A 144179-nucleotide genomic window follows, 5' to 3' on the forward strand; every position below is an offset into this window, starting at 1 on the left:
CACTTTTACGTTCTGTGGAACACTCAACAATTTAAATGAGGAAAATGTGAATAGTCGACAGAACCATTTTGTTATGACGTCGTATTTCGAAAATCCATCAACTAAGTTTATTATTGATAACGTTACAATCTTCATAGAATGGTAGAATTACTGAAAAGCTTTGGTTTGTTTTACTACGACACCTTTTCGTGTATTTTTCAATGCAGTTACATAGTTCGCTGTGTGTGTTGTTCCCCGGAGGCTGTTAGTAGAGTATTCATAGAAATTTAGACAATAGCATGTCTCGCAGGCAAAGTGGTAATTCATAATCTGTTCTCCGACCTATAATTACGTTCTCCATTTTCGCTATTGTTTTATGTCCGCTGTTGAGTTCAGACTGTTCCTTTGCCTGATTTAAACACATAGTAAATTCTATGCGTTGGCGACAATTTAGTGAATCTTATACATTGCGAAAAGTAGGCCTGCATCTCCACGGTATTTAGCGTCATGTCTGTCGTTTTCCATCTGGAGTAGGGTAAATGTGGCATTGTAATCAACATGCCGCGATAGCTGTGAATGTATGCCAGGCCACAACTTGTACCCGGGTTCCTGCCTTTCGCAAGTAAAGTCTGTGCTATATTCCACAGGTGTGTCAGTGACTGTTAAAAACAAAACGTTATGTGAAGACTCCTTTGTCTACCTGAACACGATGTGTCGCTGATGTTGTAGGACTGACCCAAAACGTGTTTGGTGAGATAATATTCAGGTGTGCATTGTAAATTAAACAGAAGACGTTATTATGCGTTATCGTTCTTACTGCGTGGCACCCAGATGTGGTCCTGCGTATAACAGGGAGGTTTCTGAGGAACACACGTGAGGACTGTAAAGACTAACTCTGTGAGTAGTGATGGGCACACTGTACAGCCGGTAAATCACTTCTCTTTTATGTCGTGGGAATTGCTCTGTACTTACATCGCACTATTCAGTGTTCATTCTACAGACGCGACAGGTTGTTCAAGATTTCTCTTCCCTACAGCATGTGGTCACGTATTTGATTATTCAGGTTTGTCAGGGTTTGTGAGACGATTCGAGGCAAGGGTACTTCTTCACGGGACGAGTCAGCATAAAGTTTACAGAACGCTGATAAGAAAATTTAGAATCAAGAAATCAAATAAATAATACCACGTGTAGAAGTATGGAACCGGAATTTGGTTGGGATATTCAAAGTAATCTCCATTGCTATTTATACATTTCCCACACCTCTCTGCCAGGCTATGAACGCCACGCCAAAAGGAAACAGTTCTTCTTTTGAGGCGAGCCAGTCAGCAAGTCATTTTCGTACATTTTCATACGAACTGAAGGATCGCTCAGCGAGAGCGTGTCCCTGTGATGCAAACAGATTATAACTGCACGGAGCGAAATCTGAAGAATAAGACGCATGGCCTAGTATTTTCCAACTGAACGCCTCGCTTCTTTCCCTGACCCGTTTTGCTGTGTCTGATGGGGCGTTATAATGGAGCAATACCACTTTTTCTAGCCTTTTTCATACACCGATCGTTTTTCACGTAATGTTCCATTCAAATCGATCATTTGCTGTTCGTAGCGATCAGTGTTAACGGTTTCACCAGGTTTTAGCAGCTCATAATAGACGAGACCTTTCTGATCCCACCAAACACAGAGCAATGTCTTCTTTCCAAAGCGATTTGGTCCTGCAGTGGATATCGATGGTTTGCCTGGAAACAACCATGATTTACGACGCTTAGGATCCATCTTTCATCACCTGTAACTATTCGATGCAGAAACGACCTTCTTTTGTGTGTGGCGAGCAGCATTTCGCAGGTGGTTTTTCGAGCTGCTTGCTGTCTTTCATTCAGTTCATGCGGAACCGATTTTCCCCGCTTTCTGCAGCTTTCCCATAACTTTCTGATACGCCCGTTAAACCCGCTGGGCAGAACAAGTGATTAGGATTGTGGAAAGGGGCAAATAAGGTGTTGGTCAGGTTCACTCAAAATTGTAATTTATTGTAATTTAATAACACCTTTACACAAAACCGCACATAGCCGAAGCTATAGACGTACAAGTTTCAAAAAGGCCTCAAAACAAGAAATCTTAAAGCAACAAAATAGATCTCAAGTGGTAAAAACATGCAGTTCAAATGGCAAATAAAATAATTAACATATATACACACAGCGAGGCTGAGAGCCTCAAGGCAAGAGTGAATAGACAAACATAAACAAGATGCTATACTAACGGCTGTGGGCGTACAATTGATTTTCCAAAATTCAAGAATACATAAAATCTAGTAAAACCAAGAATTTTTTAAATCATTGGCTATGATATATTATAAACAGACAATTGAATGAGAAGGACAATAAAGACAACGGCACTCAGAAGCCTCCAGGGCGGTCGGTCTGCCCTCGTTCACTTAGGCGAGACAGGTGGTGAGCCCAGCTACACTTGATCTGTCGGAACCCAACCAGGGGACAGCCACGGACTGACCGACACAACGACTTGCTTGCCACCAATCAGTACGTGAGAACTCAAACACAAAATGTTACAAACGTGATTATACACAATGAAATATGTGTCAAGCTGTCAAAATTACATACCATGTTGGAGAGCGACGACAGGTGAGGAAAGGACGCTGCCTGAAATTGCGTTAGTGGCCACGGCAGGTAACCAAAACAATAACGGCCAGAAGGCACTAAATTCCGCTGGTGCACTTTAATTGTAGTCAACCAATATAGTTAATTGCACAGCACGGCAGCTATATTTCAGGAATAGAAACACTTGGTGTTGCTCACGGGAAAATCTCCCCAACATCGAAACGAACGACACAACAAGAAAGGACATGGTTTGGGTAGTTGAAACCACTACTCAGCTTTGACGTCCTGGGACGGTGAAGCACGAAGCTCGTAGCGATCAGACACCTCCACACACGCTCCGACACTGAGGAAGGACTGCCAGCAGACCCAGCCGACTGCACCTCGCCGAGATACCTTCCCTGGTCCACAGCAGCCGACCGACTGACTGCCAGTACGCCGTCAACATTTAAAACAAGTTGTCAGTGTAAATGACACCAACTACAGACACAGTTTGACAAACACTTGGACAAAGACCTGAACGCTACCCAACAGGTACTAAGCACGCACGAAGTTAAATCGGGAGTCAACACTACACACACACACACACACACACACACACACACACACACACGCACACAGCTGACTCATGAACTATCGGCGAGCCAAAACGCGTCACCCGGTAAGACGACCGACCGACGATCCACCAAGACCGCGGCCCGGCTCAAGTGATGCGAGGCGGCAATGGTCGGGAGCGCCATGTCGACGCAGACCTCACTGCTGCTCCAACCCGACTGCACTACTGCCGCTTTGCAACTCCCCGACTGGCAGGTCCGGACTGCGCTCCAGACGCATTCCAACTGACTGGCAGCCCGAACTGGCGACCCGAACTGGTATACGACAGACAATCGGGAAGTAACAGCAGTCGAGCAAATACACTACGAGACGGGATATATCGATACGCGCCGGATACGGTCAGGCAAAGCGGAAACTCAGTGACAGTAGTAATTTAAATTAACGTAGTCAGGTGGAAGTACGTTTAAAACGCGGTGTAAAGTACATGATGGCGGGAACACGGGTCATGCACAGCTCACTTTCGACCAAAGACACACGGGTTTCTGCGTCACCTCCAATTGTTCCGCGAGTTCCTGTTGCGTTTGAGTATCGTCTTCACCCAATAAGGCCTGCAATCCGTTGTCTTCGAACTTTCTCGGTGGTTTCCCGCGCTCATCGTTTCTCACTTCAAAATCACAACTTTTGAACTTTTTGAACCACCTGAAACACTGTGCTTTTCCCGAGAGCACGTTCGCCGAAAGCTTCGACAGGCATTCGACGCGATTCTCCAGCAATTTTCTTCAAATAGTACTGAAAAACCAATTCTGTCAGCAAATCGTAGTTAGTAGGCACAAATCGCCACTTGTTTACGTGTTTGAAACAGATACCGATGTATGTAACTTGGGTTATTGTGTGTTGACATTCGTCGCAGCCTTCACAGGAAGCAGATGGCGCTGCACACGCGCTCTCACGGACCTCACACTGACGGCTAGCACCATCTGTAGGTGCCCACCTCTAGACCTGGTAAAGCACTAAAAACAGACGATATAGGAATACGTAACACGTTACAGGGTAAGTTCTGAACTTATGCGAGAAACTAATCTGCATAACGTAAGAACTGGGCCACACAGAGACAGTTCCACTTGGACGTGAATACTGGGGGGTCTGCCGCTCAACACAGCCTGCAGCTGCGCCGCCCCCGTAGCGCCGCCGTCAGTTTGTGTGAGCAGATCTCGACGTAAATAGTACACATGTTGCCGGGGTGTGCTAGCTCTTACTGAGTTTTATTTGAATAAGACGGCAGTGCAGCTTCAATTCAGTTATTGTACTCTGGTCACTTACGAGGCACAGGCTAAGAACCGACACCTCGCTCCAAAATGACACAGCCTTTTTAAAGTTAATTTAAATAGTTTATAGTCACTGCGTGCCATACTGTTTATTACACACGCTACAGAACGGGCTGCGACAACGTAATTATCTGGTCCCCTGATTTTTAATTAAAGCTTTGTGAAGTTTATTGTCTTTCCTATTTTTTTGTTCTTTAGGTAGGTCAACAAACATTCATTGACAATTTATCAAAACGTTGCAGCTAGCTCAAAGTGATAAGTCCGGCCAGAGATTCTAAGAGTCTGCAGTGTTGAAACTTTATGCTAACACCTCAATGTCCTTATCGATACTGTTAACTTTTGCAAATATTCCCACCAAAATGAAGTTAATTTCAGCTTTTATGTTTCACTTGATACTTCCATATAACGACAATTATCACAAACCTTCAGTTATCATTACGGAAGTTACGTCAACTTGGCACAGGTAATACTCTTGTAAAATTATCGTTACACTTTTTAAAACAACTTGGTACATCTTGAGTACTTCACTCTACACTATAAGCATTATTAGCTATCGCAACAATAACAATAACAGCAATCACAGGACAGGAATCGGAACAGGAATAGGGATAGTAACAAGAATAGTAACGAGCTAACAATGATAGTTACATACATATATAGGCAAAAAGAAACTACGGTATAAGAATTTTCTTCTCCTACAACTTCATGATAATTGTCATTATACTTCCTTTTAATTAAATATTCTGGTCATCATAAACTACTCCAATTTTACTGGTACGTGTTATTGGAAACTGTGTCTTCATAGTCATTTTACTTCCTTTTAATTAAAACTTTCACTCAAATACTTCTCGAGATCACAAAGTACCAGAAGCTTGGCAGTACGTGTTATTGAAAACTTTTAATTAAATATTTCAAATAATGTTAATTAAAAATTATTGTGAAAGAAAGAATTATTGAAAAATTTCCTTAGTACTGATGGAAATGCCAGCCAGTGAAACATTTTTTAACGGACTGTAAACGGTTCCTTCTTCCACTAACACCAAAACCCTAGCCTCTCTCTCGTCTAAAGAAATCGGTTAACTGGTACGGGGCCATATCTTCCACCAGAATTTTTCTGTAAGCTTCGTGCCACTGCACTGAACCTTGTCCAGAACTGAAAACAAAAGTTACAGTTCGTTATTAAGCGAGAGTCAACGGCGGTTACACACTGGATAGTTAGAGAACCAACTCGTGAACGTAACGTGTTAAACCTCGTAGCAACAAAGAGACCCGGACTTGTCGAATCAGTTAAGGCAGAGGAAGGTGCCAGTGATCATAAGGCTGTGGCAGCAACTATGACTATAGGACTCACGCCCGGTCTCACAGCTTTACTTCTGCCAGTATCTCGTCTCCTACCTTCTCGCAGGAGAGCTTCTGTAAAGTTTGGAAGGTGGGAGACGAGGTACTGGCAGATGTAAAGCTGTGCTTCGGTAGCTCAGATGGTAGAGCACTTGGTAAGGTCCCGAGTTCGAGTCTTGGTCGGGCACACAGTTTTAATCTGCCGGGAAGTTTCATATCAGCGCACACTCCGCTGCAGAGTGAAAATCTCATTCTGGAGACCTATATTCATGCTGAATATAATCAAGTAAACGCTGAATGTCTTGAATTTCGTTGCTGCTAATAGCTACATGTCCACAGTAAGTATTTTTAAAATTAAAAACAACGGACACTTCCGGAAATAAAACATCGAATGTATGCTTGTGTAATCATTCTACGTGCTTACACGTGACTGTAAGTTACCATGTTCTAAATGTATGAAGAAAAATGATTCAAATGGTTAGTACACCCATGACACTTCACTGTTGCTGTATTTATAGCATTCTCTTCATAATTTCCAACTTACCTCTTTCTTTATCTCTTTGTTTTCTTGCTACTTTCACTACTTTCGAAACCAGTAATATTAGTTATTTTACATTTCACAACGCAGATTCAGAAATAACAGCAATTGAACTACGAAAACTGAAACGAAAGATAAGTGCACTAAGTGTTCGGTAGGTGGCATGCGAATGTGATCACCACTGAAAGGGCGCTACTCCAGGAGCAGAGCTCTTTCACAAATGACGTCACTGTAACTCAATCGCATAAACACATTTACAGTATCTGGAATAAAGCATATCTATGTGTATAGGATCTGTTACCTTTTGTAACACATTTTGTCAAAATTTGGAGTAAGGCTCTTTCGAAACTGACTATATCAGTCAACTGTACCCTCTTACAGTAAACAAGACAAATCGTCACGTGACACAGTTGTCAAGAATACATGGCTCTCCTCAACGACCAACGCCGTTGCCTAGCAACGGTTTGAGACGAGTCGAAACGCGAGCAAGACGACTGTTCCTGTCCCCATTCCAAGCAAAGCCTTAAAAAACGGCACGGAGCAGCGACAGCAGTAAGGCATCTGGTAAGAGATCAACCAGCGTCTGATTTCTGCCAAAGCACGGGCATGGAATCGACTGCATCTCTCTGCTGATGCATAACATTAATTGTCGATTCTTGTATGTTTAATAAATATGGAGGTCTTCGACACAGCACTTATATTGAGACTAATTTAATTTTGCAAACCAGTCGAGCGTATTGTTGATACGAAACTGTCTAAGGCAGTTTGTGTAGGAGAAACAATAATTTTATCCATCTTTTAATTCCAGGATGATGGGGTGTCTGTAAATTACATGTATAAACGCTCCTACGAAGCTGCCACGGCAAGCTCGTTTAGATAATGCTCGACAAGGTAAGTACATCGTCATGGTTTCTTCAAACACACGTCCTCCGTGTTCCTATCGTAAGAATATTTATTTTTACAATCATTTCTACAGTATTGTAGATCAGTTTCAGGCATTAATTGTTATTTTGGTTCAATTCTAGTGTCTTGTTCCATCTTTCAGCTTAAACCAGTGACGTCGTGTTTGACATAATGAGTTTACGTTGCGAAAGATAGAAAGTCCTGTTATTAAATGTTATTTGTGGTTGTCTTAGTAACCGATGTAAACCATGCTGTTTATTGTAAATATGTCACGATTTCCGAGAGTGTTGTTAGGCGGCAACCTAAGGGCAAAGCCTAAACTGCTGGTAGTGAATCAAGCAGCAATCGTATTTGTAATCTCGGATCTCGTAAAATAATTTGGCTACAGTTTTCTGAATAATACATGATATCCGAAGGTGAGGTTCTGCAGGAATCTAAGAGGACAACTTAAACTCCTGCGAATGGAACGATTAGCAGTCACATTTATAAGCTTGCTTCTTACAAATATTTGGTTGTATTTTTTCAAAAATATCACGATTTCTGAAAAGGAGGTTAAGGAGGAACTTAAAGGGACAGTTATATAGGTCAATTATAGTCCTCCAATCCACGGTACGTAACTTTTGTTGAAATTTTGTTAAGTGTCTTGTTACTACTTTTACGTTGTTTTTTTATCTCTGTACTTGAGCTATCTAGATCAAGTTTAGTTTGCGACTAGTAAATTGCTTATTTATCGCAATAGTACAGAAGGTAACACCAAGAACAGAAATCCTGTAACAAAGAACTGCACTCACCTGTAGCAAAAACGCAGAATATAATGAATTTTTACTGATATCTAGATTTGAAATATGTAGCTGAATTCTAGTTACAGATTCCAACATATGTCACTTTTCCTTGAATTTACATTAGTTTTGTAGTGCTTTTTCTTTTAGGAATGATGTGTCGATTTCTCTTTATTTCCTGCTTCTCTCCTCCTTAAATTTCCTATTTTTTTTATTACTGGATTTGCCAACTTATAGATAGCTTACTTAGTACCTAAGAGAATGGGACAGTATTTTTCTTCTTCCCAGAACCTTTTTATGCATTGTCTGACGGCCTGCCTCTGTCCATTTGCCATCAATCCTGTAGGTTGTGAGTTTTGTAGTCAGATGAGAAATTTTGTAGTATTGATCAGTAGCCTGATATTTTCCCTGTCCTGTCTGGTGTCTTCTGTGACGTCTAGTTTTCTCAAATCATTTCTTGTCTCTTCCAGCCATCTCATGGTGTTTTTTGATGTGGAAATAAAATTAAAAACTTTCTTCTTTAGTCTGTTATCACTCATTCTGTAAATGTGAGCGTAAAACTTTAATCTCCTCTCCCTTATTGTGTATGTGATTGTTTCTATTTTTCTGCAGAGCTCTTCACTTCTCCTCTCCGTCAGGTTGTTGGTTTTGTTCTTTTGTGGCCCAGAAGCTTTTCTGCTTTTCCACTTCTTGTTCACCTCTTGCACTCAGTGTTAGGCATTCAGATCCGCACACCGCATCTCGTTTAAGCACGAATGTGTAAATTTTTGCCTGGAACATTACTGATCTTTTGTTATCTGTATTTGGGTGAGTTTGTTTGATAGTTCCATTTTCCTCAATCTTTCCTTATTTGTCGTGTTATCTAACCGATTTGATTGTATCCACTTGTAACGCCAGAAATGCATATCCTCCTATTTCCATCTATTTTACTACACATTTTTTCCTTATTTTGTTACCTGAAGATATGACACTTCTGTGGCTTCATATATATATATATATATATATATATATATATATATATATATATATGTGTGTGTGTGTGTGTGTCGATGTATAATTCATTTGTTTTGTAAATATAATTTGTATTTTTTGAGCTGGGTCTTGCTTACAGAAAACTTTGCTATCGAACGGTTACATCGATAGGTCATGTGGAGAATCAAAGTGTTTAGGATCTTTGGTAGTGTTAACTCTGCCGCATGGAGCACGGGCAGTGCAGAGTCTGGCTGGAGTAGGGCGGTGGAGCAGGTGTGTTGAGTGAGGCTCCCACGAGTTGCCGCGCTTTCGGGGTTTGGCAGCATGTAATTGCACGTGACTTGCTATGACAGTTTGTGGCACGGCGTCGCGGACGGGAAGCATTAGCTAGCGCACATCAAGAGCCCGTTTCGCCTGGTGACAGCGTCGAGAAGAAGGCGTGCCAACATCCAGCTCCTGCAACAGTGACAGCCGACAATGAGTGACTCTCGCCACCTCCTCGATCGACGACTTCAAACCTTCAATCAACCAACAAGGAAGACTGGAAGCATGTAAAGTTATAGAACTGTATGGCAGACCTCAGCTTAAAAAAATTGTTCCATTTGCCTCACATAACTACAGCAACTTAGCATGAACATTTGTTGCTCATTGTCACAATTGCATTACCGAGCAGGGTCCCTTCCTTTTCTGGAATGAACCCGAGTGTAGTTGAAATTCAAATGCCAGCATTAAAGTAATATCATTCCATTCCCCCCCCCCCCCCCCCCCCATGAACCATAGACCTTGCCGTTGGTGTGGAGGCTTGCGTACCACAGTGATACAGATAGCCGTACCGTAGATGCAACCACAATGGAGGGGTATCTCTTAAGATGCCAGTCAAACGTGTGGTTCCTGAAGGGGGGCAGCAGCATTTTCAATAGTTGCAGGGGCAACAGTCTGGATGATTGGCTGATCTGGCCTTGTAACACTAACCAAAACGGCCTTGCTGTGCTGGTACTGTGAACGGCTGAAAGCAAGGGGAAACTAAGGCCGTAATTTTTCCCGAGGGCATGCAACTTTACTGTATGGATAAATGATGATGGCGTCCTCTTGGGTAAAACATTCCGGAGCTAATATAGTCCCCCATTCGCATATCCGGGTGGGGACTACCCAGGAGGACGTCACTATCAGGAGAAAGAAAACTGGCGTTCTACGGACCGGAGCGTGGAATGTCAGACCCCTTAATCGGGCAGGTAGGTTAGAAAATTTAAAAAGGGAAATGGATAAGTTAAAGTTGGGTATAGTGGGAATTAGTGAACTTCGGTGGCAGGAGGAACAAGACTTTTGGTCAGGTGAATACAGGGTTATAAATACAAAATCAAATAGGGGTAATGCAGGAGTAGGTTTAATAATGAATAAAACAGTAGGAATGCGGGTAAGCTACTACAAACAGCACAGCAAATGCATTGTTCTGGCCAAGATATACACGAAGCCCACACCTACGACAGTAGTACAAGTCTATAAGCCAACTAGCCCTGCAGATGACGAAGAAATTGATGAAATGTATGATGAAATATAAGGAATTATTCAGGTAGTGAAGGGAGACGAAAATTTAATAGTCATGGGTGACTGGAATTCGGTAGTAGGAAAAGGGAGAGATGGAAACGTAGTAGGTGAATATGGATTGGGGGTAAGAAATGAAAGCGGAAGCCGCCTGGTACAATTTGATGCAGAGCATAACTTAACCATAGCTAACACTTGGTTCAAGAATCATCAAAGAAAGTTGTATACATGGAAGAACCCTGGAGATACCAAAAGGTATCAGGTAGATTATATAATGGTAAGACAGAGATTTAGGAACCAGGTTTTAAATTGTAAGACATTTCCAGGGGCAGATGTGGACTCTGACCACAATCTATTGGTTATGAACTGTAGATTAAAACTGAAGAAACTGCAAAAAGGTGGGAATTTAAGGAGATGGGACCTGGATAAACTGACTAAACCAGAGGATGCACAGAGTTTCAGGGAGAGCATAAGGGAACAACTGACAAGACTGGGAGAAACAAAAACAGTAGAAGAAGAATGGGTAGCTTTGAGGGATGAAGTAGTGTAGGCAGCAGAGGATCTAGTAGGTAAAAAGACGAGGCCTAATAGAAATCCTTGGGCGACAGAAGAAATATTGAATTTAATTGACGAAAAGAGAAAATATAAAAATGCAGTAAATGAAGCAGGCAAAAAGGAATACAAAAGTCTCAAAAATGAGATCGACAGGAAGTGCATAATGGCTAAGCAGGCATTGCTAGAGGATAAATGTAAGGAAATAGAGGCTTCTCTCACTAGAGATGATAGATACTGACTACAGGAAAATTAAAGAGAGCTTTGGAGAAAAGAGAATGACTTGTATGAATATCAAGAGATTTGATGGAAACCCAGTTCTAAGCAAAGAAGGGAAAGCAGAAATATGGAAGGAGTATATAGAGGGTCTATACAAGGGCGATGTACTTCAGGACAATATTATGGAAATGTAAGAGGATGTGGATGAAGATGAAATGGGAGATATGATACTGCGTGAAGAGTTTGACAGAGCACTGAAAGACCTGAGTCAAAACAAGGCCCTGGGAGTAGACAACATTCCATTAGAACTACTGACAGCCTTGGGGAGGGGGGGGGGCAGCCCTGACAAAACTCTACCATCTGGGGAGCAAAATGAATGAGACAGGCGAAATACCCTCAGACTGCAAGAAGAATATCATAATTTCGATCCCAAAGAAAGCACGCGTTGACCGACGTGAAAATTACCGAACTATCAGTTTAATAAGTCACGGCTGCAAAATCCTAACGCGAATTCTTTACAGACGAATGGAAAAACTGGCAAAAGCCGACCTTGGGGATGATCAGATTGGATTCCATAGAAATATGGGGACATGTGAGGCAATACTGACCCTACGACTTATTTTAGAAGCTAGATTAAGAAAAGGCAAAACTACGTTTCTAGCATTTGTAGAGTTAGAGAAAGCTTTTGACAATGTTGACTGGAATACTTTCTTTGAAATTCTGAAGGTGGCAGGAGTAAAATACAGGGAGCGAAAGGCTATTACAATTTGTACTTAAAGCAGATGGCAGTTATAAGAGTCGAGGGACATGAAAGGGAAGCAGTGGTTGGGAAGGGAGTGAGACAGGGTTGTAACCTCTCCCCAATGTTATTCAATCTGTGTATTGAGCAAGCAGCAAAGGAAACAAAATAAATATTCGGAGTAGGTATTAAAATCCATGGAGAAGATATAAAAACTTTGAGGTTCGCCGATGACATTGTAATCCTGTCAGAGACAGCAAAGGACTTGGAAGAGCAGTTGAACGGAATGGACAGTGTTTTAAAAGGAGGATATAAGATTAACATAAACAAAAGCAAAACGAAGATAATGGAATGTAGTTGAATTTAGTCGGGTGATGCTGAGGGAGTTAGATTAGGAAATGAGTCACTTAAAACAGTAAAGGAGTTTTGCTATTTGGGGAGAAAAATAACTGATGATGGTCGAAGTAGAGAGGATATGAAATGTAGACTGGCAATGGCAAGGAAAGCGTTTCTGAAGAAGAGAAATTTGTTAACATTGGGTATAGATTTAAGTGTCAGGAAGTCGTTTCTGAAAGTATATGTATGGAGTGTAGCCATGTATAGAAGTGAAACATGGACGATAACTAGTTTGGACAAGAAGAGATTAGAAGCTTTCGAAATGTGGTGCTACAGAAGAATGCTGAAGATTAGATGGGTAGATCACATAACTAATGAGGAGGTACTGAATAGGATTGGGGAGAAGAGGAGTTTGTGGCACAACTTGACTAGAAGAAGGGATGGGTTGGTAGGACATGTTCTGAGGCATCAAGGGATCACAAATTTAGTATTGGAGGGCAGCGTGGAGGGTAAAAATCGTAGAGGGAGACCAAGAGATGGATACACTAAGCAGGTTCAGAAGGATGTAGGCTGCAATAGGTACTGGGAGATGAAGAAGCTTGCACAGGATAGAGTAGCGTGGAGAGCTGCATCAAACCAGTCTCAGAACTGAAGACCATAACAACAACATTCCATTTCACTGCTTTAATTTCAAAATTGAGTTAAAATACTCATAGCTGCTTATAACAACAAAACAGAACTATATTTTAATTACATAAGCACAAATTAAGAGTGTGAGTTTTATTACCATATTTTAGCTTACCTGTGACTGCAGCTCAACTTGGTATGTACTAAATTTTACTATTGTTATTTGTTCAAAATCATTTCAATTTCAAAGTTAAATCTCTTATTTCTAAATTGCGTAGACTCAAGTTGATTTTGAGATGATTGTTGAGGCAGCCCAAGACTAACCTTATTTTATTTTATCTCGTAGTGCTTCAGAACCAAAGTTTACTATTAATATCAGTCACTAAATTAAGTTTCAATTTTCCGGCTTTATTAATTCTTTTGCTAAATTAAGTCAGAGCGTAGCGAAATTTATTATTTGTGACAAACATTCAGTTTTCACACAACACGTGTCAAACTTCAGTTGCCACGCTTTCAGTGCCAATTATAATTTTTTAGTTATTATAGTAGTGGTCTATAGAACTGGCGACCGTAATTTTCCCCAAACCTCAAATATCTAATTAACTCCAGTTAATTGTTAACGTAACGACCGCACATTTACTTTCCTTATTAACTTTACCCTTTTTCAAAATTAATTTTCGCCAATTTCATTTGCATTTTTCCTTTCATTTAGATGTAACCCTTCCTTCCTCTTTACCGACAGATTAACTTCGGTGACGATTGCTTTTCCCAAATTTCCATTAGGTACACGTGGTTTAATTTTTCACTGTCATTAAGGTCGATAAGTGAGGGGGAGGTTACACGTGGCGACCTGGTGAAACGACAATCTTCGGATTTTAGGTTGTTCTGGACACGAATTTTGCATTGTGCAAATCTCGTAACTAAGTATTGGTTACGAACAGGTCGTTACCTCAGCGAGAATAAGTAGTGGGAGGTTACACACTCTCCCACATACTTAAACGTATCAACTGTTTTGATGCGTCCATGTTGAGTTTGCATAGATTTTTCACAGTCATGTATATGTTCAATGTATTCCGTTTTCGCTTTCCGGTTTTAGATGCAAAGATAATGATACAAACACTGCAAGAAGTTGCAGCTATTTTCTCCTTAGAAACCGTAACAAATGTCGGCAGCTAAGAAACGAGGTATTCCACGTCAGATCTTGCTCTACCTTGTTCAACATGTGTATGTGGGAGAGTGGATACAATCAAATCGGTTAGATAACACCACCAATAAGGAAAGATCGAGGAAGATGGGATTATAGAACCTCTCATGACCTTTCCTGAGATCACACAGAAGAGAATCGGTGAGAGCTCATCGCCCTGCCGAACCCCTGTTTCAATTACGAAAGCTTCAGAAACTTCTCCTACGAATTTAACTTTTGAAGTTGTGTCTGTACGTGTGTGTTTGACGGTCTGCTGGTTCTGTCAACACCTGCTTCTCCCAGTGTTAAGGAGTATGTCTGTTGGTCTACAGAGTCGTAGGCTCTTTTGAAATCAGTGAATGTAACGACTGTGTTGTTTTGCAGTGTTCCGATCCTGAGGACTGTTTTCTTGTTAAGAATTTTCTCTGGGCAGAAACTGTCTCTCGTCAACCCCGCTTGGTACTCGCCAGTTGTGTGTTTTGCTTGGTCTTCTGTCTCAGTCAGCAGAGGTCCCAGTAGAGAGCTCGGTAAGTGTGGGTGTGTGTCTTGTCCCCCTTCTTATCTGGCGGATGGATTACGGTTTGCTTCCAGTCGTCCGATGCTCCTCCTTTCTCCCAGCAATATCTCGTAACCTCGTAAACGGCCTCAGCTGCCCGCCCCCTACTAGTTATCATATCTCAGTGCACACGAGTTACCAGCCCACTGTCTGCTCTTCTGTCAGGCAATCCGTCCTTGCAATATGAGCATGCTGCATATTCGTCGTCTTCGGATGTTACATTTTCTGTAGAGTAAATCTGCTTTCTTTGGTATGCCTCTTCTGTAACGGAAGAGATGTTCCTTTTCCTTTCTCTTTCTTCTTCCCTTTCCCAGCGAGCAGCTTGATCTTTCCTCTATTCTCTGTAGCTTCTTTAACTTGCATCGAGTTTTTGGCCACTTCATGTACCTCATTCATGTAGTTAGATGATGTGGGAATAGCGGTTGACCTCTTTTTCTCTTCACTCTTTGCTGCTCCAATGTAGCTCTGAGTACTGGTGTAACATTCTCTGGGCTAAACGTAGACAAAGTTGGCCCAGTGGAGTTACTTATGAATGAATTTGGAGTATCAGGCATCAAAGAGTAGTGACGTGTTTGTTGCAGCTGAGTAGTTTGTAATCTGGCACTGCAGTTACTTTGCCCGAGTCTGCGAGGTGCGTCTGGGGAGTCAGCGGGAGCGTCAGTGTCTGGGTTTGGCTGAACGGTGGGCTGAAGTGTTCCCAGTGGCGGTGGCTGTCGCCTCAATCGGAATATCAGTCGTCGCACCTGTCACTGTCTGGACGGACGCTGAGATTCGTTGGCCAAACACCAGACTTCTCGAGTCCTTTCATTGCAGTTCTCATGTTGGCAGCAAACACGCAGGACGAGATTTGCCACAGTGTGACAACTATCCACAGGCTCGACCTTGCCAGTTTCTCAGTTCGTCATCGTAATACGAGTTTAAGGGTTTCGTAAACCTGTGTACCTGCGTTCAAGTAAAGTGAATTGTGTTTGAATGTTCTGAAACACAGGCGAAAGATTCGATTAATAATGTAGAATGAAAGGTGTAAGGATTTTAGAAAAGAGTGTGAAGAGGAATGAAGGTAACCTTTTTTATTTGGTGGCACAGTAACTGAGCATAGTTAGATTAATTGTTGGGCTGCAGAGTCAAATCAGAGAAACTGAGAGTTATCATTTGAAGATCCTTTAATTTTCACTGTAAGGGTTGGTACCTGTGTATCAATTATGTGTCCGGCATTTGTGAGAGTATGCGTTTGATAGCAATGTTCCATTTTGACAATGTTAATGCGTGTTGTAACGTGAATTTCATACGATTAATAGTATATCAGATAATGTAAAAACCGATTGTTAAAGGAATATATCACCTAAGAGCATTGTCCACATCCTCGATCCAACTAATTTTTATTTAAAGGAGTGTCTCACTCAGTGATGTGTATAAAATAGTCTACTTTCTGTCTGGAGCATTGCACTGGGCTCTCAGCAACTGTAGCCCGAAATTTGCAACTGGCACGCAGAGTGCGGCAAGCACCACGTTTTCAAACAATTAGGTACTGAAATGAAACTATCTCACCTCGTAGTGTGTTTGCTACGAAATTTGTCAATGCAGAGAGATCATTTCATGAATATCGTTCTTTTCAGGCCATTAACGCATGCGGACCACTTTGTTTTTATCAAAAAAATTAATAGTAAAGTTCATGATTTAATCACTTTGCACATTTTCGCAATATGAACACAGTAACACGTGTTCATAGAGACGTAGAGACACATTACTGCAGGAAAAAGAACGTGTACCATCCTTTTATCAAAATACAAATTGACTCACATGATTTCACAGCAGTAACTGACTATGGCCCTCCAGTTACACGGATCTGTGATGCAGCATGTAATAAATGCAATGTGAATAATTCTTGCCCTATAATCCCATTACAAAAGACTAGCAGTCTTTCAGGAAAAGGAGTAGATGTAAATCTACAGACATGCTTAAAATTTACTGATCGCGGCGACACATTTTATGCAAATTTTTGGATCGTCCCACTTTTAACAACTGAAGTTATGCTAGGTTTGGATTTCTTGACAGAATATGAAACGATTTTGGACTTTAAATTCTATTCTACTACGTGACTATATCGAGCAAGTTGCGCTGCAGATTCTGCAGAGCATTTCAATGGACGAACAGGATATTAACGGATCATAACTTTGTTCATACACAAAGAATACACAATGGTATACGCCACTTTTCACTGACACGTCTTTTGCTACCGACAGTGGAGATGAAGAATTTAACTTTGATGTTTCGCAGACAATCAAAGCAAAGGTAGACAGCAACAGACGAACCAAATAACCCACTAAATGGGACAGATATTTCAGAATACCATTAATTCAATTCCTAATGAGTCAACTTTGCTCTCGAAACGTTTAGCTTCGAATGATAAAAATCCACCAGACAAATGAAATAACTTGTTTCTTTCTCCAAGTGATACTGTTTATGTCATTGATTGACACTGAAATTACTAATATAAAAAAGGCAGCTGAAAAGAGGAAAATGCTACAAAAGAAGATATCTCACACTACAAAATTGAAAGTTGGACAAAAAGTTTTAGTTCGAGCACACCCACTATTTTGTAAAGCAAAGAACAATGTCAGAAATTTGTATTACTTTATAACGGACTATTTCGGGTTCGAAGAGTTCCACTTCCAAACGTAGTACATCTTGAAACACCCAGAACGAAAGCTTCGAGAGGTCCTCATCACATCACCAATACGAAACCTTTCATTGCGTAATTATTTGACTTTCTACACCACTGATAGATAACAGTTACGTTCTGACAAGACGTATTTTATCTTCATACGATATCAGCCATTTGTATGTAATAGCTTCTTCCACAGGTATTCTTTTATTGATGTGTGTACCCATATGACAATAACAATTATTCTCATGCAGTACTATAAGTACAAGCCATTTCGTATGTTTATTTTCACAGTGTCATCACTTTTATGTAACAGATTCAATGATTTTTACGGAGCATATACCACGTCATTTTCTAACATAACGGACCCAGCTCTTTACAACACATCATTTTACAAGTAGATATTACGTAAAAGAAGACAGCTATGATGTCAAATGCAGAGGCGTCACAGAAGAAAAATGCAACATGAGAAACAATAACATAGAATTTAGCACGTCATAATGCATCTTCTCTTACAGGCTTACGTACAGAAGTAGTCCATAACGGATTCCAGATAGTGCTGATAAAACTAGTACAGTATATATATTTTCACAGGTATGACATGTACTGTCAATAATCGGAGGAGATATTTAATTTCAGTGTCTTGCACTGAGATACGCTAACCCTGAGATATAAGCAAGGTTTCTTCATTGACTGTATGAAACTTACTAAAGGTGTCGTATGTGAAGGCCAGCCTCAGTGGCCGAGCGCTTCTAGGCGCTTTAGTCTGGAACCGCACGACCGCTACAGTCGCAGGTTCGAATCCGGCTTCGGGCATGCATGTGTGTGATATCGTTAGGTTAGTTAGGTTTAAGTAGTTCTATGTTCTAAGGGACTGATGACCTCAATGTTAAGTCCCATAGTGCTCAGAGCCAATTGAACCATTCGTATGTGAAGACTTAAGGATTAATTATAGACGAAGTTTGTGTAGCAATAATTAATGGATTTTTATAAGAAGGATATGATGAGATAATAAGAAGTGAGGATGGCAAACCTTTTATGATTATTATGTAGACGTTAATGATTTGTGATATGAGGTGTGGCATATTGGTCTTAGGGATTGTTAAGGATTGCGTGAGGATTTTACCCTTGGTGCATGCTTCTCTGATTGTTTTTAGTGTTTCTCGGACGACGAGTATTTCTAGTGGTTTGCGATACAGTGTTGCAAAACGATAATACAAGGCTATGAAGTTACGGGAAGGTAAACACTTTCTTTCAAAAATATGCATTTTTTTGTTTGTGAACAGCAACGTGAAGGACTGAAGACGCTTATTGCCATGTACTTGCTTTGATGGATTTGTGACTTTGCTTGCATTAATGGATCTTTTCTCATCCACAGAATAATATCGTTTCTAATTCTTTTTCGACTATAGGTAACCGACTCTATCGGAAATAGATAACTTATTAATTACACTACAGGCCATTAAAATTACTACACCAAGAAGAAATGCAGATGATAAACGGGTATCCATTGGACAAATATATTATACTAGAACTGACATGCGATTACACTTTCGCCCGATTTGGCTGCATAGATCCTGAGAAATCAGTACCCAGAACAACCATCTGTGGTCGTAATAACAGCCTTGATACGCCTGGGCATTGAGTCAATCAGAGCTTGGATGGCGTGTACAGGTACAGCTGCCCATGCGGCTTCAACACGATACCACAGTTCATCAAGGGTAGTGACTGGCATATTGTGGCGAGACAGTTCCTCGTTTTCCATGGGTGAGAGATGTGATGAATGTGCTGGCCAGGGCAGCAGTCGAACGTTTTCTGTACCCAGAAAGGCCCGTACAGGACCTGCAACATGCAGTCGTGCATTATCCTGCTGAAATGTAGGGTGTCGCAGGGATCGAATGAAGGGTAGAGCCACGGGGCATAACACATCTGAAATGTGTTCGAAGTGCCATCAATGCGAACACGAGGTGACCGAGACGTGTAACCAGTGGCAACCCTTACCATCATGCCAGGTGATACGCCACTATGGCGATGACGAATACACGCTTCCAATGTGTGTTCACCGCGATGTCGCCAAACACGGATGCAACCACCATGATGCTGTAAAGAGAACCTGGATTCATCCGAGATAATTACGTTTTGCCTTTCGTGCACCCAGGTTCGTTGTTGAATACACCATGGCAGGCGCTCCTGTCTGTCAAGAGTAACCGGAGCCATGGTCTCCGAGCTGATAGTCCATTCTGCTGCAAACGTCGTCGAACTGTTCGTGCAGATGGTTGTTGTCTTGCAGACGTCCTCATCTGTTGACTCAGGGATCGAGACGTGGTTGAACGATCCGTTACAGCCATGCGGATAAGATGCCTGTCATCTCGACTGCTAGTGATACGAGGCCGTTGGCCGGTCGTGGTGGCCAAGCGGTTAAAGGCGCTACAGTCTGGAATCGCGAGACCGCTACGGTCGCAGGTTCGAATCCTGCCTCGGGCATGGATGTGTGTGATGTCCTTAGGTTAGTTAGGTTTAAGTAGTTCTAAGTTCTAGGGGACTGATGACCTTAGAAGTTAAGTCCCATACTGCTCAGAGCCATTTTAACCACTTTTGAGGCTGTTGGGATCCATCACGGCGTTCCGTATTACCCTCCTGAACCCACCGATTCCATATTCTGCTAACACTTAATGGGTCTCGACCAAGGCGAGCATCAATGTCGCGATAGGATAAACCGCAATCGCGATAGGCTGCAAGATAGGGTGCAATCCGAGTCGCGATAGGATAAACCGCAATCGCGATAGGCTGCAATCCGACCTTTATCAAAGTCGGAAACGTGATGGTACGCATTTCTAATCCTTACACGAGGCATCACAACAACGTTTCACCAGGCAACGCCGGTGAACTGCTGTTTGTGTATGAAAAATCGGTCGGAAACTTTCGTCATGTCAACACGTTGTAGGTGTCGCCACCGGTGCCAACCTTGTGTGAATGCTCTGAAAAGATAATCATTTGCATATCACAGCATCTTCTTCCTGTCGGTTAAATTTCGCGTCTGTAGCACGTCATCTTCATGGTGTAGCAATTTTAATGGCCAGTAGTGTATTTTCATTCTGTACATTGACTTTACTTGCACATAGATATTAATTAATCTTTGTGATAACACTCAATTTTGCATTTTCGGTAATTATAAGTAATTGACACGTGCATAGGTCATGGGTTTGTGAACACACTTTCGTGTGCTTTATGTTTTGTGACTCAAAATGGTTCAAATGGCTCTGAGCACTATGGGACTTAACTGCTGAGGTCATCAGTCCCCTAGAACCTAGAACTACTTAAACCTAACAAACCTAAGGACATCACACACATCCATGGCCGAGGCAGGATTCAAACCTGCGACCGTAGCGGTCTCGCGATTCCAGACTGTAGCGCCTAGAACCGCTCGGCCACTGTGGCCGGCTTTGTGACTCACAGACAACAGACAAATGTAATAATTTCTTATTTACGCGGAAGCGGTAAAATATTGTTCACATTCCCTTCCTTTCCTTCCCTTTAGCCTCTATCCTTATGTGCATTTACTCGAAGATATGAAAACATACACTCTGCAGAAATCACTCTTGTACCCTTGCATAACAACATGTATGGTCGACTCATGGTCATGTATGAGGTAAGAAGACTGATGACAATGTTTGCCCACTGATATTTTTACAATCCACTGTAGATGTAATGATTACTATATTTTGATGTTTCTTTCCTCTCACAGTAAAAATCAGATTTCGGTTCCGATTATTCTGTTTAAGACACATCTGTATAAATTGTAATTTCGATATTTGTAGAAATGTTTATCATTCTTTGTCATGTGATCTTAGAATTAACGATATGTAGTTTCAGACAAATGACTTAGCTTTGTTTTGTTATGTTTCACTGTATTGAAGAGAACATGCGTACTTTGTGAAAGCATACGTAGGCTTCGGCAGAGTTATTCTCTGCACAGTGAGAAAGTCTGTACCACGACATGCCCCATCGATTATCGCCGTTTTTGTGAGCGGTCCGGCTCTGAGATGTCACTGGATTTATTATGGACACGTATTGCATCCACTAAATCTGCTCTTAGCCGCCTCCCTAACAATCATGATACGACGCTTTCACTTGATGAGACATTACAACGGTATAAGTGCTAGGACGCACTTCAACACGTGCTACATAGTTTACTGCGTACACTCATGCAAACAGCTCCGTGTATAAAAACCACGAAAATACATTGCTTTGATACATATTTGCTACGACTGAAAGACAACTCAATCACAGTCAGTCTCACGAGATTTTGTGCAGAATAACTGCAAAGAAAAATGCCGTGAATGTCATTTTTTCCCACACTTGATGATTGTATAACTAGTGCACAATTTTCCTTAACTTCTGGACACTGCTTTCAAACGAAATGTTGCGTATTCTAAATACACCTGAGCACCAATGTAATCAACATTTTTAACTTTATTTGGAGTGCACCTGAGAGCTAAATGTACCAACATTTTTTCAAATTAATTTATGAGCGACGTAACACCGCTGCGTACAAAACAAGAAAGTTTTTCATGACTTCTTTACAGTGCATATATGCACTTTTCATGTATAAATTGCATATTCCGTTATCTATTCATATTTCTTCATAATATACTACACTATACTATACTACTTCCTAGCCTACTACTATTTTTGTGTAATATTACATAAATTTTTCAGTACATTCTTTCGGATGTGTAAAAATCCTCCTGCAAAATTCTGCCGAACAGGCTGTGGGACAATGAAATAAACCTAGTGGAAGTTTGTCGTCTGTATTTAAGGAATTTATACTTACTATGTATACCTCTGACGCTAAACGACAATTTTTAATCTCTTACTATTCGCAAGCAGTCTCTGGTCAGAGTAGCCATGTCGCTGTAAGATGTGCTTGTTTTTGTCATGGCTGCCTGGCAGTGAGGAGCGCGGGAGTTGTGTCGTCAGAGGAGTAGCGAGGCGGGCGCCGAGCAGGGGGCTCGCGGCAGTGTAGGCGTGAAGAAAAGTACGGCTGTGTTCAAGTAGAATGAGTAGTGTCTGAATATTGTGAAACACAGGAGAACGATTTGCCTATAGTGGCCGGCACGAAAATAGAGCTGAAAGGTCACCTCGCCGTCTTAGAGCATTTCCAGTTTTTTTATAGCGATAATTTCAAATGTTCGTAAAAATTCAAAAAACTATTGGGCAATTCTATTTTTAGTCTTTAGTATGATGGAGTAGTTTCCGAACGAAAATTCTCACTAGCTGCTAGGAAAACAATCAAAACTAACGTTACGGTACAAGAAATTTTGGAGGAAAATAATTGAACCGTAAAATTACTACTGGTTCACGAAAGACTGTTAATCACAATTAATACACAAAATGTAAAATGGAAGTAGGTGCCAAGGAATAACTGGTGAAATTACACACAGTTTTCAGTAACACTCTTTATTCAAATTTGGTGCCAGACTTTACGATATTTTTTACAAAAACTGTTGTGACTTGGTAAGACAGCCAAGCCACTAGGAGGAGGAAGCCGAAAGGCACGCGTTTAAGCTCACGCAGGCTGGCGTGAGGTCTGGAACCGGTAAAGTAATTATACTAGCAAAAAAGGTAAGTAGCTTCTGGAATACTTAACTTTAATCCATAATTGGTGAACATCGGTCTGACGGTACTTGCATCACAAGATAAATAGTAAATGATAATGGCGCCTTGCTAGGTCGTAGCAAATGACATAGCTGAAAGCTATGCTAACTATCGTCTCGGCAAATGAGAGCGTAATTTGTCAGTGAACCATCGCTAGCAAAGTCGGCTGTACAACTGGGGCGAGCGCTAGGAAGTGTCTCTAGACCCGCCGTGTGGCGGCGCTCGGTCTGCAATCACTGACAGTGGCGACACGCGGGTCCGACGTATACTAACGGACCGCGGCCGATTTAAAGGCTACCACCTAGCAAGTGTGGTGTCTGGCGGTGACACCACAAAAACTCCAACAATCATTTAACGAATAAGTCACAATTTACGATGGGACTTTTAAATTATTAAATTATTATAAAAAATGTCACGCCAGTAAAAGCAAAGTACAGGCAAGCAATTTAACGTATACAACGAGACGTTGTATGATATTTCAAGCTCAGCTAAATTACAGGTCATTTTCCCTCCATTAATAAATGAATACAATTTGAATATATGACTTCATTTGGGCAGACAAATTTCCCATTTGCTTCCAACAGCTGTAGCTACGGACGCCCACAACAGCTTCACTCACGCTCATTAAATGGCGCAGAATCTAACTTGTCTACAAAATGTAAAGACAATCCTGTTTACAAAAGTTCTCAAAATAGAAAAACCAAAACGCATGATTCATGCACACCGGGGAGGTGGGGGGGGGGGGGGGGGGGCACTCGCAGTTAACAACATTAACATTTCCGAAACACATAAAGAAACAAATATTACAAATTTCTGCCAGTTAATTTACGGCAAAGACACAAGCTCTCAAGGTAGGACTTGCGAAATCTTACAGCGTTCTGCTTTCAAGACAACAATTTGTACCCGTGATGAAGTGGCAAACTTTTGCATAGCAAGAAAACACAGTAATAACCAACTACCTGTATAAAACACATAAGCACGTTGAGTAAAAGCCTAAAAGATATTGAACTGGAGAAAACACACAACAGTATTTGTTGACTAGAAACAACATAAAAAATCCACTACGGCGTACATTAACAACCTTGCTTGATAGTGGCCAAATGTACATAAACACAAATTTACGTAAGTTACAGCTTCCAGATGAGCAGGAATTCGTTATACAATCGACTAATTCTTACCATAAGGCAAAAAGGAATTTATCTTCTTTCTTAGAGTACCTTTTACACGTAGTCTAGTAATACTAGTTATGGCAGGCGAGAGAATAGATCAGGTCTTAGCGCCTTGCATTTTAAACAGTACAGCCATTGGTGCCTTAGACTTTCATAGACATGGCCGAGGCTAACAGTCGAATAACCGGTAGGTAAGCTGGGAGGGGAAAGAAGCAATCCGAACCACAGATTTACTCTGACTCCCCTCCCCCCCCCCCACCGTCCGGCCGGTGTGGCCGTGCGGTTCTAGGCGCTTCAGTCTGGAACTGCGTGACCGCTACAGTCGCCGGTTCGAATCCTGCCTCGGGCACGGATGTGTGTGATGTCCTTAGTTAGGTTGAAGTAGTTCTACGTTATAGGGGACTGATGACTACAGAAGTTAAGTCCCATAGTGCTCAGAGCCTTTTGAACTTCCCCCCCCCCCCCTTCCGTCCTCAAAAGGAGACAAACGGAACACCCTCTCTAATATTACCACCTTCCCGCGGATGGTCAGACGAGAATGAATGGCGGGAAACCTCCAAAATATACGGCTGGTATGATTAACAAGAATAAGTAAATTGAATTCAATTAAACTTCATAAAATCCGTCAACAGTCATTACTCAACTTGAGGTGCCTTACGACTCCCAGGAAGATTCCTTCTGCGACGAGCAGTTTAACGCCCCATACCACGGAGCCGCTGCTTGCGTCGCTTACGCTGATGCCGCGGTCTGCGCGCTGTCCCTCTAGCACCGGCAGAGAAGTCGCTTCTCGATGCCCTGACTGCCACCTCTCCACCAGAACCCACACAGCCACTCCTTAAGCCCACGCGAACAGCCCACTTTTCCCCTTTCCCGCTAGAGGGAGACGCCGCAGCCTTCAATTGCGACAGCGGCGCCACCGCCAGAAAACGGAGGGCGACTGCTTCACGCTACGCGCTGCGACGCGCGTTTCAAAACTAACTTTACTAATGCTCATGTACGATAGAATCCGCAAAAGATTTTTCTGGCCAGATTTATTTACGAGTGTCCGTCACTATGAGTCCCACTGTCGAGAGTGCCATAGGAGAAAGGCAGTTCCTCCGAAAGCACCTGGCCGACTCATACCAATTCCACCAGCCGGAACACCTTTTCAGCGTGCTGGGACTTACCTCCTCGGACGGTTTCCAACGTCTGCTAGTGGCAATAGATGGATTATTGTTTGCATTGATTTTCTGACACGCTGCGCCATTACAAAAGCCGAAGCACCCGTGGTAGCCACATTCATCGTGGAAGACATTGTATTAAAAGACAGTGCCCCAAGGTCGTTAATTACTGATCGATGGAAAGTTTTCCAACCGCATCTGGTGACACAGATAAACCTTCGGTACAACATTACTCATCACATGACGAATGCCTTCCATCCGAAAACTAACGGGCTTACTTACCGCCTTAATAAGGCCTTGGCCGACATGTTATCAATGTTCGTCAATGTTGAGCAGACCAACTGGGATGAGGTGCTACCTTTCGTGGCGTTTGCCTTCAACACCGTCAAACAAGAGACCACAGGATTTACGTCATTCTTCCTGGTGTATGGGCGTGAGGTGACTACGACGATGGACGATACCGTCTTTCCGTTACATCCTGATGACGTGGACGACGACTACATCAGCCAGGTGTTAAGCAGAGCCCAGGAAGCTCGGCAGTTAGCTTGACTCAGCACGCTGCAGGCTCAAGAAAACGATCACTGAGGGTACGACGCGAGCCAGCACCTTGTTGTCTACCAGCCTGGTGACCTCGTCTGGATCTTCACTCCTGTTCGGAAGGTTGGTCTCTTTGAGAAGCTACTCAGGCCCTACTTAGGAACCTTATAAAGTTGTAAGACAGATGTCTGATGTTACTTATGAAGTTGAAGATTTCAACCCCGACACAAGACGATGAGAGATCGTAGATACGCTGCACGTCCTTCGAATGAAGCCCTATAAGGATCCTGCAACCCAGGGTAAATTCGAAGCTCCAGCAAAAAGCAGAAAGGTGACGAAGAGCGTAGCGGCAAACGAAGTTCTAAGAAGATCACCGCAAGGGCGAGAATCGGTCATCGGGATGATTCGTTCTCGGACTAGGACGATGTAACATCGAGACGATGTTCTCTCAAGGACGGAGAAATGTCGCGGAAGAAGCTGAGTAGCAGCGTGGTGTGTTTGTTATGATACTAAACTGTTGCAGGAAGGGTCATGAGTTCAAAACTCACGTGCGCCGTACAATTTTAAATTCTACATTCGGTTCGAGTACATTCTAGAAGTATCCACAAATGTGAAGAATCGTTGTACTGGAATGTTCTGTAGCATTATGTATACTGTATGTGTTCTGGCCAGAGGCAGTTTGCTCCATGCTGTTCTAAGTGCAAGTGCTGAATATACCTTCGTTAAGTGAAGACAGTGTTCGTTATTCATCTACTTACACCTTCTTCTACGTGACTCTATGCTAGGTTTTCAATTATTCGTAGGATCCTCTTGTTGTTAGACATGATCTTCTTAGATTGATTGCTTGTCATTATCCATCCCTGCACTGCATGTTCAAGTTCTGGGTGAACGAGTATTTGATGTGTAAACAATGACACTGGTTGATGATTGTGTGTGTTTCTGTAGTAGTGTAAGATGTCGTGGTCTCCTGAACTTCATTACTTACATATTCTTCCCCCACAATCATATTCCACACATCAAGATGCTTCATTCGAACCCAAACTCGATAAAATAAATTCAATGTTGTATGTCTTCATGTTAATGATATGCAATATGCAATGGTTGAAATACTTGAGGCTGGCGTACACACACACATTCCAGACAAGACGGTCACAGGAGCTTTAAGTTGAAGAGAGGCAGACCACACGCTGGGAGGCCGGTCCATTCAGAGAATGAGTCAACCTCAACCGGCCATGGAGCGGACAGCATTTCCCCGAGTGAAAGGAAGAACAACCCCATGTTCGGCTTAAAAGAAAATTCCGCTACATTGCGTGGGCGCGCCCAGCCTACGCATTCTGTATAAATATAGCATGCAGTTTCAGAGGTTTTCACAGGGAGACAACAAACGCCAAACGCCAATGCTACAGATTTCCTGATTGGTCGCCTTAAACGAAACGTCATTCTCCCGTTTTAGAAGAGCAGTGCTGATTGGCAGACGATAATCCTGATGCCTTGAGCTGAAGAAGTAATGGAAGAGACTGAAAGATATACCCCTTCACGTCTGGCGTGGAGAGGCGCCGTTCCGTTATCTCTCTTGGAGCGAGAACACGTAACGAGAGAGTGCGCGCTCGTACATGTACTCAAGGAGTGAGGAACAAGTCTCTCCTCAGTACTTCACTGGGAGAGCACCTCTGTCGAGAGCGAGTCGAAGTGCAACTGTATATTGAGTCCTTGCAATTAAGTGTTGTTCACTGTGTTGGCCGCCACACTTACTGTGATGTGTGAACGGACAGTTACACTCCTGCGAGCGAATTTTTGCATGGCATTGTGGTGGACTGGTTATCTGACCGATGTACCACGCCAATAGTTAAACTAGGGGCGAATAGGAGTCCTTGACTTCATCATGGCGTAGGGAGAGTTTGATTGACGAAGGTCAATCCAGATAGAACGAGAGTTATCTTATTTGTCAGCAGGGAGCAGTGCAGACAGCAGTCATCGCAGCTTACGGTATTGTGCGCTACAGCTCTTGCGAGCCCAATATTTCCTCCACAACAGCACACTTCACTGCATTTCACACGCGACAGCCTCAACCGTACCTAGCAATTCAAGTTGAGTAGGCACGGCTCTGAGCCATTCTGCCAAGTCAATAATAATCTTAAACTTTGTATATAAATTTCATTAGCGAATCCTATGCTTGAGAGGTAACTTCACATTCTGAAAAGAACCTGGAAATAACTTGTTCAGTTCATAACTAAGATTGCCAATGTGATTTTTTCAGAATTTTTGCAAACATATAATAATTTTCGTTAGTTTCATGTTTTTCTTACACTAACTAGCACTACTCCAGTACCCAAGTATCCCATTAGTTACGTAAGAAATCTTGTGAATTTTTGTGTCATTTCCTTAGAGTGGACGACTCCAGAAGATATTTATTGCTGAAAGTTTTTGAGGCATTTCTCTTTAGAACGTTAGGAGCGTCTTTCTGACTTCTGTAGTAGTGTGAGGGTGGAAATTGCATCTTGCAGGAGCCACAGGGTAAAGGGTACATCTCAGATTAATTCGTTGTGCAGAATAACAGAGTAGCAGATCAACCCCCTTTCGCTCACAGTGTTTGTTCCACTATCATATAAGCATACACTAAAGGATCATTCTTTCTATGTATTCGCAATACATTACATTTGTCTACGTTACGGGTCAGTTGCCATTCCCTGCACCAAGTGCCAATCTGCTGCAGATCTTCCTGCATTTCGCTGCAATTTTCTAATACTGCAACTTCTCTGTATACTACAGCATCATCCGCGAAAAGCTGCTTGGAACTTCCGACACAATCTACTAGGTCGTTTATATATATTGTGAAAAGCAATGGTCCTACAACACTCCCCTGAGGCACGCCAGAGGTTACTTTAACTCTGTAGACGTCATTGAGAGCAACAGACTGTGTTCTGTTTGCTAAAAACTCTTCAACACAGCCACACAGCTGGTCTGATATTCCGTAGGCTCTTACTTTGTTTATCAGGTGACAGTGCGGAACTGTATCGAACGCGTTCCGGAAGTCAAGGAAAATGGCATCTACCTGGGAGCCTGTATCTAATATTTTCTGCGTCTCATGAACAAATAAAGTGAGTTGCGTCTCACACGATCGCTGTTTCCGGAATCCATGTTGATTTCTACAGAGTAGATTCTGGGTTTCCAGAAATGACATGATACGCGAGCAAGAAACATGTTCTAGAATTCTACAACAGATCGATGTCAGAGATATAGGCCTATAGTTTTGTGCAACTGCTCGACGACCCTTCTTGAAGACTGGGAGTACCTGTGTCTTTTCCAATCGTTTGCAACCTTCCGTTCCTCTAGAGACTTGCAGTACACGGCTTTTAAAAAGGGGCAAGTTGTTTAGCGTACTGTGTGTAGAATCGAATTGGTATCCCGTCAGGTCCAGTGGACTTTCCTCTGTTGAGTGATTTATGTTGCTTTTCTATTCCTTGGACACTTATTTCGATGTCAGCCATTTTTTTCGTTCGTGCGAGGACTTAGAGAAGGACCTGCAGTGCGGTCTCCCTCTGTGAAACAGCTTTGGAAAAAGGTGTTTAGTATTTCAGCCTTACGCGTGTCATTCTCTGTTTCAATGTTCAATGCCGTTATCATCCCAGAGTGTCTGGATATGCTGTTTCGATCCACTTACTGATTTAACGTAAGACCAGAACTTCCTAGGATTTTCTGTCAAGTCGGTACATAGGATTTTGCTTTCGAATTCACTGAACGCTTCACACATAGCCCTTCTTACGCTAACTTTGACATCGTTTAGCTTCTGTTTGTCTGAGACGTTAAGTCTGCAGCGAAGCTCTCTTTGCTTTCGAAGTAGTTTCGTAACTTTGTTGTTGAACCATGGTGGGTTTTTTCCCGTCCCTCACAGTTTTACTCGGCACGTACCTGTCTAAAACGCATTTTACGATCGCCTTGCACTTTTTCCATAAACACTCAACATTGTCATTCTCGGAACAGAAATTTTCGTTTTGATCTGTTAGGTAGTTTGAAATCTACTTCTATTACTCTTGCTAACCTGATAAACCTTCATCCCTGTTTTTACATTCCTATGTTTGTCTGAGAGGTTTTGGCTGCGTTTACGTTTGCAGTGAAGCTCTCTTTGCTTTCGCAGTAGTTTTCTAAGTTTGTTGTTGAACCACGGTGGGTTTTACCCGTCCCTCATAGTTGTACTCGGCACGTACCTGTCTAGACCGCATTTTATGATTGCCTTGGACTTTTTCCATAAACACTCAACAATGTCAGTGTCGGAACAGATATTTTCGCTTTGATCTGTTAGGTAGTCTGAAATCTGCCTCCTATTACTCTTGCTAAACAGATACACCTTCGCCGGCTGGTGTGGCCGAGCGGTTCTAGGCGCGTCAGTCTGGAACCGCGCGACCGCTACGGTCGCAGGTTCGAATCCTGCCTCGGGCTTGGGTGTGTGTGATGTCCTTAGGTTAGTTAGGTTTAAGTAGTTCTAAGTTCTAGGGGACTGATGACCTCAGATGTTAAGTCCCATAGTGCTGAGAGCCATTTGAAACATTTTTTTAGATAAACCTTCCTCCCTTTTTCTTATATTCCTATTAGTTCCATATTCAGGGTGCTTACAAGGGAACATCCCCATCAGACCCCCCTCAGTTTTATTTATAAGTTGGCATAGTGGATAGGCCTTGAAAAACTGAACACAGATCAATCGAGAAAAGAGGAAGAAGTTGTGTGGAACTATGAAAAAATAAGCAAATATACAAACTGAGTAGTCCATCTGTATGATAGGCAACATTAAGGAGAATGTGAGCTCAGGAGCGCCGTCGTCGCGTGGTTAGCGTGAGGAGCTGCGGAATGAGAGGTCTTTGGTTCAAGTCTTCCCTCGAGTGAAAAGTTTACATTCTTTATTTTCGCAAAGTTATGATCTGTCCGTTCGTTCATTGGCGTCTCTGTTCACTGTAATAAGTTTAGTGTCTGTGTTTGGCGACCGCACCGGAAAACCGTGCGATTAGTAGACGAAAGGGCGTGCCTCCCCAATGGGAACCGAAAACATTTGATCGAAACGTCACAGGTCAACCGATTCCTCCACAGGAAATATTCATTGACCTTGTTATTGAAGTCGCGAGCTATATTTGCTGGATTCATATTGCCCTCGGAATACATCTCACGTATTTAATGCACTGTCGTCCAAAGTAGCGAACAGTCAACTGGCAGCCAGGGAGCCTCGTTAGCAGGAACACTCACTTTTCCTTGCGCTGTAGTCGACTGACGTCGTATGTTTCGATGTTTGTTTAGGTGTAGCGTCCCCATACTACGGCGCAGTTACCTCGCATCGGACGGGCCCACGGGTAGATAATAATTGTCTGAAAATAAAAAATTAAACTTTTCACTCGTGGCTCTGAGCACTAAAGGGACTTAACATCTATGGTCATCAGTCCCCTAGAACTTAGAACTACTTAAATCTAACTAACCTAAGGACATCACACAACACCCAGTCATCACGAGGCAGAGAAAATTTCACTCGTGGGAAAGACTTGAAGCAAGGACCTCTCATTTCGCGGCTGCTCACGCAAACCACTGGACCACGGCGCTCCTAAGTTCACGCTGTCCTTGATGTTGCCTATCTTGGGTATGGACTACTCAGTTTGTATATTTTGCTTTTTTTTCATAGTTCCACACAACTTCTTCCTGTTTTCTCGACTGATCTGTGTTCAGTGTTTCAAGGCCTGTGCACTGTGCCAACTTGTAACTAAATCTGAGGGGGGTGCGATGGGGAGGTTCCCTTGTTAGAGCCATTTGAACCATTTTGCTACATATGAAGTTACGTATAATCTCCCTCAGGTCGCACTTCGACGCTAAAGAAGGCCACGCCTGCAGATTTCTTATGCGTAAACAACCGTTTTTTGAGATCCTTCGTCACGTGTGAGAGTGGAACTAGTTGTCACCCTAAAAGCGTGCGGCAGACGCTCGGATGAATGGACAAGCGCGCCAGCCGCCAGTCAGTGTCACTGCGTCGGTGATCCGGGCGGGTGACGCCACACCCGCTGTGGTTGACTCAGCCTGCGGAAAGGCTTCCGCCGCCCCCCCCCCCCTTCACCAGGCCTCACGCACTCGGCGCGTTCGTGGCTCAACCTCCACAGCCGGCGATGCATCCAGGGAGCGCGGCCGCTTTCCTGCTGGTCCTGCTGGCGGCCAACCACTCCTCGCTGCTCCGCTGCGCCTGCGACCACTTCGCCAACGTCACCGACGTCGACGGCCGAGGCGGACTCAGTCACAGTCAGGCGGAGATATGGACAAACTACTGTCTCCACCAGAGTGAGTACTCTGACCTACAGTAGGCGTTCACGCCACGTTACGGACCGTGCAGTTTTGCAACTACTAACAGGCGGCTTGGCTTGCGCACACTTTTATGAAGGACGATGAAACATTCTCTGCCCGGCAGTGCAGGACTTTGTTTGGAACGGGCTAAAATGCTCTTTGGTTTCACCCTTTTAGGTCTATGGAATTTGTCGAAGCCTCTTCCAGAGAGAATGTTTCATGAGCTATCAGAGACGAGATACTGGCAGAAGTAAAGCTGTGAGGACCGGCCGTGAGTCGTGCTTCGGTAGCTCAGATGGTAGAGCACTTGCCCGCGAAAGGCAAAGGTCCCGAGTTCGAGTCTCGGTCGGGCACACAGTTTTAATCTGTCGGAAGTTTCATGTCAGCGCACACTCCGCTGCACAGTGAAAATCTCATTCTTGAAACATCCCCTAGGCTGTGTCTAAGCCATGTCTCTGTAGTATCCTTTCTTTCAGGAGTGCTAGCTCTGCGAGGTTCGCAGGAGAGCTTCTGCAAAGTTTGGAAGATACGAGACGAGATACTGTCAGAAGTAAATCTGTGAGGACCGGGCGTGAGTCGTGCTTCGGTAGCTCAGATGGTAGAGCACTTGCCTGTGAAAGGCAAAGTTCCCGAGTTCGAGTCTCGGTCGGGCACACAGTTTTAATCTGCCAGGAAGTTTCATATCATGAGCTGCGATTTGCAACGTCTGAAAATTATCGATCTAGAGCTCTCATACCCTTTTCATGAGCAGAGAAGGTATCGCACGTCCGGCTCCGGATCTAACCCCGAGGGCCGATGTGCTGGTCAGCCTGGACATGGTTTTCCACATCCCGCTAGGTGAATACCGGGCTGGTCACCATGTTCAGCCTCAGTTACACGGCTCGCTGACATCTCAACACATTCTCACTCTTCCATGGATTACACTCGATGCAGACATTTCGGCTGCACTAATTCTGTCCCAGGGGGTACGGGGTGGCGGCAGGAAGGGCATCTGGCCACCCCTTAAAGATTAACATATTAAATCGAATTCACGATGGCTGACCCTACGCAACAGCGGGACATAGTTCAAGTGATAGATATATAGATAGGTAGACAGATAGACAGATAGATAGAAGGTTTCGCAAGCGAGTGAGAATATGTGGAGGGTGGAGGGTGGCAAACACGATGGATAGCTTCTACATTAACAAAAGAAGATCGTGTCAGGTTGTGACACACCTTATGTTTTACTCACCTACTGAGATTCAGACATCACAATACAGGCCAATTCAAAATAAATACAGCGATGGAAAGTGGATGAGAAAATTTAATGTATAGCGGTACATCTCCAAGTATTACACAGAATGTAGAAAGAACATCCCATTTCCGCAAGCGCAGTTAACCGGAAGCTGACGCATGCGCGGTGATACACAATGGATCTCGGTGCGGAACAGGAGACAGAATACTCGGAAATGTTTATAAAATAAAGGGATACGAGAAAACATTTCTCAAGTGTATAAAAATCACCTTGTAGTACAGCCCTAAGGACCTTAATTTAATATCGCTTAACACTCTGTGATACGTATTTTTAAAATTTTTTGTTTCAAAGTAATGCTTACTTCGCGCCCCACCCACAGACCAGAATGGGATAAGGCAAATTTGTTGAAAACTTATTGCGTGAAATTGTACGGAATATCATGTTAAAACTATGACAAAGTTCTTTAATGAACTGCTTAGAGTAAGTAAAATAGAATCTTCAAAAAAATAATTTACAATAATAAAACACTGTAATGGCTCTGAGCACTATGGGACTCAACATCTTAGGTCATAAGTCCCCTAGAACTTAGAACTACTTAAACCTAACTAACCTAAGGACATCACACACACCCATGCCCGAGGCAGAATTCGAACCTGCGACCGTAGCAGTCCCGCGGTTCCGGACTGCAGCGCCAGAACCGCACGGCCACCGCGGCCGGCAAAACACTGTAATGTCATTTTGAAAAATGTACAATTATTTTTAACGCCTAGTACCAAGTTAATGTTACTTTACGTTACTAAATTCCATCGATCGTGCAGCAGCTGTATTTTCTGACTTGCGAATAAAGAACACAGATGCCCAGTAATAACTCCAACAACCTATTAATGACCAGCTAGACAAGTTTCTCTCTCAAATCTGTGTGGTAAGCCGGTTCTTTCTGCCAGTCGATAGGCTAATGACCTGGCAAAGAGATGTATGACTGTTGGAGTAAAGAGTCTGCTCTCTCCATTGACTACAGCTTCATTGCCACCTCGTATTCTTGTTCTGCACTGAACAAATTTTGAAATTTTCCATTTGTTCTGTCAACTCTGTACTCGGTATTATTCTTAGCTTTACGAATGTTCCTATTCAGCGTTGATTTGGGAACTTTAAACTCCTTAGATACTTTTAAACCCCAATTCAGAAGGTAAAGGGGCTGAAACTATCATTTCCATTGATTTAATATCCCATTTCTTTATATCAGTCATTTAATGTACTTCACACTATCTAGTAAAGCAAGGGGGGGGGGGGGGAATAAGTAATTACTTTGACATCTACTTGCGTCCAGTAATGACTGATGAGGTAGTGACGCTGCAGCACTCTTTCCGCCCCAAGAGCAGATTTCAGGTTAGAAACTTTTATGGACTGACGGATTTAGACCTGTTATGTAGCTGACGTACGGGGAATTGCAAGTACTTTAAGATTACGTGTCATTCTGTGGCGTAAAGCTAACAGTTAACGGTTCATCGTGCTTCGAAATTCACCGAAAGTTGTAAGAACGCAACTGAAAACGTAAAGAAGACCCGTTCACTTAAAACTCGCCCACCACACAAACTCGAAGTGGCTGCCGCAGCTTGTCTTCCGTTCAGAGACACAGCCTCACGTCACTACAGCAGCAAGCAGCGCTCTCCATCTTAGAAAACCGCACACATCCGCCGTGTCCCGCTATCGCGTTCTGCTCCGATTTCCCGTAACTGGAAGGCCCAGTGTCACAAGAGGAAATGAGGGAGTTCTCCGTGCGAGAAATTAAGAATAGTTGTTTCGTCATCCCATGGCAGAGAAGCTCCCGGCAGCGATACAATTAAGCGGCTTATCCAAATACCGACAATGACGGATTGTGTCGGCAGTTTGGCGCAGCACATGTTTGGGCAATGGAAGAAATACCGGCCGGTGTGAAACGGACTACCGCTGCCATCTTGTCAGTTTGAGCTAAGGATATCACGTTGAACACCTGTTGGTTACGTACGGCTTTTTTTAAACTTTCTTTTATATTTTCTGCAGTTCTCACCAAAATATCGCTAGTCGTTTGCAATACTATATGCAGTTTCAAGCCTGCAGTCAGAAAACTTCTTGCCTCCTTTCAGTCGTATTTGCCCGGGATCACTCTGAGAACGAGACACCACACAGTGGATACTATAATTATTAATATTAATAACAATAATTCATTTTTGTTATGGGCAACGTCAGGCAAAGCCACCAGTCAAGTGAGCTTCAATATTGCTGAATAACTAGCTCCGCAGATAACGAAGAGATTGATGAAATGTGTGATGAGATAAATGAAATTATTCAGACAGTGAAGGGAGACGAAAATTTAATAGTCATGGGTGACTGGAATTCAAAAGTATGAAAAGGAAGAGAAGGAAACGCAGTAGTTGAATATGTAATTGGGATAAGGGATGAAAGAGGAAGCCGCCTCGTAGAATTCTGCACAGAGCATAATTTCATCATAGCTAATACTTCGTTCAAGAATCATGAAAGGAGGTTTTATACATGGAAGAGGCCTGGAAATACTGGAAGGTTTCAGATAGATTATACAATGGTAAGATGGAGATTTAGGATCCAGGTTTTAAGCTGAAAGACATTTATAGGGGCAGATGTGGACTCTGTTCACAATCTATTGGCTATAAACTGTAGATAAAAACTGAAGAAACTGCAAAAATTTGAGAATTTAAGGAGATGGGACCTGGATAAACTGATAGAACCAGAGGTTGTAGAGAGTTTCGGGGAGAGCATTACGAAACGATTGACAAGAATGAGGTAAAGAAATACAGTAGAAGAAGAATGGGTGGCTTTGAGGGATGGAACAGTGAAGCCAGCAGAGGATCAAGTAGGTAAAAAGACGGGGGCTAGTAGAAATCCTTGGGTAGCAGAAGAAATACTGAATTTAACTGATGAAAGGAGAAAATATAAAAATGCAGGCAAAAAGGAATACAAACGTCTCAAAAATAAGATCTATAGGAAGTGCAAAATGGCTAAGCAGTGATGGCTAGAGGACAAATGTAAAGATGTAGAGGCACATATCGCTAGAGGTAAGGTAGATACTGCCTACAGGATAATTGAAGAGACCTTTGGAGAAAAGAGAAGCACTTGTATGAGTATCAAGAGCTCAGATGGAAACCCAGTTCTAACCAAAGAAGGGAAAGCAGAAAGGTGAAAGGAGTATATAGAGGGTCTATACAAGGGCGATGTACTTGAGGACAATATTATGGAAATGGAACAGCATGTAGATGAAGATGATGTGGGAGATATGATACTGTGTGAAGAGTTTGACAGAGGACTGAAAGACCTAAGACGAAACAAGGTCCCAGAAGTAGATAACTTTTCATTAGAGTTACTGATAGCCTTGGTTGAGTTATCCCTGAGAAAACTATATTATCTAGCGAGCAAACAGAAATAAAATAATTCTAATTCCAATGAAAGTAGGTGTTGACAGATGTGAAAATGTTTGTTGGAACACGTGAGGCAATAGTGACCCTACGATTCATCTTACAAGGGGAGGCCGCCAATTGTGAAATTCAGATTCGACTCATACTGCGCATAATAAAAGCTCATGGCCAGAGGTGTAATGTGGCAAAGCACCAAGATGCACTTCTCAACCGTTGTCGAGAAAATCGACAGTTAAAAGAAACCGTTGCCGTGAAATACTCTCTACGATTTATAATTTTATACAGCGTTGTGGCGCAGTGGTAAGCGCTCGGGGTCGTAATCCGAAGGTGGCCGGATCGAATCTCGCTTCATGCCACTTTTTTTTAGTATTTGTTTTTTGTAATTCAAGTATATATTATATACATATATATATATATATATATATTGCCTGGAATTTTATATACACACACACACACACACACACACACACACACACACATATATATATATATATATATATATATATATATATATATATATATGTATACAGTTCAGAAGCGCATCACAGTAATCAAAGCACGAAAACAACGATGTTCCCTTTACACTGAGGGGGGGGTCGTCCGTTGCACGGTCTATACTGTGTTCATCATAAGAACAAACGTGATGTAAACATTACGCCATGTATCCTTCCGCCTTTGCTTGAATCTCATTGGACTTCGTTTCTCGTGAAGCGGAAGGCAAGCTGTGTCCACTACGATCACAACGATACGTTTTATGATACAGGGTGAAAAGTATTTAAACGACAAAATTCTTGGAGGTTGTAGGGGACATCGAAACAAATATTTTTCCCTAACATCATTTTTTTCCTATGAGGATTATTTAAACCAGTGGAGGTCGTATTACGCTCTCAGCTGTTAGAGGTCGTATTTCGTTCAACAGTTGTTAGAGGTCGTATTACGCTCTTCAGTTGTAGGCAACTGCTGTCCACCAGTGTATTAGTGCATTGTCTCTGTTTACTAATGTAGCGATACACCTGGACTGAGTACACTGACATGATTGGTGCGTACTACGTAGCGCACCACAACGGACGAGCTGCACAGCGGGTTTATCAACAACAATATCGTAATCGCCGTATCCTGCATCATACGACCTTTGCTGCTGTGTACCAACGTCTGCGTGAGACCGGGTCATTTAGCAGATTACCTAGACAGGGACGCCGTCGCACGGTAAGAACGCTGCAATTTGAGGAAGCTGTCTTGCAGCATGTGGAGCGGAATCCTTCAATCAGCACTCGTGCAATTGCACGTAACATGGGGGCGAATCAGACGAATGTATGAACAGTGCTTCGAGACCGATTGTTACGTCCATTTCACATACAGCGTGTCCACAACCTGGAACCAGTTGGTTATCCACCCAGAGCACAGTTTTCACAGAGGCAACTGGAACAGTGTGAAATGCATCCTGCTTCATCAGTTTGTCTACCGATGAAGCAACGTTCGGGCTTCATAGAGTCTTCAACATGCTCAATTCGCATGTTTGGAGTGAAGATAACCCAAATGCCACAGTTACTAGCGTTCATCAAGTGCGGTTCTTCGTTAATGCGTGGGTCGGTGTTGTTGGGGGCTGTTTAATTGCGCCGTATCTGCCACCTAAGCAATAGATAGTTAGATAGATAGTTAGAAAGATAGAGAGAGAGATAGAAGGTTTCAGATGTGAGTGAGAATATGTGGAAGGTGGAGGGTGGCAAATACGATGGATAGCTTCTACATTAACAAAAGAAGATCGTGTGCGGTTGTGACGTACCTTATGTTTTACTCAGCTACTGAGATTCAGACATCACAATACAGGCCAATTCAAAACAAATACAGCGATGACAAGTGGCTGAGAAAATTTAATGTATAGCGGTACATCCCCAAGTATTACACAGAATGTAGAAAGAACTTCCCATTTCCGCAAGCGCAGTTAACCGGAAGCTGACGCATGCGCGGTGATACATAACGGAACTCCGTGCGGAACAGGCGACAGAATATTCGGCAATGTTTATAAAATAAAGTGATACGGGAAAACATTTCTCAAGCGTATAAAAAAGCACCTTGAAGTATAGCCTAAAGGACCTAACCTGAAAATCGGTTAAAACTGTATGATACGTATTTTCACATTTTTTGTTTCAAAGTAATGCTTACATATTCCCACAGACCAGAATGGGATAAGGCAAATTTGTTGCGAACTGGCTGCGTGAAATTGTACGGAATATCATGTTAAAACTATGACAAAGTTCTATAGTGAACTGCTTAGAGTAAGTGACATATAATGTTTAAAATAAGTCATTTACAATAATAAAAGATTTTAATGTCATTTTGCAAAACTGTAATTATTTTTAATGCCTTGTACCATCCTACTGTTACCGTCACGTTACTAAAGCCCATCGATCGTGCACCAGCTGTATTTTCTGACTTTCGAATAAAGAACACAGGATGCCTAGTAATAACTCCTACAACATATTCCTGACCAGGCAAACAAGTCTCTCTGTCGAATTTGTGTGGTGAGCCAGTTCTTACTGGCAGTGCTTAGGCTAATGACCTTGGAATGAGATGAATGACTGTTGGACTAAATAGCCTGCTCTCCATTGACTACAGGTCTGTTGCCACTTCGTATTATTGTTCGGCAATGAACAAATCTTTAAATTTTCCGTTTCATTTGCCATCTCTGTACTTGTTATTATTCTTAGCTTTATGAATTATTCTTTTCGGAGTTGATTCGGCAAATTTAAACTCCTCAGATACTTTTAAACCCGAATTCAGAAGGTAAAGGGGCTGAAACTGTCAGTTCCATTGATTTACTGTCCCATTGCTTTATATCAGTCTTTGTGATATAGTTCACACTATCTAGTAAAGCAAGGGGAAAAAAATTAGTAATTACTTTGACATCTACTTGTATCAAAGAATGACTGTGGAGGAGGTGACGCTGTAGCATTATTTCCGCTCCAAGAGCAGATTTCAGGTTAGAAACTTTTATGGACTGACGGATTTAGACGTATTATGTGGCTGACGTACAGGGAATTGCATGTACTTTAAGATTACGTGTTATTCAGTGGCATAAAGCTAACAGTTAACGGTTCATCGTGCTTCCAAATTCACCGAAAGTTCTAAGAACGCAACTGGAAACGTAAAGAATACCCGTTCACTTACAAATCGCGCTCCTGGAAAAGTCGAAATGGCTGTCGCAGCTTCTCTTCCGTTGAAAGACACAGCTCCACGTCAATACAGCAGCTAGCACCGGTCTCCAGCTTAGAAAACCGCGAATTCCCGTCGTGTCCCGCTACTCCGTTGGGCTCCGATTTCCTCTAACTCGAAGGTGCAGAGTCACAAGGCGAAATGAGGACATTCTCTGTGTTATAATTTAAGAACAGTCGTTTCGTCATCCCATGGCAGAGAAGCTCCTGGCAGCGATGCAGTTAAGCGGCCTCTCCAAATGTCGACAATGGCGGTTGGTGTCGGCAGTTTGGGGCAACACATGTTTCGGCAATGGAAGAAATACTGCCCGGTGTGAAACTGACCATCGCTGATATCTTGTCCGTTTGAGCTAGGGAGGTCATATAGAACACCTGTTTGAAACGTGCTTTTTTTTTAAACTTTCATTTATACGAGAGTCGTCCACAAAGTAAGTTCCGTTTCTATTTCTATCCGCGGCAGCGCTACGATCGCAGTTCCGAGCACGCGCGGCAGTTACTCTGACTCAAGGAGGAGACATGTACGCCGTTTTCAGATCGCTGCTGCCGGCGTGTGCTTTGTAGTGCATCTTTGTAATGTCGCCGTAGTTGAAAATGCCACCGCGTGTGCGAGGTTTACGGACGAAATGCAACGAGTGGTTCAATGGTTAGAAGGTGAGTCAGACTGTTCAATGAAGGACCTGATCAAGTGCAAGATGAAGAACGAAGTGAAAGCCCGTCTGTGGTTACTGATGAACTGGTTCACACAATGGAAGCAGCACCGTAAGTTCACACTTAGTGCCCTAGCTATGGATGTTCCGCAAACCTCACAATCACTAATTTATGAAATTGTTACTGAGAAACTGAAATTTTGAAAACGTTGCTCACGTTGAGAACCCAAAATTCTTGATGGACAACACAAAAAACAACGGGTGGGCAGTGCACTTCAGTTTTTGACACGCTATAATGAATAAGGCGATCGTTTTCTTTCTCGGATAGTCACAGGGGGATGACATCCCTGAAACAAAACGGCAATCAATGGAATGGAGGCCCACTTCATCGCCAACGAAACTTAAGCCAAAGCAAATCCTCACACCTCAAAAAGTCATGTGTACCGTTTTCTTTGGACAGAAAAGGCATTTTGCTGACTGATTTCTTACCATGAGGCCAAACAATCAATGCAAAAGGTTATTGCGAGACCACTAAGATATTGCCCCGCGCGATACAGAACAAACGCCGAGGATTACTGTCTGTTCTTTTTTCCCATGATAATGCCCGACCCCACACGGCGAATGTGACCAAACAACTCTGACGGGAATTTCACCTGGACACGTTTGACCAATCTCCGTACAGTCCAGACCAGGCTCCTAGCGACTTTCATCTCTTCTTTCACCTAAAACCTGTCCTTGGTGGTAAAAACTTCAATGATGATGACGAGCTGAAGGAACGTATTACCACATGGTTGAATACACAGGCGGCAACCTTCTTTAAAGAAGGCATAGAAAAACTTTTGCCCCGCTATGACAAGTGCCTAAGAAATTTCGGAAGCTACGTAGGAAAGTAGTTTAACAGTTCTAGATTTTTCTGCAATTAATATTTTTCTGTATCTGTACAAGTTTCTTTTATATAACCAAAGGGAACTTACTTTGTGGACGACCGTCGTATTTCCTGCAGTTCTTACCAAAATATCGCCAGTTGTTTGTAATACGACGAGGGTGAGTCAAATGAAAACCTTAAATATTTCTAAAAATATTATTTATTATGTAGAAGTGATACAAAGCTGTATCACTTTCAACATAATCTCCCCCACGCTCAATGCAAGTCCTCCAGCGCTTACAAATTGCATAAATTCCTTTAGAAAAAAAATTCCTTTGGTAGTTCGTGCAACCATTCATACGCCACGTAGCGTACCTCTCCATCAGAACGGAACTTCTTTCCTCCCATTGCGTCTTTGAGTGATCCAGACATATGGACATCACTTGGGGCAAGGTCTGGCGATTGCAGGCTGCAGATGATTTTTTAGGAGATCTGTGTATGATACACTGGTGACAGTGGTCCCTGTAGGCATGTAATGCTCCAAAACGACTCCTTTTTCGTCCCAAAAGAGAGTCAGCATAACCTTTCCTGCTGATGGTTCTGTTCGGAACTTTTTGGTTTTGGTGATGATCAATGGCGCCATTCCTTGCTCGCTCTCTTCGTTTCCGGTTGGTGGAAGTGAACCCAAGTTTCGTCCCCAGTAACTATTCTTGCAAGGAAGCCATCACCTTCTCGTTCAAAGCGCCGAAGAAGTTCTTCACAAACATCCGCACGTCGTTCTCTCATTTCAGGAGTCAGCTGCCGTGGCACCCATCTTGCAGACACTTTGTGAAACTGGAGCACATCATGCACAGTGTGGTGTGCTGACCCATGACGAATCTGTAAACACGCTGCAATGTCATTCATTGTCACTCGGCGGTTTTCCTTCACTATGGCTTCAACTGCTGCAATGTTCTGTGGAGTCACAACTCGTTGTGCCTGACCCGGACGAAGAGCATCTTCCACTGAAGTCACACCATTCGCGAACTTCCTACTTCATTCGTAGACTTTCTGCTGCTACAAACATGCAACACCGTACTGAACCTTCATTCGTCGATGAATTTTAGTAGGTTTCACACCTTCACTACGCAAAAACCGAACAACAGAACGCTGTTCTTCCCTGGTGCAAGTCGGAAGTGGGGCGGCCATCTTTATACTGATACTGCGACGGTATGTGTGCATCTGCACTATGCTGCCACCTACAGGCCATTCTGCACGCTGTTTGTAGCACGCTTACCAACTTACAGGAGGCCGGTCGGAGTGGACGAGCGGTTCTAGGCTCTACAGTCTGGAACCGAACGACCGCTACGGTCGCAGGTTCGAATCCTGACGCGGGCATGGATGTGTGTGATGTCCTTAGGTTAGTTAGGTTTAATTAGTTCTAAGTTCAAGGCGACTGATGACCTCAGAAGTTAAGTCGCATAGTGCTCAGAGCCATTTGAACCAGCCAACTTACAGGATAGCGGCGCGAAATTTCGATTTGTTATTACAACTTTAAGGCTTTCATTTGACTCACCGTCGTATATGCTGTTTCAAGCACCCAGGCAGAAGACTTCTTGCCTCCTTTCAGCCGTATTTGTCGGGGATCACTCGGAGAACAGGGCGCCACGCAGCGAAAACTATAATTATTAATATTAATAACAATAATTCATATTTGTTATGGGCAACATGAGGTAAAGTCCCTCAGTCGCTGACCATGTACCAGTGCAGTGAACTTCAAATGTTTCTGAATAAATGACGAAACAGACTCTGCCGAGAACATACGAGAAGTTACGACAGATTATGTTTGCCGATATCAGATGTGTATTACAGTATAAAGTTCAGAATGCTTAATTACAACAAACACACGGTGCTGCATCCTGATTTTTCTGCTCCTAATGGTAGCTGTCAACGATCCTATAAGCAGCCAATTTTCATCAGTTTACAGCACAAAAATATGGCTCTGAGCACTATGGGACTTAACTGCTGAGGTCATCAGTCCTCTAGAACTTAGAACTAGTTAAACCTAACCTACTACTTAAACCTAAGGACATCACATACATCCATGCCAGTGGCAGGATTCGAACCTGTGACCGTAGCGGTCGCGCGGTTCCCGGCTGTAGCGCCTAGAACCGCTCGGCCACTCCGGCCGTTTACAGCATAATAGTGCCACAGACTGCGAGGGAGATCATTGGAAATGTCACTAACAGGGAGCAGTGAGGAAGCTGCTTAAATGTCCGGTGGTGAGGTTAGCTGAGGGCCGAGGTAACGTAACCTCGGATCCCCTTAGTGAAGCTGACTGGCCCCAGTATCTGTACGGCTTCAGTGTCACTGTTCATACGCTGCCCGTTCGTTTTTGTAAACAGCCGATGAGTTGTCTTCCGTTTTCCTTTATGTTGTAGCCTAGGTCTCTCATTGCATATTTCTCGTGCCTTTGATCGAAAAGACTCCAGTCGCATTCGGCAGTAATTGTTTTATCAGCGGAGAGAACACCTTCTGTAGGCCAGAAAACTCCAGCTGTAAACATTGTGCCGTGCGGGATTAGCCGTGCGGTCTTAGGCGCTGCAGTTATGGACTGAGCGGCTGGTTCCGGAGGAGGTTCGAGTCCTCCGTCGGGCGTGGATGGGTGTGGTGGTCCTTAGGAAAATTTAGGTCAAGTAGTGTTTAAGCTTAGGGACTGATGACGTTAGCAGTTGAGTCCGACAAGATTTCACACACCTTTTTGTTTTGTTTTTGTAAACATTGCGGCTGATGAAAACAGACCTGCTGCCTATAGTGCTGCTGCAGGGCCGGCTCTGTCTCTTGTGTCAGCAACATCGCTCTAGCGGTGCACAAATTCAGTTGGACTATTTTTAAAATCATCCCAACACTGTTGAGTAACTAGATGTCACATTTGATTTGTTCCTTCTCTGTAACTGTTCCATCTCCTACCGCACACACAAAACGACAAACAGTATTACGACGACTATCTCACACGAATGCAAAACAGCGAATGGCAGCGCGTTTGTTGCTTAACTGGCTAGATACCGACAGGAAGACGACGACAATTACAGGCGAAATACAGTTCAGAGGCGCAACACGGCGATAAAAACACGAAAACAACGAAGTGCCCATTACACTGAGGATGGGTCGTCCGTTGCACGGTTTATACTCTGTTCATCATAGGAACAAACCTGATAACGCCATGTATCCTTCCGCGTTTGCTTGAATGTCGTTGGACTTCGTTTCTCGTGAAACGGAAGGCAAGCTGTCTCCACTACGATCACAATGATACGTTTTATGATGCAGGGTGAAAAGTATTTAAACGACAAACTCTGGTAGGTTGTAGGGGACATTAAAAGAAATATTGCCGGCCGCTTGTGGCAGAGCGGTTCTAGGCGCTTCAGTCTGGAAATGCGCGACCGCTACAGTAGCAGGTTCGAATTCTGCCCAGAAACGTGGATTGGCAGAGGTGGTCCTGTACCGTGGCCTGCTCGATCCCCTCTGGACTTTGTGTGGGGAGAGATGGGCAACCTCGTTTACGTAACCCCTGTTGCATCAGTAGAGGCTCTGGTTGCCCGGATAGTAGCAGCAGTGGGAAAAATTTAGGATACTGCTGGGGTTTTGCCCGTGTCAGACAGAACATGATCCGACGGTGTACCTTTGTTTACGTGTCAATGGAGGCATTTTTGAAAATCTACTGTAATTGAAATTGGGTTGTGTTGTCTCTTGGTCATAAAAAAAGGAGAAGTGTTTCTTGGTTTAATTTGCCGCCAGAGAAATCTTCCTGTAACGGTTTAAATACTCCTCATAGGAAAAAATGACATTAGGGTAAAATATTTGTTTTTATCTCCCATACAACCTCCCCGAGTTTGTCGGTTTAAGTACTTTTCTCCCTGTATATTACAAGCACATAGTCTGGGTGAAAGTCTGGGCGAAAATGCAGAACTACAGCTATACCGGCGCATTAAACTTGGACAGCCCCGGCCAGGCAGCTCGGCTAGCTAACCTCCAAAAATGTGAGCAGTTGCCTTTCAGACATAAAAAAACACGAGGAGGGAAGCAATATAGATTCGAATACCGTTTAATTTTTAAAGAGAATGAAGTAATATTAGGCAAAGCTCCAGTACTGGCACGCTTCTTAGGCGACCTGACGGAAAGCATAAAATTCTCTCGTTCTCACCTAAAACAGTGCTCTAATTACAAACAAGAGTGGTCGCAGGTTCGAATCCTGCCTCGGATATGGATATGTGTGATGTTCTTAGGTTAGTTACACTACTGGCCATTAAAATTGCTACACCAAGAAGAAATGCAAATGATAAACGGGTGTTCATTGGACAAATATATTACACTAGAACTGACGTGTGATTACATTTTCACGTATTTTGAGTGCATAGATCCTGAGAAATCAGTACCCAGAGCAACCACCTCTGGCCGTAATTACGTCCTTCATACGCCTGGGCATTGAGTCAAACAGAGCTCGGATGGCGAGTGCAGGTACAGCTGGCCATGCAGCCTCAACACGATACCACAGTTCATCAAGAGTAGTGAGTGGCGTATTGTGACGAGCCAGTTGCTCGGCCACCATTGACCAGGCGTTTTCAGTTGGTGAGAGATCTGGAGAATGTGCTGGCCAGAGCAGTAGTCGAACATTTTCTGTATCCAGAAAGGACCGTACAGGACCTGCAACGTCAGGTCGTGCATTATCCTGCTGAAATGTAGGGTTTCGCAGGGATCGAATGAAGGGTAGAGACACGGGTCGTAACACATCTGAAATACAACGTCCACTGTTCAAAGTGCCGTCAATGTGAACAAGAGGTGACCAACACGTGTAACCATTGGCACCCCATGCCAGCACGCCGGGTGATACGCCAGTATGGCGATGCGAATACATGCTTGCAATGTGCGTTCACCGCGATGTCGCCAAACACGGATGCGACCATCATGATGCTGTAAACAGAACCGGGATTCATCCGAAAAAATGACGTTTCGCTAATCGTTCAGCCAGGTCCGTCGTTAAGTACACCATCGGAGGCGCTCCTGCCTGTGATGCAGCGTCAAGGGTAACCGCAGCCACGGTCTCCGAGCTGATAGTCCTTGCTGCTGCAAACGTCGTCGAACTGTTCGTGCAGATGGTTGTTGTCTAGGAAATGTCCCCATCTGTTGACTCAGGGATCGAGACGTGGCTGCACGATCCGTTAGAGCCATGCGGATAAGATGCCTGTCATCTCGACTGCTAGTGATTTTAGGCCGTTGGGATCCAGCACGGCGTTCCGAATTAGCCTCCCGAACCCACCGATTCCATATTGTGCTAACAGTCATTGGATCTCGACCAAGGCGAGCAACAATGTCGTGATACGATAAACCGCAATCGCCATAGGCTACAATCCGATCTTTATCAAAGCCGGAAACGTGATGGTACGCATTTCTCCTCCTTACACGAGGCATCACAACGTATCACCAGGCAACACCGGTCAACTGCTGTTTGTGTATGAGAAATCGGTTGGAAACTTTCCTCATGTCAGCACGTTGTATGTGTCGCCACCGGCGCCAACCTTGCGTGAATACTCTGAAAAGCTAATCATTTGCATATCACAGCATCTTCTTCCTGTCGGTTAAATTTCGCGTCTGTAGCACGTCATCTTCGTGGTGTAGCAATTTTAATGGCCAGTAGTGTAAGCTTAAGTAGTTCTAAGTTCTAGGGGACTGATGACCTCAGATGTTAAGTCCCATAGTGCTCAGAGCCATTTGAACAAGCAAGAGCGATGAAAATTGCTAACTTAAACGCAGGGTAATGTCTGTGAGCGAGTTATGTGAGTTGCCAAAGCATACTGCAGGAGATTAACTGTATTGCTGAATACTGAATCCAATGAACTTATTAAAATGTCAGTTGTCTGGTATCCTCTTAGCTCCTTCCTTATCCGAATCCGAGAACAGTTCTGGAACTGTCATCTGCTAGATTGGTAACGAATCGATCATCAGCTGAATCCACGATGACAACCAGGCACCGTATTTTCTTCTCTTCTTTCGTTCTGTATCCCGCCAACGTTCGGGAGTGACATGTGAAAAACTTGCGTGCGTTAGTTCTAGTACGTCTGGCAGCTTAACAATCATGTTATTTCTCACGACAAATCCCTTAACTTGTCTCCGGATATGTTTTTTTTTTTTTTTTTGGCTCATATTGCAATGGTACAGTGGCAAATGTAAAAATGCACCACTTTTAAGGTGTGCTCGATGCTGTGCAAATGATTGTTTTTCGTTTTTCTACCGCACTTACCACTCTGGTTCGTGTCAGACCACGTCTGTCGCATTTGGTTTCTCATTTTACCCTTAACAATTAAATTGATACGTTTTCTTAACTTAAACAACCTTTATTAACTATCTTTCGTAAATTATCGATAGATAAGAATTTATATTTGAAATGAAAACAGGAATTTCGCGTGCAACACGTAATTAGGAACAAGAAGCTGTGCATTACTCATAAAAAATGATAATGAATTTTACAATTATGAGATGTACGTATTTGGAATCGAACGAAGGATGACCAAGATGAGAGTTGAATCAGCGATCCGTGAACTGTAGCGGATTATGAATCTACTATGGTACTGATTCCGCTATGTATCCAGTGTGCATTTGTATCTCAGCTGTACGAATTACTTCTTCTTCTGCGGCTCTGCAACTCATGATAAGTCTTGACCTCTTCAACTATCTCTTACATTTGTCCCGGTCTCTTTCTGGAAGTTTCCAGTTCCTGTAGTAGCCCATCTTCCGAAGGTCTTCTACGACACCAGTTTTCGGTCGACCACGTTCTCTCTATCCATCTAGATTTCCTTGTAGTATCTTTTTTAGTATTTCTGTATCAATCGTTAGTGTCACGTGCCCAGCCCACCTCAGCCTAGATGATTTCACAATTCTTCTAACAGCCTGGTCTTTGTAGGGACGTACAACTCATGGTTGTACCTCCTCCTCTATCTTTCCGTTTCGCAAATGAGCCTATGGTTCTCCTGAGTGTACTTCTTTCGAATGCATCCGCTGATTCAGCATCCTTTGCTGTCTCAGAGGCGTATGTAAGCAGTGGTCTGATCAGTGTTTTATAAATGGTCAGTTTTGTGGTCCAAGTCAGGCGAGTTGAAGATATAAGCTTTGTTAAGGGAAGTAAGCTTTATTGTCTGCAATTAGACTTTGCTTTAGTTCATAAGAGGTATCGTTTAGGTTAGTTGCAATCGAACCCAGGTGCTTGGAATGATCGACTCTTTCAAAGGTGTAACTTCCTCATCGTTATTTCGGCTGACATGTTTTCCCTGTGTGTTTTCCTAGCAGCCAGGTATTTTTTCCGCTCGCTGATATTTAGTCCTATATTCTTGCTGGCCTTTTCAAGTGCAGTGAATATCTCTTCCATTGCCGTCAGAGTTCTTGCTACGTTGTCGATGTCATCCGCACAGGTCACCTCATGGTCTTCTCCAAGGCGGCGTTGAATAGGAGGGATGCCTTCGCCTCACCTTGCCGTACTTCGTCTTTAATTTCCAAAGTATTGGACAACATTCCTCCAGTTGTCATTCAATCCTGCATTTCTCTCATTGTCATTCTTACAACCCTTATCAATTTTCTTGGAGTATCCAATTCATCTAGGTTCAAATGGCTCTGAGCACTATGGGACATAACATCTGTCGTCATCAGTCCCCTAGAACTTAGACCTACCTACACCTAACTGACCTAAGGACATCACACACATTCATGCCCGAGGTAGGATTCGAACCTGCCACCATAGCGGTTGCGCGGTTCCAAACTGTAGCGCTTAGAACCGCTCGGCCACCCCGGCCGGCTCACATTCTCCATTTGGCCAATCAAATCATTTAACAATAAGTGCATTCTTGACATGAAAGTGCATTTTTGTCTTGAAAAACAGTGTCCGTGCTTAGCGAAGTACATTCTGCGTTGCTCTGGTAGGACTCATTTCGGACGACGCTGAAGTTCAGAACTGGTAGGCGCCAAGTAACAGGTGCACGTTTTTCTGTACCTTCAAGGCCACTCTGCAGATCACACTCAAGTAGCAGGCAGAGGGTTCGTCAATCCACATTCACACCAGTTCTCTATTAATCCACTCTAGAAAGTATTTTTCTGTGAACGGGCACCTGTCAACTTCTTACACTCTGCGCGATCCGAGTCAGTGAGTTCCAGGTATTCCGTCTAAGATTGTCTAATGTTTGTTGCACGCTGTGTCGGAAAGTCAAAGTACTTCGAATAGCCCGCATCTCGTGGTCGTGCGGTAGCGTTCTCGCTTCCCACGCCCGGGTTCCCGGGTTCGATTCCCGGCGGGGTCAGGGATTTTCTCTGCCTCGTGATGGCTGGGTGTTGTGTGCTGTCCTTAGGTTAGTTAGGTTTAAGTAGTTCTAAGTTCTAGGGGACTGATGACCATAGCCGTTAAGTCCCATAGTGCTCAGAGCCATTTGAACCATTAGAACTTCGAATAAACAAACTCCTCCATTCAACCGGCAGAGAGCCTCTACAACGTGGGTGATGCGAAACCAGACTAATACATTTTACACATGTCATCACGAAAGCCACAATTCGAGGCTATCAGGTGAAATATTTATTGACTTTCTAATAGAATTTGACTAACTATCGCACCAATTACAGGTGAATAGAGAGATATGAAATGAAAAATGTGACTTGATTCAGATAGGGACGACACAGCATGGATGGAGAGCCATCCGACACATGTGGAACGAAGCACAGGAACCTATGTTTTGATCCTTTAATTATCCAGCAGAAAGTAACGTCAGGCGCTGCTGTTATCTGGAATGAAGCAGTACTTGAAAAAAGCTGCACAGATATGCAGCCAGATACAGGGTGGTCAATTGATCGTGACTGGGCCAAATATCTAACGAACTAAGCGTCAAACGAAAAAACTACAAAGAATGAAGTCTAGCTTGAAGGGGGAAACCAGATGGCGCTATGGTTGGCCCGCTAGATAGCCCTGCCACAGGTCAAACGGGTATCAACTGCGTTTTTTAAAATTGGACCCTCATTTTTTATTACATATTTTTGTAGTACGTAAAGAAATATGAATGTTTTAGTTGGACCACTTTTTTCACTTTGTGGTAGATGGCGCTGTAATAGTCACAAACATATGACTCACAATTTTAGACGAACAGTTGCTAACAGGTAGGTTTTTTAAATTAAAATACAGAACGTACGTACGTATGAACATTTTAGTTCGGTAGTTCCAGTGTGATACATGTACCTTTGTGAACGTATCATTTCTGAAACGCATACTGTTACAGCGTGATTACCTGTAAGTACCACATTAATGCAATAAATGCTCAAAATGATGTCCATCAACCTCAATGCATTTGGCAATACTTGTAACGACATTCCTCTCAACAGCGAGTAGTTCGCCTTCCGTAATGTTCGCACATTCATTGACAATGCGCTGACGCATGTTGTCAAGCGTTGTCAGTGGATCACGATGGCAAATATCCTTCAACTTTCCCCACAGAATGATATCCGAGGACGTCAGATCCGGTGAACGTGCGGGCCGTGGTATGGTGCTTCGACGAAATCCATCTGTAATGAAATATGCTATTCAATACGGCTTCAACCGCAAGCGAGCTATGTGCCGGACATCCATCATGTTGGAAGTACATCGCCATTCTGTCATGTACTGAAACATCTTGTAGTAACATCAGTAGAACATTACATAGGAATTCAGCATACATTGCACCATTTACAATGCCATCGATAAAATGGGGGCCAACTTTCCTTCTTCCCATATTGGCGCACCATACATTAACCCGCCAAGGTCACTGATGTTCCACTTGTCGCAGCCATCGTGGATTTTCCGTTGCCCAGTAGTGCACATTATGCCGGTTTACATTACCGCTGTTGGTGAATGACGCTTCGTCGCTAAATAGAACACGTGCAAAAAATCTGTCAATGTTCCGTAATTTCTCTTGTGCCCAGTGGTAGAACTGTACACGACGTTCAAAGTCGTCTCTATGCAATTCCTGGTGCATAGAAAAAAGGTACAGGTGCAGTCGATGTTGATGTAGCATTCTCAACACCGGCGTTTTTGAGATTCCAGATTCTCGCGCAATTTGTCTGCTGCTGATGTGCAGATTAGCCGCGACAGCAGCTAAAACACCTACTTGGGCATCATCATTTGTTGCAGGTCGTGGTTAAGTTTCACATATGGCTGAACATTTGCTGTTTCCTTAAATAACGTAACTATCCAGCGAACGGTCGGGACACTTGGATGATGTCGTCCAGGATACCTAGCAGCAAACATAGCACATGCCATTGGGCATTTTGATCACAATAGCGATACATCAATACGATATCGACCTTTTGCGCAATTGGTAAACGGTCCATTTTAACACGGGTAATGTATCACGAAGCAAATACCGTCCGAACTGGCGGAATGTTACGTGAAACCACGTAGTTATACGTTTGCGACTTTTACAGTGCCATCTGTCACAAAGCGAAAAGAGTGGTCCAACTAAAACATTCATATATTTCTTTACGTACTACACGAATATGTAATAAAAAATGGGGGTTCCTATTGTAAAAAACGCAGTTGATATCCGTTTGACCAATGGCAGCGCCATCTGGCGTGCCAACCATAGCGCCATCTGGTTTCCCCCTTCAAGGTAGCCGAGTTTCGTTCTTTGCAGTTTTTTCGTTTGATGCTTATTTCGTGAGATATTTGGCCCAGTCACTATCAATGGACCACCCTATATACGATTTCAGTGTGGTGCAGACTAGCAACGTGTCGTAAATGCTCATAAATGTAAAATTGTACACATTAAAAATTACAATCAGTAGACTCATAGAAAAACTAGTGTGTTACATTTTGTGGAGGTATGAAACGAACCATCATACAGGTTGAATTATAGGTGAAGTAGTAGCTAGTGTACACAGGAGCTTGCTCAGCAAAAGTTTGTGCAACCCACGACGGAATATTGATCAGCTGTATAGGAACTGTACAAAATAGGGCAAAGGTTGGATATCGAAAGCATCCAAAGACGACAGCAAGAGTAGTCACAGGATTGTTTGAGTCTCAGAAGATCGTGGAGGGAGTGCTCTGAAAGCTAAACTGCCAGAAGACGTATTTCAGCTGTGCTGTAAGAGCGTACAAAATATCGAGAACTAGTACTAAGTGGCGAGTGTGGGAGTGAAGTAGAGCTACATAGATATCGTCCGTTTAGGTAACATTAATACAAGATCAGACTAATCACTGCAACCACAGAACAATTTGAAAACGTTATTCTTCCCATGGTGGACACGCAATCAAAAGTGGAAGAATGGCAAGTAAGTAGTACACTACAAACTACTTCACAGTGGTTGCTAAACTATGAGTGCAGAAGTACGCTTTAGGCCATTAGAGTTATAGCACTATGTGGGACAGCAAATAACGAAGTTTTTCTGATAGGGTGTATCCGGTATAGTAGATAGCATTTGTTGCTGACTAGAGGGTTATTAATGTGAAGAGTGAGTTAAACAGTGGTGCCACCTGTGCATCAAGAGTAGCTCCAGTCTGGCTGGGTAATCATGTCCAGCTGCCAACTGACCAGGGGCAGTGGAGAGGGGGGCGAGGGGGGCGTGGAAAGGGGGGGGGGCTATGGGGGCTATAGGCCCCCCTCCCCATGGACTATCATATTACACTGTATAAAATGACTTTATACATCAGCGAATGTATTACTTCAACCGATTCAATGACTTTTTGTATAATTACGTAGCAATTCAGGTTGCAATGTATTTCAAACGCATTTTAACAAAAGAATAAGGGCGGCAAATAGCTTATTGTCTAAACCAATAAATGTAAATTTAACTCGAAACATTTTAACAAAAGGATAGGGGCGGCAAATAGCTTATAGTCTAAACCAACAAATATCATTTAACTTAAAATGGGCGTCTTATTATTTATTAACATACATCACACGTATATTAAGGTACAAACACCACTTACAATATTCAACAAAGCTAAATATGCCGGCTATGACTACAAACACTTAAATTGCTAACCCCAGACAAAAATTTGGAAATCGCCGGACATCTACGTCACATCGTATTACTTTCCCAGCCACACACATTCTGTAGAGACGTTTATGCCGGGAACTCCAAAACAGATACCAAAAACTACTCTAAGCAACACCAAATTTGTCAGTGGAGGACACCAACTCTCCTTTTGCTAAGCGTTATTCCATTCACTCAAGCCCATCCCCGACCGCCCCGACCCCCACCCCCCCGCCATTAGCCCCACCTTGACCGACTTCTAGAATGACTCCTGCAACTGCCATTCCAGGCTGCCTCGACTCAGTGGAGAGTGAGCAGTGACGTCCCAGACGCTCCGCGACTTGTGACCAGAGATTCGGAGAATGCCAAAGTCACAGAAGCAGTTGAAACCCACCATACAGAGGTTTGTCGCGGCATTGAGGACAACATGCAGTCTCGAATTATTTCGTTGGAAGGTAACCTCACACATATGTTGAACATAGGGCACAGGGACCAGCCCTACCATCTGAGAAATGCAACCTGTTAGGGATTAGCCGAGTGATCTAAGGCGCTGCTGTCACGGACTGTGCGGCTGGTCCCAGCAGATGTTCGGCTCCTCCCCTGGAAATGGGTTTGTCCTTAGGATTATTTAGGTTAAGTAGTGTGCAAGCTTAAGGACTGATGACCTTAGCAGTTAAGTTCCATAAGATTTCACACACATTTGAACACTTTTTCAACCGGTCAGCCTTCAGTCTGCTCGGTGCCTCCAAACGTGCATTCTGGCTTCGAGATGCTGTAATCAGAACCAGGATCCATCACAAAAGACTAAGTGGTGCGGCTGCCGTGATGAATGCTTTCTGTGTGCCTCTCCCTGACTCCTTGGCAAGGAAGGCATCACCAGTGGCCGCTGTGCTGGCAGTCAGCCGATCATAAGCTTGTCGTAAAAAAGAAAGGGAGATTGGGCTTAATGTCCAATCGATATCGGATTACGTCAAGGATGGGAAAAGAAATCAGTTGTGTGGTTTCAAAAAAACCATTCTGGAATTTGCCTGGAGAAATTTAAGAAAATCGTGGAAAACCTACATTTGGATGGCCAGATGCTGGAGTCGAACTGACTCCAGTGTGCTAACCACTGCACCACACTGCTCGATCACATTCTTGTCAACGCGGTTAGTACACCAGATACAACATTGATATTTTTTTCCTTTATTGATTTTCGATTTCGATTCCCTCCTTCCCCCCCCCCCCCCCCCCCACCTGGGGAGGGGTGGACTGACAGCTGCTTAATACGCTGCTCTACAGATGAGAGAAAAGTTAAACGAAGAATGGTGGGAGAACAAAAGATATAAAAAAGGCGATAATAGTAAAATGGCGGAAAGTTGCGGAACTTAAAATACAAAAACATGGCGTTGTCGTTGCGGATGGAGACACACGGGCAGGAGAGAGGCACAATTAAAAAACACGGCGGCAGTCTGGTTTCTGTTCGCACGAGATAAAACTAGCGACAATATGGTGGCTGTTCACAGCACTGACAGGGGATACACAACACTGAACACTCACTTAAAAAAGCACTGTAGAGGCGACACTGCGCTAGATGGGGGTGGGGGGACCAAAAGGGGGGAAAGGGGGGGGGGAGGAGAGGAAAGGTAAAAAATCGTGGCAGCATGTTGACACTTCTTGATGGCCGTTTTTGTAGCCTTGCGATTTCAGTGGGGAGTAGTCTTGATGTAGACAGAAGTCACTACCTAAAGCCTATATTCTCGAGATGATCGAAAAACGTTTCGCAGGGAGGTATTTCCTGACTGAAACGTGCAAGATCCTGGCGCCGCCGTCCACCGCGGTGACAGCTGTGGCCCACCTGGTGCCGGACGTCCGGAATGATGGACAGCCGCTCCCTGGAGGGGAAGCCCCGCAGCCTGCTGACAATGAGACGTGTGGCGCCGCCCTGGCGGCGGTTCCCGGCCTCACGCAGGCCACGGCCAGCCTACTCGCCAGCGCCAGAGCCCTCATGCGCCGCGCTGCTGCCGACTGCATCGACTCCTGCTCTGTGGAGGGGTATGTATAACACTGAAGGACACAGCCAGTAACCCTCTCCTCGTCTGATTAAATCTGTTCTATATGCTATCCTCTACTTATCATGGTCAACTCATGGTCAATCCCTACGAGGCACCACGCTAAGACCTGCTGATAGTGTCTCTAGCCCCTACAGCAACCTCAGCTAGTTGAGGCAAAAAGTCCATGAGTTCCCGTAGGCATGTCGTGTACTGCTGAATCCACTCGCTGATAATCACATCCTGCTAGGTTACGGTAGGAATGCTGTGGCGATTCCAGACCACTTTCACCTCTGTTGACCCCTGATGATATCACATGGGATCATTGCTCTTGAATGGATGACAACATCAATGATTCATGCACACATGATGTCATCAATGATATGTACAGCACTGAAGGCCACAGCCAGTAATTGTATACCTAACCCTTTACTCCTCTGCTTAAATCTGTTCTGTACGCTATCCTCTACTTCTCCCCTTTTCTAAGACTGATATCTGTTAGCAAGCTTACCGGACAGCTCATGGTCAACCCCTACAAGACAGTACGCTAAGACTGGTGACAGTGCCTCTAGCCCCTACTGCGATTCCAGACCACTTTCACCTCTGTTGACCACTGATGATATCACATGGGGTCATTGCTCTTGAATGGATGACAACATCAATTATTCATGCACACGTGATGTCAACAATGATGTGGAACATATGACTTTTCAAGATACGGGACTGTGGGAGTTTTAAAGAATTAAAAATTGTACATAGCTGCAGACCATAAAAAGTCAAAGATGGCGGATGGCATTAGATTTAAAAATATGCAAGTTCGTGCTTATAAAAAATCGAAAAAAAAGGCAATGCAAGAATGTTTTCCAACCAAACACAGTGCAGTATATTTTCTGAATCCCACCATGTTCAAAACGATCCACAACTTTCTTGATGAAAAAGCACACACACACACACATTGCATAATGTTCTTCCTTCTAGTATAATGAAAGAAAAAAACAAATAAGTTAAATATATTTCAGTTCTTTTAATTTTAATCTTATATATATATATATATATATATATATATATATATATATATATACTAGAATGTCGTGTGTGCCGAGTTTGGCACAGCTTTGTCACAGGAAACACGAAAGCGGTCGAAGACGTCCGCCTTCTCGTCGGCTCCTGATCGTTGTCAGAAGGAGGCTAGTTTTTGGTTCCGCAAAAGCTTCTATTATTTGGAAAAGAGCAACCCGGATTTCTTTACGTAATCAGTATGAATTTAATAATCACCTAAGGGAAGTTTAACAATGAACAATAAAAAAACTGCATTTGCAAATGAAATCATTAATAAATGGGGCAGCTGTGAGTTACATAGAAGACAAGGAGAGGCCTTCTGTCTACGACAAGGATGCCGCAGTATTCTCTGCTGTAGTAAAGGCTGTTTGATATTTACAAAAATAATATGGTATGGAGGGAAAAAAATAAAGGAAAATAATAGAATAAGAAATCTGGTAAACATTAAATATATTCAAACAATTCTCACAAGCAATTAGGCCTTATTTACAAACAGTATAAGTTACATAAGTACTTTTCTAACTGTATGGTGTGATCAGATTTCAGCCTGTCCTGTACTAGCTTCTTGGTTCACGTTTTTGTCACTCATTATAGTCATTACTTTTCTCCTTTCTTCAAGACAATTCTTGCACCGTTCAACACCTTCATAACAATAACTCGCCGGTTTACACTATCGAACATAAATAACTCGAATTTTATTAATTAATAATGTTGTCTGCACGCTGGCAAGACCGCTCACTTTTATGGCTTAAAGTCGACCTTCTTTACACTTTCACATTACAAGCAGAAGTACGATAAAATCTGACGATCTACAAAAGTTTTTATTGTCATCTTTTATTCAGATCGAAGCGGAACGTTCAGTTCTGCTTCTGTTAAAAAGTTTCTTTGACTGCGCAATCGATGTATTAGCGTTCGCGCTAGATGCGCATCTTTACAGTTACGTAAATTATATAAAACAAATGTCTTGCAAAGAATAGGTCTCATCTCATAAGTTGACCATTTAATATACAGATGGGTGAATGCCATTCCAAGGGTACTCACAGCTTTCATACGACGGAAATCTCAATAATATTACAACCTCTGCAATTCCATCTCTCACTCTTGTTTCCCTACTTAACGTTTATGTCAGATAATGCGTTCTAGGTTATTAACTTCGTCTTGCATTAGCAATTGTGTCGGTAATAGTAAATCATGCTGTCACATTGCGAAAACTACTCTCTTTGAATTGGATATGTTCCAGAAACTTTATGTATCAGACCCATTCCAGGAACTTTCTGCAGTTTACCAGCACTTGCAAAGAGGTGTCACGTGTTGGGGGTGACGTCTATTGCTGGTTTTTCAACCAGTTCTGATGTCAGATCCTGTGGGTCTCTGCTAGTGGATTTTAAAGGGTAAATATTAATAGGGCAAACGGCCTGGGGCAAATGCCAAACAGTAAACAGTAAATGGCAAACGCTTAAATCAAAATACATTTTGGATAGAAAGCGGCATTGGTCATAAAGATTGCACCTCATAGAGAATGTTGTGTGTCATAACATGGTCCTACAAGGTTCGAACAATTTGCGTTGAAGATGGTCACACTGACCGAAACCTATCTGTAAATTAAAAGGATTTCAGTCTTTGTGATCGATGTCGCCATTCGTACAAAATACATTGACAATAATATAGTCGTGGTTCACATGGTTCCCAATCGAATTATACATTACAAAAACGGTTAAATGTTTAACTGTAGGTTAGGTTACATCATGCTCCGCTGTAACATCCTTACTGTCTTGCTTATTCTACTAAGACTGACCTAGTATTGTTATACCACGCTCATAAAATGCCGTTTGTTCTGAAAAGAGCTGAACTCCGAACTTACATTGCAACAAAAAAATTATGAAAAACTTAACACATGAAATTTGTCCAGTACGTTATATTACAGGCACACATGCGTGGGAGTAAAATACCTTCCACTAATATTTCGCCAGCGTATCGCTCGCGTGACTTCAAGAAGAATATAATAATTCCAATTCCAAAGAAAGCAGGTGTTGACAGATGTGAAAATTACCGAACTATCAGTTTAATAAGCCACGGCTGCAAAATACTAACACGAATTCTTTACAGACGAATGGGAAAAGTGGTAGAAGCCGACCTCGGGGAAGATCAGTTCGGATTCCGTAGAAATGTTGTAACACGTGAGGCAACACTGACCCTACGACGTATCTTAGAAAATAGATTAGGGAATGGCAAACCTAGCATTTGTAAACTCAGAGAATGCTTTTGACAATGTTGACTGGAATACTCTCCTTCAAATTCTGAAGGTGGCAGGGGTGAAATACAGGGAGCGAGAAGCTATTTACAATTTGTACAGCAACCAGATGGCAGTTATAAGAGTCGAGGGTATTGAAATCAGTGGTTGGGAAGGGGGTGAGACAGGGTTGTAGCCTATCCCCGATGTTATTCAATCTGTATATTGAGCAAGCAGTAAAGGAAACAAAAGAAAAATTCGGAGTAGGAATTAAAATCCATGGAGAAAAAACAAATACTTTGATGTTCGTCGATGACATTGCAATTCTGTCAGAGACAGTAAAGGACCTGGAAGAGCAGCTGAACGGAATTGACAGTGTCTTGAAAGGAGGAAATAAGATGAACATCAACAAAAGACAACAAAAGAGAAAGGAGGATAGTGGAATGTACTCGAATTAAATCGGGTGATGCTGCTGGAATTAGATTAGGAAATGAGAAAATAAAAGTAGTAAATGAGTTTTGCTATTTGGGGGGCAAGATAGTTGATGATGGTCGAAGTAGAGAGGATATAAGATGTAGATTGGCAATGACAAGGAAAACGTTTCTGAAGAAGAGAAATTTGTTAACATCGAGTATAGATTTAACTGTCAGAAAGTCGTTTATGGAAGTATTTGTATGCAGTCTAGCCACGTATGGAAGTGAAATGTAGATGATAAATAGGTTAGACAAGAAGAGAATAGAAGCTATAGAAATGTAGTTATACAGAAGAATGCTGAAGATTAGATGGGTAGAACTAATGAGGAGGTATTGAACAAAATTGGAGAGTAGAGAAGTTTGTGTCCCAACTTGAATAGAAGATGGGATTGGTTGTTAGGGTATATTCGGAGGCATCAAGGGATCACCAATTTGGTATTGGGCGGCAGCGTCGGGGGGTAAGACTCGTGGAGGGAGACCAAGAGATGAATACACTAAATAGATTCAGAAGGATGTATGTTGCAGTAGGTACTGGGAGATGAAGAACCTCGCACAGGTTATAAGCTTGCACAGAATAGAGTAGAATGGGGAGCTGCATCCAATCAGTCTCTGGACTGAAGACCTTGTCCCACTAAATTGAAGACGAACTTCAGTGTCTCAAGCGCGGCGTTGTATGCTCCACACCGGCGGTAGGAGCCTGCGAGTTACAGGCGCTGCTCGATAGCAAAGATATACGCTTACACACGCACCGCCTGTGGCGAAGGCGTAGAGATATACGATTCGCTTATTGATGTATGCTCGGCGGCTATGACACCATGACGACTACTCCGCAATTATCCCAAGAGCCGGATTCCATGCTTTGCCCAAATTAAAACCATTATCTCCATTTATTAAATTATTAGCTAATCTAATCTCTGTAGCTTCCTTGAAGACAGAACCCCAAAAGGAAGAGGCGCATGTTAGAATCTTCACATGACTGTAGTTGATTGAAAACTGTATCAATACAATGTTCGGCCACAGCTGACTTTCCTGGCAGTGTTAAGCTTGAGTATCTTCGATGTTCCACAGATCTCTCATGAACGGTGCGAGTTGTTTGACCTATGTGTGACTTCTCACAATTTTTGCGAGCAATCCTATACACACCCGTCTTCCGAAGCAATAAATCGCCCTTTACAGAGCCGAGTAAAGCTGCAGTCTTCGTAGGAGGCCGGAAGATCACCTTAACACTGTGTTCCTAGAGAGCACCACCCATCTTCGAGGAAAGAGCACCCACATGAGAAGTCATTCATAGGTGAATCAACACGCACGGTTCATGAGAGATCTGTGGAATATCGAAGATACAAACGCTTATCACAGACAGACAAGTGTCTGTAACTCGTAGGCGCGTACCGTCGCGGTGGAGCACGTAAGGGTGCGTTAACACATTGTTGTCTGACTTCAGTTTAGTGTGAGGATGGTAGAACGATACGCGGCCGAAACATCAGTGGAAGAAATTTTACTTCTGCAGCTGCCTGCCTGTTACTTTAATGTACTGGACATATCTGATATATTTAGAATTTCGTCATTTCTGGTACAATGTAAGTTTGAAGTTCAGCCCTTTACAGAAGAAACGGCATTTTATGAGTATGACTTAAAATTCTACTTCAATGTTAGTAGAATAAGCAGCACAGCTCCGACGAGAATGAATATGGCATATCTTGCTTATTTAATGCGAAAAATTCTGAATAGCATCAGAGAACGGATACAGAGGTACGTCTTTCCTAGATCGAGACTCAGCTGAAAGAATAGTCCACATGTACTGTATGTGCCACACACACGAGGTAGCTTAGTTGAGTTTTCTGCTGATAACTGCCCTTCAAAAACCTGCCGCCAGCATATGGTATCTGGTGAGGCACACACTGCAAGAATATTAAAAGCACAGTTGCCTGAAGAGTGCTTTTCAAGGTGATTAAGAAAACAAGCAATTTCCACCATGTCAGTACTCCGCATATATCTACATCACCTTTGCAAAAGTATATGGATGGCTTATTTTATAAAAGCATATTTGCGTTATCAGCTGTACAAATGTGCATTAATTCCCTACCGGTTTCGTTTTCAGTTATAAGAACAATCTTCACAGGATAACAACACTAGGCACCAATGGATCAAAAATACACTTTCGTCATATATTACACAACCAAACGCTGGGCATACAGATCTGCCTTAAGAGTCTATCTGCAGATAATTCATATAAATGTGATGTACACTACCTCATTTACTGTATTGTATACTTGGTGAGAACTTCACGCTTTAGCGTGGCTGTGCTAATCCGAAGAGAAGTTGGATGCTTACTTGGTTGACTGTGCACAGTGTCCACCAATCAACAGCGTCAGCCCCAAAGCAAAGAAATGGTTCACAAAAATCAAGACGCCAAAGAAACCGAATAACTATTTGCCGTTTATACAAGCATCGAATCCTTGCTACTATTGGGTGCTACTAACAGTGGTCGAGTGTGCGAACTCCGTAGTATTATATTGTATGTGTCCTGCAGGTACACTAACGAAAATTTCGAGTTTCAACTGTACTGAGGTGCAGATTGAATTGAATGGTTCACCAACCAGCCATATCAGATTACTGAGCGTACAAAAATTATTTGTTGGAAAAGAAGTAAATGATTAATGATGGTGACACGAAGGATCGTTTGAAACAGAAGAAATTTGTCACATCTGCAAGAACCGCTTCAAGGGAACATATGTGAAATACAGACATAACTGTCATTTTACAGGCAGATTTTTTGGAGCAGAACATGACAGCCGCAATTTTAAATTTACAATGCCCTTTGTGTAAGAATCTAATGAATCGTGCTTCGTATTTTATACTAAAAACTGCTGCAAACAAGTGGAAAAGCAGCTAAAATAAATACAGGACACGGAAACATACAAAACTTTCACAAAATCTATTGCAGGAGGATATTGCAGTGGTATAAAATTTCAGTTTATGGATCCCTTCAAATGAAAAAATGTTTCTCATACAGAAAGCGTGAAGGGTTAAAAATAACATGAGAGTGTTTCCACAAACAAGCACTTCAGTTTCGTCAACAAGATATGTGTCTTTCCTTACAAGCAGTAAGTGATGGATCTGGTTTTTTGGAGGAACAGCTGCCACCAATGCAAGTATTCGAAAGATTACTGAGCGGTGAAACAGCAGTCAAACAAATGCACTATAAGAAGCATCAGAATTATGGAGTTTATTTTACTGTAGGACCCTAGGAGATTCCTCCGATATATTTAAAAATAGACATATTGCCTGTATGCCTTAAAATATGTACTAAATCCGGCCTATTATTCAGCATCAACTGCCTTGACACGGAATGCATTGCTGAAAAGTACTAATATGAAACTGCAGCCTATTATGGTCCTAGAACAGCTACAATTTGTTGAATATGGCTTCAGAGATGGTATTGTACATTGCTTTTACAGGCACATAATTGCAACAAATGTTTCATGCCTATTTGTGACAAGAATAAGAATATGCCTTACATTATATATCTTGATCTCAACAGCCTTTACATTTGGGCAGTGTTGCAACACCTTCCTGTCTCTAACTTTGCTTGGCTTAGTCCAGAAACATTTGGAACTTTAAATGAGAAAATCATACCAGATGTTTCAGATTTGGTATATATTTTAGAAGTACATCTTGAATATCCCAAAACGATCCACAATTTTCGTTGACTACCATTGTGCCTTTTCGCTGACTACCATTATGCCCTGAGAAAATGGTACCACCAACTAACTGCATAAGTGGCAGAGGTATTACAAAAAAATTTCTATTTACATGATGAAACAAATATGTGAGACACTACAGGAATCTAAAACAGTGCCTGCATCACAATATGGCATTGAGAAAGGATCATCAAATATTGTTTTTTTTCTGTTAATCTGACCAAAACCATATATAGACATTAATGCTGAGAAATGTATAAAAGGAAGAAAACGATTGCGTGAGAAACTTCTTCAAGCTCATGAATAATAGCAATTTTCGAAAAAATGTGAGAAACATCTGTGATGTGAAGTTAGTAGCGAATTGGGATGGTATGTAAGGAGCTTCTGCACTGATTACAAAAGCGAATTGCAAGTGCAGTCTCATACTTAACGAAATTTTACTTGCAGTTCAGTTCAGTGGACTTAATATTGTTTTGATACAATATTACAACAGGAGTATCTATTTTGTATATTCCTAAGAGCCTGTCTCCAGACTTTTATTATAGCTATATATTGAATAAATTTGATCCAAAGAAAGTTAAAAAGCGTTATTCATACACAGATAGCCTAATACATCATGCAACCACGACAAATATTTATGCTGTTGATAAAGGTGATGTGCACAGGTGGTTTGACCCTTAAGCTTACTCTCATGATAACACATATAACATACTATGTATCAACAAACAGATAGTTGGTTTGATAAAAGCTGAATTATCACGTTAAATTATTACTGAATTGATACTACTGAGAATAAACATATACTCTTACGATACTGAGTCACAACATGTAAAACATAAAGCAGAAGTTGTGAAACGCCCATCAGTAAAAGACATGTAATCAGTAATTCCTGGAAATGCATGTTAACTTACTCAAAAATCAGTTCTGCAGTATATAATTGGTTCTACGTTGCGCTCGTTGTCAACCATAAAGCAGTGCAATTGGAGCTGCAGTACCTGATCTAACAACTGCGCTGAATGCTTGATGTGTCATATAGGCATTGCCGACCGCAGCATCATATAGTGCTTGTTTACATATCTCTGCATTTGAATACGCGTGCCTATACCAGTTTCTTAGGCGATTCAGTTATCAGTCTTTGTTTTATGATATTATCAAAATCCTACAAAAAATGTTGACAAGTTTACCTTAAATTTTTACACGGTACTGTACTAAATGTTCAGATGGACAAAGGCTACAGACACTCACATACACACACACACACACACACACACACACACACACACACACACACACCTACTTTATATATATACACCTTCAGATGGACATAGGCTATATCACACATTGTAACAGAGAACGCCGTTTAATATGTGCTGTGCGATGCAGCCACAGTTACAGTATGTGTTAAAAATGGTTTCCACGTGCCTCAACACATGCGTGTATGTGATGCAGCATGTTGTGTTCCACACATCCACATCGGCCAGGCTGCGTCTGAACAGTGTCAGCATGAATATGCTGCTCCAGTGTCTCCACATCTGGAATGAGCTCTGCATGAACGATACTTATGAGATGGCCCCATACCCAGAAATCGTACTTTCTTAAATTTGGGGAATGAACAGGCTATGCAACTGGTCCCCTTTTCCAATAGAATATATATATATATATATATATATATATATATATATATATATATATATATATAAATGAACTTCGTAAATATCTAGAAAAATTCTTGACCAGTTTACCTCAACTGTTTTAGAAGAAGTACTCATAAAATTTTGGACAGCTATAGGCTACATATTTTTCAAATATTTGGGAAATAAATATATATGTAATACATAAATGGGAAATGCTGTTAGCTAAAACTCAAGAAGTAATACAACGTTTGACACAATACTCTACTAGCATCTAGAGAGACACAGGCAATACAGTTTTTCAACAATAATGTATAGATTTTCTGTTCCAACTGACTAAGAGATAGAAAATGCTACACTTCGAATATGTGCAGTTTGGTTTTCTTATCAGTGCATCTAAACCATTAGCCAAATTGTTTCTTCCGAGTATATTCTTTCTTCTTATATATCGTTTTAAACAGAAATTGTATTAAAAACTGTGAGCTGATTTATTTCCTTCACTAAAGCCAGTTTTAAGAGGAAATAGGTATTTGTAGTTTTGTCTTATCGATTTGTGATTAGGATACTAGTAAGGAATCTGAATCATCCAAGAACTTGCACCCATACCCATTCACATATTAAAACTATGATGAATACTGTCGTGGAAGATACTGTCCTTACAGATCCAGCAAATGTAGAGATCTCTCCTGTACAGCTTATTTAATGATCCCCAATGATTTACACATTCACTTAAGGTGACTTCATTTCCCAATTAAGGTTTCGTTTGCAGTAGCAACATAGACAGCTCAAGGTCAGAGAGAGAGAGAGAGAGAGCAGAAGAGGAAATGGATAGAGAGGGAGGGGAAGAAAATGGGCAGGGTCAGGGGGAAGGAGGAGATGCACAGACACAGGAGTGGGGAGATGGACAATGAGAGGAAGCACGAGGAGGAGATGGATAAATAGAGGGGAGAAGAGGACGAGATGGAGAGAGAGGAGGGGGACAAGGTGACTTGGAAGTATTCCCACACAAATTTAGCAACTGCCAAGCTTTTATGCGTTCGCAAGTATATTGCAAAGACAGAGATTAAATTTGTTGATAACTGGGAAGTACAGTGTTTGCCATAACTGCTATAAACTGAAAGAGAGACAGAGAAAGATTAAATACACTGACGATGAAACAGTGTAGTATTCGGCATAAACATTAGTGGAGTGTAAAATAAGACGAATTTTACTAGCAAGAGGTTACAGTATTTTACATAAACGTTAAGTATGAAAACAGAGAGAACATTAGAGAATGTGAGATGAAATTTACTGGCAAAACAGTACAGTGTTAATATAACATTAGTGTGTGTCTGTGTATGGTCGTGCACTTACGAAAGTTTGGAATATGATGTTCATTGGCAATAAATAGATACTGCACTGTGACTAGTTGAAAAACTATTTCACACCTATGTCAACTTGCACTCTTACATTTCCACCATTTCACCTGTCATATTTTTAAATTTACCTCCATCTGCAAGCTTAAATTTATTAAATTCTGTGCCACGTGCCATCATAAGTATTTTATAATTTCTCCCACCCTCCAAGTTTACAACATCATGAGTTCTAGGTCTTTGATGGTGACATGTGCATGTGTCAAGGTCACTGATGATGTCATGCATTGAAGATCAGTGTTCTCATGTGACACCACCATGTTTCAAGAGCAGCCAACCTGTTCTGGATAGTACACTACACATCTACTACGACTCTGCATCTATGGCATACGTCAGCTGCTGCTATAAATAGCATCAGACATTGTCTATGACTTTAAGATTAGGCCGTATAGTCGGCATGTACAGGCGGAGTAGGTTGGCTGTTTGTCAAATCAGGAACATGGTTTATTTCGTAAGATGGAAGTGTCCACGGCATACTCATCACGAAGATGTTGAGGATAGGGAGAGACTGTTGAAGTAACCATCCTGGCTTAGTTTCATGGTGTCCTGAATGAGTGGATCAAAGTCATGGTGCGGAAACCACACGCAAAACATTACATAAGCACCTTCAGCCCGATAACACACCCCATACACACTGAACATTAGACGCTTAACTGGAATGTCGGTGCACAAAGTGCCTTGATCATCTGAGGATAGGCTGTCCAGTTTCTGTATGGCTTGTTCCATTGAAGACGCGTATTTTTACTTGCCACTATAGGCAACGGCCTTTTGCAGTGCATCCGACTCGAAATCTCTTATCTATGCAGGTGCCTTCTCGTCGATCATTCGCTAATTCATTGAGAAGGACCTGCATTCAGTGAGAGCAGATATTTACGTTGGGTTTGAAACCCACTGTTACTGACTCCAAGTGACAGTCGCCTCTGGTCCTGACGGCTAGGGTGTTTATTTGACGACTGTTCTCAGGCTGTGTTACATCAGTGTGAGTGGTACATCATTCCTTGTGAGACACTCTGACAGTCCGAAATGATACACGAAGAAACTGGATAACTTCATTTCTGACCTTGGTCATGTGCATGTCCCAAGACGATAGTACGTCCACCCACATACAGCCGTCTGCCACAAACAAACCGCGATTGCCACCTCACTGCCACCACCAACGTGAGCTGTGGAGGGTCACGTGACCACCTGGTACAAGTTCTGTGCCACCTGCAGCAATCCAAAGCAACCCATGTACTTCATGAAGGCGGTGAATAACATTCTGTCCAGAGAGCTTATTTCGTGCTTCGATGCACGTGCATTTGATGATTTGAGACTTGCACTTTTCGACTACTTTTAATTCATCTAAAAGTAAGCAGCTGGTTGGAAATTTAGTTATAGTGGCCGACCTGATATAAACACATTTCGTTCGTTTTTAATTTCACTCAGAAATTTGCTACCATTATCAGGCATTGCACAGAGTCCGCGCACATGATTACTATACACCTCCACAGACCTGGTCAGTGTTTCTGGCATGTGTATGGAGTGATGTTCGATTTCCGATACTGGCAGGGATCTTTTCTTTGTCAGAGAACAAGAACAGAGCGTACCCAGCCTCATGAAAGCCGACAGCTGGGAGCGTGGCGTGCTGACCCCACGATCCTCAGTTCCACATCCAGGCGCACCATTAGTAGAAGATGACACAGTGGTTCTTCAATCCCCATTGACCCATCAGGGATGGAACACGGAGTCTGTCATTACTGTTAGCGACATTTTTGCATGGATGTTGCCACCACAACTTTCACTGAATATCTACAAATCTCAAGTCCTAGATCATTTCAACATACTTTTACTCAGAAGGAACTGCTGCGGGAGTGTGTATTCAAACACAGAGATATGTAAACAGGCCGAATACGGTGCTGCGGTCGGCAACCCCTATATAGGATAACAAGTGTCTGGTGCAGTTGACAGATCGGTTAATGCTACAACGACCGATGGCACACAACATCTTCGAGGTAACGATAAAGCGGGGATTTTCCCGTACGACCATTTCACGAGTGTACGGTGAGTATCAGGAACCTGGGAAAGCATCCAATCTCCGACATCGCTGCGGCCGGAAAAAGATATTGCAGGAACGGGACCAACGACGACTGAAGAGAATCGTTCAACGTGACAGAAGTGCCACTCTTCCAGAAATTGCTGCAGATTTCGACGCTGGGCCATCAAGCAAGTCGTGCGAACCATTCAACGAAACATCATCGACATGGGCTTTCGGAGCAGACACAAAGCTTTATGCCTCGCTTGGGGCCATGAATACCGACACTGGTGTGTTGACGACTAGAGACATGTTGCCTGGTCGGAGTCTCGTTTCAAATTGTATCGAGCGGATTGATGTGCACAGGTATGGAGATTACCTCATGAATCCATGGACCCTGCATGTCATCAGGAGGATGTTCAAGCTGGTGGAATCTGTGTTATGCTGTGGGACGCGTGTAGTTGGAGTGATTTGGCAGCCCTGGTACGTCTAGACACGACTCTGATGGGTGATATGTAGGTAAGCATGCTGTCTGATTACCTGCTTCCATTCATTTCCATTGTGAATTCCGACGGTCGGGGACAATTCCAGCAGGACAATGCGACACCCCACACGTCCATAATGGCTACAGAGTGGCTCCAGGAACACTATTATACTTTTAAACCCTTCTTCTGGTCACCAAACTCCCCGAAATGAACAATATTGACCGTATCTGGGATGGCTTGCAATGTGTTGTTCAGAAAATATCTCTACCCCTTCGTACTGTTACGGATTTATGGACATCCCCATAGGATTAATGGAGACTGTTCCCTGCAGCACTACTTCAGACATTAGACGAGTCAGTGCCATGTCGCGTTGCGGCACTTCTGTGTGCTCGCGTGAGCCGTACACGATATTTTCCAGGTGTAACAGTTTCTTTGCCTCTTCAGTGTATTTTAATATCACGAGGGAAACATTTGTTCTGCAGCTGATATTCATTTAATCGCATACTGGGTTTCAGCTTCGTAAGCAGTAGTTCACCCATAGTCTAGGAATAGCGTCTTGGGCCCTAGGTCCCAGTTTCTAACCCAGCCATTGCTTCATTCTGTACTAAGAATAAATCTGTATTACAGTTGTGTCTCTCTATTTGTCTGTTCGAACACGCTTCTCCAAAATTACTAGATGAATTTTCTTGACTTCACAGGTAAGTAGAGCATAGCTTGGGGCTCTGTGAAGGCTTTATTCCAACACAAAAAAAACCATAACCGAAAGTTTTATTCATACTAACCTACTCAACTAATTTCGATGAAAACGGGTATGGAGACTACTAACTTTGAAGAAGAAGGCAGGCTACAATATACCTATTGATTTAATAACATTACGTGACCTAAGGGAAAATACTTAGACGCATGCTCTTGCCCATGCCTCTCCATACACACGGCTCAGCAGTGACATTGCACGATGCCATGCACTGTGTACTGGGACGGCTTGGGAGAGGGACGAGCAGGTGCACATCACATGCTAAGCTTACCCAAACAGACAGACATGTGAGGGCAGATAATGTTATTGCACATACGATAACTTACTTACTCACCATCACTCATCATCACAAAACTACTGTTACGCAAGTACAACTATGGTAATAGCTATGTTTACCCTTCTACGTGCTGCTGACTTCCAATACTGGGGGCAGCCACAACTGATGCATACCACAGCTGTGGTCTCCTGCTGCTGCCTGCTGGGTCATCGTGAATGAGAAAACTGGTGAACAGCCAGCCTCTCCCCTCCACTGGGTCATCATAGATGATCTACAAGCTGCCATCTTTGCACCGGCCAGTCTACTAGATACATCTGGCTGACTCGTGAACATGTGCAGCAGTTTTGCTCGACTCACTGTGGATAACCAGGCAACTCGCACGGCAACTCGCATCTTGGATCACCATCAGCAGACACTGCATGAGTGCAGGATGGGGTGATCATCGAAAGCACTGAGTTGGGAGCTGATAACGTCCTGTGGGCTACGCATGCCGCGCCTACTGCCGATGCCAACTCTACATGCAGCTGAGGCATTGACCTGCGCCAGCAGCATCACGACACACTGACGAGGCATCAGCATCTCTTCACAGCATGTGCACCTGCCACTGGCTGACCTCTCAGTTCTGAAAGAGCTGGAACTTGTTGTAAACTTTGCCTGGCAGAAACTGTAATGCTTTCTTGTGGACGTCTCCATGCATGCAGTGGACATCTCACCTTCACACCTCACAGGTCTCCCTAACTGCATCGTGTCCTAAGAGCTGAGCCATAACACCTCCGGCTAACTACCCTGAACTGTTTCTGCAGTGATCCAGCATCTGGTTACCTGCGATTCGTGAAGACTGGAGCCAGAATCAGATCTCAGTATCACTTTCCTGGTCTCTATTGATCTATTAGACACCATGTGGGCCACTGTAGCGGACGACAGCAATGGTGTGCCACATTACTCCTTTCATCTAACTGTTTTCTCTTGCATTTCCTCGATGTGCTGGCACAAATCGACGAACTCATCTGTTGCTGTTACATCCATTATCTGTAGAATTTGGCAACTGTCATCTGTGAAACGTCGCCTCCAGTGTGAGATTTTGTTAGTCTCTCGCATATCCATATTCACAATGTAGCATGGGAGGAAAACATTCTGCATGTAGCAGACTTGTTGCTAATCGTTACAAAATTATTTCTTAATCACACACACACACACACACACACACACACACACACACACACACACACACACAAGGTATCCACACTCACACTTATATTATCAGCTCTAAACTGTGTACTGTTGTCCTGCAAAGGACATGTTAGCTAAAATAATGGCAGACACTGGAAGAGTGTAATTATTCTCTATCTTACACTTGACACCTAAAACCTGGCTGTGGATTCTTAAATTATGCTCCACAATGCTATTTCCATGTCCAAATTGTTCCGTAGCAGTACATATCATTACGCCTATCGCTCTCATTTATCCAGCACTGAACGAAGCTGTCACTGAGCAGGTTGGCTGAGGCACCGATCAGCACCCTTGACAATTCTAAATGTCGCGTTTTAGAATCGCCTAACTGACGAAAACTCTGTGTTTGCTCTTCCTCATCACGAAAGCTCTGGACTCCGTGGTATTCAAACGGCACAAGGGAAAAGTGGCCATATCCTGAGGAAGTGGGATATATAATGAAATTGCTAGGTGTGTCAGTGGCGTAGAGGAGCAGAGTGTGAGACATGTTGTGAAGAACTGCCTACACCATGTTTTTGAAGGTGGTCTGAACGACTTGCATCAAGTGACACTGAGTACCAAAGTCTGCTTCATCGAACTCAAATACTGACCGTTAGTACACTGTGTATGCTCCCTAAAGCCATACTGCAGTAATGATCCTTCTGCAGCAGAGCACATTCCATGTCCTGTCATAGTTTTAGATGAATGTGTGCACAGGCATTCTTGTATTTCAACAGAGACCGCTCAGCTTACTAAAGACTCACATATCTCTCACAGTTTAGGCTGGAATAACTCAGTCTGATTCCTTGATTGATCTCTAACGACCTATGATCTGGTCACCTCTGCCATAGGGAAATGTAAAATTTTGAGAGAGTACAATTAGAGTATGTTCTGGCAAAAAATTAAATTTCAGAATATTATTTATTACGTCAGGTAACTCCATTTTATTTTGAAAGGTTCAACGACGTGGAATGGAATCTGGAGACGTTGTCAACCGATCATCGGAGGCAGCCTCTGCTCTCCCAGTTACTCCAGGCTGCTCGTCGCATCACGCAGGCCATAGTCTCCAGGAGTGACCTTGCCTATACATACAACAGGCATTTTTTTCGGAGTTACCAGTACTTGAACAAAACTGGTGAGTAGTTTGTTTGGAAGTATGCTATCAAGAAAATCTCATCTAAGCTGGTGAACATGCAGATGATGTGGTTGTGTCAGAGCAGATAACTGTGTCCTAATCAAAATACCCTGAAAAAGTGAACTTAGAACTAAATAATAACCACATTGCACGAAGAAAGCAATATTTCATGATAACTGGGTAGCACATAAGGTACCTTTTATGCTTGATAATATTGCTTACCATAAATATTGAAGAAAAACTGTAATTGATGTCAAATAAGTATACTAGAGAAAAAATGTGAACCCCCCCCCCCTAGGTGAGAGACCACACCGACATCACAACACAGTGTATGGGGAGGCAGAGGGTCCACAAAGCCATCCAGCTATATCACACCCAGCTGAAGCCACTCATCAGGTCCCACAAAGCTACCAAATTGCAGGGATGTTGAATGCTACAATTCACACACTGGTCTCTGGCATTTTCTGTGACATTAATATCACATGATATGGGGGCCAGTCAAGGTGTCTAAGTACACCTGGGTGATCGTCAAGGCATTAACATATCTATTCAGTCATGAGAACATGACTGATGGCTTGGAAGATGGGAGTGTCCACAGTATACTCAACATGAAGGTCTGGAATACGTCCAGAATTAAATATTACTACACAACGTGATGTGGTCTAGACTACAAATAACTTTTCCACAAAGGTCTGACACATGACAGTTTAAGAGTCTCGTCCGTTGTCGTTCTGGTGATATCAATGATGCAGAAAGGTCCTGTACGCTTCACCCTAAATTTGTAAAGGTTTTTAGGCGATCTTGTGCCATGCTTGGCACATCTGGAAATTTATCGAGACCTGCTGACACACACATTTTAGTAAGGAACAAGGATCTGCTAAACAACGTAAACACCATCAGAACAGACGACACGAATTGAAAGAAAGTAAGATTAGGCGACATGTCCTTACATATAATTTAACAAACGTTAAATCCATAGCGAATTTAAATACATTTTATTTATTTATTTATCCACACATTTATTTCACCTGATAAGATTGCGCCATTCATGCATTTTCTAACATCTAAGCTAACGGTTTTAGTGACACAACATTACAACACACATAGCACATGAGAGGTACATGATGATAATAATAACACCGATAACGAGAATAATATTAACAGTAGTGAGAGATATAGTAATGGATAGCTGCCATTTAAGATTTCCGTTATCCTTCCCTTTTTATGTTCTTATCGAAACTGGGTAATGACTGGCAACAGATATATATGGCATCAGTGCAAAAGGAATATTGTGGGACAGAAGTTCCCTGGACACAGGAAGGGCAAGAAAGGTTAGCGTGTTATTAGTAGATGGCATGGAAGGTAGAAAATAGACAGGGGTGAGGACTATGTTGATAGTGTTGACAATAAAGAGGAAATACTAGCTCACTGCCTGATGGAAGCAAGGTAAATGGGATATGCTGAAGGGGATGATAAGCTGATGATAACTGGTAAACCATTAATCCCGTCTTGTATGCAGATCCGTTTTGGATAAAACGTAATTCACATGAAAGTTTGTCCCACAGCCGTACAGATGAAATGGAGAAGGAGATGGAGAAAGGTATAGTGTTGTCCAAGGGTACAACCAATATGCAAAGTGCTGTACATATCTGATCTGGTATTGCAGGTATGGAAAAATGAAAGCTGTTTCATATACTTGTATAAGGAGAGCTGTTGTGGACATGAGTGACTATAAAACCAATGAAGCAAGTGGATCGTGTGGAAATGACATCACCTGTCTGGCGGAATCCATGTGATCTGAGCATAGGAAACTGGAATTTTTCACGTGTATCTTGTACACTCACTCATAATTAGCTCGAGACCAGTATATCTGTTCTGACTCTGGGTCTATATGCACTTAAAAGACCCTAACAAATGGAAATGTTAGTGCAAGTTGCCTACACACATGGTTCTATGAAACGACCTAGAATGCTTGACTTTGTCAAGATAGCACTGGCTTATCAACGTCATCATCAAGCTTGTCAGTGACCTGAAGCCACACTAACTCCATATCCCTACTCTAACCAATCACAGCCTAGCATTAAAGTGAAACAGCCTACCAAAATCCAACATGGAAGATCAAATCCAATTGTGCTTTGCACCTCATAACTCATTTTCCCTCTCCCTCCCTTTTCCCAGTCAACCACAGCTTACTATTAAGACAAAACAGTCAATTGAAATCTAAGATGGTGAAATTAGCCCACTGGTGGTTTGTAAACCACCCACTCACACTCTCCTCCCCCCCCTCTCTTTCTCTTCAGCCAATCCCAGTTATACACTCCTGGAAATTGAAATAAGAACACCGTGAATTCATTGTCCCAGGAAGGGGAAACTTTATTGACACATTCCTGGGGTCAGATAAATCACATGATCACACTGACAGAACCACAGGCACATAGACACAGGCAACAGAGCATGCACAATGTCGGCACTAGTACAGTATATATCCACCTTTCGCAGCAATGCAGGCTGCTATTCTCCCATGGGGACGATCGTAGAGATGCTGGATGTAGTCCTGTGGAACGGCTTGCCATGCCATTTCCACCTGGCGCCTCAGTTGGACCAGCGTTCGTGCTGGACGTGCAGACCGCGTGAGACGACGCTTCATCCAGTCCCAAACATGCTCAATGGGGGACAGATCCGGAGATCTTGCTGGCCAGGGTAGTTGACTTACACCTTCTAGAGCACGTTGGGTGGCACGGGATACATGCGGACGTGCATTGTCCTGTTGGGACAGCAAGTTCTCTTGCCGGTCTAGGAATGGTAGAACGATGGGTTCGTTGACGGTTTGGATGTACCGTGCACTATTCAGTGTCCCCTCGACGATCACCAGTGGTGTACGGCCAGTGTAGGAGATCGCTCCCCACACCATGATGCCGGGTGTTGGCCCTGTGTGCCTCGGTCGTATGCAGTCCTGATTGTGGCGCTCACCTGCACGGCACCAAACACGCATACGACCATCATTGGCACCAAGGCAGAAGCGACTCTCATCGCTGAAGACGACACGTCTCCATTCGTCCCTCCATTCACGCCTGTCGCGACACCACTGGAGGCGGGCTGCACGATGTTGGGGCGTGAGCGGAAGACGGCCTAACGGTGTGCAGGACCGTAGCCCAGCTTCATGGAGATGGTTGCGAATGGTCCTCGCCGATACCCCAGGAGCAACAGTGTCCCTAATTTGCTGGGAAGTGGCGGTGCGGTCCCCTACGGCACTGCGTAGGATCCTACGGTCTTGGCGTGCATCCGTGCGTCGCTGCGGTCCGGTCCCAGGTCGACGGGCACGTGCACCTTCCGCCGACCACTGGCGACAACATCGATGTACTGTGGAGACCTCACGCCCCAGGTGTTGAGCAATTCGGCGGTACGTCCACCCGGCCTCCCGCATGCCCACTATACGCCCTCGCTCAAAGTCCTTCAGCTGCACATACGGTTCACGTCCACGCTGTCGCGGCATGCTACCAGTGTTAAAGACTGCGATGGAGCTCCGTATGCCACGGCAAACTGGCTGACACTGACGGCGGCGGTGCACAAATGCTGCGCAGCTAGCGCCATTCGACGGCCAACACCGCGGTTCGTGGTGTGTCCGCTGTGCCGTGCGTGTGATCATTGCTTGTACAGCCCTCTCGCAGTGTCCGGAGCAAGTATGGTGGGTCTGACACACCGGTGTCAATGTGTTCTTTTTTCCATTTCCAGGAGTGTATATTAAAATGAGATGTGAAAATGGCTCCAGTTCTGCAGTATTTGCGTACACATACATATCTCTGTATTTTATCACTGTAATGCACGAACCCACACACACACACACACACACACACACACACACACACACACACACCTTGTGTAATGTACGACTTGTATAAACACTGCACTTCCTCATCATTTAAATTCCATCTCACAAATATTTCCAATCTCTCTTTCCACTTCTGCCTCAATATTAAATTTCATCTCACATACATTTGTGTACAAATTTATTCACACAAGTGTTACACAGGGGATGAAAGAAAAACCAAAAGTCATACGTATATAAATTTTATTGTAAATATTTTGGCATGAAAATTTGTCTTGTCATTGTATAACACACAGTGTAAAATTATGAATGTACCCTTTGTCACTCACTTTGTTTAGAACATCATCTACTGCAAACTATATGTTTTTAAGTTTGAGTAAATATTAGAGACAACTGCATTAGACGTCCCAGTTTCGACTGCTCCATCTGCTTTCATAAATTCTAAATGGCATTGAATCGCATTTTATAAACTAACTCTATAGATACATTATGAATAATATATTCTTAATGTAAGAATGAACTGGCTCGTTTTACTGGAACAGAATAATTTCGATGTAAAATATATAATTGTACGTATCATACACTTAGAAAACAAGAAAATGTTCAGAAACTGTAAAGTACTTCCTCTGAACTTTTATAAAAGTTTCAGAGGAAGTACTTTATTAAACACTACTTCAGAGTAAACAAGGAACCACAAGAAACTTCTTTTATAGCTCCGATATTAATATTTATGTTCCTCCACCGCGTAATAGTTTATGTACATAAAGTAACATTTTTATGTAAACAATAGACACAATGACACAACAAAATTTTCGAAATAAATTGTGACTGTGTTACTCATGCTTTCGAAATGTATCATGCACGTGGCGTAACTGCTCAGAAAGTTAAGTCCAGCACGACTAATAGTCGAGAACTTAGACGGCAGATATATCCTGCACTCTTTCAGACGAACTAGCACCGCTGCCTGGAATTTCGTGCGTCTCACACTCAGTATCAAATAGCGTTGCCATTGCATAACGTCGGCAGTCTCAAGGAGCGTTTACACATGTGCGTATAGTCGCTGCGCGGCTTTGCTTGCCCCACACGCAAGTAGAGAGCGTGAAGGTGTCTGCCTTTTCTGCAACAGGAGTGATTTCATTCACACCTGCGTTCACACTGGGCACCTCTACTTGCATGTGTGGCGAGCTACAGCCGCAGTTCTGGAGGCGCCCACAGGTGTAAACACGCCGTTACACTGCGTTCTGCGCTATCACTCTCACCCATATCCTCCGACTTACTTGACGTGGAATCCCTGAGTTCCTGTATTACAACAAGAAAAACATACAGATCCTATCATGCACTGCATTTTATACTCCACAATTTGCGATGACAGCGACTACTATGATGACAGTGACATTATTATGGAACAGTGTCAACTAAAAGTTTGTGCAGGGAGTCTTCCAGCTTTTATAAGGCGTCATCACGCTGAGTCACCTGAGAAGTGCGTGTTAGTCAGCAAGTTTTATGTTGTTGTCGACACAAGCTACATATTTCGTTTTCGACATTTCCGAAGAATATCATCGAAGGCCCGGGATATCCCGAAAACTTAGTCTTAGGCGGCATATAAGCAGATCTGGCATCTCTCTGCCATCTTCACTGTGGTACAAAAAATTTTGCGGCAAAAGGTTTTTTTCTGCTCTGCAAGGAACGTATAATAATCTTGACCATGCCACGCATGGCTTTGCAATGCCCACAGATCTCTCCTGTAAAAAGGTGGTACTCCAGCTGAATGCTCTCTCAGTATGGTTCAGGTGCCAAATTTACGTGAGATCAGTCCACACATTTTGCATGATGCCTGTTTTAAGCACTGGAATGTTCTGCAAACGATCCATCATAAACTTGAAGCAATAATCGTAACTAACTATTCTAAACATTCAGCTGGAGAGAACATGCAGACAATTAACAACATGGTACAAGTGTTTACACTGGAGGGATGGAACAGAATACTAGCAAAGCTTATGAACGATGAGTTTTTGTTTTTCTCTGATGCAAGTGACTGGCACACTATAGATTTGAGCCATGGCACAGAACTTCCATGGATTATGTTTTGCGATATTTTAGACTAAGTGAGCAAAATGGAGATTAATTTCGTGTCTGAATCTGTATGTAGGTAGGAAAAGTGTGGATAAAATGCACTAACACTGAACTGCAGCACTAGCATGAGTCCACAACTTTGAACAAATATCGGTTGATGTATTGCAATATATAGCCAGAAAAATGGAATTTACACTCTGGTTTTCAATAGTGGGATTAATTTCCTGCATTTCAATAGCGCAAAACAGTCTTCAAGGATTTTATGTGTATGGAAGATAACATAAAGGAAATGGAATCTGATATGAACATACAACCTGTCACATAAGCTGATTCATAAATTCCGTTGTACAGATCATTAATCATCAAAACATCTCTAGAGAAACATCAACTGTGTGATTACTGATATCATAACGTAAGAGTGAACAGGTTTTTCATGTGTTTTTAATCAGCATATCAGATACATCTTTACCCTTGTCAACTTTCAATGAAAGTTAAGGGAATTTTCGTTCTAAATTAGAAAGATTGTGCTAATATGCATGTCTCCAGTTGAAAACTTTGAGTGCTTTGACAGTCTGTGTCAGTGACATTACATTTTCCCAACCAATCCCAACATCTATAAGAGAAATAGGAAAGGTAGCTGATGAAAGCTTTCTGTACTGCTAAGCATATAAAATTCCTTTAAAATCCGACAACGAGCGGAACACAAGCGAATACTAGTGGAATGCAGTTCATTCATGTTCACCTACCCACAGAATTAGTTGCTCATTCATCTAAAATTCGATACATTCAGTAACAGAAGTACACTCATTTTTTGTTTTAAAGTGTTAGGTTAATCGGTGATGTTCAGCCTGCAGAGGTCTTCTACAACTCAAGACCCTCAGCTGCAACAGCTGACTGCGAGTTTTCTTCTGCTCGATGAGGAGGAGGTTATTAAACCACATATTCCCTGTGGGTACTGTACACTGAATGAAAAAAAAAACATGTCTTAGTGATTTCATGGATGTGAAACATGTATTACTGGTCTCTGCGTAAAGGAATGCATGCGCAAGGGAAGACTTCCTACTTTTTATTTATTTTGTTGTGCGTTACCGCTTGTGTCGAATTTTGGTGGAACGACTGTGCTCTCACTCCAACTACTAGCAGGAACTGCAATATTGAAACAAAGAAATGGAAGAGTAATGAGTGAAATACAGATAAAAATAATAAAATATAAAACATCAGAGTAATCGAATTATTTATTTGCAAGACTTACATACCCCCGTTGTAGAGAAGCTGAAATGATGTTGGCAGCTATGGTGATATAGCATTAATGTCTTCTGTATGTGAAATCTCTGGTTTCACGTCAAACCCGTCTGTAACTTTTAGTGAGGAGTTTCCCAAAATTCCTTAATTAAAGTGTACATTCTCGCTGAATCAGGGACTGCACATGCACGTTCGTATCTCGAGTTTTACCACCAAACCTATCCCGACAGAAGAGTCCTTCTCTTTCTCTTCCTCATTTCCAAGAAAGTATGTGTGCTGTCACGTTATCTCCACCCTTTGAGAAGCAGGCAGCATTCTGTGCAGAATTTTAAAGGTAATCGTTGTGAACTGGATCAGAAAGTGAACACTTAGTTACATGCAAACCACATGATATTCGACACCCACAATGAATTTCAGAGGGTGAGATTTTCAGTCAGGTTTCTGAACAATCTGGGTGAATGAGCAATGACTTCTCTACATAGGTGACCATGAATGAACTGCATTCCATTAATATTCGCTTGTGTTCCCTCGTTGTCGGTTTTTGAAGGAATTTTATATCCTTAGCAGTAAAGAAAGCTTTCATCAGCTATCTTTCCTATTTCTCTTGTTGTTGTTGGCATTAAATTCAATGACCTCAAATGACTAGTTGTAGAGTCTGCTTTTAGAAGCTGAATATGTAGGGGAGTGGTAGACCACAGGCTTCGTTTTAAGGAACTTAGGACTTTCTTAGGCGCCTGTTATCACGTTTTTGAAAGCAAAGTTCGTCTGATTAATCAACACTTTCAACTCACTTTTTCGTCAGTCTGAATCTTTCCTTTGCAGACATCTGGTGAAGAAAACTGTATCTCAGTACCAAAAATGCGACTTTAATACCATCCAAAATCATTGATGGTTGTTACCTGATTAATGTCAGTCACAAGCTGATAAGGACACTGGAGACTTTATGGTAAAGAGAGACTAGACAGGCCTTGACGAAAACACAGAGTTCGCCAGAAAAATGTATACGTTCTTTGTGAGCCTCTATTTAGATATCGATATTATCATTCGATTCGAGTTACGAGTGTGTTGAAGTATGGTCTCTGGTTCAACAGGTGTAAGTACTTTCTTCTCGGTATTGAGAAAACACGATGGTTGGACATTTGAGCAACGAAAATGTGTTGTGAAGTGGTTTTTCAGGTTTGATAATACCGTTGAATTGCAACGTCAATGGAGGCGGGAGTTTGAAACAAAACCGCCTAACAAACGCATCATTGACACGTTTGAAGTGCATGGAACGATTTGTGATGTTCAGAAAGGAAGATCAGGAAGACAGAGTACAGCTACAAGTCCTCCTTCGTCGGCTCTTGTGTTGGAAACGTTCGTTAATTCTCCACAGAATTCTGCATGTGATGTGAGGGTTAGCAGTGCAAGTTTACGATGAAATCTGAAAGCTGCAAAGTGGAAAGTTTACGTTCGAAGATTACTGAACCCGATTAATGAAGACGATCCCGATCGCGGAATGCAATTTTGTGAATGGTATCAGCAAAGTGATGATGAACAATTTGTGATGAAGGTAATGTGGAGTGATGAGGCACAATTTAAAATTAAGGGAACCGTGAATAGAGACAACAGTGTGCACTGGGAATTGTAAAATACTCATGTTTATGTGGATAAAATGGTCAATCTACCAGGGGTTCATGCGTGGGTTCATCTAGGGGCCTGTTAGGACACTTTTTCTTTGATGCTACTGTCACTGGGGAAGTGTACCTGGGCATGTTACGCACAACAAATTTGCCAGGTATACGTGTGCTTTATGGAGCTGACTAAGAGGTCTTCTACCAATAGGACACGGCGCCACCACACTACCACCGAGCCATAGGAGCTTTGCTGGATGGCCATTTTCTGGGGCACTGGATTGGACGAAGAGGGCCCTTTAAGTTCCCTTCACTGTCGCCAGATCTCACACCTTTGGACTTTTGTTTGGGGGGGGGGGGGACTGTGAAACATAGCGTCTATCGACATAAGCCACGCACACTGGAGGAACTTCGCCAGGAGATTCCAGCGACATGTGCAGCTATCTCCACTCTAGCACTGACTGACGTAGTTGCGGCGACCGCTCGTCGATCTGTTATGTGTGTAGATGCCAACGGTGAACATTTTTAACATTTAAAGGAATCATGTGCTAAACTGAAGGTTGTACAACACGTGCGATCAATTATGAAATGCGAAATAAGCACATAAGTAATACTTTTAGTTTCTTAAAGGATGTGTACATTTTTACAGCGGACTCTGTAGTTCAATAGCATGTCAAGATAAATGACAACAAGAAAGTGTATGCAGAAGCATACACGAAACTGTCTACAATGATAGCAGATAACCGTGCAATAACAACTGTCCAGTCCCAGAACAATGCGTACTTCAAGTGGTCAATGCTAGCAGCATTGTATCCTGTTAATCAACATATGGTACTTACGAATAAATGTATTTTATATGGAAAGAAATTAAATTTGTCCAAGGTATCATTTCCTGAAAAGCTGAGACATGTTCACATTTTCGAAGTACACAGTGAATACGACTGTAAATGTCTACCACATCCACTATTCAGTTTATGAATGGATGATTACAGAAAATAAGAGAGAGGACCAAAAATTTCGAATTGTACTGTTTCTTATCGTACAATACCATCGTGACAAGCATGTGAATCTATTAATGCTGTAGTTTACTGATATAAATAAATGTCATACATAAATTTACCATAATTAACAGAGCACATTTTTTCTGCTTATTAGATTTGAACTGTAGTATGTGCCTGTGCTGTTATCATTCCCAGGAAAAGTCAGATGCAAATTTAGTTAAATGGTCAGCAGCATATTTCGTGCTGGCAAAAATTAGATTGTAAAATTTACAAAGTGAAGCAACAAACTGGAACTACATCTCGTAATTTATGCCGGAATGGCATGCAAGTTAGAACTAGTTACTGCTTGTAATCATAGCACTTACTCTGATTCATATTCGGATCAGAACACTTGCAGAACTCATTCAGCACTGTGGCTATGAGCAGGATTATTCCGAATTTAAATTGTGTTGAGTCAGCGACTGCATAATGGTTCACTGAAGAGCTCCATGCAATCGCCGAGAGTAAGAATTTATTACAAAATAAAAGGATGGAAATGAGCTCTGAAGAAGAATTGCTGTTCACTCGTCAGAGGTCTGTGTATTGGCCTGGAGCTATTTGACGAAGGTGATGAAAATTGTCACCAACTCCCTGGTGCATACCGATTTGCATCACATGCAAGTTGCAGTGTGAATTACAGGTCTCAGTATACAGTGCCCGTCACATTCCATAATCTGAGCATTTGTAACAGACATTTCTTGATCACAAACACTTGTGAGGAAAAGACAACTGATGGCAACAAAGAGATTAAATTAAATCCAGCTCATGTTTCTCTTCTGCTTTCGAATATGGAGAAATATATATATTTTATGAATAGAATTGCTACATTGCACCAAAAGTGGTACTGCAACGTAAATTTCTGACATATCAGTTCACTAAATTTGTTGATATGATTGGTTGAAAGGTGAGCCTCTGACCGGAAAACAGATGAACTCAATGTGACCAATGATCGAGACTGTCGAGACTCTGAAATAGTTAATTACAAGGGTAATTTTCTATATGAATATGTGATCAATGAATCGAATTTACTGGAATATCCCCTACATGTTGCAGTACCTTATTGTGTCTGGTATTGCTACCTCCGTAGAGTACGAATTTCGTGATTGAAAACGTACCAGACGATTCCAACATAGTGTACGATTTAGGACTGGATCTCTAATATTGCTAAAGTATTTACTTCATCATTTGCATTTGGATGTGCTCTTATGTTCGGAAAAGTGCCACCACCATCCTATAATAAGAAAGCAAAACACTACTTTCTATCTTATATGATATGAAAGACCATGTTTTTGGACATTTATTTATTTTCTGTTTGTTTTTAATATGTGATCTACATACAATAAATGACAACATTTGAGGTATAAATTAGCATATCTGAGCCTAACACAAATATTTTAACACATATGCTTTAGAAAAGTAATAATAATAGTAATGCTAAATATCCATATACTACCCCTGGGAAGATAGATTTGGGATAGACAAGCTAAATCTAAGGGATGTTAGTTTGAAAGAAAATTTAGTCATGATTGAATTGGATGGGTTCAATGTAGTCTTCCATAAATCATTCACAGTGGGAATAGCCATTCTGGATACTTCGAAAATGCTACTTACCAACTTTCACCATGGGTACATATTAATCAAGTTTATGAAAAAACATGTAACACTGTGCTACATACACACCGATAGCTTAACTTACCACATCAAATCTCCCAATATCTTACTAGCATTTCAGGAGATATATGCACACAAGATTCGATAAGTAGGGATACCCTGAAAACAACAGCTACAGTATTCATCAGCGTGATAAACAAAGAAATGGTTGTTCTGATGAAGTACGCATTTAATGATGAACCTGTTATAGATTTTTTAACCCAATGAACAAAAATGTTTGCTCAATAGACCGAGTCTGGGTGTGTAATACGCAGAGCAAAAGATATAAAACAGTTGCCTCTTAATAGATTAACCATAGTTTGTTATAATTGTTGTATAGTGAATTTGGAAGTCTGAACGACTCTCCACACACAATCTACGCAAAGGAACATGTTTCTACCGTTAAACAACACAAACTTGCCTTATATGATGATAAGCATCATATACTTCTCAATAAGGTAAATGCACTGGATCAAGACCATTATGACACGAAAAATAATTATAAGTAATTTTATTGTAAAATATGTAAATAGTGGAAAAACGGTGAATAATGTAAATATCGAAAAAGTGTAAATAGTAGACGATAACTTTAGGTGAATATCATGCTTTAGTTTCTGATGGAAATTTAATGATCCATAATAATTGCTCAGCTAGTGAGAAACATTGCATACAAGAAAGCTGCATATAAATACATTGAGTGAAAAAAGAATATAATAAATTTTATGCCTAAGGTTTGGTTTGATTAGGTTTTCCTTTTTATTCATTCCGTAATTTATGCTTCACACAGCTTAAAGTTAACAAGCTATATCATTAGAAAATTGAGACATGAGGTGATCTCTCCCACATAGCAGGTGGGTCTTCACTATCAACCCCAGCATGTGTGTGTGTGTGTGTGTGTGTGTGTGTGTGTGTGTGCGAGTTTTTCTGTGTGTGTGTTTGGGTGGAGTTGGAGTCAGATATTTATAAAATGGTGTGTGACCACACACATGAGTGATGACATTTAATGACAATGTGGAGATGGAGAGATGCCAAATTATATTTTGTATATAAATCATAAATGTGGAAATATTTTGTGCACAGATATATGTCAGAAGAAATTTAATGACAGGGCAGTGCTAGAAGGGGAGATAAGAAAAACAATTAATTTCAGTGATGAGACCATTGAGAGGGAAACTTGTTACAATATCGCTGAACAGTTTCTTACTGTTGCGGCAATTTAATACAGTTCTGGGGAAATTTATTTCAGATTTGGGGAAATCTGTTGGGCTTTGAGGGCAATTTATTATATAGTTTTGAGGGATTTTTCTTACAATTTTCATGTAACATACGCAATTTGTTACGTGCAAGTCAGTCTGTTGAGATTTTGAGGACAGTGTGTCACAGTTTTCTGTGCTATGGAGGGAAATTTGTTAGTTTTGAGAGTAACTTCTTTCATGTTATAGGAAATTTGTTATACTTTTCGTTGTAACATGGTCAAGTTTTTACATGAAAGGAAGGTTTGGAGATTATACTTTACAATTTTGAGGAAATGTGTTGCGTTGTTGAGGCCAATTTGAACAGTGTTGTTGTAAGGTAGAGAACAGTTTCTTACAGCTTTTAGGGATATTTGGTACAGTTTCAGGGCAAGTTTTTATAATTTGGTTATCAATTTTTCACAATATTGCGGTAACTTTTTAGAGTATCTGGGACAAGTTGGTATATTTTTGTAACGGTTTTTTAAAGTTGTAAAGTAATTTGTTATAGTTTGTGGCAGTCTTCGTGACTATTCCATTTCTCTAATAGTGAAACTTACGTTTTCTTTAAATGGTGACCTGTTCGATTTTTATAAATGGTGACTTCTGTTTTTATAAATGGAGACTCATTCCAACTTGTTAAAATCCAACCAGTAGCATTTTTTACAAATGGTAACTTGTCCCATTTTTAATGGTGACACATTCCATTTTTTTTTTTAAATGGCGCCCAATTTCGTTTTTAGAAATGTTGACCAATTCAATTTCTATGAACAGTGGCCCACCTTTGCCCTTTTCTAAATGGTGACTCATTCAGTTTCTTGAAACAGTAATCCTTTCCGTTTTTATAGATCCTAACATGTTACTTTTTTTAAATGATGACCCATTGTGTCTCATTAACCAGGGACATGTTTCGTTCTTATAAATTCCCATCATTCCATTTTTATAAACACTGAAACATTCCTTTTTCTAAATGGTAACTGGTTCCATTTTTTAAGAGGTGATGTGCTCTATTCTTATTAAAAGTGAAGCATTACAATTTTTTTACTGGTGGCTCAGTCAGTTTCTTTAGAGTGTGATCTGTTCCATTTTTATAAATCGTTACAGCTCCATGTTCTTAAATGGTGAACCACACTCTTCTTATGAATAATGAACCATTCTGTTTCTTTAAACACTCACTTGTTTCATTTTTTAAATGTTGACTCATTTAATTTTTTTAAAGAGCGACCTATGCCACATTTTTTTAACTGGTGACCCATTTCGTTTCTCCAAACACTAACCATTTCATTTTTTAAACAGTGACCCATTAGTTTGTTCTTGTTGTGGTCTTCAGTCCAGAGACTGGTTTGATGCAGCTCTCCATGCAGTGACCCATAGTGTTTTTGAAACTATGACACATTTTGTTTCTGGAAGTGATGACCCATTGCATTTTTAAATGGTGATAGGTGTCTTTTCTTGATCACTCAGGGAGGTAGTGGTTTCCCATTACAATGGTGATTATTATCCCACTCAATAGAGTTTCATCAAATGAGCACCACTGCCCTCATCAAAAAGTATGTGTGTGTGTGTGTGTGTGTGTGTGTGTGTGTGTGCATGTGCTTGTTTGTTTGTTTGTTTGTTTGTTTGTTTGTTTGTGTGTGTGTGTGTGTGTGTGTGTGTGTGTGTGTGTGTGTGTGTGTGTGTGTGTGTGCGTGTGTGTGCATGCATACATGCACATATGCACATGTGTGCATGGATCAGTACGCCATTTTATGTAAATATCATGGAAAAAATCCAAATGGGAGCCTTTTCTTGCATCTTTTAAATATTACGCTGATTAAGCATGTTTATGTGTGTGTGTGTGTGTGTGTGTGTGTGTGTGTGTGTGTGTGTGTGTGTGTGCAAATGTTATGGAAATTATTTCATCTTGGTGCTAGAACATTACATAATTTTACGTATCAGTTTAATAGTTTGCAGTGATTGGCTGCAGACGGACTGGTGAAGAGTGCAAATCAAGACTGTGTTAGTTCACCATCTTGGATTTTGATTGACTGTTAAATTTTAACAGTACACCGTGACCGATTGGTTTTTATATTTCTCACTGCCAGAGCTGTGTTAGTTTTGTCTCCTAGCACTTTAATTGGCTGTTTCATTCTAATACTGGGCCATGATTGGCTGATGAGGTGGTGGGGTAGGGGAAAGGTATGTTGGGTATCAAGAATAACTGGGTGAGATTTTGATTTGCTCCTTTAATTTTAATAGTAGGCTCTGATAGTTTGGAGAGGGATGGGGAATGCAGTGTGTCTGGTTGATATCACTGACAAACTAATATCATCTGTGTATTAGCTCTCGATTTCATGTTTACCACAGACCACTCTCTGTCTGCCTGATGTCCTATTTAGGTCTATCACTGGTAATGTTCTATCAAATCACTGGTAATGTTCTATCAAAGTGTCCATACTACAACTCTCATTATCTCCAATAGCGTACATTGATCTAATTCCAAAAAGTAAACTCTATGTTTATACACTCTTTGACCTGGTGAAGTGCACGTTGTGCTGCTACAAAAATTGGGTCCATTGAATTGTTTACTAGTATTTTATGTGTTATTCTCCAGAACTCGAGGCTGAGGTACCGGTGTTCCTTGAGTATCTCTCCAATTACTGGCGAGACTCCGTCCAGCTGCTCTCGCTCGGTGTGACGCATATCTCACAACTGTTCGTTCCCATGGCATTTGAACACGTGGTAAGTATTGTTTTCTGTTTTTCCTATTTTGACTTGTATCATACGAACGAGGTATGAGGAAATGGCACACATTGCCTCAAATAAGTTGTCAGTACTCGAATATGCTTCCCGATTTAACTGGCTCACACTGTCGTTTTGTTTGACTCTCCGATAGTAATGATAACTCTCTGCAAGAGTTCTGACCCACCTCAATGCCTGCGAACTTTGTTAAATGAAGAACAGAAACCCAGAAGAGGCGCGAATAGAAAGAAGGTCCTTTGTATACTTTTTCGTACTTTCCCAGAATTTCTTTAACAGATCTGGGAAGTTTTATATCACATCAAGCTACACAAGCCTAAGCCTCTTGGCTACATATTCAGTGGATATGTGTAGATATGTATTGGCTCTTCCCGCTCGTATTTTATATCTTCATCTCCCGAATTTGCTGATTCATGATCTCTTCCTCTAACGGGATATTAAGGTGGGAGGGCGGGGGAAGGGGTTGGGAACGGGGGGGTCAGATATTACGTAGCCATCAGTATTTAATAATGTGTCAGATGATTTTTTTTTTTTTTGCAGTGGTTTGGATGTCGTAAAGAAAAGCTGTAGCCGTCTGTATTATACCGACAATGCAAGGAACACACACGTTTTCTTTTAGTTGAACTGTCGAGTACATCTGAGTTACTGGTAGCGGACATTCTGTTCATACCTAATAGCCGGCCGCTGTTGCCGAGCCGTTCTTGGCGCTTCAGTCTGGAACCTCGCTGCTGCTACGGTAGCAGGTTCGAATCCTGCTTCAGGCATGGATGTGTGTGACATCCTTAGGTTAGTTAGGTTTAAGTAGTTCTAAGTCTAGGCGACTGATGACCTCAGAAGGCCTATAGTGCTTAGAGCCATTTGAACCATACCTAATAATTCAGCTTTTTACCACTATGAAATACTCTCTTTTGAAAAAAGGGAGACTATTGGTTCAAATGGCTCTGAGCACTATGGGAGCTAACTTCTGTGGTCATCAGTCCCCTAGAACTTAGAACTACTTAAACCTAACTAACCTAAGGACATCACACACATCCATGCCCGACGCAGGATTCGAATCTGCGACCGTAGCGGTCACGCGGTTCCAGACTGTAGCGCCTAGAACCGCACGGCCACACCAACCGGCTGAGGAGACTATTGCACTCTTTTAAAACTGATGGGAAAATATTTGACAAAAGGTCATTACTTAGTAAATGATAGTTGCTTTATACCATATGTTAATATCTTTATTTTGATTTTCGCTAATCTTAAGAAAAATTAGGCATGTTTTAGTGAATGTAGCAGTTTCACTTTCAAAATTCCGGGTTGAGGTTATAATTCCGAGACGTGTATCACTCAAATGTAGTTGCATCTTTTTTAATTACTTTTGATGGTGCCATAATATTATGGTAAGTAAAGAATTCAATACACACGTATGATACTTTCTCTAAATATTAAGTATGATCACCCGTGTACAGAGAGAGTAATGTCTACTTCTTAATGTTATTTACTCAACAGATCTGTTTACCTATGAGTAATTGTGTGTCATATAAGTTCCCCTCCATTTTCCTTGTAGTGCAACAGCAATTTTAATTTGAAGGTGGTCAGATCTTACAAATAAATGGGTGCAACTTAGAAACAGATCGCGTCCAGCTAATTTTAGAAACCGTCTGCCTAATCCCGTGACGAGGCTGCAGTTAACTACCAACGATGAGAAGCATCTGCGGCAATAAGGGAAAATGTTGACTGACTCAGTTTACAAATCTGAAAACGGTAGAAAACGCCTAACAATGATCTTCTCATTCAACTGACATAGCTCAGAGATGAAACTTCATTTGTGCCACAGGAGCTGGTGTTCATTCGTGTTGGTGCATTAAGTATCTGATTACAATTATAATGGGATCTGTTATGATTCATTCCAAGTGCTAACATCTACTCTATCAATTTGCTTCCATAGAAATTGTGTAAGTTGACATCTGGGCTCGTCAAATTACGTCTTTTCAACGTGAAGGAGTATCCAATCGGCATCTTCTAATTAACCTAAATAGACTGACCGAAAAAAAAGCTCAACACCAAGAAGGAGTTGTGCGACATAAATGAAAGTTGGTTGGTGGGTTGCCACATATGAAATACGATATCTATTCAAATTTCGCGCCAGTCGCATAAGTGTGCCACCAGAAGCATTACTATGAGGATGCAAATCAGGTCTGCCTTAAATACACGCTGCAACATTCGTGAGCGTCACTTACCTTTCAGACTAGACGTGGTAAATGAACGTTCGTCAAACATGCCGTTAAGGCAAGAGAGACACCATTATTACCACTTCACTGAGTTTGAATGAGGTCATGTAATAGAGCAATGACAAGCTAGATGTGTCTTCTGCGATATTGCAGAAAGGCTTGGGAGGAATGTAAAAATTGCAGATGGCTGACAGCTGTGTTCACAAGAATTTATTATCACGAAATGACTGCGCTACAGACGGTCACGTGTCACTACTGATAGGGAAGGCCATCGTGTTTGGCTTATCTCGCTCGTGCAGCAGCGATCTGAGCTGCAGTTGACACCACAGTGGCACAACGAACTGTCAGAAGTCGGTCATTTCCAGGACAGCTCCGAGCCAGACGCCGTGTAGCGTGTGTATTGCATTGACGCAAACCACCGCCATTTACGACTTCAGAGCAGGGTGGACATCTGTTGCGTTGTGTGACAAAAGTTGGTTCTGCCTCGGTGTAAGTGATGACCGGATATAGGTTAGGAGAGAGCCGGTTGAGGGCCTACAACCAACCTACCTGCATGGATGACAGACTGGACCTACACCTGGCGTGGCCGGCCGAAGTGGCCGTGCGGTTAAAGGCGCTGCAGTCTGGAACCGCAAGACCGCAACGGTCGCAGGCTCGAATCCTGCCTCGGGCATGGATGTTTGTGATGTCCTTAGGTTAGTTAGGTTTAACTAGTTCTAAGTTCAAGGGGACTAATGACCTCAGCAGTTGAGTCCCATAGTGCTCAGAGCCATTTGAACCACACCTGGCGCCATGGTTGGGGTGCGGTTTCATATGACAGCTGGAGCACTCTCGTGATTGTCCTGTGTAGCCGACTGCTAATATGTACGTCCGTCTGGTGATTCGACCTGTTGTGCTGACATTCATGAACAACATTCCTGGGTTTTTTCCAACAAGATAACAGTGGTCCACTTACCGTGTAGCTCAAAGTGATCCACCGATTGACGACATATTCTCTTGGCCTGCTCGACCGCCAGATCTGTTCACACTGAGCTCATACGGGACATCATCAGACGACAACTCCACCGTCATCCAGAAACAGTATAAAATGGTTCAAATGGTTCTGAGCACTATGGGACTTAACATCTGAGGTCATCAGTCCCCTAGAATTACTTAAACCTAACCAAAGGACATCACACACATCCATTCCCTAGGCAGGATTCTAACGTGCCACCGTACCAGTCGCGCGCTTCCAGACTGAATCGCCTAGAACCGCTCAGCCACAGCGGCCGGCCAGAAACAGTATAACCGTCCCTGTACTGACCGACCAAGTGCAACAGGTATGGAATTCCATCCCACAAAATGACATCCGACATCTGCACAGTACAATCAACGCACTTTTGCATGCTTGAATTCAGCATTCTGGTGCTTCCAGCGGTTATTAATTATCTGCAATTCACATTGGTAATACATTATCTCCGGCTTACATTAACCTGTCATCTTGAAATGTCTTCACTTAAGTATGTTACCTAGACAAATGTATTTCCGAAATTCCGTTGCTCTACATTTATTATTTTTTGCGTTGCGATTTTTTTTTCCGTCAGTGTATATACCTCAGTGATGAATGTGAAAGTTCAACGATATAGAAAGTATGATCGGCGTTCAAGTTTACTAGCTAGAGAGGTGAGCAGGTACTGTAAAACAGAAAAAAAGATGGTGTTTGTAATTAATAAGGATTCTAAGAAGGAGGAATACAGGTGGTGATGGAATGGAATGAGCGTTTGGCGTCATTGGCCTGGAGGACCCTTGTGGGGCAGGTCCGGCCGCCTTGGTGCAGGTCTTATTACATTCGACGCCACATTGGGCGACCTGCGCGCCGGATGGGGATGAAATGATGATGAAGGCTACACAGCACCCAGTCCCTGAGCGGAGAAAATCTCCGACCCACCCGCGAATCGAACCCGGGCCCGTCACGCTGACCACTCAGCTATCGGGGCGGACACAAGTGGTGATTAGTCTTCTGGACGAATTAACTCCTCCCACAGGACATAAACGACGTTTTTCTTCGTCACGCAACACTTCAAACCACAATCATAAGTAGTGACAGACGGGTGGAACAGCTGATTCTGACGTCTGGTACCACCGGTTGAGACCCCTCTGGCCAGGGCACCTGCTCTGAGCGTCAATGGGGTCGCTCCACGGTGGCGCGGCGAGCGGCGTCCTCTGCGGCATCTGGGGCTGTTCTGGTGGTCCGGAACGAGGACGACGTCGTCGGCTTCCCGGCTGCTGGTAGAACTGTAGAAAGTGAAAAGGCGACGACTGTGCAACTCTCCTGCGTAAAGGTCCTACAATCCTCGGCCAACGGCACGTGCATTGAGGTGTAACCTCAGCAATGCTATTGCGGCCGTTCTTAGCTGCGAATGGGAGAACTGCGTCATGACGTTATACACACTCTTCTGTCGCCATAGCAAATGTACCATAGCATTACTACCGTCGTAGATGTATCAGTGCCAGATACTAAGGGAAAACATTCTTTCACGGAATTTCAGAGTTCTTTTCACTTTTGTGCACCACTCACACTTCTTTGCTATCTTACTCTGTATTCCAGCACCTTGCAGTCGACATCCTCGTCATGTTCCTTTTCTAGTCTACGGACGTACAAAATTTATCCACATTTTCAACATGATCGCTACCATAACTTTGCCAGTTCGTATATTTTTGTATTCCAGGACATCTGGCTGCCTGATTCAGACATGTTCTCTTCTTCATCAGGCGTTATCTCTGACCAAACTGTCAGCCTTTCGGTTAAAAAGAATTTGTACCAGCCTGTACCTCCTCAAACTTGTGTATTAACTGCCCCATTTCCTATGTTTTTATGACAGTTCACCCGAAACGTGCTAGGTATCTCCTTCACACAGATACTGGTTTGTGTTGTCATGGCTAACGCATTTTGGTGGACTTAGATATGCAAAGCAGACCTTTCCCATTTTCTCAGCTACCATAATGCCGGTGACCTTCTTCAGGTGTACAGTTTTACGTATTTGGAGAAAAGCTTGATAGTTACTGGAACTTGCGTTACTGCTCCTGTCGACATTCATCAATTTCCTAGTAGATGGGCCGCTACTATCTCTTTAGGCTCTCTCTGCAACGAAAAGTCGCTTAAATCTTTATTTTTAGCACTAATAGCTGATTTTCTGACAAATTTCACATGTTGTAGATAAATCATATTGGTCATGTTAAAAACTATGCAATCCAGTCTCCATATTTTCAGAAACCTCTTGGGTCCAAAATGTCTACAGCACTCCACGTTGCCTGCGTTTGTTGCATTTATGCACTCGATGATACATTAGGATTTTCTCTTCACCAGTGTATCTGTAACTCTTTTACACCAATGACAGAAATTAATCAGTGTTTTGCTCACGACGTATCGTTTTCAGTTTGTTGCGGACTCTGCCTTCGTCAGGCATATCTTTCATGTCGAGTACTCTGCTTTCAGTTATCGGTAGTTGTGCTTTTCGCATTTTAGGCCAAGCAGTAAGCATAAAGACTTCTTGGGCACGAAATTCTATTCAAAAAAATGGTTCAAATGGCTCTGAGCACTATTGGACTTAACTCCTGTGGACATCAGTCCCCTAGAACTTGAACTACTTAAACCTAACTAACCTAAAGACATCACACACATACATGCCCGAGGCAGGATTCGAACCTGCGACCATAGCGATCACGCGGTTCCAGACTGAAGTGCCTAGAACCGCATGGCCACACCAGCCGACGAAATTCTATTGTCACGATATGTACTGCACCTTCAAATCACAGAGCTAAAGCCCATATTGCTAATCTCTTATGTTGCAGTTTGCTTATTAACAGAGATGATAAAGATTGGTGGTTCGTTACGTCTAAAGGTTTATAGCTGGCTATAAAATGTCAGAATTTCGTGAATCAGAACAGTACTGGCAGTGCGTCCTTTCCTGTCATTGAATACTTCTGTTCTCTAGTCATAACACGCTTTTCCCAAAAGCGATGATCTTCCTTCTGCACTTTGTCTATTTCATACAGATGGACTCCCATCTACGATCAGATCCCTCACAAGCTGAATGAGATGTTTGTAAATATCTGGGTAGAACACTATTAGCGCGTTGGTTGATTGTTTCTACACTCCTGGAAATTGAAATAAGAACACCGTGAATTCATTGTCCCAGGAAGGGGAAACTTTATTGACACATTCCTGGGGTCAGATACATCACATGATCACACTGACAGAACCACAGGCACATAGACACAGGCAACAGAGCATGCACAATGTCGGCACTAGTACAGTGTATATCCACCTTTCGCAGCAATGCAGGCTGCTATTCTCCCATGGAGACGATCGGAGAGATGCTGGATGTAGTCCTGTGGAACGGCTTGCCATGCCATTTCCACCTGGCGCCTCAGTTGGACCAGCGTTCGTGCTGGACGTGCAGACCGCGTGAGACGACGCTTCATCCAGTCCCAAACATCCTCAATGGGGGACAGATCCGGAGATCTTGCTGGCCAGGGTAGTTGACTTACACCTTCTAGAGCACGTTGGGTGGCACGGGATACATGCGGACGTGCATTGTCCTGTTGGAACAGCAAGTTCCCTTGCCGGTCTAGGAATGGTAGGACGATGGGTTCGAAGACGGTTTGGATGTACCGTGCACTATTCAGTGTCCCCTCGACGATCACCAGTGGTGTACGGCCAGTGTAGGAGATCGCTCCCCACACCATGATGCCGGGTGTTGGCCCTGTGTGCCTCGGTCGTATGCAGTCCTGACTGTGGCGCTCACCTGCACGGCGACAAACACGCATACGACCATCATTGGCACCAAGGCAGAAGCGACTCTCATCGCTGAAGACGACACGTCTCCATTCGTCCCTCCATTCACGCCTGTCGCGGCACCACTGGAGGCGGGCTGCACGATGTTGGGGCGTGAGCAGAAGACGGCCTAACGGTGTGCGGGACCGTAGCCCAGCTTCATGGAGACGGTTGCGAATGGTCCTCGCCGATACCCCAGGAGCAACAGTGTCCCTAATTTGCTGGGAAGTGGCGGTGCGGTCCCCTACGGCACTGCGTAGGATCCTACGGTCTTGGCGTGCATCCGTGCGTCGCTGCGGTCCGGTCCCAGGTCGACGGGCACGTGCACCTTCCGCCGACCACTGGCGACAACATCGATGAACTGTGGAGACCTCACGCCCCAGGTGTTGAGCAATTCGGTGGTACGTCCACCCGGCCTCCCGCATGCCCACTATACGCCCTCGCTCAAAGTCCGTCAACTGCACATACGGTTCACGTCCACGCTGTCGCGGCATGCTACCAGTGTTAAAGACTGCGATGGAGCTCCGTATGCCACGGCAAACTGGCTGACACTGACGGCGGCGGTGCACAAATGCTGCGCAGCTAGCGCCATTCGACGGCCAACACCGCGGTTCGTGGTGTGTCCGCTGTGCCGTGCGTGTGATCATTGCTTGTACAGCCCTCTCGCAGTGTCCGGAGCAAGTATGGTGGGTCTGACACACCGGTGTCAATGTGTTCTTTTTTCCATTTCCAGGAGTGTATTTCATTCTGTTAACTTGCTTCGTCACCATCTTCCAGTCATTATCACACCCTGTAAGAGATGGCGAGGCCGTTCATGGCCTGGATCTACATCTACATCACTTTGCACAAGCCATCTAATGGTGTGTGGCGGAGGCTACTTTCGGTACCACTATCTGATCCCTCCAACCCTCTTCCACTCGCGAATAGGGCGTGGGAAGAATGATTGTCGGTGAGCCTCTGTATTCGCTCTGAAATTTTAATAGTAAATCTCTCGGTGATGCACAACGCCTCTCTTGTAACATCTGCCAGAGGAGTTTGCTTAGTATCTCCGTAACGCTCTCTTGCCAGCTAAACGATCCCGTGACGAAACGCACAGCTCTTCGTTGGATTTTCTCTATTTCCTCTATCCGTTCAAAAATGGTTCAAATGGTTCTGAGCACTATGGGAATTAACATCTGAGGACATCACACACGTACATGCCCGAGGCAGGATTCGAACCTGCGACCGTAGCGGTCGCGTGTTTTCAGACTGAAGCGCCTAGAACCGCTAGGCCACACCTCCTCTATCAGTCCTACCTGATAGGGATCCCAGGTAGATGAACAATACTGAAGAATTGGGCAAACAAGCGCCTTATAAGCCACTTTCGTGGATGAGTTACATTTCCTTAAGATTCTTCCTATGAATCTGGGTCTGGTGTCTGCTTTTCCCACTATGTGTTTGATGTGATCATTCCACTTAAGGTAGCTCTGGATAGTTACACCTAGATATTTTACGGCAAACGCTGTCTCCATCTGTTTGCCATCAACAGTGTAGCTGTGCAGTAGTGGATTTATTGTGGTATGTATGCGCAATATGTTACATTTATTTCCGTTCAGTATCAGCTGCAACAGCATGCACCTTTCATTAATTCTGTGCAGGTCGTTCTGCAAATTCTTGCTATCTTCTGGTGTTGCAGCTTTGGTACAGACAAATATATCATTTGCGAGCAGCCTTAAAGAGCTACTATGCTTTCTACTAGATTATTTGTATATATTGTAAACAGTAACGGTCCTACCACACTTCCCTGTGGTACTCCGGACATTACCTTTTCATCTCTCGATTTTATTCCGTTAAGAGCGACGTGTTGAGTTCTATCTGCAAGAAAGTCTAGAATCCAGTCGCAAGTCTGCTCCGATACTCCATAAGCTCGCATTTTTATCATTAAACGGCAATGCGGGACGGTGTAAAATGTTTGACTGAAATCAAGGAACACGGCATCAACCTGAGCGCCGTTGTCCACTGCGCTGTGGAGGAACAGAGCGAGCTGAGTTTCGCAGGACCTCTATTTGTGGAGTCCATGTTGATTTTTATAGAGGAGATGTTCATTTTCCAAAACCGCCATAATTCTTGATTATAAAACATCTTCCATGACTGGGCAACAGATTGACTTCAACGATATAGGTCTATAATCGCATGGACCTGTCTTACAGCCTTTCTTAAAAACGGAAATGACCTGCACTCTGGTTCAAAAAAATGGTTCTGAGCACTATGCGACTTAACTTCTTAGGTCATCAGTCGCCTAGAACTTAGAACTAATTAAACCTAACTAACCTAAGGACATCACACACATCCATGCCCGAGGCAGGATTCGAACCTGCGACCGGAGCGGTCAGTCGGCTCCAGGCTGTAGCGCCTAGAACCGCACGGCCACTCTGGCCGGCTCCTGCGCTCTTTTCCAGCCGTTAGGTACCTTTTGCTGCTAGAGCGATCAACGATAAAACACTGCTAGAAGGGACCAAGGAATAAGTAAGATCTTTTGTTGAGCAGTTCATGTAACGATTTGCCGTTTCGCACTTCATTGTGTTTAGAACGGCGATAGAAGCCACACAGCCCATAAAAATTCATAAGTGCTTCTTGCTAATATGCATCAGAATACTGCCTCCAATTTCTCCTTGTGTACTTTTATCTCTCCCAGCGCAAATACTTGCCCTAAGAATTTTTGTTTCCTGCATACCGAATTCAAATTTCCTTAAGCTCCATTTAGCTCCAGCAATTTCCAATTTATGAAAAATTTCCTGTAATGTTGCGAAATATTCTCTCCTCTTACTGCTTGTGATCGAAATGTCATCTACATACAAGTTATTTCTTCTCAATAAATCTTCGTTGAGAACTCTGTCCACTTGATGTGGCACATTCAGCCCAATGGGAAGCATCTGATGTTGACAGTATTGACATCCGCACAGGAGGGCGGTGCATCTTCTGCATTTCGGGTCCAATAACACATTTCGGTACCCTTAAGTCAAGTCTATACTCATAAACACTTTAATGCCTTTTAATTTCTGCAGCAATTTTTCGCTTGTAAATCAGGCATTCTTGTGGCATCCATTCTAAATATTTCGTCATCGGCTTTCTCCTCCAATAACATTAGATATTTACTACCCTCTGCACATTCACCAATACCTTCCTTTACCTTTAATCCGCTAACCCGAAGACTGGGGATTTTCATATCCAACCTTAACATCTCTTCACATGGATTTTTTTGAAATGATTCACATCTGAAATCCAGAATGCAGCACCAAATTAGTCCTGTAACCACATTCCTCTGGCAGGATAATCTAAGTCACTGCCTGTCATTCACCATTGCCTTCCTCTTCATCTGTTAGTGAGCTCTCAGCTGTTTCAGTATGTCTGTCCATATCTCACACAGCCACTTGTTGGATTTATCTCCATTGGCACTACATTACTTGTTCCAAGACGGCTCTCGGCCAAAACTGATGGGACTTGGCCATTACGACATTGGTTGTCACGTTTTTAGGACCGTTTTGATCCCATTCTTCGTAACCAATCAGATGGAAGTGCGCCCCTTTGACTCTTTCTGATATCAAAATACATAAGAATTACGACATGCTAGTGGGTACTGATATCCAATGACAACAGTTGAAAATTTGTGTAGGACCTGAATTCGAACTTGGGTCTCCTGCTTGCTAGGCAGATGCCCCGACCACTGAGCCATCCAGACACGGTGGTTATCGCGACTATATGGACTACCCTAGCACGCCTCTCGCCAGACCCAAATTCTCAGTTTATGTGCACACTACTAGCATAGCGCCCCTGCCCATTATACTCGTTACTCCCGGCGTTTCGCCTATTCCCATAAGAATTCGAACGTGGTGTTCATCTGCACTGTAGGGCTCGTTGACCATTCTCGCCTTAACCACACATATGGTGTCTGTTCGTTCGGACATGCCTGAGCGACCAGACACCACATGTATCTGACTGACATGTTTCGCGGCAAACTGTAAGCATGCGGCTGACCTGTGCCATGTCCTCTACTGTCATTCCATACTGCTCCATGTCTGTGTCAGTAGTTAGATGAGCCAAATTATCTCGCACGCGTTCGTGGTGCTCGCTTCCTACGCCAGTGTTTTCTCACGTCTCTCTTTTGTTTCTCCTTCATTTAGAGCAAAATGTGGTCGCACCTGCTCCACAGTTTCCATTATCGTGCAAATTATATGTCTATGAAGTTGCCGGTCGCTGTGGCCGAGCGGTTCTACGCGCTTCAGTCTGGAGCAGCGCGACCGCTACGGTCGCAGGTTCGAATCCTGCCTCGGGCATGGATGTGTGTGATGTCCTTAGGTTAGTTAGGTTTAAGTACTTCTAAGTCTAGGGGAGTGATGACCTCATATGTTAAGTCCCGTAGTGCTTAGAGCCATTTGGACGATCTGAACTATGTACTTGAAGCGTTAAGCGCTGCATCTCGATTTCCTAATGGTTTGCAACACATTTCACTTCGTTCCTTAGCTTCTTGTTAATTGTCTGGCCAATGCCACTGTCAGGCGTATGTTGTAAATCAAGTTGCGCTATGTTAACGTATCTAGCCTTCTTGTCACATCTTCTACCAGTAGAACTACTTCTTCTGGCCTTCCGTGTCAATGACTTGGTATTCTTTTCCATGTGTTGTTGTGTCTTACTTAAATGCGTATTATACATCCCTCCGATCTCTGTCCTTTTCCCATATAGCTGCGTGTTTCTTTCCCTTCTCCTGTTTGAGCTCCTTGACTACCGTTTGTTGCTTTTGATGAAGACTTGCGATAAATTTCTTTTGGCTTTTTGAAACAGACAGTTTAAATTATTCGTATATCCTCGTTTTTTCCTGAGTGTTTTTAATTTCTTCCCTAAGTTCATCATTATTTTCTTCTTTACTTTCCTGAAATTCCTTCGCAGTTTTTCCTTCCCTTTGGTTCAAGTCTTTCGTAATGTTCTCTTGACAGCCATTTAATTCTTTCATCACTTTAAGTGGCGCCACTGTAAGCAGCAACTGTCTGTTATGTAAAGAGGGCTTATGCTCGGTTTTACTACTATGTGTGGATCTCTTTAGATGCTCCATTTTTTCTATCTGTGCTGTTTCGGTTTCACTCACATCTAACTCCATCGTTAGTTCCATGTCTATCGATTCTTTCTCAGTCACGTCCTCAAAATCGAAATGTTTGAATACCGCACTATCATATTCTCCTTCTTTATCATGACAAGCTCCCACATTATCCATTTGTATTTGATTTCTTATCAACTACTTTTTTTAAGATTTAAATGAAGCCTAACATTCTCTATGCACAGACTTGGTCACACACGTAATGGCTCAAAAGTTTCCTCTATTGCAGCGATTTCAAGCTCTGTGAAATTGGTGCGTCTGCAATACTTCTTTCTCTTTCTGCACCTTTTGATAGCCTTGCAGTGAAGTGGTTCTGAACTTGGGCTGCTCCCAGTCCGTTGTCGTGTTGGTCGTTTCGAACTGCTGTAGTCTAAGCTGCTGTATTTTACACGATTTTACGACGGTACCAATCTTTTTAACGTTTTGGAGTAGAGACACTTCATTCTGTTATTCGAAACGGTTTCTCACTATTGCCTTAATATTATTCTTCAGCAAAAAGAAAACCCCTTATAGTCTGCCAGACGAACAAAGGGTATTGACAGTTCATGCGGCCTGTTCGCAATGTTGCTGGATGTGGCGTACTGCACCGTGGTCGCCATGATCACGCAGTCTAGCGAAAAAAATAAAAACCGTGTGAGTAAACAGGTCCTATCCCTAAGTGTAAATTTATTTACATTTACCAATTTTAACATACAAATAAGAAATTGAGATGAGTTACATATCCAAACTTATTTGCTATTGACCTACTTCAGAACAGAAATGCAAAGCAGTTTTGCATTATTGTGGGGCATTCGTAATTTTTGTTGTTGTTGAATATTTGTGTTGTACTACGCCTGACGGAATAATTTATCAATAAATTAACAGTTATCATCTGTTGTGAACAGGACTGTAAAGCATGTCCGGAGTTATTGGCGTCGGATGTTGCCTTTCAGCATCCCTAAAGATGTCGGTCGATCACGGTACACTTGCGACTTCAGGTAACCCCAAAGCCAATAATCTACAATGGTATGAACGGTTGATGGCACGCGCTCCTCCTCAATTCCAGTCATGGTAATGGAACAACTTCACTTGCAAATCTGATTTCGAGTGGTTTTCTTCTGCATAGCTCGAGCTATCGTTGGCATTAATCCTAGTTTCATTTTTTTTTTAGTCATAAGTCTTCTGATTGGTCTGATACAGCCTGCCACGAATTCCTCTCCTGTGGCAACCTCTTCATACGCGAGTAGCACTTGCAACGTACGTCATTAACTATGTCTTGGATGTATTCCGATCTCGGTCTTCCTCTACAGTTTTTGCACTCTACAGCTCCCTCTAGTACCATAGAAGTCATTCCCTTATGTCTTAATAGCTGTCCTGCCATTCTGTCCCTTATTCTTGTCAGTGTTTTGCACATATTCCTTTCCTCTTCGATTCTGCTCAGAACCTCCTCATTCTTTGCCTTATCAGTCCACCTAATTTTCAACATGCGTCTGTAGCACCACAAATGCTTCGACACTCTTCTGTTCCTGTTTTTCCATAGTCCATGTTACATGCTGTGCTCCAAACGTACATCCTCACAAGTTTATTCCTCAAAGTAAGACCTATGTTTGATGCTAGTAGACTTCTCATGGCCAGGAATACCGTTAATGCCAGTGTTAGTCTGCTTTTGATGTCTTCTTTGCTCCTTCTGTCATCTGTTATATTACTACCTAGATAGTATAATTCTGTAATTTCATTTACTTCATGACCATCAGTCTTAATTTTAAGTTTCTCATTGTTCTCATTCCTGCCCTCTCTAATTACTTTCGTCCCTCTTCTATTTCTCGTCCATCTATGTTCTGTACTCAGTAGACTGCTCATTAGATTCAGTATATCTTGTCTTACTTCTTCACTTTCGTTGAGGGTCACAGTGTCGTCAGCGAATCTTATCTTTGATATCATTTCACCTTGAATTTAATTTCCACTTTGAAACTTTCTTTTATTTCCATCATTGCTTTTTAAGTGTTCAGATTCAACACTAGGGGCGAAAGACTACATCCCTGTTTTACATCCTTTTTAGTCAGAGCACTTCGTTCTTGATCTTCCGCTTTTATTATCCCCAAATGGCTCTTGTACATGTTGTGTTTTAACCATCTCTTCCTATAGCTTACCCCTTTCTCGCACTTGGCTGCTCTTGCAGAATTCGGAATTGTGTAGACGATATTCTTCTGAAAGTCGGATAATATATCGCCATACTTGAATATTTTACACACAGCAATGTGAATAATCGTTTTGTTCCCACTTTTCCCAATGATTTTACAAATTCTGATGAAATGTTATCCATCCCTTCTGCCTTATTTGATCTGAAACCGTGCAGTGCTCTTTTAAATTCTCACTCTGATGCTGGATCCTCTATATGTTCCCCATCGACTTCTGTTTCCCCTTCAATCACACAAGAGAAGACTTCCCCCTCATAGAGGCCTTCAGTGTACTCTTTCCACCTATCCGCTCTCTCCTCAGCATTCAACAATGGAATACCCGTTGCACTCTTGTGTCGCCACTACATACTGAGGTACTCTTCAGACAATCTTTTCTTATCCGATTTCATCAGATTTTTCACGTAGCATATCTGTAAAATTCGTGCGTTAGTCAGCTCTACAGGTAACTAATATAAGAACTGCTTCGATGGCTCTCTTTAATCCGATCTGGTGGGGACCCTTACCACTTACCTACACTTTAGTAGGTGTCTACCAGTAGAGCGAAATCGACTACTCGGCTTTTCTGCAACTGAGGCTCTGTGTTACTTCCATTTCATATCACTCTGCAACGTTGTGCTCAAATGTCCAATCAACGTGTCTGTGTCAAGCAGCCCATCGGTAATGCTGTACTCGAGCATTACAGGACTGTTTTTCCTGCTCACTTGCTTTAGCTTACATTTTCTACATTTAGAGCTGACTGGCACTGATCACGGCTCATAAGTCTAGGTCGTCCTGTATCCACCAAGAGTCACCCACCGACGACACTCTCCTGTATACTAAAGCACTGTCAGCAAACAGCACAGACTGATGCTCACCCCGCCCGTCAGACCGTTCGTGGATGCACAGAACAAGAGCAGTCCTGACACGCTTCTCTGTAGAACACTCACCGTCCAGGAGAACGTAATGGATGTTCCTAGTGAATATAAAAAACCTCATTCGGTAAAATTTTCTTTATAAACGACCCAGATATTTCAAGATATCTCCTCTGATTTTACTTTTATGTCAACCTCAGACACAAAAAGTGGGGCAGACTCATTTTGCCTATCTGTAACTCGTGAGATCAATGATGCCAGCTAGAGTCCTTCAAATGTGCAAGACTAGAGACATGTTCAGCAATGGGCGTTAACATGCAAATGGCGAACAGCAAACGAAAATTTTGAGTAGAAGCGAGCAACAACACGACAGGCAAAAGCAACAAAAATGCCAAACTTAAATCCATTACGTGCACAAATAGTTCACACAACTTTTCTCATGTGGTGCGGTTTTTCCCTTTGCTTACGTATCCACACCGTCGTAAGACGTTTCGGTGTTCCTCACAGCACTAGTACCGAGTAAGATTTTGGCACAACAGTCAACGATCTCACCTTCATATTTCCGAAAATCGCTCAAAAGGTCGAATAAAATCTTCCAAGTCTCCCTATCGCGTTAGGTGGAGAGTGACACAGTTGCCAGCCGTAGAACACTTTATGTAGACATAGTGCCGTGCTCTCTTAGGTTCAAATGTTTGTAGCGTAACTATCGAAAAATATCTGCTGCTACCTTCCCTGACGGTATAGGCTGTGATTTGTGTGTGTTTTGTAAGAGATCGTTGGAATTTACTGTGCATTACTGTTGAAAGTGCCATTGTTGTTGTTGTGGTCTTCAGTCCTGAGACTGGTTTGATGCAGCTCTCCATGCTACTCTATCCTGTGCAAGCGTTTTCATCTCCCAGTACGTACTGCAGCCTACGTCCAACTGAATCTGCTTAGTGTATTCATCTCTTGTTCTCCCTCTACGATTTTTACCCTCCACGGTGCCCTCCAATACTAAATTAGTGATCTCTTGTCGCCTCACAACATCTCCTACCAACCCATCCCTTCTTCTAGTGAAGTTGTGCCACAAACTCCTCTTCTCCCCAATCCTATTCAATACCGCCTCATTAGTTATGCGATCTACCCATCTAATCTTCTGCATTCTTCTGTAGCACCACATTTCGAAAGTTTCTGCTCTCTAAAGTGCCACATAAAACTGAATGTATAGTCATTCGCTGACAATAACTTAAATATTATGTAACAGCAGTCTGTAAGTGTAAGTTAAGACCGGCTGCTGCTTGTGAATGTTATGCAAAGGATTTGAACAATTTGCTCTCTGCCTCAGGTTAACCAAACAAATGATCACCGACTCGACAGATGGATTAAGGGCGTGGAACGTGTGAGAGACATGCTGCACACGAAACTGAGCGGTTGGGTACTCGACATGCAATCCGTCAGCGAGCTGATAGCGCATGGCAAGGTGGAAGAATCTAAGAACTGGCCTGGAAAGCATATACACAGGTATAAACTAAAATACATTCAAGCTTTTGTGGAACTCATTATAATTTGCGAATGTTTATTTCACTGTCACTGAAACGTATACTTCCCTGTAACGTAGACTACTGAGAATACACAGATCAGCCAGAACATTATGACCACCCACCTACTGTGGATATAAGCCCGTCTAGGCGACAACAGCGTCACGTGGCGAGGCATGACTGCTAGACACATACACGCGCAGTGTGCGTAGTGGCTGTGAGCTGGCTGCCTCTGTGCAGAATGGGGAGTTTGACCGAGGGCAGATTGTGATGGAACGAGCGCTTTGGAGACTGATCGACTTGTCAAGTGGTCGATCCGTGCTGTAGCCATTGTCTATAAAACGTGGCGAAACCAAGATGGGAGATTGGGCGGCCACCCCGTATTACAGATGTTGGTCGCCGTAGGCTGGGCAGACTGATAGAATGGGATCGGTGGCGAACTGTTGCGAAACTGACGTCAGACTTTAATGCTGGGGAGAGTACTATTGTCTCTGAAAACACGGTGCACTGAACACTCATAACGATGGTCCTGCACAGCCCGCAGACCCACTCATGTGGGTACTTTTTATTTTTTTATTTATTTCACTATGGGACTTAACTTCTAAGGTCATCAGTCTCCTAGAACTTATAACTACTTAAACCTAAGTAACCTAATGACATCACAAACACCATGCCCGGGGCAGGACGACGGTTCAATCCCGCGACCGGCCATCCTGATTTAGGTTTTCCATGATTTCCCTAAATCGCTCCAGGCAAATGCTGGGATGGTTCCTTTGAAAGGCAACGGCCGACTTCCTTTCCCATCCTTCTCTAATCTGATGAGACCGATGACTTGCTGTTTGGTCTCTTCACCCAGACAACCAAGCCAAACCTGAGGCAGGATTCGAACCTCCGACCGTAGCGGTCACGCGGTTCCAGACTGTAGCGCCTAGAACCGCTCGGCCACCCCAACCGGCCCATGTGAGTACTGCTCGAGCGTTTGGCATCCCTATCAGATGGGATTGAGGGAGGACATAGAAGCAATTCAGAGGTGGGCTGCTACATTTGTTACTGGTAGTTTTTTTATCATTATCATGATACAATGTAACCTACTACCTAAATACATTAGTAGGTCCTATTTTTAACTATTACAATATTCTATCTGCAGCTATTATTATGTTTAACATTACAGGTTTCTATTGTGATCCAACACCACTATGGGGGTTATTCTACTATACTATACTAAGTTATTGTTTTAGTGTTACCTTGATTTTACTGGTAGGTTTGATCATCATGCGAGTGTTACAGAAATGCTTCAGGAACTCGGGCGGGAGTCTCTGGAGGAAAGGAGGCGTTCTTTTCGTGAATCGCTACTCAGGAAATTTAGAGAACCAGCATTTGAGGCTGACTGCAGTTCAATTTTACTGCCGCCATCTTATATTTCGCGGAAACACCACAAAGACAAGATAGGATAGATTAGGGCTCGTACAGAGGCATATAGGCAGTAATTTTTCCCTCGTTCTGTTTGGGAGTGGAACAGGGAGAGAAGATGCTAGTTGTGGTACGAGGTACCCTCCGCCATGCACCGTATGGTGGATTGCGGAGTATGGATGTACATGTAGACATGTGCTAATGTTAGCACCACGACATCATGAACTACGAGTGAAATGGGCACGGGAATATCGCATTCGACGTTTCATGCTGGCAGAGTGTTGTATGGTCTGATGAATTTCGATACCTTCCTCATCACACGCCAATGGAAGAATGCGATTCCGTCGTCTTCCAGACGAGCAGCTACTTGACACCTGTATGGTGGCATGGAGACAGGCTGGCAGCGTCTCCATTATCCCCTGGAGAATATTCACCTGGACATCCATAGCTCAGTGGGGCTCTTAAGAGGCACCACGATGCCCAAGGCGTATAGTACACTGGTTGCCGAGCACCCACCCATGACGATCATGTTTCCCGACAGCAGCGGCATTTTTCAACCAGATAATGCGCCGTGTCACAGGTGAAGGAGTGTGATGGAGAGGTTCGAGAAAGAATTTTTAGCCTATTGCAGCCCCGTCGGCAACTGTGGAAGACTAATATTTTGAAGGATCATACTCAGTCTGGTCTTTACCAGGTTTCGGCTAAATTAATCTAGCCTTCTTCAGAAGCATAAAATTATTGTAACATGTCAGAGTAAGGCACAGTCAACATTAAAAATTAAAACCTATAGTACCGTGGCAACTCTTCACCATACGGTCAGTTAGCAGCGGCAACTAGGTTGGCACTGACCGTTGCACGCGGAATTGCACTGAACACATAGCAACTCGTGCGCGTGCGCATACGGAGAATCAAGGCTGTATATCTTTGGCTGTCTGTATATCACGTGTTGGGAGCTGATAACTGTAATTGTAAGTAAACTAGGCGTTATGTAGATGAAGTCCCTATGTGTATTATCTATACGAAAATTGCATTAAATGGTAGGAAATTTACTTGGTTGGGTATATAAAGTTTAAGGATTACCTCTACACATATGGTCATCGTGTAAAGTATCTCCACCGAACATGCCTAATAGCGAGCACCTTACTTGTCTCACTTATTTAAAACCTTAACCACTATCTAAAATTTAATTTGGGTGTAACTGGGCATACAACGCCCCTGTCTTCACACGTAGCTGGTATTGACCGACATAGGTCAAGCGTCCCCCCCCATGAACCATGGACCTTTCCGTTGGTGGGGAGGCTTGCGTGCCTCAGCGATACAGATAGCCGTACCGTAGGTGCAACCACAACGGAGGGGTATCTGTTGAGAGGCCAGACAAACGTGTGGTTCCTGAAAAGGGGCAGCAGCCTTTTCAGTAGTTGCAAGGGCAACAGTCTGGATGATTGACTGATCTGGCCTTGTAACAATAACCAAAACGGCCTTGCTGTGCTGGTACTGCGAACGGCTGAAAGCAAGGGGAAACTACAGCCGTAATTTTTCCCGAGGGCATGCAGCTTTACTGTATGATTACATGATGATGGCGTCCTCTTGGGTAAAATACTCCGGAGGTAAAATAGTCCCCCATTCGGATCTCCGGGCGGGGACTACTCAAGAGGATGTCGTATCAGGAGAAAGAAAACTGGCGTTCTACAGATCGGAGCGTGGAATGTCAGATCCCTTAATCGGGCAGGTAGGTTAGAAAATTTAAAAAGGGAAATGGGTAGGTTGAAGTTAGATATAGTGGGAATTAGTGAAGTTCGGTGGCAGGAGGAACAAGACTTCTGGTCAGGTGACTACAGGGTTATAAACACAAAATCAAATAGGGGTAATGCAGGAGTAGGTTTAATAATGAATAGGAAAATAGGAATGCGGGTAAGCTACTACAAACAGCATAGTGAACGCATTATTGTGACCAAGATAGATACGAAGCCCACACCTACTACAGTAGTACAAGTTTATATGCCAACTAGCTCTACAGATGACGAAGATATTGAAGAAATGTATGATGAAATAAAAGAAATTATTCAGATTGTGAAGGGAGACGAAAATTTAATAGTCATGGGTGACTGGAATTCGAGTGTAGGAGAAGGGAGAGAAGGAAACATAGTAGGTGAATATGGATTGGGGGACAGAAATGAAAGAGGAAGCCGCCTTGTAGAATTTTGCACAGAGCACAACATAATCATAACTAACACTTGGTTTAAGAATCATGAAAGAAGGTTGTATACTTGGAAGAACCCTGGAGATACTAAAAGGTATCAGGTAGATTATATAATGGTAAGACAGAGATTTAGGAACCAGGTTTTAATTTGTAAGACATTTCCAGGGGCAGATGTGGACTCTGACCACAATCTATTGGTTATGACCTGTAGATTAAAACTGAAGAAACTGCAAAAAGGTGGGAATTTAAGGAGATGGGACCTGGATAAACTAAAAGAACCAGAGGTTGTACACAGTATCAGGGAGAGCGTAAGGGAACAAATGGCAGGAATGGGGGAAAGAAATACAGTAGAAGAAGAATGGGTAGCTTTGAGGGATGAAGTAGTGAAGGCAGCAGAGGATCAAGTAGGTAAAAAGACGAGGGCTAGTAGAAATCCTTGGGTAACAGAAGAAATACTGAATTTAATTGATGAAAGGAGAAAATATAAAAATGCAGTAAGTGAAACAGGCAAAAAGGAATACAAACGTCTCAAAAATGAGATCGACAGGAAGTGCAAAATGGCTAAGCAGGGATGGCTAGAGGACAAATGTAAGGATGTAGAGGCCTATCTCACTAGGGGTAAGATAGATACCGCCTACAGGAAAATTAAAGAGACCTTTGGAGATAAGAGAACGACTTGTATGAATATCAAGAGCTCAGATGGAAACCCAGTTCTAAGCAAAGAAGGGAAAGCAGAAAGGTGGAAGGAGTATATAGAGGGTCTATACAAGGGCGATGTACTTGAGGACAACATTATGGAAATGGAAGAGGATGTAGATGAAGATGAAATGGGAGATATGATACTGCGTGAAGAGTTTGACAGAGCACTGAAAGAACTGAGTCGAAACAAGGCCCCCGGAGTAGACAATATTCCATTGGAACTACTGACGGCCGTGGGAGAGCCAGTCCTGACAAAACTCTACTATCTGGTGAGCAAGATGTATGAAACAGGCGAAATACCCTCAGACTTCAAGAAGAATATAATAATTCCAATCCCAAAGAAAGCAGGTGTTGACAGATGTGAAAATTACCGAACTATCAGCTTAATAAGTCACAGCTGCAAAATACTAACACGAATTCTTTACAGACGAATGGAAAAACTAGTAGAAGCCAACCTCGGGGAAGATCAGTTTGGATTCCGTAGAAACACTGGAACACGTGAGGCAATACTGAGCTTAAGACTTATCTTAGAAGAAAGATTAAGGAAAGGCAAACCTACGTTTCTAGCATTTGTAGACTTAGAGAAAGCTTTTGACAATGTTGACTGGAATACTCTCTTTCAAATTCTAAAGGTGGCAGGGGTAAAATACAGGGAGCGAAAGGCTATTTACAATTTGTACAGAAACCAGATGGCAGTTATAAGAGTCGAGGGACATGAAAGGGAAGCAGTGGTTGGGAAGGGAGTAAGACAGGGTTGTAGCCTCTCCCCGATGTTGTTCAATCTGTATATTGAGCAAGTAGTAAAGGAAACAAAAGAAAAATTAGGAGTAGGTATTAAAATTCGTGGAGAAGAAATAAAAACTTTGAGGTTCGCCGATGACATTGTAATTCTGTCAGAGACAGCAAAGGACTTGGAAGAGCAGTTGAATGGAATGGACAGTGTCTTGAAAGGAGGATATAAGATGAACATCAACAAAAGCAAAACAAGGGTAATGGAATGTAGTCTAATTATGTCGGGTGATGCTGAGGAAATTAGATTAGGAAATGAGGCACTTAAAGTAGTAAAGGAGTTTTGCTATTTGGGGAGCAAAATAACTGATGATGGTCGAAGTAGAGAGGATATAAAATGTAGGCTGGCAATGGCAAGGAAAGCGTTTCTGATGAAGAGAAATTTGTTAACATCCAGTATTGATTTAAGTGTCAGGAAGTTATTTCTGAAAGTATTTGTATGGAGTGTAGCCACGTATGGAAGTGAAACATGGACGATAAATAGTTTTGACAAGAAGAGAATAGAAGCTTTCGAAATGTGGTGCTACAGAAGAATGCTGAAGATTAGATGGGTAGATAATATAACTAATGAGGAAGTATTGAATAGGATTGGGGAGAAGAGAAGTTTGTGGCACAACTTGACCAGAAGAAGGGATCGGTTGGTAGGACATGTTCTGAGGCATCAAGGGATCACCAATTTAGTATTGGAGGGCAGCGTGGAGGGTAAAAATCGTAGAGGGAGACCAAGAGATGAATACACTAAGCAGATTCAGAAGGATGTAGGTTGCAGTAGGTACTGGGAGATGAAAAAGCTTGCACAGGATAGAGTAGCATGGAGAGCTGCATCAAACCAGTCTCAGGACTGAAGACCACAACAACAACAACAGGTCAAGCGTATTAATTAAAATGTGACTGAGGGTACAACGTCTCCGTCATCAAGCTTACGTCCTATTGACCGAGATAGGTCAAGTATATTAAAATATAGTCTACGATGTACGTTAGAAGGGAAATATTTTCTATAGGTAACATTGTGAGTAAGACGATACAAGTGTAACGTTATCGTTATCATTACAAGGGCAATATTTAGAGCAACTAAGTTCTACTTTACTTTGCTGCACAATTCTTAAATTCATCTATGCTAATGACCGACATGGGTCGTGCATATCAATTGGAGTGTGGCGGAGGTTACAACATCTCCGTCATCACGCTTATGTGCTATTGACCGACATAGGTCAAGTGTACTAACATATAATCTACAATGTACCTTTGACGGGAATATTCTTCCACAGGTATCATTGTAAGTAACGCGATATGCTCGTAAGGTTACCGTATCATAGAAAAGAGAAGTATTTAAAGCAGATAAATTTTACTTATTGTGCTGCATAATTGTTAAATAGCGTCCAAACTCTCCTGAAAGAGTAGTGGGCCAAACTTAAATTTAAAGGGAACCGCGAGGCTTGATGTCTGAACATGGTATGCGGTAAATTAAACCAGATAAATTAAACCAGACGTAACAAAGATTTGAAACCTTCGAAAAAGATTTTTATTTCTCAGCAGCAGCTGATCGTTCAGAAGGTTTTCTGCATTGGATAGCAAGTATTTAAAAATCTGCATCTCCTCTAGACTATCTAGCCTTGTTCCTTTTATCCCTCAGTGCAACAGCTCACTATTAGTTGGAGGATTGGGTGCGTGGGCCATTTGGACGAGGTGCTCGGAGAAAGTCGAACCCCGTGTGCCGTCATCACCACTCGTTGGCAGATGCTCTTTATATGTTGCTGACAACGTTCTCCCTGTTTGGGCAACGTAAGAGTTAGGGCACTCACCGCATGTGATTTTATATACCCCGGAGAGAGGCAGTTTGTCCTTAGCTCTTTTTAAAGAGTGGATTAAATTTTCCTTAAGACTGTTGTTGGTAGAATATGTTGCCTTATAACCATGCTTCTTTAGAATTCGCCCTATTCTGTATGAAGCTTTACCTGTAAAGGGAATGGAGATTACGTTTGCGTGGTTATCATCTGACGTGGTACCTAAAGTAGAGGAAGTCGTGCTTCTCTTGTTATTTAATCTCTTCTTATAGAGTTGTCTTACAATGTCTGGTTTATACCCTTTATTTTCGGCTATCACTTTGAGTGTTAATAATTCGTTCTCCAATGCCTTAGCAGAAAGGCGAATACCGAGCGCTCTATGCAAACTGGAATGAAAGAAGGCCAGTTTATGACACTGCAGGTACACAGAGTCAGTTGGTATGATATTGTCACAGAAGGTACATTCACTATAGGTTTTAATTTTAATGTTGACTGATCCTTACTCTGGCATGTTATAGTAATTTTATGCTTCTGAAGAAGTCTAGGATAATGTAGCCGAAACCAGGCAAAGACCAGAAAATTTGAGCAACTGAGGCTGATCCTTCAAAATATTAAAAAAGTATTAGGTACGAGAAACACGATGGCGATTTACAGTTGATGTGCTGGTCCTCCATCTCGTCAGATTTGAACCTGATCGAACACATCTGGAATGTGATTCAACGTCGCGTCAGAGCTTATCGCCGTCCTCCCTGGAATTTACGAGAATTTCGTGGCTTGTGTGTGCAGATGTTATTCCAACTCCTTCCAGCAACCTACCAAGGCCTCACTGCTTTCATTCAAAATCACGTCGCTGCTGTTCTCTGTGCCAAAGTTGGACGTACGTGTATACGATTCAAAATATGGTGAACAGTAGTGGAGGAGGGGATTACTGCAAATAGCCATTTACAAAATTTTGGAATTCCGTTTAGTCTTAAATTTTTGGCTTGGTGTTTTATCTGAAAATGGGCGACGTACTGTGCAACAGGTGAGCAGAGCAAATCGTGACAGTGAACGATGTTAAAACACTGATTACAAATAACACCTTTCTGGATAGCTAAATTCACTTAATTTACGGAAACCTGCGGTCCTGACTCGAAACCTGTATACAGGTACCACACGAGGAAACAAAGTTATCACCTCCAGGAGAAGCGACGCTAATACGCTACCGTCATCTCCATCCATAGACAATGGCTCCAGTTTGTCGAGGAAGGAAGTCCACAAGCCATGTTTCTCCCAATAAACAAAGGGAATGGCTGAGCAGCGATGAGGGGTGAACCAAAAATAGGGAGATGTCGGAAAAATATGGGCAGTGAGGTAGGACACGGCCACGAATTTTTTTATTTTGTGCTTTTGCTGCAGTGTTTCAATCTGTTCTCAACATACAGCTGTCAGCGCGCGTCTGGTTTCAGTCCGGCCTGTGGTGGAAACTCCAGGGAAAGACAGTGAAGGGCCGCCCGTGATACATTTTCGGGTATTCGACATTCTCTTGTTCGCTTTTTTCCAGTCTGACTTCTTCCTAACTTAGCCGATATATGCCAAGTTCAAGTAATTCAGACTTTTTAACATTTTAAAATGAGCAAACAAATGGTGACTTAGATTATTTAGTGTAAGAGCCGGCCGGAGTGGCCGAGCGGTTCTAGGCGCTACAGTCTGGAACCGCGCGACCGCTACTGTCACAGGTTCGAATCCTGCCTCGGGTGTGGATGTGTGTAATGTCCTTAGGTTAGTTAGGTTTAAGTAGTTCTAAGTTCTAGGGGACTCATGACCTCAGCAGTTAAGTCCCATAGTGCTCAGAGCCATTTGAACCGTTTCATTTTTAGTGTAAGAGACAAAACCTATGTATACGAAATCAACCGTCAAAACTATTTTTGGACAAGTATGTAAAAAGGCTCGCTAATAGGGGTTTGTGAACATTAATATAATAAATTTCAAACGTTCTAATGGCCTGTTAACATTAGTTAATAGTTCTGGTCCATTGAGCCCGTAATTGGTCACTGCAAGTCCTGATACCTACAGTGAATTAGCTGCAGTCAGTTGTGTTTTAGGCGTTTATTATTCCATGGTGCCATTTCAAGAGGCAGGGCATCCGATTTTCAGATGTTTACTTTTGTTTAAGAGTCATCAAAATTGTATCTTTACTAGCAGCGCTACAGAATTTTGCGACGGATATTTTTAAGATAGCAGTTGTAAAATACCGTAAGTAAAGAAACTTCGCACTCGACGTGTGAGTAAACGTAAACGTCTGAAAGTAGCGTAGATACAAAATAAATGTGCTCCCTAAAACGCATGTTTTGAGACCCACTTTGTTGGTGTGGCGTATCGCAAAACCGGTGTCATTCATATCAGTGCTTTACGCCACGAACAGTGTCATGGGCAATACAGTTTTGATTTTACGAGCGCTGCTGTCACGTCACGGGACCAGCCTGCCCGTGAGCTTAAGTAAGTATGTGAATAGCGTCTACGAGTCACCAAAGATTACCCACGTCTGTTACAGTGCGTAAACACTGCAAGTTGGAAGCGAGAGGGCAGTGGAAACATCCCTCCACTAGTGGACATATGGTGCCATGTCACGGTCAAGTTGGCAGGACAGTGAGTTTGTCTTGGAAATAGCAGGCGAAAATATTACTTTTACGTAGATTGTCAGGAGGTGTTGATTTCCGAGATGGAGTTCACAGGACTATGACTTGTAAGTGTGTGGTAAGCCGCCCAGTGCTCAGTTGAGTTTGTGGATGGTGTTGTAATGAGTTTAAAGCATGTCTGTCGCAGGCCTCTTTTTCCATTAAGGATGTTGCGGTCGTGTCTTCATAGTTGCCAATGATGTGTTGTGTGTCCCAGTCTTGGATGCAGAAGAAGAGAGATTACTGCTTCATTTCTATGTGTTTGTATGCGTGTGTGGGAGGTAGTGGCAGCTTCAGTCAAGCTTTCTTGCAGGAAGAAAGTGGTACTGGAGATCCTCGTGATGTGGAGGGTCGCTAGGTTGCTCCCAATTTGGGTATAGATAATCTCCCAGTAGGCATCCCAGATTTTGTCGTGGTGTTATTGCTTTATCGCAGGTAGGTTATTGTGGAGTGGGTGTGAAAGTGGAGAGTGTGGGTAGGATGGGATTGATGGTTGGACTGAATCGTGAGCTAGGCGCGCCGTCCGGAACCGTGCGACTGCTACGGTCGCAGGCTCGAATCCTGTCTCGGGCATGGATGTGTGTGATGTCCTTAGGTTAGTTAGGTTTAAGTAGTTCTAAGTTCTAGGGGACTAATGACCACAGCAGTTGAGTCCCATAGTGCTCAGAGCCATTTGAACCATTTTTTTGAATCGTGAGCATTGCAAACTGGGACAAGGATTTCTGCAGTTATGCATCTGAGGAGGTTGACAGAGGAGTTACTTTGGGGTTGGTGTGTCAAGGAAGCAGACTAGGTCTCCTTAATTTCAGCATGTCCACTGCTATGTACATACAGATCAGCAACAATTTCATGGGTGGAAAAGTATTGGTCAATGGGGCCAAGGAAATGACATTGGATAGGACAGCTTGTACAAATACAGATAGTTGCACAATTGACTAATAGGATGCTGAAATATATCCTCAGGATGAAGTGTCCAGCAGCACAACTGAACGGAGTATGTACACAAAAGGTATCCACTTGCTACTCTGTATCTCACTACTATGTGCCAATTATGGTTCGATACTCAATATCTGGCATGGCTACTGTGTGTGGGCTATTGGTTCAATGCAGATTGTAGGAAAACACAGAGGTCAGGAAAAAAAATGGGCAAGTTGTCAGTTGGACTATTTTCAAATAGTTGTTAAGTAAATGATAATAAACTACTGTGACGGAATTTGGATTAAGAAAAGTAGGATATGGAAGTAGCTAGGCCTAAATGAGGTTGTTTAAATGTTGAAAGCATACTTGGGTGTAGGTGTAGGTAGCAGTTACATCGAGAGGGAATAAACATAGAGCAGCTAGGGACAATGTGCGTAGGGTGTAAGTACTGTTGAGACACTGTTTGGATTCATAAATGTAGACCAGTGGAGTTGATAGACGTAACTAAGGTTAATTTGAAGCCATATTGCTGAAGTTGATAAAATATCAAACACAGAATTAATTTTAGTAGTAGGTGGTGGTTATACTGATATGGAGCACAGACTGGGCAGATGGGGAAAACTGGTGTAGGGTATGGGGATGCTAGAAAAGCGGGATGCTTTGGAAGGCCATGATAACAAATCTGACTATATCTCTGTAAGTTAAGACATTCTTGGTGGAGATGATAAGATTTACAGTGATGACAGCTTGATGGGTTTTTACACTGGTTCGTGGGGCTCTCTGTAGTCAAAATAGTGGAGGGAATTGATTGCATGTAGTTTTGATTTGGATGAATTGGAGTGCTTGAAGTAAATGTAGACTCTGTTTCTGACTAGTTGATCAATTTTGCTAGAGGATTCTGAGAAAAGGCTAAATTAGCAGGACCATAATTGTAGCCAATGAGGATGAAACTTCGAGTTTGTAAGTTGAGGTAGGAGTTGATTTTCTGCATTATCTTCTCGACCACGACCTCAAGGTTGACATTCTTAACTGTGACGGTAAATGTTGGTGAGCCATATGGAACATATTGTTGTTTGTGGAGAGGAGGGGATAGATGTGATGAATGCATGGGAACCAAATGTAGGAGGACTGCTAAGCAGGTGGGTGTACCCGTGGAGATCGAGGGATTTGATAATCAGAACACCTTTCCTAGGCATGATTTAGGATATTTATGAGTTTGGGGAATATCTTTAAACTTCCTGTGATAGACTTTCGGCTTCTGAAATATACATCTCTTTTGCGACAGCATCAAGGTGTTTTGCTCTGGAAGGTGAACTGAAAAGTGGAAGTAGGTAGAAGATGGTGGTTGAGTGCATGTATTGGTTTCATGTCCATGAATTTTGTGAATTCTTTTGTGAGTTCGTTGTCTTTCTTGGGCTGTAGAGTGAATCAGTATCTTCTCTGTATCGTTTGTGTAGTCTTATGAGTGCATGGATGGGGATTTTTCCAATAGGAGGTAGCTCTACTTGTGTTTTGGTATGGAAGTTGGCAGGAGTTTATAGCAGTGGTATCAGTGCCGTGGCGGTGTATATGACTGGAACTTCTGTCACTGGTAAATCGTGGTGGTGATGAGGCTGATCACCATGCTGGGGGTGGCTATGGTTTTGGTGATAGAGCAGGCGACATCACTAGTGATGGAAGGACAGTGAAGGTGATGGTGGAGGTGATGGCGATGGTGCATTTGGCGGCGGTAATGTTGGTTTCAAAATTGAAGTTCGTTGTGGGCGGTATAACACTGTAGAAGACGGGAAAGGATAGGAGACTGTCGGTGAAGGATCACTGGGTGACTGCAGATGAAGGAGCTGAGGTGGTGGCATACGTTACTGTGGTTATTGTTGGTTGGATGTCAAAGTGAAGTCGAAGACGAAAGGTGTATCTAGGGCCTCACAGCGGCAATAGCAACAGTGGAGCTTTGATATCATTTCTCTGGTTCACAGAACACTTTTTTAGATGTATCTGCTACAGTTCTCGTATCATCATTTATTGCAGGTCATCGAAAAATTCCACCGGTACACTTAATTCCTACAGGCGCATAACATCCATAGTAAGGGTTCCAGCACTACTAGCTAAACTAGGCACATTGACGACGCTTGTCTATCGTAGCAGTAGTCTCCCTAGCATTTGTGCAGAGCCTCTGGAAACTCCAGTACTCTGTGACGAGTGCAGAAAGATGGCCACTCACATCGATCCTCATTTCATCAGATTTCATCATACAGTGCATAAAGGCTTATGCTGCTGTACACCAACAAGCATTTAGTAACTTCCACCCAATCAAACGACGGAGGGTCACAGAGGATAAGAAAGGAGATGCGAGCAGGATTCTTGTCATCCAGGAGCAGTCAGAGAGTGTGGTGATTCACACTGAGACGCTAGGCATCGAAACCATTACTTCGGTTGTTAATATTGAGTGATTAAATGTTTATACGCGACTCCAACTAAGCTATTGGCATTATCCACACCGACAGCTTCATAACGATGTTTTCAGTAACCCCAAAATCAAGCTAGCTAATATTTTAATTAGAATTTCACTGAGGTTGTCAGTCATCAGACGACTAAACCAACCAGCCAGAAATATACCCTGTGCGCTCAAGAGCAAAAAATTGAAGACAGCTTTACAGTTAGTCGTCGACTAGTACTGAGACTTTGAACGTGCACTCGCTGCGAGTGAATACTTTATATTATTCAAATGAAGTTGAAGTGCGAATCAGCCTCAAGAAACGTTTACTAGACAGCAGGTGACTAGTTGCTGGAGAGGCACCACGTAGGTCTATGTGCAGAGGACTGATTACGTTTTCTTGTAAAAGTGATTTAGTGAGTTAAATGTGCTGCGGGAAACGTTTATGTGTGAATTGGTATGTGCGAGTTCGAATTATGATTAAAGTCTTGTGCAGATAATTTTATGAACTTGAAATGGTATTCGATATTTGATGACTAGATTCCGTGAACTTACATTCAAGATTTACCTTTAGACTGGCTCTAAAGACTGTTTTCTCCTTGGTTTTTCTATTAAAAGACAAGGTGGCATCGCATTATTTCGAGGATTTCTTTAAGGTTACATTGAGATCTTTTCGCTTGCCATTCCGTTATTTAAGGGGAGTTAGAACGGAACTTTTTTCACAATTTCGAATTTTTATATCAATATAAAATTAGCAATTTATAAACTCACATGGGAAGTATTTTATTTTGTTTTTTTTGAATATAATCTATGCATTTTTGCATGCATTACTTCAAGATCTAGTAAAATTTTTAATTTCTTATATAGAAGGCTGTGGATTTATGTGTTATGAAGGTCATGGCAGAATAGGATGGGCACCAGGTTGAGGAAGTTGAAACACAGTTTTAGAGACAAGAAACTTTCTGATGGTAAAACCATAGGAGGCAGGATGAGAGACAAAATGATTGCTTAACTACAGCAGTATTATGGGATGGCCATTAGAAATAATACTAACGATTTGTTGAAATTAAAGCAGGCATTATCGGTTACATTCTTCGACAGACTGTCCACTTAAGAGAAACCACTACATCACCTTTGCCTCCTGGGCCTGGTTCATGGTGCAATTAGCACAATGCGCAGTACTCAAACAGTTCATACAGCCGTAAACATTCCATCCCAGCAGCAGTCATGGACATCATAAAACCTGTTTACAGAGACCTGGCAAATCTTGAATTACTGAACAATTGTCTGCATGGTCAGACTCAAAATCCCAAAGAGTAGTTTAATAATCTCATATGGAATCGCATAACAATAAATGTTTTTGTCGGAATGAAGACACTAAAGTGGGGGGGGGGGGGGGGGCTCAGTGATGCTGTTATTGCTTTTAATGATGGCAACATCGGTAGGGTGAAAGTGCTACAGCATGTGGGAATTAATCCTGGCGCGTGCTGCATCAGAGAACTTGAATGGATGGACGGGGTTCGCATTGAGTATGCAGCTCAGTTGACCAATAAGGAGTCCAGAAAGAAGAAAAGAGGAAAAAACTTGAAAAATGATCGAGAGGATGATATACAGTATGGTGCAGGGTGCCTCTGAGTGACTAAAAGCAAAAAAAAAAAGCGTATGTTAAGGGAGTTACAGTCTTTTGAAACTTTAGAAGCCGTTCCTGAAAGTTTACATTTTCTGTTGCATTGTTCTCTAAAAGTCAGAAACTATTTCGAGGAGAGTATTCAAATTTTCAGGGACTAATAACATACATACTGAACTAAAAGAAGAACATAAAGATATGTATAATTAAAATTATTTAGGATAACGTACAAAAAAAGTACCCAAAATTTTAACTGTGTAGTTAAAAAATTGTATTTCCGAAAGCAGTGGCTGAAATGCAACTACTGTAGTTCAGTAGACTCGGAACATACAGTTTAATGCCCTGTAAAAGTTTCATTTCAGTGGGTACAGTGGTTCGTGTAATACAGGGAAGCCAAGTCACTAAATCTAAGATGGTCGGGATAGGGCGTTCCAACTCCTCGTAAATCGGTTGTCTGTTTACACGGAATCACGAGTTTTGGATTGTAGGAATACCAGTTGGAACGTTGAAAGAACTTTGCAAGACGCGAGGTAAGCAAACCTCGTACATGGTGCATCTTTGGACTTTCAGGTGTGCTGGAGTTGCAATGACGATCTTTAAATACTTTACGTAATCAAATCGTACTCTCCTCAACTGCTGCATTAGTAACAGTGGACGGGAGAAACGGAACTATTTGACGTTAGGCTACATTCACGTTCATCAGTTAAACGTCACCTTGCTTTCAGCTGTCGTCCCAGTCTTGATAAATAGCATTATTGGAACTGTTCCATCAGTTAATCCAGAGAACAACCTACTGGCAGATCAAAAATGAGTATTGGAGTGGGACTGGAATCGAAACTGGACTGGCACCCTACTGCAAAACTCGACAGACGCTTTCCTGCACAATGCCGGACTAACACTCTTCGAAGAAAAAATACTCAGGAGAAATGGCGTAGCCACAAGTTGAGTTATTGTTTCCTCAATGAATTTTCACTGTGTACGGAGTGCGAGCTGATTTGAACCTTCAAGGCAGTCTAAAACTGTAAGCTGGACCGGAACTCTATTCCAGAACTTCTGACCAGCACACAGTTTTAAGCTACCAGGAAGTTTCAAATTAGCGTATACTCTGTACAAAATCCATTCAGCAAACATTCCTGCAGGCTGTAGTTCTTTGCAGTATCCTTCCTTCTAAGGGTGCCACTCTTGCAAGTTTCTCCGCAGAGCTTCTGTTAACTTTGCAATACAGAAGAAGAGGTGCTGGCAGAAGTAAAGCTGTGACGATGGGCTGCGATTCGTGACCGTATATCTCAAGCTGTCTCATCTTTCAAGTCATAATTTTATTACACGTAAAGTTAACACAGATTTGTACAAATCACCTTCATGTACAAAAACTTTAAAGAAATTACTTGCATCATTAAGATAAATATCACATGTTGACTTTCTTGCAATACAAGCAAAATTCTTTGTTTTAAGATATATGTTCTGTGGCTATTGATGCATTCTCCAGTTTTATTTGTATGATTTACTTTAGTTCACTCCACATATCAACACAGAACAGATAAAATGATATCTCTCTCTCTCTATATATATATATATATTATGTTCGGTACAAGGTGTATGGGTATACTTGTACTGTCATTTTTTTCATTTCTTGCTTTATGTAAGCAATTCGAAGGATGTGTTAATAATGATTAAGCCTTAGCTCAGAATTTTTAATTCATTACAATTAAGATTTTTAGTTAAAAGGGGCAAAGGATCTGGGTTCGAGTCCCGGTCTGACACATAGTTTTCATATGGGATGAAGTTTCAAATCAGCATACTCTTTAGCGCTGAGTGAATATTCATCCTTGATAATGTTCCAATCATGCATACACTGTATATGATTTGCCACGTTAATTTTATTGGTTTCTGACTTCTAAGCTCACTGGTTGTGTGTTGCAGGCAGCCGCTGTTGAATGACGGCCTGCTGTCCTATCACGAGCACTACCTCTCCTTCCGTGGCGACTTCAGTGCGCAGTGTGAGGAGCAGCAGCCGCAGGCATACCAGGTGTTCGGCCTGGCCGACGCACTCTACTCCTTCTATCACAGCTACTGGTTCAACAGACTGCGGTACTTCACTTCAAAGTTGACAGTTGTTATCGACATTAACGGTAAGTTCAGTATTACGACTCATTCACTATATGTACTGTATATGCACTGCTGACTGTTGATATATTGTTATTCTATGAATGAGGTTCCAAAATCTGTCTGGATATCCAATCTTAGATCTTCCGTGATTTTCAATCCACCGATAGATAAAATCTGGTGTTTCTTTCATCGTCTCGTTTTCGACTGGTTGGTAGCTTTCCATGTCAGGTAAATACTTCATTTAGAAGTGTTATTGGCTCCTGCAGTACACATTGTAAAAAAAACTATGCATGCAAAATGTTGGAGAGTTCAGAGGAAATAAAAAGAAACATATTTAATGTGACAAATATGTCACAGGATCATCGTTTCCCCAAAGTAATAATAATAATAGTAATAATAATAGTAACAACAATACTAGTTATAATTTCCAGATGTATACTCGATATATCAATTTATTTGCCTTCGTCAGCGCTCAAGGGATAACAAATGTAACTGCACAACACCCAATAAATTGTTGTATTGACTATACAGTAACTCACACAAATGAAGGCAGTGTTGGTCAACGGCGATAATATTAAATAACATTCTCAAATAACACGGATTTTAGTTAACAATAAATAAAGTTTACTAATTCTTTTTGTTACCGAACTAACAAAGTTAATATATTGTTCAGAGCTGTGCACCTTGTTAGTAACTACTAAGCACTTCCGGCAGACTACCAAATTATTACAAGTGCAATAAGTTTCGTGTAAAATTACCTGCCAACAGTAATGGAAGACCAGCTCTTGCTCTCGTAGGATAAACTGCCACAATGAATAACCAGCATAAATACTACATCTACATCTCTGCAAATCACACTTAATTGTCTGGCAAGTGCAATCATTTGGTAACTTGCGTAAAATTAGTACAATCCACCTCACGCCAACTCACGAAAATATTCTGTTTTCGGCACTGTCATATGATGTTCTCGCAAGTCCCCAGAATCGTTCTTTCAAGAACCACAAACACTTTTCAGGTCGCACCTCACATACAGCTCAATGATATCCGCATCTGCTCCCTTTCAAGATGCCAAACCAAATGCAGCAGGCCAAGATTGCTGCCAGAAACTTATGCAGTCTGTCTTTCATTTTGTAAATACTCAGAGAACTAATAAACATATATAATTAATATGTATCGAAATCTTCTCAGTTTTCGGATTATGTCTTTAGATCTTTGCTGACTTTTTAAATTTTTGCTATAGTTACTTTTTATTGGTGCAGCAGTTCTGCTATGATAATTTGATGTTGAAAAATTACTAACATGTTGAATAGATATGTGAGAATAGTTTATTATATTACTGCTACTTTTGCGTATTTATTATTTATTAGGTGTGAAAACATGCTTTCTGAACCTTGGAAACCACATTGTGGCTTATAATCCAATGTGTAAACACATTGTATCAGTATGTTCTCATACAGAACCTCAAGCTTTATCCGTTGGGAGAGAATTTATAAAAATCACCCAACGAGTTAGAGGGTTATTAATTTTTAAAGTTGGTTTGATAATTAATAAATTCAAAACTGCTGGTCTGGTGAAGAATTAGAGCCACATACACTTCTCCTTACTGTATGTTGGGTTGTTCAAGAGTCTTGTTTCCTCCATGTGTGGCTTGCCCCTCCATGAATTTCTCCACCAGCAGAGAACGCTGGTCATTTCCAGACATTATAAGAAATTGTCAGTTTATCTACTGCATTCCTGCAACTGTGGACACTCTCATTCTACCATGTCCACCAATTACGGAGTCTGAAATCTGTGCTGAACTGAGTGATTGAAGCCTTTGCGCCATCTCCTGGCAAACACTGGGACCAGGGTGCGCAGTGCCACCGAGTCCAGCCAGCAGCCAACGTCCCCCTCCCTCCCTGTTAGCTGTCAGTATACAGGGTGCAAGCAGTCATGGCTGTCTTTAAAAATTCTGGTGTTTAACTGCATATGGCTGTTAGTAATAGAGCTGACTGTGTCTGAGCCCACTCTACATTGTTGCCAGAGCATCCTTCCCCAGTCCCCCCCCCCCCCCCCTGATCACTCCTTTACTCCCTCTCCCCTAATCCTCTAAATCAGTTGGGTAATGGTAAGCTCAAATGTGTGTATCCCATTCGTTCGAGATATAAGTCCAGTCCTCACGGTTGCAAGATTTTGGATGTATAATAATTTGGATGTATAATAATTTATCACCTGTATGAAACAAATAAACTACTTGTCCTCTTATCTGGTATTCATTTATAATCCACTATCACACTACCCCTTATACTTAGAATTATTTTAATTGCTATTTTGTATGATCCCAAAATGTCTCATGGCTGCTCAGACACTTCGACATTACAGTGGATGACATTCATCTACCACTGCAGTGTTAATGTGTAATTATAGCTCTTAAAAAAGTAAGAAGCTTGTTTCTGCATAACTGGTGTGTTAAAATACTTCGATCTGAACCTATTCAAAATATGATCTGCGAACTATGAAGTCACTATCAGCCTAACTTAGAGGAGTATGACACTGTGAGGTTGTTGGATATTACAGAAATTAAAAAATCCTTGTATTAAATTTTTGTACAGGTGTTGTGGTTGGCAGGAGAGCCAACACCGTGTTACTAGACGAGGCCGAAATGCACGCTTTTTAGCTCACGCAGGCTGGCGTGAGGTCTGGAACATGACAAGGAAATTAGAATTTAGAAAAACGGACGTAGCTGGTGGAATACTTAACTTTAATCCATTAATGATGAACGTCGGTTTTGACAGTACATGATTCACAATATCAATAGTAACTGATAATGGCGCCTTGCTAGGTCGTAGCAAATGACGTAGGTGAAGGCTATGCTAAACTATCGTCTCGGCAAATGAGAACGTATTTTGTCAGTGAACCATCGCTAGCGGAGTCGTCCGTACAACTGGGGCGAGTGCTAGGAAGTCTCTCTAGACCTGCCGTGTGGCGGCGCTCGGTCTGCAATCACTCATAGTGGCGACACGCGGGTCCGACGTATACTAACGGACCGCGGCCGATTTAAAGGCTACCACCTAGCAAGTGTGGTGTCTGGCGGTGACACCACAACAGGTATATAAACATGTTAAAGCGCGCGCACACACACGCACAAGACATTGTAACATTACACTGCTATTCTATGTTTAATAAGTTCCACACCAGCAATGCAACGAACCAAGACTGGGGTAGAATGGGATAGGGATGACTACACCATTATCTATAAACAAAGAAAATGTGGCAAACCGTCTTCCATGTGCCAATCGCACCACTATGCCTGCAGCTGTCACGTCATTGGACATGTGTTGCGTGGGCATCACTTCACATAGGTCAGGCCAACAACCATCGGTATGACTTTCTTGGAAAGAACTGTACACAGCCCACTACTTCTTGATGTTTTAAAGGTGTAAAGTTATTTCAATATCGCTGCTGCTAGCAGCACTGCGGGAGAGAGGCATCTACACTACTGGCCATTAAAATTGCTACACCACGAAGATGACGTGCTACAGACGCGAAATTTAACCGACAGGAAGAAGATGCTGTGATATGCCAATGATTAGCTTTTCAGAGCATTCACGCAAGGATGGCGCCGGTGGCGACACATACAACGTGCTGACATGAGGAAAGTTTCCAACCGATTTATCATACACAAACAGCAATTGACCGGGCTTCCCTGGTGAAACGTTGTGATGCCTCGTGTAAGGAGGAGAAATGCGTACCATCACGTTTCCGGCTTTGATAAAGGTCGGATTGTAGCCTATGGCAATTGCGGTTTATCGTATCATGACATTGTTGCTCGCAGTGGTCTAAATCCAATGACTGTTAGCAGAATATGGAACCGGTGGGTTCGGGAGGCTAATTCGAAACGCCGTGCTGGATCCCAACGGCCTCGTATCACTAGCAGTCGAGATGACAGGCACCTTATCCGCACAGCTGTAACGGATCGTGCAGCCACGTCTCGATCCCTGAGTCAACAGATGGGGACGTTTGCAAGACAACAACCATCTGCACGAATAGTTCGACGACGTTTGCACCAGCACGGACTATCAGCTCGGAGACCGTGGCTGCAGTTACCCTTGCCGCTGCATCTGCGATGGTGTACTCAACGACGAACCTGGGTGCACGAATGGCAAAACGTCATTTTTTCGGATCAATCCAGGTTCTGTTTACAGCATCATGATGGTCGCATCCGTGTTTGGCGACATCGCGGGGAACGCACATTGGAAGCGTGTATTCGTCATCGCCATACTGGCGTTTCACCCTGCTTGATGGTATGGGGTGCCATTGGTTACACGTGTTGGTCACCTCTTGTTCACATTGACGGCACATTGAACAGTGGACGTTATATTTCAGATGTGTTACGACCCGTGGCTCTACCCTTCATTCTATCCCTGCGAAACCTTACATTTCAGCAGGATAATGCACGACCTGACGTTGCAGGTCCTGTACAGACCTTTCTGGATACAGAAAATGTTCGACTGCTGCCCTGGCCAGCACATTCTCAAGATTTATCACCAATTGAAAACGTTTCGTCAATGGTGGCCGAGCATCTGGCTCGTCACAATGCGCCAGTCACTTAATGAACTGTGGCATCATATTGAAGCTGCATGGGTAGCTGTACCTATGGACGCCATCCAAGCTCTATTTGACTGAATGCCCACGCGCATCAAGCCCGTTATTACGGTCAGAGGTTGTTGTTCTGGGTACTGATTTCTCAGGGTCTATGCACCCAAACTGCGTGAAAATGTAACTACATGTCGGTTCTAGTATAAAATATTTGTCCAATTATTACCCTTTTATCGTCTGCGTTTCTTCTTGGAGGAGCAATTTTAACTGCCAGTAGTGTACTCTAGTACCAGTAGGCACACGTGCATATACAACTATTTAGCATCTGTACAAACTCTTCAAAGGGAAAAAGGTAGCCCACTGTTCTTTTCTACCAAGTCAACCACCACAGTGAGCAACTGCCGTGCCATTGTAACGTATAATGCATTACAAAATCTATTCTACAAATGTACAGGTGCGAATTTGCTTCCATCTCAGTGATCTTCAATCAAAATTCTCTATATATGAGCAAATGCATGTGCGCACCTGCTAGTGGAAATTAATACTGCGTGTGCCTACCAGTCGAATCATACATGTTCAACATAAGAAAATCATTAAAGGTAGTGAAAAAGAACTACTACATAAAAAAACTCATTACTTATACATGTTGGTCTTATGACCATTTGTCTCTTACACAGGTCAGAGTCAGACTTGTTCAGACACAAGTATATGCTGTCGTACCTTTATGGCATATCTCATGTACAGTGTGTTTCAGTAAGGTCAGGCAAAAATTTAACACGACGTAGAGGATGCTCCACACAACAATTTGAGGTAGAGAACCTGGGACTGGAGAAGCCAGATTAAAGATATAATAGGAATAAAATCACATTTCTATGTGCTTTTTTTATTTACATTAGCTACAGTTAACAACAAGTATCTTCGTTGACACACTGCAAGTACCATTTGTACTGTACCTTAAAAAATGGACTGAAACTGACAGCCATCAATCTCAATGCGAGAATGACATTGGCGAACATGACTCTGACACACACTCCCGCACAAGTGACAGTCAAAGGGATTCTGGTCACGTGACTTCGCAGGCCATGGAATAGGTCTTCCTCTTCCAATCCAGCGACCGGAAAATACAGCCTTGAGATGGTTGTGGACATCCACACTGAAGTGAGGCAATATACCATCATGTATGCACATCCTCTCACGAACAGCCGAGGATACAACAACTCGGGTAGAACTCTCTGCATGAACGTCAAGTACAGGTGGCCTTCCAGACAGCCTTTGCAGAAGGTATGGCCCAATGAGATTGTCACCTGCGATGTCGGCCCAGATATTCACGTACATGATGGTGTGACTCAACTACAGCATGAGGGTTTTCCTCATCCCACACATGACCATGTTATTCGAAATACCATCACGCTGAAGTGAGGTCTGGTCAGTAAACAACAGGATTTGCAGAAAATTTGGTCGACAAATTCAGTGTCGGAGCAACCACTGACACAGTGTGACCCTTAGTACAAAGTCGGCCACAAGCATTGGATGCACTCATTGTGGATGATATGGGTGTCACTGTTGTTCGTGGAGTACTCGCCACACGCTAGTACGTGCAGCGCCCATTCCCCGTGTAATACGACGAGCACTTGTATTGGGGTCCACTGCAACACATTCCAGCATCTCCTCTTCAAAATCGAGTGTGCGAATGGTCCTCATGTTGCCAGGTCCCTCGTCTTTCTTTCCAATGAACCAGTCTCCAGCATTTGTCGATCGAGAGAAATAAACACTTGTGACAGATGATGGCTGTACCGGTACTGCTCCATCGTATTGTACTGTACGTCTCTGAATAGCACTGAGTAATGAATCGGTATGTCGTTGATTCATAGCACGTTGTATCATGGCACAATGTACTCGTAAATAAGATAGAACAGAGCCACCTTATGGACAAGCAAAGTATACTAAACCTGCATCATGACGTCCTAGTAATCACGCTCGTCCTCCTTGTTTCCTTGCAGAAAATAATGAATGTACATGTGAATAAACAATACAGTATGCGTAAACTTGTACGCGTATTAATTGTAATCAAAGTGGAAAACAGTTATGTTAGACAAAGCGGTAGAGAAATTCACCTCCGTCTCTCCTTAAGCTGGCTTCTCCAACCCCAGGTTCCTTCCTCAAATTGTTCAGTGGGTCATTCTCTATGTCCAGTTACATTTCTGCACGCTCTTACGGAAACACTCTGTAGAGGCCACAGAAATAAGTGAAGACAGATTAGAGCATATATATATATATATATATACAGCCATTCAACGGCATATGTGAAGATTTAGGGGAGCAGTACAGGAATTGTTCATTTTTCCTAGATGCTATTTGAGAGCTGAATGACTTTGCTGTTGATTTTAGGGCAGGGTAGTGTCAGATGTCATTCATTTGTTGTTGGAAGCTGGAAGTAACTTCTTTAATAGGGCAACATTGTTTGGTACACTGCCTTATCTTCTTATGACCAGCAGATAACAGTATTTGTGATAAAAGAAATGTTTATGGCGCTTTTCTCTTACGAATAACAAGATGCACAGTGAGCAGTCCTGCATATGCAAGTACAATGTAACCACCATCTTAAGCAGATTGTAATAGGTATTGCGTAATATTCTCAGCAACAAGTCTATACTAAAAAGAGATTTTCTACGCTATGCCTCTCATCCCTACTTCATAGTATTGCTGCATGATGTTGCCTTTCCTATGTTCTTGGCATTAAGAAATGTTTCTTTAAGACTCCAGTCTTTATGATACAAATCCATGCAACCATCATCTTCCTGGTTTTGAAATGCACTTAGCTTTATTGCTATCAGCATTTTTCTTTCTGTAATTTTCGCATCACAATTTGGCAATTGGCCAACAATGTACTCATCACTCTTGATTTTTCTACAGCTGGAAACTACTTTCGCAGTAACAAAACTGGCAAGCTGCTATTACTTACGCATTACAGCAAAGAAAAACTACGTGTTATAAAAGTTCATCCACACCCGTCAGTAGCTCCCATATCAAATAGGTCAGGGACCTCCATATCTTGTCGGTCAGATTCCTAAATGCTAATTCTGTTGTAGCAATCAGAGATTTATGATCACACTGGCGCATGACCAGCAGCCTATATATGTTTTGTAGACACTTAAATGTGATTCCATTGAAGAAAGGCAACAGCTTTCCGAGACAGTACTAGTGCCTATACCTATAAACAAATGTGCAACACCTGCAACAATTTTACTATATGTATCATTTCTTGTTGTGGTCATTTCGGGAGATTTAGACAGGAAAAATAAATATAGTACCACAAAGGTCCTCGCTCGAATTAGGAACAGCAAATCCTCCACAGGATACAAAATCTCTCTCTTGTAGCATTTACCACAGGTATCGCACAGACTAAATGATCGTATGCTGCTCTTCACCGGATCTCCTGTTAACGCAACGTGGTATCGGTTCCAGTCTGACAAACCAATACTAAAGGTTCAGTCGAAAAAGCGTTTTGTAAGCCTCTTCTTTTTTCATGTGTGAATTATCGCTACTAATTTAGTCATCCTACTTCAGATCCTACAGGATCTCTCTCAGGTACAGTTCTACAAGTAGCATAACCAAACAGCAAGGGACCCTTTCACTTGTTTACATGCAGTACATTACGTTTGCTATCGTCCAATTCCCTGCCCCAATCATCCGTCCCCGGCACTGTCCCACAGATTTCCGGTGTTGCCCTCTTTGCCTAGCAGACAACCCCATAACGTGGGACCTGCCTCATGAAGCCACAGACTGTTAGGTGCACAACCTCCAGTTCACCATATTTGGATGCAATGTAACCATCAATTTTAAGTGAATCCAAGAGTGAATTAAAGTATACAAAAAAATAGGTGCATCCCTTAATCTAGTAAACATCCATGAATCGAGAGATTTCTTCAAGTACTACAAGCCATTGTGATTTTGTTCCGCTATTTACAGTAAATGTTGATGTTCTGTATTCCCCTGCTGTAGCCGATTTTAACTGTATTCTGTTTTTCAAACAGTATGCAAATCCTTTTTGCACTTCTGCAATGGCCTGTTCCTTTTTCCAAAGCAGTTTAAATCCTTGCGATATGGTGGCTGATATCATGACTCAGCAAAGTTTTCGCTTTCCCTTCGATTTCCATTGCTCCTTGTTGTGTGCGTAACAGGTAAGCTACACTTGAAAGAACAGATGTTTTAATAAGTAGTGGTTTAAGGCCATTTGATGCATCTTTTTTTGTCCTAAGACTTGTGGAACAACACTGATAACACGAACATATCCTAAGATAGTAATACCAGTATCTGATGATATTGTGAAAAATAATGTCCTAAGTCGGTAAATACTGCAAACACCAAATTTATTTGCGATGCTTTTGATGACTGTCATCTGAAATCAGAGGTCTCTAATCATTCGTGTGTATTACGACAGACAACCCGTATGCGGTTTGTACGCGCATCCTACTCTACACCTCAAAAACTCCCACTTGGGGGGAAAACGTATATTTCTCAAAGTAGCGGCCTCGGTATATTTCTAATGTGAGGAGTCGTTCCCAAGCGAGAATTAGATCTCAGCCAGGAAACTATCGGCACCACAATCGTCACACTCTGGTTAATATGTAGTGCAGGTAAAGCGTATTGGGGACAACACGCTTAGGGAATTTGAAGGTTTGAAATGTGACATGTAGTAACGTAAGAGGCATGCAACCATTCTATACATTTCAAATTTTTTTATGCTCGTATTAAGGTCGCAGGAAAAAAAATTTTAGTCACATGATGTTCAGAAACTCAACTTTATCGATGTGATTTGAGTAATTTCTTCTCCAGAAAATCTGCAGAAAGGTTACAAAAGTATGAGGAACATGATTTTACCTACCAATGTACCAATTAATTTACTACATATACAGGTACCCATTACCGATGAATTTACTCTGTTTCTTCCCTCCCTGCCACTTCTACTGCTATCATTTTAACACATAAACGTACCACCAAGTCTTTTCCAGTCAAATTGTTCTTACATTTCTCTATCTTCCTGCCATCTCCAACATTCACTTCTAGTATCTTGTTCTTGAAATAAATATATGCCTCATTCTTTCCTAGAGAGACTATTCCTAAGACTATACTAACACACAACCAAGGAACAACAAGCAATACTTGGTAAGTGATAACTACCCCTCTCTTCACAGGCCTACTTTAATTTCCTGTAGCATTTTAATCTTCTTGTGGTTGAAAATAACTCCTTATCCCGATTCTTAATATAGTCATAGAAATTTCCAGGTGTCCCAAATATAGTACTCCCACTGGCCTCTGGAGTAGTCTCACTTACCTTCACCTCTTTAACATTTATTAAACGTTGTACCTTCTCTGTAAACTTATGTTTTGATTGTGTTTCATGCAAAGCTCTACTTTTACCTCATGAACGAATTCTTTAACCATAGCACATCTGTCTTTCTTTAAATGGTTCAGTATCTTTACCCCCAACAAACATTATTTTAAAAAGTCCTTACATTTTTTATTTTCTACAGTGAACTGTTCGAATTTAATAGGAACACAAAATTTTTCTGTCTCATGCCTCTGGAATTAACAGGTAATAAAACTTGACTTAATAATAACACTCATCTTTCTCCATCTAATCATTGCTTAATTCTCGTTTATCCACACTCATATATTGCTCACTATCAATAACTACAGAAATTAGAATCGCACCATCCTCCTCACTATTTGCAATTTTATTAACTTTGCTATTAGTCGTATGAGTATCACCAACTCTACAATTCTTTTAATCTTTCCCACCCATAAATATTTTTTTCTCCCAGCATTTGAAATTTTTTATCCCAAGATAATATATCATTATTTCCAATCAACAGTTCTACAGATTATTTGTTTTTGTGATTTAATTCTGTAATTATGCACAATTAATGCCTGGGAGGAATTTGAGTCCTCTTAGTGAACCAGCCAAGATTTGAATAGTTAATCAACCTTTTGTGCATCCATTTTAAACACAACACATAGTCTTGGTATCTATTACTGAAATATTATTTGCACTTACAGGTGGAAAATACAAACATCATCTCATAAAACACCTGGCACAGCCTCCACTGCCTGAACATCATTAACATGAGCGTCAATAGTCAAACTTGCATCTCTATGTTGTTTTCCAGTCACTGAAACACCAAACACAGGCCCAACTTTATGCACACAATTAACATCAACTTCCACTAAGGTAGACCCCACTTTATCCAAATCAATACTGTTAATGTTGCATTCAATCCCTCACTTATCTCTCTGCAGTACACATTTATTTCGTTTGTTGCTACAGTTTGCCCTGATTCTGGATGCATAATAAGGATCGTTTGAACCCAGAAACATACCATTTTATCATCTGCCTTAAAATTGTTTGTGTTAGTTTATGTTGTGTGTAATCCTTGGAAATACAGATGACTTTCTTTAGGATAAGCATTATTTGGTGCAAGTCAGATTATTTGTTTTTGTGATTTAATTCTGTAATTATGCACAATTAATGCCTGGGAGGAATTTGAGTCCTCTTAGTGAACCAGCCAAGATTTGAATAGTTTATTCGTCTTTGTTCTGAATGTTGCACTATGTTGGGAAGAGTACTGATAACAGTTAGCAATTCAACACATCTAATGTCATTGTTCCAAAGTCTAAGTACTGCAAAAAATACAGCTGAATATTCTTTTGAAAGGTGAGGGTATATCTTTATGGACAAATTGTTTCAGGTAAGCAGAAATTTAATTTCATGCACAGAATAATTATACAAGATGATTTTATCATTTCCTTGCTGCATGGGTTTTTATTTTCTCTTAGAAACAAAAGACCATCATCTGAACTCATCACAAGTAACCTGCATTTTGGCTCGACTATTCCCGAATTTGATAAGAAATATGACAGTGAATTAGACACAAAAGCGTCACAAAATAAAGAAAATATTAATAAAAGTATCAGCACCGTGACAAACTTCACCAAGGTATTTATTTGAAAATGTTTGTACTTCTTTGACACAAAGATACTGTAGAATAACTATGCCAGTGGTAAAACTGTGATCGTTGCATCATGCTAAAAGGGTCAGCAATTTCTTCCTTCGATTAGTACTTCAAACAGCGATCGCTCATCTGTGAGAGGCAGAGGGGTCTGGCCCCAGCAGAATTTTGTGGCATAATTTTATTCTGTATACTTTTCATATCAAATAGTTTGGGTGTGACATGATTTTGGAGTAATACAGGTGACAGACCTGAGGTAATCAGGAGCAGTTTCCACTCCTCGTTGCCGAGAGACAAAATGTTACTCTGAGCGGCTATTATTGGTGCCAGATCTTGCCATATATCTCACTCACCCATCCCCTCAGCCCATCCTTCCACAGTGATGAACATGTTTTCCTTCCCCTACCCCATTCAGCTGAGAGCCAGTGCCTATGGGCTGTAGTCAGTCGACACCCCTGGTTCCATGAACTACAGTCATCGTGATGTGATCAAGCTGTTTACCTCTCACCAACTTTCCCCTCATTGTAACATTGCTTGCTGCCGCCTTGGGCATATGCTGTTCATGGACCGTTTCATGTACACCCCTACTTCCCTACACCTCAGCAAATGCTGCTGCCCCTCTTGTTTCTGTGCAGGCAGATGAAAAAAATATTTTCGATCCATCATCTATTTGTCTTGACCCAGAAGAAATGAAGTATACATGTGATAATATCACACACAAATAATCCACACCCACTTCTGCTCAAAATTACCCTTCAATGATTGGTTCTATAATCGAGTCCCATACAACCAGCAAATTCCATAGGTTTAAATCTTTAGCTTGTAACCCATAGACGCAATTACAAAGCCTGAACATGTAATAGCGAATTCCTAGGAACGATACCATCATCATAAAATTGATGAACCCTGATTACCAAACCACCATTCTACAGCAAAATTGTACTCATTTAGTTTAGAACAAATGTGTAACTCAACCCCTATTACTCCCTCTCAACATCAAACTCTTCAATATCCTGTCATTTTAACCACTGTCAACCAGGTTGGTGAATGTGAGACATAGTGGGGAAAGTCAAGTGGAAATTAAATTCGGCTCCCAGAGTCCAAATATATATAGCCATCCATAACCACCATGGTTCTCTCCCGACATCCCACATTCATAATATTACTGCATCCACATGAGAACATCATATCAATAACAGAGCTGCTATCTGCTATCGCTGACAAAATGTAGAATCATTCAAATCTCAACTACAAACTTAGATATGTCAAAAATGCATCTAGTATGGTGACTGTCAGTTCACCTCGATAGCTGAGTGGTTAGTGTGGCTGACTGTCTGGTGGAAGACCCATGTTCGATTCCTGCTACTGCCAAGGATTGTTCTTTTTTAGTAGTGTCAACGACCAGGAGTTGGGTGAGCTGACCACATCCCCACCCATACTGCATCCAATGACGCCATCAATAGAGGATGGCACAGAGTTCAGTCAGGCCCAATTGGCCCATCTAGGACAGAATCCCGAACTATATTATGATTATCTGACTCAAAATTACAGAAACCTTTGACCCTCATAAACATCACCCACAACTATCCCCACCCCATACAACCCAATAAATCCAAATTAAAGGCATCATACACTAAACAAAATTTACTGCCCTCTCATTCCAATGAGGCAACAGTCTTCATGCTGTGGATACACTGGTTCCCGTGAGATCATTAAAGTTAAATGCTGTCGGGCGTGGCTGGCACTTTGATGGGTGACCATCGAGGCAACCATGAGCTGTTGCCATTTTTCAGGGTGCACTCAGCCTCATGATGCCAATTGAAGAGATCCGGTCAAAGAAAACCATCATATCGACCGGAAGAGTGGTGTGTTGACCACACACCCTTCCTATCCGCATCTTCAGTGAGGATGACACGGCAGTCAGATGGTCCCAGTGGGCCACTTGTGGCCTGAAGACGGAGTGCTGTGCTCATGCCAATAACTCCTTGGGTTCCACCCCTACCATCAAAGATTCATCGCAGGACCACTGTTTTCTACAAGAGACATGGAAACGCCCATGAATTTTGTGACAAGTACAAAAGTCTCCAAACGGTATGAATTTTCCACCATTTTCAAAAGTATTCAATTTTGCTTCATTTTCTAAAAAAGTGTCGATCTGAAGTTTATGTGGCTAGTTCAAAAGAATTTATGCAAAATTATGTAAAACGTGCAACTGGCTATATTTCCACATCTAAGATATGTAAGCTTCGTCGTAAGCAACGCGAGCGAGCGCACACACACACACACACACACACACATGGGAGAACACATCATGCACAGATCTCCAGACTTAAATGCAGCTACTGGCTGTATGGATCAGAGAGGAGTCCAGCGTCGCAGACAACAAATTTCTCTGCACAAAGACCTTCCTCGCTCGGCAGCCTGGGACTGTTTACAAGGCCCAGGAGCGCGCGACGCACGAGAAAGCGCGGCTCTCGCTATCCACTGCTGCGACCCCTGCAGGAAGAGAACTCTTCAGCCTTGTGCATTCCTGATGTTGAAACTGCGTTCTCTGACTGCACGCCATTTTATTTTGAGACTAGTGTGCACTATTTTCAAAGAACACCAACCAAAAACTTTATGATCTTGCAAGCAATAGTTCGGCAATTACTACCAGTTCATCTACGTTTAACATCAACTTGAGTTGCGACTTACTGTTAAAGTTAGGAACAACAGATTTGGTATGAGGATGAATAATACAAAATATTTGTAGACTTGGTGTCATATGGCACAGTTTTTGAGATTTTTCAGCTAACAAACTGCTACTTTGCACTACTTGGAGTCGATCGCATTTCGAGCAACGCATTAAGATTCATATCAGATTAAGCACGATTGCTGAATACATATCTAAAATTGTAATGATCTTGTTTGAAAAGATGGGATACATACATAAAAACTCTCTACAAAACAATGAAGACTCATTCTGTCACTGCAGAAACAGTCAATACACATGATACGTACACTACCGGCCATTAAAATTGCTACACCACGAAGATGGCGTGCTACAGACATGAAGAAGATGCACTGATATACAAATGATTTGCTTTTCGGAGCATTCACACAAGGCTGGCGCCGGTGGCGACACCTACGACGTGCTGACATGAGGAAAGTTTCCAACCAGTTTCTCATACACAAACAGCAGTTGACTGGTGTTGCCTGGTGAAACGTTGTTGTGATGCCTCGTGCAAGGAGGAGAAAAGCGTACCATCACGTTTCCGACTTTCATAAAGGTCGGATTGTAGACTATCGCGGTTGCGGTTTATCGTATCACGACATTGTTGCTCGCGTTGGTCGAGATCCAATGACTGTTGGCAGAATATGGAATCGGTGGGTTCGGGAGGGTAATAAGGAACGCCGTGCTGGATCCGAACGGCGTCGTATCACTAGCAGTCGAGATGACAGGCATCTTATCCGCACGGCTGTAACGGATCGTGCAGCCACGTCTCGATCCCTGAGTCAACAGATGGGGACGTTTGCAAGACAACAACCACCTGCACGAATAGTTCGACGACGTTTGCACCAGCGCGGACTATCAGCTCGGGACCGTGGCTGTGGTTACCCTTGCCGCTGCATCACAGACAGGAGCGCCTGCGATGGTGTACTCAACGACGAACCTGGGTGCACGAATGGCAAAACGTCATTTTTTCGGATGAATCCAAGTTCTGTTTAGAGCATCATGATGGTCGCATCCGTGTTTTGCGACATCGTGGTGAACGCACATTGGAAGCGTGTATTCGTCATCGCTATACTGACGTATCACCCGGCGTGGTGGTACGGGGTGCCACTGGTTACACGTCTCGGTCGGTATGGGGTGCCATTGGTTACACATCTCGGTCACCTCTTGTTCGCATTGACGGCACTTTGAACAGTGGACGTTACATCTGAGATGTGTTACGACCTGTGGCTCTACTCTTCATTCGATCCCTGCGAAACCCTACATTTCAGCAGGATAATGCACGACCGCATGATGCCGGTCATGTACAGGCCTTTCTGGATACAGAAAATGTTCGACTGCTGCCCTGGCCAGCACATTCTCCAGATCTCTCACAATTGAAAACGTCTGGTCAATGGTGGCCGAGCAACTGGCTCGTCACAATACCCCAGTCACTACTCTTGATAAACTGTGATATCGTGTTGAAGCTGCATGGGCAGCTGTACCTGTATACGCCATCCAAGCTCTGTTTGACTCAATGCCCAGGCGTATCAAGGCCGTTATTACGGCCAGAGGTGGTTCTGGGTACTGATTTTGCAGGATCCATGCACCCAAAGTGCGTGGAAATGTAATCACATGTCAGTTCTAGTACAATATATTGGTTCAATGAATACCCGTTTATCATATGCATTTCTTCCTGGTGTAGCAATTTTAATGGTCAGTAGTGTAGCTATCTACCAAGTCTACATTGATAAACCTATCGTGCTGCTGTATATCACTATTAATGTATTACTAACACTATCGCAGGTAAGAAACCCGAACGGTTCTGGGTGGAAGTTCAGCAAGACACACAGCGCATAACCCTCGACATTTGTAGATGTTTTCTATGTGCGAAGACAAACGGAATGCAGTGAATTACCAGAAGGTGCGGATTCCATGTCCCAATGTAAGAAATACCCTAAAATTTGATCACGTTTAGGAGATATACGTAAATTACATGGCCACACCAAAAAGTGGTGCCTTCAACCTCTTGATGCTTTACTGCGAGTACCTCTTCATTTTAATTCTAAAACAAAAAGAAAAAAATCATGTGACATCAAGTGAATACGCCTTGTCAAAATGTGAGATGTGTGTGAATGGATCAATGAACTAAAAATTTTAAGTGCAGCCTGCAGAAATGTTCTTCTTCTAAATTACTGCAGTTTGCATAATCGGTATATTCGTTGATATTTATCTGCAAACCATCTCTTTTAATCTTCAACTAACTGAGACGTAAGAGTTGCAGTTTTTGTCGGAAGAGGTCACCCTCTAAACTAATCATCGATGCTCCCCACAGATTGTGGTAGTCACACTGTAAAACCGACCATCATCCGCAGCGGCAATGGTGGTCACCATATGAGAAGTCATTCTCACAGTCCGCACGCACAAAAAAAGAAAGTAATAGCCGGGACGTGTAGGATGTCAAAAGAAAAAGAAAAGTTCGTCAGACAATTTGATTCACACGGACCGTTGAAACGAACAACCGGAACGTCAAGAAATACACCTCCATGATTTTCATTCCCACAGACCGTTAAAAATGGATCGGAATTCATGCACGTAATTTCATGGTGTTGTGTTTTTACATAGTTTCCCACAATATCACACAGCCTCGGAAATAGTGTGTTACAATATGATTACACTTTCTCATACCATTTTCCGTGCCCATTTCTCCTCAGAAAGATAAGATATAATATGTGAAATTATTTCCCTTTGTGTTTCTTATTTTTAATTGTTACGTTATCTTCCAATTCAATTTCCTGTCTATGGAGTACCGCTTCCGTTGGGTAACTGGATTCATGGTCTGTCAAAAGCCCACAGTTGGTAGTAACAGACTGTAAGTCACTGATTGAAATCAATGTTATATCTGGATTTTCCAAAATAAATAAATTATTTATGAGACAATCTGAACAGCCCCCTTACGTTGTTTGCTGATGATGCCACAGTTTACCGTCAAGTAATCTGAGGATGAAAATGTATTAGACATGTCGTCTGTATGCTGTTAAGTGTGGCAACTGACTCCGAACTATAAAAATATAAGGTTCTCCCAATGACTATCATTACGAAAATATTTTGTTACATTTCAGTTATACAACAGTTCATATAAATTTAAAGTCTATCGATTTAACTGAATTCCTAGGGATGAAAATTTGGAATAGCGAAAGAATGACTACGTTTTATTGGCAGAACACTCATAAGGTGTAACGAATCTAGTAAAGAGGCCTACCTACAGTTTCCTTGGCCACCTTTTCCTGAAGTGTTACAGTGTGGTACACGATGCTTAACACAATCATCACGAAATAGGGTGTTTCACAGCACCTGTTACACACTTCCAGAGATTTTGAAGGCGACTTAGTAGATTACGTTTTACATGGAAACCCATGTCCAGAAACGTCATCTAACGACGCTCTAGAGCTTAGAAGTTATAGATACAGTCTCTTGTAAATGTATGCATACGCAGAGTCAATTCGATGTAAGGGTCTCTGTACTGGAAACAAACGATTCGAAAGTTGAAGCCAAAACCTCCAACAGTGAAATATATGTACTTTTACTATTGTTGATAACACTGTAGGACAGGTGGTAAACAGAGGTGATAGTATGGACGAGAGCAAGGAAAAATAAACGTGGGCTCTAAAATGCATACCTGAAGACATATGAGCACTTTTTCATCTTCGCTACTGTTAAACATATTTCCTCTATTGCTTACTGCGCATAGCAACAACACTACCAGTACATGTATTCCACTGCCAGAGTTATCAGAATGTTTTCGCTTACGGCTTTCGACTTGCTAGTTTGCAGTACAGGGAATCTTACCTCAGACTGATACATTTATCCTTCTCTGTCATCTAGAAAGTATGTCACGTCATCATGAAATCACCCTATGTACATTTCAGGCGCTGGCTCTCTCTCGCAAACGCACATATATACATAGAAAGAGAGAGAGAGAGAGAGAGAGAGAGAGAAAATCTGTCACAGGTATGACAACTGAGTATGGTCGGCAATCATTAAAATAAATGCACCTTTCGAAGCGAATAAATCTTTTCACGAAATGGCATTGAATTTTTCCTCTCAATGTGAACATACTGAGTCGACTCCCGCTGAATAGGGAAATGCCCGTCGAGATTAGAGAAATCAGACCTCGAATGCAAAAATTTCCACGTGCTCTCGGAGAGTGACAGAGTAAAGCAACATTCTTGGGTGAGCATTGGATGGTATTATGTACACTGCACAATATATCTCTGAGGCAGCAGCTTCTCATCTTTCATTTTGTTTTTTCTCAAAGTGTATGTGTTCGTGCATTGGTTTTAATATTCTGCAACTGGCTTTACACGTTGATATGAAGTTACAACTGTAGCAGGATACACATCAAGTTGTTGCTTCCAGCATATTCACCATCGAAATAACACTACTGATGAACACGACTTGCAGTTGCTAGCAAACACACAGAGAGAATTAGTCTGTTGTTGGATTAATATGTATAACAAATTATACTTAAGCACGGATAAACAATGTATACAGTGTTGGTGATGACACAGTCATGAAAGACAGAGAGTAATCGGCAAGAAGACATGCAGCAACGAGCACATATTCGGCAGGCAGCAGCAAGCGGCTGGCGGTGGACAGTGATCGCTCCACAGCTGGCTGGCAATATGAGACCCTTATCGGAGCACTAGATTAACTGATCACCTGTGCCGTCACACTTTGCCGAGAAGCTGCTTGATTCCCCGTGAAGCCAGCACACACTGCTCTTATAAAACTTGTCATGCTGCTTAGAGGTGAAGAGGCAGTACCTGCATTTGCTATTGAGTTAGTGATTCTTGTACGCGCGTATCTTGAGGGCACACCTGCCTTCAAGATTGAGTTTTGTGTTGATTAAAATGTATGTCTACAAGACAGGAGTTGCCACAACTTGCTGAATAATCCCTGAAACAAATCTGAACAGCTCGGAACAATTCAGAACTGGTTGTAACTAGTCGGAATTACTTGGAACTACTGCATACTCGTCAGATCATTTAGCAGGAAGTGGGTTATAAAGGCAGGGCTGCCAATGGGAGTAACATTTTATCAATGTTGCACCATAATAGATATCATCATCGCTCCATAATTTAGTAGTTGATTTTCCGTGCAACAAAAAATGTAATTCTGATATATATATATATATATATATATATATATATATATATATATATATATATATATATATATGTGTGTGTGTTTGTGTGTGTGTGTTTATTACTATTTGGCAATCATGTATTTCACCTACAGATCTGATTACTTCCTGTAACTCAGGTGTAGTTTTTCTGATTCATTGTCACTAAATCTGCAAGTAGCTGTAGAGACAGACAGAGAGAGAGAGAGAGAGAGAGAGAGAGGGAGGGAGGGGGAGGGAGGGGAAGAGAGGGTAGCAGCTGTCACCTAATACCTGATCAGAGCATAGGTCACACACCAGGGAACTGCAGGCAAGCCTTTCTTTATGCTGAACATCGTGGAACTGTTGACACAGAGACTAAGTAGAGCTCTAGACACCTGTCGATACCACTTTTAAAAATCGGGTATGTACTGGCATAATAGTCATTCATAATGGACTTTATGAGCCCAAAGAATTTCTTGGTGCATGTCTCCCGATTTTCGTTACAAGGGTGTGGGAGCTCAATCAGCTAATTAATATAAACGCCTCACTTGCCCGTAGTGTCTTATTGCCAAAGCTAGATGAACCTGGATAAATGGGTATCAACACCAAGAATGTGTCCCCATCGCTGTTTGATAACACCAGCAAATGGTATAAAACAGTTGTCAGGGACTGACTTTCAAAAAAACTAGAAACTGGCCAAGTTCGTGGTTCAAGTTCGGTGTTAAAATAAATTACGGAGCTTTATATTAATGCACAGAAATTTACCAAAAGGCATTATAAAGAAATATACTATGATAAGTGTTGCTTCAAGGAAAGATGACTGTTGCTTCAAATGATCAATTATAGCTGGTATGTACCCAGCAAACAACAATGCCAGCAACTGATCTAGTTTTCTTCCTTATTCACATGAATTAATCATTTCGTACTGAATTGAAATAAGTGGAGACCCTTGAAAAAAAATGAAAGTGTGTCTAAGCATATGGTATACAGTACACTGAGCATGAGTGGATACTTGTTGGAGGAACAGAAGAAAACAAAGAATTGAGTGGTTCTGTTACATGTCTTGAAACATTATAAAAGTGACAAGTATGTGAATCTACTAATGGAACAGGTCGAACATACAGGAATTTTCCATTTCTCTCACATAAGAAACCTTTTGAAACTAGAAGATAGTAGCATTAGTGCTCATCAACATTCCGACGATTTCTGTGCTACTTCCATTCCAAGGAAAAGTTGGCTGTCCACTTAGTGGATTCTTTGCAATTAAAATCAGTTTATACAAATAGTGTCGTCCCCACATCAGAGAAACAGTTCATAAGATTTGACTCTTAAACAATTAAAGCTACCATTTGCTGTATATGCAGACAGTGAATGCCTGCCATAACCAGATGTGCACAAATCATACCAGATTGCATCTATGTGCCCAGAATTTCAGTTACACCAAGGTATCGATTGAATATAATGGTTTAGCAGTCAGCTGTGTCAGATTACAAACTGCATAAAAATGCTTGTTGCGAAACAAACAGATGACTACTAGTGCTGAAGAGGAAGAAACATTTCGAACAGTTGCAATTTGCCACTTCTACATGGAATGCCTCAAGCAGATGGATGTGCGACACAGAAATCACTGCCATTTTACACTCAGATTTAATGAGGGTAGAGATTATAGTTAATTTAATTTATAGAGCTAATTATACGTTGTGTGTTGTGTTTCACAGCCTGACGAATTACGATGGGCATATTATAGTTACCATCCAACACAAATGAGTTGAAGAAATGACTGCAATAAATCGAGGCCTTTTTTCTGTGACTGCGATGAATATGGAAAAACATAAAACATTCGCTACATCTGTGGCTATGGGTTATCAGAGAAACAATAACATTTCTGTTTATAGATTCTTTCAGCTCTCTTTTCTGCTCTCCAGAAAAATGTGTCTCATGTTACAAGCCTGAAGAGCTGAAAACAACAAGACAGGATTTCCCCAACAGCTACCAGTTTAATTTGATCAGTAAGAAAGGCACGTTTCCTTACGAGGGCGTAATTGATTTACTGCAGGCACAGTTACCACTGATGGAAGCAGCCAAAACCAAGATGAGTGGAAAAACAGAAACCAAAGATCTGGATTAGCAAAGAAGCGTGCAAAGTGTGGCGTTTCTTTCAACACAGAACATTACTAGAGTACTAAAGTTTATGTCTGATCACTAATGTCTTGCTTTGGCGAATCTGTTCCAAAATTTCCTCACACTCTTTCTTAAAACATTCGAACTAGATCTAGCATTTTATCTGACCACAAGTGATGTGCATTGTTAGAAACTTCTAATGTAATATTCCAACTTACTACGGACATAGAACAATTACAATTTCTTAAGTGTGTAGCTAGACGAGACATTTTTCATTGTTCACATTGACATGCACTTGAAAAACAGAGGTTTCTGGTTCAATATCACAAAAATAAGGATGATTCTTCTATTACACTGACGAGACAAAGGAACTGGTACAACTGCCTAATATCGCGTTGGGCACCCGCGAGCACACAAAAGTGACGCAACACGAGGTGGTATTGACTCGACTGATGTCTGAAGTAGTGCTGGAGGGAATTGACACCGTGAATCCTGCAGGGCTGTACATAAATCCGTGACAACACTAGGGGCTGGAGAACTGTTCTGAACAGCACGTTGCAAGGTACCCCAGATATACTCAGAAGAGTGTTCCTGGAGCCACTCTGTAGCAATTCTGGACGTGTGGGGTGTCGCATCGTCCTGCTGGAATTACGCAAGTCCGTCAGAATGCGCAGTGGACATGAATGGATTCAGGTGATCAGACAAGATGCTTACGTACGTGTCACCCTTAAGAGTAGTATCTAGACGTATCAGAGGTCCCATATCACTCGCACTGCACACGTCCCACACCACTGCAGAGCCTCCACCAGCTTGAACAGTCCGCTGCTGACATGCAAGATCCATGGATTGATGAAGTTGTCTCCATACCCGTACACGTACATCCGCTCGACAGAATTTGAAGCGAGACTCTTCCGACAAGGCAACATGTTGTTTCCAGTCATCAATAGTCCAAAGAAAAAAAAAACTATTGACAGGCCCACGTGAGACATAAAGCTTTATATTGTGCAGTAATCAAAGGTACAGGAGTGGGTCTTCGGCTCTGAAAGACTAAATCGTGATGTTTTGTTGAATGGCTTGCACGCTGACACTTGTTGATACCCCAGCATTTAAATCTGGAGAAATATGCAGAAAGGTTCCACTTCGCAACTCGAGCGAGGAAAAAACGATTGTATGTATACCTCCACATGAGTCCTGGTACCTCTTATCTTTGTGGCACTTACGCGAAATCTGTTTTGGTGGCAGTGGAATCTTTTTGCAGTTATATTCAAATTCCGTTGTCTAAATTTTCTCACTAGCATTCCACGAAAAGAACTTCGACTTCATTCGAGGTATTCCTATCGCAATTCCCGAAACATCTCCGTAACTCTCGCGTTGGTCGAGCCTGCCGCTAAAGTATGTAGCAGCTCGCCTCCGAACTGCTTCTATTAATCCCAAATACTCCAACAGTACTCAAGATTTGGTCGCAGCCTCCTTTAGAGATGAACGACACTTTCGTAAAATTTTCCCAATCAATTGAACTATTTGCCTTTCATACTACTGTCCTTACATGCACTTATGAAGTTTTCGCCACTCACACATTTTGGAACCTAATCCATATGCTGATATATTCGTTAATGGTCTGCAGTTGGCTGCTGATCTCATACTGGGAGCCTTGCTTTGAAGGTTGATTATCGTGGTCCTCACACACAATTTATGTTGCCAGTAGCAGAAGTCAAGCAGTCAACTTTAAATGCCGATTCTCTAAATTTTCTCGGTAGTGTTTTTCAAAAAAAGAACGTCGCCTTCCCTCCAGGGATTCCCAGTGGACTTCCGTAACATGTACGT

Source organism: Schistocerca americana, chromosome 11 (assembly GCF_021461395.2).
Source record: "Schistocerca americana isolate TAMUIC-IGC-003095 chromosome 11, iqSchAmer2.1, whole genome shotgun sequence".
Lineage (NCBI taxonomy): Eukaryota > Metazoa > Arthropoda > Insecta > Orthoptera > Acrididae > Schistocerca > Schistocerca americana.